Below are 144,179 nucleotides of genomic sequence, written 5' to 3' on the forward strand. Positions count from 1 at the left end.
TTTTATCCTTAGATCTGAATTGGGTTGGATTTCCACCTTCTGGAGTGAAAACCATTTGGAAGCTGCAGTTGGTCTAGAATATAGCAGCATGTTATGAGCACACTTTTTAAGGCCCATGTAATATCTTTATTCTGTGAGTTGCACTGGTTAGTAGTTGGGTTCTGGGTGAAATTCAAGATGCTATGAAGCCTTTCATGGAATATAAACTGGCTGTCTAAAGGACAGTTTGTCTTCTGTGACTTCTGGGCACTTGGGCAGGTGCCCAAGTCCAGGTCCTACTCAGCAGTGTTAACTGATGGGACCTAGAAAACATGTTTAGGAAATATTGGGTTTTGTTCATTATTTTTTGTCATGCAGAACCTGCATTTTTCACTTATTATTCTCAATATAGTGTGGTCAGCAGCATCAAAAAAAAAAAAAAAAAACCTATTTTTATAGGCCTGAGAATATCACCTCCAATTTTAAAAGCAAAGATTGTACCAAGTGCACAAATAGGTTCGTTCACTCGGTTCCCAAGCACAAAACTGAATATTTTCTATATTTATTCCTCAAATTGGTTTGTTGTCGTATATATTCAACACTTTACTGCTTCTGAAATCTTCTACATATTGTGTGCACAATGAATTTCTTGCAAATGCCCATTTTATAGTTTGTGCTATACAAAATATAGTGACAGTTGCAAGTGTGTGTGTGTGTGTGTGTGTGTGTGTGTGTGTGTGTGTAATTTTCACCAGAAGCAAAATTATGAAGCTGAGTGGTTGGATCATCTTTTTCTTATTAATCTTTACCTAACTTTAATAGAATGATGGGACTGTCTAACAAGAGATGTCTAAACTTGGGTGGAGCCATTTACTCCATTGGGTGGGCTGGGTTCCACTAATTGCTTGTCCATTCCCCTCTTGATTTATGGTTTCATATTGTTGTAATTAATAATAATCATGTTTTAGGGTTATCTTTAGTCAGTCTCTAATTCTCAACCAGTAATGTCAGGTTTCCTATTAATGGGACTTTATAAATTATTGATATAAAGAAATAGCAAATTTACAATAGTGATTCAGGGCTAATCTTGTAGCTCCATCTCATTTGATGTATGGCTTCTCTTAGATCCAGCCCACACTACTTGTATCCATGTGTTATGAGACAGGGAATCTTACAGATAACCATATGAATCAGCCTGGCCTCAGGCATCCCTATAAATTTGTGGACAGTTAAGTTAAAACAGAAGGAGCTCAGAGTTTGAGGAGTAAAGTTATAGCAGAGACCCATCTCTTCTAGATCCTACTTATGTGAAAGAACTATTCAACTCCAATTTGGACTCAATGCACACTTTTAAATAATGCTTTCAGTTCTGTTCTACTTTAAAGAAAAAACAATTAAGGTTCAACACATCAGTCCAGTTTTCTTTTCAGATCTGGTATAACCCCCTGGTAACATTTAATCCTCTTCTGACCCTTTTCAAGAATCTGAACAAAGGGGCTATAAAACCTTTTCAATGCTCCTTCAATCAACCCTTGAGCTCAAGTAATGCATGAAACAATATAAAGAAGGATGTACACCAGCCACAAGTTTCAGTTTAGACTCCAATTCAATGATTCAGAGAACTTGGATTCATCTCCAAGTAAGTTAAAGGCTGCCTGATTCAATTCAGAGGATAAAGAATCACAATACTCATTAATTTCATTCGAATCCAAGAAGCCACTTTCTTCCTCTTCTCACAGAATGGATTGCAAAATGTAGTTATAGAAATACTTGATGAAGCTAGCAAATTTCAATTATTTTACAGCAGGATAAGCAAATTTGTGGGACTGGGAAAATATTTAGACTTCAGAGCATGGTAGGAATATCCTAACTCGATAAATAATGTGACAATTTATAGAAATGGTTGCCAAGTAAAAAAAAAAACACTCATTTCCCAAACATACTTCATTAATCCCTAGGAAATGATATTACTTGCAGAATCCAAAAGTTTCCTCCAAATTATGATGATAATGGCTGGTGAGGGTTTTTTTGTTTTCTGTTTTTAAAGAATACTTTTTTCCCAAAACTATGCATCTAGGATCATACTTTTCCTCCTTCACACTCCTTTGATCTATTTCTTATAAAGAAGAACTACAATACACTTCATGGAATTGTTGATGGTTTGATTGTTGGTATGCATGCCTAATGTATTTATTTCTTTATTAAATTTATATGCCACCCATATCACTTTACAGAGTGACTCCTTTGGGTGGCTTACAATCAAAAACATAAATATTACAGCAATGAAATATTAACAAGATTAGGTATGTTGTGGAGCTAGCGGTTACAGAAGGGAGACGGAGCCAGGATAACGCTAACAGCTTTATTCAGGGAATAAAGGGTCGCGCGCTTCAGATGCAATCTGACAGCCAGCTGGCGGCGACAGCTGATGCCGTTTGACAGCTCCCTTTTAGCCGGCTGTCAACGGCATCAGCCAATGGGCAGCGCTCGGCGCTCCCGCTCAGGCGGCGGACCAGAAGGAGAACTGCGTCAAGTGCTAAGTACATAACACTCCTTCCCCTGGTCGCGCGCATGCGCAGTCCATAAATCGTAATGGCGGTCTTCGGGTCGCGACCGGACCTTCGCGGTTCTGGAGGCTGGGCGGCTGCAGCACGGTCCTTCCTGCCTTCTGCGGTGCCAGGCGTCTGTGGAGGGCCGATGGCTGTTCCGGACCTGTCATCTGGCGGCTGCTCTGGTAAGTCTCACACAGCTGCGGTGGATAGTTGGCTGGAAAGTCGGGCCTCTGGTAGACCGGGTAGTGCTGCGGGGCGGCTGCGGCAGGCGGTGAGTAGACCGGGTAGTTCGGCGGCGGGTTGCCTAGGCTCGGCGGCGGGCGAGGTCCAGCGTCTCCGGAGTTGGTCGATGTGCCTTCTCCAAATTCTCCCATCTTCCAGGAGGACTTTGTAAGACCTGGGCCCTGTAACAGAAACTACCTGCCCTGGCAGCCATAGTGGTTGCCCTGCATAGTTCCTGGCATACACCAGGTCCTGCAGGGCAAAACCCCTGGCATGGCTGTCAGATGCCAGGGGGTGTGCTGGAGGCGTAGTAGGGGTGCAACCTGTCCAGGGTTGTCCTGAGTCGCCTGCCCATTAAAAGTTCAGCAGGTGACTTGTTGGTGGTTGGGCATGGTGTGGCATGCTGTGTGAGCAGGTACGTGGATAACTTGGAGTGCCAGTCTGCCATGCTCAGCTTGGCTAGAACCTCCTTGGCTGATCTAACGGCCTCTCGGCCAACCCATTACTAGCAGGGTGAAAGGGTGCTGTGAGTGCGTGTCTGATGCCAAGGTTGGCTGCGAAGATGGCAAACTCATTTGAGCTGAACTGAGGCCCGTTGTCTGACACCAGGGTGTCTGGCAGTCCATGCGTAGCAAACAGCTGGGTCAGAACCCTTGTGATGGCTTGTGTTGTGGTGGAAGTCAGCATGGCCACTTCGGTCCATTCAGAAAATGAGTCCACAACCACCAAGAAAGTCTTTCCCATCATGGGACCAGCTAGGTCAATGTGAACCCTGGCCCAGGGTGCCCCGCGTCCCCTCCCACCTGGTGGGTGGGCTGTGGGTGGAGCTGCCCTAGTCGCCTGGCAGGCCTGGCATGCGTTGACCCAACTGGTAATTTGGGCATCTAGTCCAGGCCACCAAACGTAGCTTGGGCCAAGGCCTTCATCCTCACCATGCCCGGGTGTCCCACGTGCAGTGCCCTTAGAACTGGTTCTTGCAAGGAGGCAGGAATGACTACCCTTGTCCCCCACAACAGGCAGCCCTGAATTTCTGACAACTCCTGCTTGCGGGTCCTAAAGGGAATTAGCTCAGGGGCAAATTGTATATCCGGCCACCCCTTCCCACCCAGTCCAGGACTTGCGAAATCAATGGATCTTTTTTTCGGTGTGCAGCAACATCCCCAGCTGAAACTGGGAGGTCCAGTCCCGTGCACTCGAAGATTGCGTGGATGGGAGCTGGGTCCTCGACTGAGCGCAGGGGCATCTGCTGAGGGCATCTGCGTGGCTCAGGTTTATTCCGGGCGATGTATCAAGGTATATGAATAAGCGGCCAAAAAAGAGTCCATCTGGTCATTCTTGGGGAAAGTACCTGTGGGGTTTGCTTGTCTCCAGCTAACAGTCCTAAAAGCGGTTTGTGGTCTGTGACCAGTTCAAATTGATGGCCATAGAGAAACTCATGGAACTTTTTACAGCAGCTGCAGCAGCCAAAGCCTCCTTATCTATCTGGCTGTAGTTTCTCTCAGCAGGAGAGAATGTCCTAGAAAAGTAGGCAATGGTGCCTCTGATCCATTTGGAAGTCTGTGGCTTAGAACTGCTCCTATCCCAAAAGGTGAGGCATCAGCTGCGAGTACTAGGGCAAGTCCTTGCTAAATTGCACTAGAACTGCGTTTGAAGTCAATAGGGACTTCACTGCTTGGAAAGCGTTGGCTTCTACCTGCCCCCAGTGCCAGGAACATTCTTGTCTAGGAGCCTATGCAGGGGCTCAGCTACAGAGGCTTTGTGGGGTAAGAAGGAAGCATAGAAGTTTAAAAGCCCTAAAAGGCCTGTAGTTCTACCTTGTTAGAAGGCTGGGTGCATCGTGAATGGCTTTGACTTTGCTTTCAATAGGGTGAATTCCCGAGGAATCAATTCGATAACCCAGGAAGTCTACTTGACTGGTAGCTATGGTGCATTTTTCTTTTTTCAATTTGAGCCCATTTAGCCTAAACCTGTCAAGGACAGACCTAACCCTGAGTAACAACTGTGACTTGCTGGAGGCCGATACTAAAATGTCATCAAAGTATGGAACCACCCGGGTAGGCCCTGGAGGATTCTTTCCATGAGTGATTGGAATATGCCAGGGGCTCGCTGACCCCAAACTGTAAATGCTTACATCTAAATGCGCCCCTGTGTGTTACTATGGTTTGAAGGTCAGCTGTTTGTTGGTCCACAGGGAATTGTTGGTATGCCTGGGACATGTCCAATTTAGCAAAGATTAGGCCTGGCCAAATGTGTGAAGCAGGTGTTGAATAACCGGTACTGGGTATGTGCTAACTTGAAGGAAACGGTTGATGGACGTCTTATAGTCCGCGCAAATTCTCACACTGCCATCCTTTTTTAAAGGTGTAACTATGGGTGTCTCCCACCTTGCAAAGTCTACCTGTTCTAAAACTCCTTGATTTATGAGTTTGTCCAGCTCTCGTCTAATTTGGCCTAATGGCAAATGGAACTCTTCGAGGTTTCAAACGGACTGGGGTGGCTTGTGGACCCACATTGAAGGATATGGGGTGCCTGTATAACAGCCCAGGTCACTGCTGAAAACATCAGCGTAGTGTTAAAAGGGCATCAACTTCAGAGTTTCTGACAGTGTGAATCCCTGTTATGCTAAACCCCAGGGCAGGGAACCAATCCAGTCCCAGCAGACTAGGCAGGGCACCATCAACAACTACCAGTGGCAAGTAACCTCTAAAGTTTTGGAATTGAATAAGGAATCTTCCCTTACCCAGGACGGGATGGTCCTTCCTGGTAGTCCCGAAGATTCAGGTGGCAGGTGGTCAGCTTCCTCCTTGGGAACGAAGGCAGCATCTTCTTTAATGTGGACCATGCAATGATGGAGAGGGTTGACCGGTGTCCACCTCCATATGGCAGGGTTTACCTTCTAAAAGAAGAAAACGCTTATTTTGTTAGGGTTAGTGGAAATGCTGCCTGCGTGATAACAAGTGTAGCAGCTTTTACTTGCCTTTGGAAAGAGGCAGAGGTTCGGGATCTTGGGACAGGGGCTTGTTCAGCTTGACAAACTCTGGCTATATGCCCTTGCATCTGGCAGTTCAGACAAATAGCATTTCTAAATCTGCACTTGGCTCTAGGGTGGTTTCCCCCACAACTCAAACAAAGGGGATTGTTGTTTGGTGAACTGGCTGTTGTTTCTCCTTGGTGGAGCTAAAGGTGCTCTAGGGCGTGTGAGGCGATTTATTTCTAATGGCTCTTCTAATTCCTCCTGGGAGGCTTCATCGTAGTGGACTGTAGCCGTCCCTTGTCTAATGGAAGTACCTTGAATCTCAGCTGCAGACACTTCTGATAGCTCAGCAGCTTGAGCTTCTTCTAGGGCTAGGGCTAGGTTGAGATCTTTCTTGGCTAATAACCTACGTTGCAGCTTCAGATCCTAACCCCCCACAACTTGGTCAAGTAGCATATCATCAAGGTAGTCCCTGAACCCACAGTGGATGGCAGCAGATCTTAGAGCTGCCATATATTGGCTTATGGTTTCTCCCTCAGCTTGAACCCTTCTCCCAAAGGCTAGCCTCCTAGCTATCTGAGAGGGTTTGGGGGAATAATGGTTGGCTAGAATATCCTTCAGCTCTTCCCAGGGAATAGACTTAATGGATCGTGGTGACACTAATGCTGAGGCAGTGTCGAAAACTGTAGCCCCAAAAAACTTAAAAAATAAGACCTTTTTCTCAGGTCTGTAGCCCTAGACAAGTCTATAGCGTTTAAAAAACATTCAAATCTATTAATGTAGGATTCCCAAGTCTCTGTTCCGGGCTGGAAATGTGGGAAGGTCGGCGTAGATGCCATTTGAGCAACAACCGTGGGTGTGCTAGGTGAGGAAAATTCAGCGGTCGCTTTTAAAAAAGCGTTTCAGCAGCGCCTGTCAGCGGCGTTCGGCTCCTCAACCGGAGCTTTGAAGTTCGCGCTCTTTTGAGAGCGCCGGCGTGATGACTTCACTCGGTATTAGCGGCTTCAGCTCTTTCTCTGTGTGACTTCGGCTCAATTGTTTAGCCTGGACGTCTTTACTGCATCCCGCCCTCGTCGCCAGTGTTGTGGAGCGGCGGTTACAGAAGGAGACGGAGCCAGGATAACGCTAACAGCTTTATTCAGGGAATAAAGGGTCGCCGCGGCTTCAGATGCAATCTGACAGCCAGCTGGCGGCGACAGCTGATGCCGTTTGACAGCTCCCTTTATAGCCGGCTGTCAAACGGCATCAGCCAATGGGAGCGTTCGGCGCTCCCGCTCAGGCGGCGGACCAGAAGGAGAACTGCTGTCAAGTGCTAAGTACATAACAAGGTACAAAACTTGAAAATCAAAAGCAACAACAATGGGGTAATATTAGTCCATCAGCCACCTCCAACAAAGATCCCCACATTAGGACCCCAAGCCAATAAGCAGAGTCAGGTTTTAATGCCCTTCTGATGATAAGACACATCAATGCAAACTAACATCAATGCAGCTCATGCAACAGCAGTGTGACATGTGCATCCCAGGACAGCAACAACTATCTGCATCATGACATTCTGTACCAATTGTACTGTCTGAATAGTCTTCATGGGTAGTCATAAATAGAGCACATTGATGTAATATAGAGCAATGGTCCCCAACCTTTCCAGCTTGGTGGCCCGGCCTGGCGTGGGGGTGTGAGTGGCAAGTACCTGCATATGCACACAGCTCCATTTGTGTGTACCCTCCACTCACATGAATGGAGCTTCAGGTGCATACATATGTGTTTGTCCACCACTTCCATGAGTGGAGTTTCACACATACACACTTGCTTATCTCTCCCGCAGCCATGGCCCAAAGATTGGGGATTGGGGACCCCTGATGTAGAGCGCATTGTAATAATATAGCTGTCTTTAATGAATTTTAGTACTACAAAAGAGACAAACATACAAATTAAGAAGAAAGAGTGGAGACTCATTGTTTCAAAGCAATGATATTACTTAACATGTAGAAATAATGGCTCCAATGCTCAAATCCTTATATTTTATGAATGTTTGAAACACAACTAAACAGAATGTCTCTTTTGGAAATATAAGCCTTAGGAATCAGTTTGCCTGTTCTTAATGCACTTATTTGTTTATTTACATCTACCATCACCCCATAGCTAATATGTTTCACACAATGCTGCACCAATAAAAGAAACAACATAGTGAAACAATTGTTCATATAAAATACCTTAAAAGCAATGGAAACTAACACTGTAGTTACGAGGTCTAAAAATAACTCAGAGTTTAAGCTCACTGAAAAAACATTGGCAGTGATTTGAAAGAATTAAAATTGCAGAGAGAATAAAATAGATTTGCCCAACACTAGGTAAGTTTCTAGGAAGATCTCTATGGACAATTTTTTCAGGTTTCAGTTCACACTACTTAATTTACAATCATGCATGCTTTTTCTGGCCCAATCCCCTGAAGTGAAACTTCAGTAAGATATTCAAAGCATTCAGTGGATTAAATTAGAACACGTTCAAAATAAAAAAAAATGAAAACCTTTTTCAAAATTAAAAAAAAAAATGAAAACTTGATCTTAAATCAATTAAGTGCCCATCTTTTCTGTCTTTAATCTTGAACATGCATTCACTTTCCTTATTTTTATTCAGGAAAAAGGAGGGAAGGGAGGTAGTGAAGAAACTATAGGGAAGGAAAATAAATGCTTCTTTTCTTCTTTTGTATCATTGCACTGCAGTGAAATTGTATTAAACATTACAAGGTGGGATTAGAAGAAATGCAGAGAATTGTCAGTACTTGGTCCTGGTAGACAGCAGAGAGGTCATTTCACAGCAAGTCTGTTGAAAAACCTTTGGAAGGTTAACAGTAAAATAGATATCCAGGGCATGGAGAACAAGTTATCTGAAGACTGCATGTGCTTGGAAGACATTCCTGAAGATAAAATTTCTGTGTGTTCTCCGATGCCTAGACAACTGAATCAAATAGTGTTGTTCCTTTAAAATCCGTATACCTTACACTTATTTTATTTAACATCAACTCCTTTTAAAATCTCAAGAATTCTGAGATTCTGAAATGCAATAGGAAACAGGTCTATTCTAACAAAATGGTGTTTTGCATGTCCAGCTTTTCCTTCCCAGATGGAGTTTTTAAACTGAACTTTAGTCTAAGAAGAATGCTTCAGAATGAGAGAGGAAGTCACGAAACCGAAAGATGCAAATGCAGTGGTAAGTACAGTATGGAAAATCCGACACTGTAATTCTGTATGGTAATCCACACATAATATGTGAAAACATGTGCTTACTGACAACAACAGAAATGTATACATAAAGAAAATAATATTCCCATATTTCTCTTGCACCTTAAGGACTAAGCACTTTAGAATGAATTCAAACTTTGTTACATATCTATACCCATTTTTTGAATTCATCATAAACTTTTATTTGCTCATATTAATGTATATGCTCAATACTTAATATTTTAGATGTTCTCCAGTGATAAAAATTTTAAAAAAACTGCAGAAAATATAATTATATTCAGTAGCAACTGTGAGGAAGCAACAAGGTAAATAAAATATTCGTTACTTAAGAAAAAAAGTTCTCCTTCATACTCAGATGATGTGAAAAATACAACACTGGCATGCTGCCTTCACAATCCTATTGCAGCAACACAGTTGCTGCTCAAAAGTATTATCTGTAAGAAAGCCAAAATATTCCAACTCTGCAGCTGCTTCTTTCTATTGGATTTTACTGGGGGTGGGGTGGGAAAATGGAAGTAATTTACATCAGTTGTGTAGAACTTCCTTAGGTCAAAGTCTGTACCAGGTTTAAGTGGCATGTCAAGGCCTTTCTTTTAAAAGTGAGTGGACCAAAGACCTCAAATTGGTCTCTACAAGGCACATGTTTAAATATAAACATGTTTAAATGTATTAAATTTTTTAGATTTTCCAATCTGAAGTGGATCTGACAGAAAATATGTTCAGAAGGTCAGAAGGCATCAAAACTATATTTTCATTGCCTGTCATCAGTACTCCTTGTGTTGGTGATCACATATATCCATGGTGGTATGAAGGTATAAGCATAAAAAAAGTGTGCCTTGAAAACATATACATGAAAATCCAAACAACCCTAAACAGCCTCAAAAAGCTTTTTTTAAAAAAAAAAAAAAAATCTAAAGTAGGACTAAAGCAATATTTTGATGTGAGGGGTGATTTTAGCTATGGAAACATGTTGTGGAAACGAACTATCACAAAATGGTTTCCTTGCTGTAGGGAGACAATTACAAAACATATGTTGCTACTGCACACACTAATTAAATAATTCCATAGAACATTATTTAAATCTTAAGTTTGCTTTTGTCTTTATTTTTCATGGGATGGTGGAATGCAGACATGCTTCAAAATATGCCCTATTTAGGGCTTAAATGTTGCCTGGAACATTTTTGTAAAAAAAGAAAAGAAAAAGGTTTTGTGAGATTGGTGGATTTCATGCTTTAGGCACTGTGATTCCTTCTAGAAAGCACCAGGTAGAAATGGCAAAAACTTTTCCATAATTTCCTACAAGAAAGTCTTAATTAGCTGGTTATTTCTTAGTTGACAGTTGTTTGTCAATAACAGCAAAATAAAGGCACAGAGATTAGCTTGCAAAAATACTTACAATACTTAAAATAGTCAACTCTTTATTAGGGTCATTCATATTCAGAATAAGAATATAACAAAGTAAAATAAAACGTGTGGCAAGGTCCTATCAAATTTTGGATCCTGAAAAATCCTGAGGCTTAAATAATTTGTCATTAACCCAATTCTTAATGGCTCATTTGGCCAGACTCAACAAGCCACAGCACAAATTTTGGCCGGGCTAACAACAACAGTTGTAACTTTGTGTGCCAATACAAATGGAAACAAAAATATATCAGAATGATCTGGCTTGTTGGTCAAAAGTGGAGCGGCATGAATATCTCAAGAAAATCAGCAATTTCATAAAAAATATAATTCAGGATCACAAGTTCCTCTGAGACACAAGGGCAAACCTGATCTCTCATAAGTGTATTTCAAAATTTACTTTCCAGCTTACTGATAGTAAAATATCAAGGTGAGCCAGCATGAAAAGTAATTTCCCTGGTCCTATGGCAATTCAACCAGAATAACAACATCAAACTTTCTTTTTTCATCTTAAATGCATACTATTTACATTAGAAAATAGAAACAGAACTTCCAAATGAAAGCTCAGATATTCTGTGATTTACAATCAAGCTTTTGAAAAGGAAATGAAACACTTGGGAGACCTACTCTTTTGAAATGTCATGTGTACTGCTTTAACAGAATAACAGAATTGGAAGGGGCCTTGGAGATCTTCTAGTCCAAGCCCCTGCTCATAAAATTTCAGACAAGTGGTTGTCCAATCTCTTCTTTAAAACTTCCAATGATGGAGCATCTGCAACTTCTGATGACAAGCCATTCCACTTATTACTTCTTCTAACTGTCAGTAAATTTCTCCTTATTTCTAGGTTGACCCTCTCCTTAAATTAATTTCCATCCATTGTTCGTTTTTCTGCTTTGTACATGGCTGAATAACTATGTATATCCCTGTGATATAATGGAATAGAGTGGGGCGTATGGAATCCTTAGACTTACTTTTACTGTAAAAACATTGGATGTAATGTTAAGTTCATTGAAGTGCATTCTTTCTTCTGAAATGCTTAAGTGGATGAAACATCAGAACTGGAAGCACTTCTAAGGTAGTCAGATTTTAGAAACCACATTAAAATTCTTCAATTCAGTCCTGTTCAGCTGATAGATAAGATTCTAGCTTCTTTAAAAGGTGTCCTTTTGAGGTCTTTGTCTTCGGATTGCTTTTTTTTATTTTTTTCATTGTTGTCTGACTCTGAACCATAATGGGTGGCCTATGCCATATTTTCACTGACTATCTATTCCGTTTGGTATGTCTGTTTTCTGGATCTCTGCCTTGATCCACAGTCTTCCAGCTTAGTTTCTAAATATAATAATACAACTGTAAGTTGAAAATACTATTAATAGAACACATTCATTTAAAAATGTTGGTAGAAATCATGGGCGTGGGAGAAGAAATCATCCACACAATTTTAATGAAGGAAAGGCCTGGCTGAGAAGACAGGTATTTAAATGTGGGCAGAGAAGGACCATGCAGACAGCACACAGAGAAGGAGCCATAATATATCAGTACATTGTTCAGGAGGATTTCCTTTTCCTTTCCTCTTGTGCTGAACAAGAGCTGAATGGTGAAATTATGCTATACGTTGTTCTGGTTCCAAATTGTTTAGAGACCAATCCCCTGAAGAAGACTCTCAGCATGCGACTCTGTCAGAAATGTTAAAAGGAGATAGGAAAATGGGGCACAATGAAATTGAATAATAGTCAAGGTCTCACAGACTGGAGCCATCTCTGTTTACTCATTAAATTCCATTCTTTGATAATTTATATTGTCATGTTTTTTTCTTTTTGTTGATGATGAATTAATTGGGCTTTGGTATTGCATTTACTGATGAATAAGGTAAATAGATTATGGATTATAGATCATATCAACCAGCTTTCAATTCCTTTGAAAAAAGTGGAATAGATAGCACCATCACTAGATGGACTCGCAACTGGCTGGCAAACCGTACTCAACGAGTAGTCCTTAATGGGTCTAAGTCTACATGGAGGGAAGTAAGCAGTGGGGTGCCACAAGGTTCCATCTTAGGCCTAGTACTCTTCAATATCTTCATTAATGACTTAGATGAGGGAATAGAAGGGGAACTTACCAAATTTGCAGATGATACTAAGCTGGCAGGAATAGCTAACACCAAAGAAGATAGGCTCAAGATCCAGATGGATCTTGACAGACTAGACCACTGGGCCATATCTAACAAAATGAAATTCAATGTAGAGAAAAGTAAAGTCCTACACTTAGGCAAGAAAAACCGAAAACCAAAAGAAAAACCATACAGACTGGGTGAAACCAGGCTCAATAGCAGTAACTGTGAGAGGGAAGAAGTCTTAGTGGACAACCAGCTAAATATGAGCCAGCAGTGTGCAGCAGCAGCCAAAAAAGCTAATGCAATCCTAAATTGTATTAAGAGAGGGATACAATCAAGATCAAGGGAAGTACTAATACCCCTCTATAAAGCCTTAGTAAGACCACACCTAGAGTACTGCATCCAGTTTTATTCACCACATTATAAAAAAGATGTTGAGACTCTAGAAAAAGTAAGAGAAGAGCAACCAGGATGATTAGGGGACTGGAGGCTAAAACATACAACGAACAGTTGCAGGAACTGGGCTTGGCTAGTCTAGTAAAGAGAAGGACCAGGGGAGACATGATAGCAGTCTTCCAATATTTGAGGGGCTACCACAGGGAGGAAGGGGTCAAGTTATTTTTTAAAGCACCTGTAGGCCAGACAAAGAATAATGGATGGAAACTGAACAAGGAGAGATTTAACCTGGAAATAAGGAGAAACTTTCTGACAGTGAGAACAATCAACCAATGGAACAGCTTGCCCTCTGAAGTTGTGGGAGCACCATCAGTTGAGACTTTCAAGAAGAGATTGGACTACCATTTGTCAGAAATGGTGTAGGGTCTCCCGCTTGGGCGGGGGGTTGGACTAGATGACCCTTCCAACTCTGATTATTTGTTAAATCTGTTAAACCTTGTGATTTGGTGTTGTACTGTTTTACTCTTCCTAATGTAATGCAGAATGGACAAGATTTGTGGTATCTACATTTCAAATAAATAGCCTTCTGCATAGAAACACAATAACAAGCTGCTTCTTAGCTTCATACCATCTCTGAAGGTTATGCTGTGCCTTCCATACAACACAAGATACCACTTCCCAGCTTCATATTATGCCCAAGGGTGATTCTATGCCTTCCAACAGATTCTTAATTTCCACCCTCACAGTTCCACTAAGGTTCTAAATGCTACACTAAACCTCATTAACTTAATTTCAAGCATATGAACAAGTATATGAGAGGGATCTACATAGGGCTTAAAATTTTGAGGATCAGTACAGCAGAAAGCATTGAGGTGCTAGTCAGACAATCAGGACATCTTCCTTTATTGTTGACTTGGCATGTCATTGGATTGGATGTGACTGTGAATGATGAATGAGCATAGTAGCCAATATTTTCCAAAGGAAAGCTATTTTTCCTATTCTTGTAATTTGCCCACCCAAACTCTGGCAAATAGGTTAGTGGGGGGCATTGTGTTGTTCTTCTACTCTATAACTAGAGCGTATAGGCTCTCTAATGGATATCAGCTATCTGTCAGTCACATCAGTCAATCTTCATCTTTATTCAGCTCCTGGGTATTGTCTTGAAATTCATTTTGATATTCATCAAGTTTTCGAACAGTAGATAACAGCAGCTGAGGATGAAAAATGGCTCCTGAGTCAGCAGTCTTTTCTTCAAAGACATGAACGTGGGTTGTGGAAGGTGTTTCATCCTGGCAGTGTCAGGTAAATTCACAGAAGCTGGAACAAATCTAGGATAGAAAACACAGAGTTGTACTCCTGTGAAAGTTCTCATAAAAAGAAGGAAGCTTGTCATAAAGTTTATTGGCTCGTGTTTCTGCGCAAAACTTCCATCAGAAGTTTTTTTAAATCTACTTTACCGAACTGTTTGCAATATACCCTTGAAATTGCAGTGTGTCTCTCATTACCTTGAAACTGGTGATCAGCCATATGCACCAACAGCAGAATATGAAATAAAGTTAGAACATGAGTTTTGCCTAAGGTCTTTTTCACAGAAGGAATTTTTTGAAAGGATCAAAGAAAAGGAAGAAAACAAGTTTGCCAGACAATTTCAGCTTCTGGAAGAAGACCGAGGGCTAGGGGCATATCTGCATTGCACCTTTACGTTGCTCTTGATCTCTGTTCATGCCAGGTGGATGGCTTCAGAAAGTTATGTCCAAAGCAAAACACTTTTGCAACAGTTTGCAAAGTATTCAGTCCACACAGAAGGCTACCATATCTTCCCATGAGGCAATTCTTTTTTTTTTCTTTCCCGGAAAGCAACTTTACATATTTATTCTCTCTCTCTCTCTCTCTCTCTCTCTCTCTCTCTCTCTCTCTCTCTCTCTCTCTCTCTCTCTCTCTCCCTCCCTCCCTCCCTCTTTCCCTCAATATATATGATTGTATGTTGTATGTATGTATGTGTGTGTGTGTGTATGTGTATGTGTATATGTATATATCTATGTCTGTCTGTCTGTGCACGCACACTGTTCATGTGTAGGCATAACAACCAGCTTTAAAATAAAGTATTTCTTTCCTATTACCATGCCAATATCTGATGTTTTCTAGAAGTATCTTTACTGGAAGTGTTATAATAGCACAATGATTATAACACTTACATTGTAATAAAAGGCTGCCAGGAGCTGAAACCTGACAGAAATGGTATTTTGTATATTGTATTCCTGAATTAGGTGCTTTGTCTTTTTCTCTTTTAATGTCCAACAAGGCACCATTCAAATCACTTCAGATAGAAGAGTTTTACTCCCAATGGCAACAAGAGATGACATTTTTCAACTGAAATGGCTAGAAAAGTGATTAATGTGCAGCAATAGATATATTATTTTAAAAAAGAATAGTTGAAGGAAAGGGACACAGTTCAGAGGAAAAAACAGTATTTTTTAAAAAAATTCTGTTGGTAGCCACTTGAGGAAACATTTCTTTTTCTGTGAAGTAGACAATGTACTATTGGAATTAGACTGTAATGAAAACAAGTACACCAGCTTAAATGGAGAAGGAGCAACAAAGAAACATAAAGGGGAAAAGAAAACTGAAGGAGGAAAACTGTAATGGAATGTGGAAAGGATCTTAGGGAATCAAGGAAGAGTCACAGACTAGACAATAGTCTGATAAGAGGCAGCTGAACCTGTAGACGCAATGGGTGAATGGCATACAATTCAGAAGAGTCCTTCTCTAGTTTCCATCTGTAAAGTCAAGGGGTCAGAGATGTACTACTTGCAAGATGATGTTATAAAGTTAAAGCTAGTACTTCTGGGTGTGTTTTGTCTGGAACACTCTGCAAGATTGACATAAACCTATATCAATGTCATCTCTGTGAAAAGAGGGAGTACAGAACAAAGTTAACTGCCCTCCCTGATGAATGGCTGCTAACAATGGAAGCCAGGGGGCAATGTGGATAGGATGATTGACTCAGACCTTGATAAAGCAAGTAACATTATAGCATATTCCAATATTTCAAAGTTGCATATGTATCATTTTAGGAGTTATTGCAACAATTGTGTGTGAGTGAGTGAGATTGGGGGTGGGGGGAGGGGGAAGGGAGAGAAAGAGAGAGATGAAGCTAAGGCATCTGTTAAGGACATTTTGAATCAAGCAATAGTTTTACAATTAGGGGTATCGTCTACAATTTGAAATACAACCCTTTTATTTTCAATGAGGTTTCTTCATTTAAATAATGAAGAACATTCTAAGAATAATTTCAGTATAATATCTCAGTGGACCCAACATTTCAAACCCAACTTCTCCAAATGTCTAGTTCCTTTCTCCTTACACATTGATACACAGAAGACTATAGACTGCAGTGAGCTTAACAGTGGGCTTTTATTATGCTTAGTGTTTGTCCAATCACAACTGGGATGGAGTTGTGTCCAAAGACTTAATCAGACAGGCAGCCCTATAGCCAGCATGGTGAATAAATAATGAACCAAATCAAAATCAGTCATGCATCTAATAGGGACATTTACACTGCTTGAGGCATAGCATGCCTTTCCATGCTAGAGATGTGCTAAGTAAAATTAATCAGCTAGTCATTGTCAAGTGGCAGTCTTAGTTTCAAACTTTTTTTAATCATCTGACATCTGATGTATTGCTGAAAATACCAACGCCACTCTAGAAGAACATTTCCCAGGACTTTGAAAATAACAGTAACCTCCTCTTTTTTTTAACACTGGCCTCCTGAGATCCAGTTCCAGTGTTCCAGTCAGAAGGGTATTTACAAATATTGGGGAATTCCATAGATGTCTATATTAAAGGGGGGATGTGAATAAAGGCAGAAATAAGAGTAGGAAGGAGGATCTTATGATATTAGGAAACTGCTCCTTTGAATGAGAAATGATTTCTCTTTTTGCTTGCCAATGTTCTATTCCTATGAAAGGAAATACCAGGTTTGAAGACGCATCCCATTCTTATATGAAAAATCTCTCTCCATAATATTTCAGTTCATGAGAGAAATGCACTCTGCATCTGCTTAGAGGCTCTTTTCATCTATTTTTATATCATATTTTTAAAATTAAAAATGGCATTGAAACCAGATGGCAAGATTGAGTGAAAACACATTCTGGCATTGATTCTTACTTTGGGAAACATAAGTCTCTTCCCTCTTGTTGAAGTTTCTGTTTTCGAGTAGGACTTCCGTTTAGATTATGTTTTAGGAGTAACACTTTCTAAAAGTATCATTAAAAATATCCTGTTTAAATATTTCTATCTGAGTCTGCAAATTCTTCACTCTTCTGTCATATAGTACTGCAGGCTCAGAGAAATTGTGGTGTGATATAAGTCCAAATCAACTTGACCGATGAGAATTCACAGTATGCAGTCATATCCATAAAGGCACAGGTTCCATCCTTTTAGAGTTGAACAAGTCAATATCTTCTGCTACTTAGGCAGAGTAATCCTATCAGTCTGAAACAGAGCACTCCAATATCTGCAGACTCCTTCTGCAGCAATTGATTGGTAACAGAAAGCAAGAATTGGGTACATTTGCCATTGATCTTTTTTGTTTTATCATCATCATTATCATCATCATACAGACTGACTATAAACAGTGGCATGATAAAGTAGCAGCAATGGTACATTGGAAGATCTGCAAGAAATGTCATTTGCCTGTAAGCAAGAACTGTGGGTCCATAAAATAGAAAAAGTCAAAGAAAATGAAGAAGTTAAATTGCTCTGGGACTTCAGAATTCAGACAGACAGGCACCTGCCACATAACACCTTGGACTTAACAGTTGTCAACAAGAAAGACAACAAACTCTAGATAATGGATGTGGCAGTGCCTGAAGACAGCAGAATAAAAGAGAAAGAACTGGCAAAGGTTACAAAATATGAAGACCTACAAATAGAAATAGAACGACTATGGCAAGGGTAATACAAATAGTAATAGGTACCTTGGTTGCATCCCAAAACAACTGACCATCACTTGAACACCATAGGCATTGACAAATTCACCATCAATCAATTGCAGAAGGCAGCTTTATTTGGAACAGCTTCCATCCTGCAACAATATCTGTAACAGGTCATTGTATAGGTCATTGGTAAGGATTCAATAGGTAGGCAAAAATGCCAAACCCAGTCTGAACATGTGGCTGATTGTGCGATGAAAGAAGAAGAAGAAGAAGAAGAAGAAGAAGAAGAAGAAGAAGAAGAAGAAGAAGAAGAAGAAGAAGAAGAAGAAGAAGAAGAAGAAGAAGAAGAAGAAGAAGAAGAAGAAGAAGAAGAAGAAGAAGAAGAAGAAAATATATTTAAACATTTTTGCAGATACTTTGCACAAAGTTCCAAAGTTTTACCCAATATTTGTGGTAGCAGAAGGTCAAATTTATCAACAATTTTTTCAAGTGCACGATTTCTTCTTTGTCATGATGTTAACATTATTCCTGAAAAAGCCAATGGGAAAAGTTGTCCTCCTTGGGGTCATAACTGAATCTTGAAGCCAGTGAGACTGGAGACTGCTGGAGAGACAATTATGCAAGGGAAGTCGGGATTACCCTTAGGCCTTTACCTAACTAAATGCAAACACTTCACCCATGAGAATTTCTAAGAAACTGTCTTGAATATAATTTTGAAAGTATTTTATTTTCATCTGGTTGCAAGAGAACTAGTGATAAAAAAGGAAGAAGACTGTGTCAGACACTATCTAAAAATTTGGCACATTTGCTAGGCATTATACAGTATAGGACTGAAATCACAGAGGAACTTCTCTTCTCTTACCTTCTATACTCTATCATGTTCTCTTTCAGCTTTCCCTGAAAATGGATTTTTCTAATCTGAAGAAAATTAATTTTGGAAGCCAGTTTAGCTGTCAACTGACTTTCCCTCTCTAAGATCAGACCTCATATCTCAAATCTCAGATTATAAAATGGCTGTTCCACATGGGGGCGGGAAATATTAAATGGAATTTCAATAATCCTGATATTCATCACTGTTGATAATTCTGTGAGTCAGCCAAATGTCTTATATCTTCCTCATCTTGGATTGTGTTTGTTTTCTTTTGTTGTGTTGTATGGAGATATAGATGAAAGATAGATAGATAGATAGATAGATAGATAGATAGATAGATAGATAGATAGATAGATAGATAGATAGATAGATGGATGGATAGATAGAAATAGAGATACACATACACACGCATACACAAACACATAGACATACACACATACATGTTTTCATGTTTGGTATGCAGATGCAGAAGTTTCAATGAAATCTGTTAGAATTCATTGTCTTAAATTCAGCCATGTGTTCTAGCCTGTCAAAGTTTTTATGTCTTCTGCTTCTATAACACATAGATTCAATGATTAAAGATGGTAAGAAAGGCAGCATACAAGGTTGATAAATAAATAAAATAAGAAGTCTTGGCTTCAATGAAATCATTCCATGGTTTACCTTAAATTTTGTTTCTAGTTGAGGCTGGGCCATTAATAAGGACCTACAATTATAGTCCACGTCCTCATTTTCTGCTATGATTTCCTAAAATGCCTTTGCAATCTTATAACACTGGAGACATTTTTATAGCTGTTGTTGCAGCAAAAAAGGAAGCATTAACATTGAGAATATAGTAGAATATAATTAAATAACCATATCTTCTATATTTCAATAAGTTATATATGTGTTTGTTTGTGTGTGTCCTTGTTTTAAAATCCCAAGTCCAAAATGTATATAATGATAAAAGAGAGAGATTTTCTTCTGCAAGTTGAATCCATTTTTCTACATTATTTCTAGGTTTACTTAATATTAACAACATATTTCTGTGTATAATTAAACCATTTGCTTGGTTTTTTTCAGTGCTGGTATGAAACAAATATTGCCTTATTTGCACAGGATTGTTTATTTAGTGAACATGAATATGGAACTTGAATGGACATGTTATATCTCAAACACAACCTTCTATTGCACAAAGTCATTCACTTTGGAGGTTACTGAGTATGGCAAAGCTGCCTTTTAATTTAATTGCAGTATAAATATGTCCCTAGTCACTCCTTAACCCAAATCATACAGACAATATTATATCACAGTTAGAAGTATGGCTTAATATACAAAATATTAATATTTCATGGCAATCCTACTTTTAGCCTTGAGCACTAAAATAGAGTTTTGTGACAATTTGAGAACAATAGCAGTTTTGGGGCTAGTAATGATGTGACTCTTTCCTTGTATCGTTTCATTCTGGCCTATCCTATAGATCTGGAATGGGCCTTCCAAGTCTATTTTGTGGCCCTATTAACTTCATTTTGTTCTCTCAGAACACTCCATGTTTGAATACTATAATTGTTCTGATAAAATTTTAAAGCAAATCTGACAATTTTTGGTATTATAATCTTTATATTTTTAATCTTGGATTCATTATGCTGGTCCTAAATCAAATTCTGAGTGCAATGGTGAGCAAGAAGCATATCTGAATCTTATTAAGATATAATTTTTGTTAGAGATTATTCCAGGATTTGGAAAACAAATAGTGTATCTGTTCTGGATGTAATTCTACTCTTTTGGAAAGGACCAGGGCTCCCTCCCCCCCCAAATTTTGTACATATGTTTGATGTCAAAACACAAACAAAGGGATGAGATGAGGATCAAAACATTACAGTTGCCATTTTTGTCTGTTTTGTTACCCACTGCTACTGCTTATGGATAAATGCATAACGAATTGTGGGGTTGAAGCCAGGTCTGTTAAAATTTGAATGCGGGTAGAACATGGATATTCTTGGCTGGGGACCCAAATAATTTACAGTTAATACTGGAAGGCTTGTATGATGCAACAAAGAGAATGGAATGATAAAGAAATGCATTAAAATTAAAACATGGAAGATCAGAAAAAACACACTGAACAACTGCAAGCTATTCAAAAAAATAGAAGTTCATTTTGTAAACTTACGCAGAATATTTTTCTAAAGATGAAGAAATGGAGAAATTCTAAGATGTGCAAGTACTGACAGAAAGACAGACGTAAGTGATCTGATATATATTGAAAGAAATGAAAATGACAGTGAATAAGAGTGAGTTCCTGTCCACTTCATTACATCTGTGTGAGAGCTGCATCTGACAAAGGAAACTTAAAGATTAGTAGAAATTATTGTGTGTGGTACAAACAGAAGACTAAAGAATGAACGTGATTTAAAATAAAAAAGGAACAATCAGTAAAAAAAGGAACACATTGAAGTGGCTTGTTAATATAAAGAAGGTGAGTGTGAATCAATTTGAAAAGCAACAAATGAAGGAAAATCAGGGAGAAGAAGGAAAGTCCACAGAGTTGTACTTGAATGCAGTTGATAAAAATCTCAAAAAGGTTTGAGAATTTAAAAGAACAGAAAGCATCATAGGAAGCAGCATATAGCTGAGTGGCAAACAAGGATAGAAAGATGAGAGAGAAATAATTAATGATGTTGGCATAAATAAAATAAAATTAGATTTTCTTTTCTCTTCTCCATGGGTAGAGGTAACATTTGAGGGGTAAGACATGTGATGACACCTGCTTGATGACATCATGGTGCAAACTGTTCTTCTTCCACTGTTGCATTCAAATCAGAACATAACACACATCTTGTCATTTTTTTCATCAATATACCAAGGTACAGACATCGTGCTCTAATTTGTCTCTTCCATTTTCTGCACTTTGCATAATAAAATTAAAATAATTAATAATGAAATTAAATAACATAATGGGTATATATGTACTCATGGTTCAGGAAAAGATCTTAAGGCACTTTTAAAAAGTCCAAATTATATAAATGTTCTTGCCTATAAATAATCCATTCTAAAAAGTAAGTCATATTATTCCATTAGAAAAAGAACAGTGGAAAGTTATAAATGTTCCAAACGATTGTTTAGAAAGTTGCAGAACTAAAGATGTTGTACTTGATTTAGATTGGTTTATGTAGAGGAATAGAGGTGACCTTGCTTTGTTTTTGTCTTTACTAATGGATATTGCTTATTCACAAAATTTGAGATTTGATGATATTAGACTTTACAAAAAATGAGGTGTTGCTCCTTCTTCAACATCTACCTTCTATTTCAATTAAAAGCTAACATTACAATGTTTTCTACTCCTGGCAGTTTCTGCTAGAACCGTACACTTATATGTTAATGTTGCTAAGATCAACTTTTATTTATCTACAGGCAATCATTCCAAAGAGTGTTGTATATTTACTTTGCTTCTGAAATGTTACCACATTTAATTGCCTGATCTTATTTGGGGTTGCAATCATAGTCATTAATTAGCAGGAAGGTGAGGGACAGCATCATATCTAACTGTTATGGCTGCTTTAATGAGGAAAATATCTTCCATCATTTTAAGGCATCCTGTACTCTTCACAAATACAGCTTTGCTGTAGCATTTTCATTTGGATTGTGAACATCAAAGGAAACTGATGTCAGGTGTGAATAGAAGCTGTTTCCTCTATCTCTTTGCAGAAGCTGAGTGTAGGTCTGGCTGAGTAGAATGAAGGGCAGCTCAAAACATTAACAAAACTATATATAATTAGGGTAAATTTTCAAGGATAAGGTATGCTCCAGGATTTTTTTTTTTTTAAAAGTTGTTTATAGCAATTCACCACCCTGTGGCTAGAGCTAAGGGTCTGTCAATGTTTTCAGCCCCATTTTTCTCAGAAAGTGAATTAATAATCATTTTTTAAAATGGTCATGGCTAACCTTTGACAATTTAAAAAAAAAAACACTTGCTTTATGTCTGTTTTCCTCTAAACTAGGACAATGCAAATAACAGAATTGTACGTGTTTTATGTGTGTACATTCTTATGCTTATTTCTACTCTTATTGCATTTACATACAACCATCCAATGTCCCTGTTAGGATAAATTGTTCTTTTCTACCTAAAGCATATTTGGAAGATTATGATTATGAGAATTATGCTTAGCATTTGACAGGTACGCTTACTTGGATCCATTTGACGCTGCACTCTAACAGCTCTGTTCCTACAGAGATGACTGAGGGACAGTCTTGACCACTTACCTAGTAGAGTTAAATCTGGCTGCTCTGGGGAGCTTGTCAGGGTCCTGCCAGTGTGTTAGAATCATGGCCCTTCTGGTTGGTTCTAGGAGATAACATATAGACAAGTTCAGTTGGTTGTAAAAGTAAAGGGGGAAGTTCTACCTGCTTGGCCATAGCCTGACCACTCCCTAATAAGTCACAGATGAACCCAGATATACAGAATAATTTTCAGGGTTCAAGCCAAGATATAACACCACAATAGCATTGATTGCATTTGTAGATAATGTTTGGAAGACTTGCAATTTGGATAAAATATCTATCCTGGCTCTTTTTCATCTCCCAACACCTTTTGTCATCATTAATCATGATCTTTCTGAGCCAGCTGAGAAGGCTGGACATTGGAAGCACTATCCTTTAAGGATTGTGCTTCTTCAGCAGTTGCTTTCAGGCAATGTTGGTTTTGGAGGAAAAGTCTAATCTTTGGCCTCTGCTATGTGGGTGTCATGGGACTTAAACTCTTTCTCCACACTTATTTAACATAGTCATGAACTCCTAGGAGAGGTTAACCATCAGTATGGCCTTAAGTTTTATGAGACTATGGTTGACATTCAGTTGAACATCTCTGCCACAGGCTATCCAAGTGATATGGTGGAAGTGTGAGCAAAGGCTGTGGGGGTATAGATAGAGAGGAACTTTTATTTCTTTATTTCTCTCTTTCTTTCCCCTTTAGGGATTAACATTTAGGAAAAAATCTAATAATATCAGGGCATAAGACGAAGGCTGTACATACTTTAAAAATGGTTAGGAAAAATTGTTTTGAACCTGAGATCAGCATTTTACTGTTGTGCGTTATAGCAACTATTCTTTTTCCAGTCATCCACAATAGTTTGGGAAAAAAAGGACCAGATGTTTTTCATATTTTTAATGAATCAACTCTATAAAGCAGCCACACCCTTTAAAAAAAAGGCACCCACTGGGAATAGTAGAAAAATGCTGTGCTCACACTTACATAAATTCTGAAACACTTTTTCTCCAAATCCGTTTGAATTTTGCACAACTACATCAGGCTAAAATAAGCCTTCTAAGGCTAAACACAACAAAATATAAATATTAAAAAGATCTATGTTCAAATGCCAATGTCTAAGTCATCTAACCACTGAAGTGCAGCATCGTCTATATTTAAAAAAAATCAGATACTGATTTCACGTATATGCCCTCAGTTTACAGATAGTCACAATGTGGTCTACAGTTTGATGTGGTACTCCTCAGTCACACTGAGGGGAGGATACTATGCCCCATGTATATAGAGAGTCATCGTGTGAGGTGTAAATCCTATTCAGGATTGTCCATTGCTGATGTGGGTTGTTCAAAGCTTGCCACCTCTGATACAAATTTTGCCATAATAGTGCAGCTACCTAAGATGAAATGAACTCGTGTGTCTGAGATTTAATCTGTTGCAAGAAATAATATTTTGCTGTTCAGAAGTTCCTGAAGCCAACATTTTTAAGGCTTCTATGAGCTACACTAGTATCCCTATCTCACTCAGAACTCCATTGTGAACTAGTGTAGCTCATAGAATATATTCATAGAATGTTATTTATGCTTTGGGTCAAATCAGCTATTATTGATCTATATATATAAACTCTAAATGAATATAGATTTATACAGATAGCTGAGATGAAGATGGGAAATGCAAAAATGAAAATTTTCCTTTGTTAAAGTAAAACCAAGAAAAACCAGACTTTGCATATGACATCTCGTACTCATTTGTCAATTGAAGAGAGAATTCTAATCCTAAAATTTATTATTGTGGTATGTACTGATTTATGTTTCTAGGTCAACAAAATTCATACAGGTTTAACCTGTATATTAACTCCTTGCTGATATTTATTATGCATGTTTTATTTTGACATAGAAGACCGCTTCCAACCTGAAATTAAAGTGAACTATGACATTACTAAGGAATCCTTGAAATATTAATTTATTATGTAAAGTGTTCTAGTGAATAAATTTTGCTGTGCAAAAAGCAGGCATTTGGCAAGATGTGTAGTTGAAGCACATTAATTGGTTGCATCCTTTAGAGCAAGAATATGTATTTGTGTTATTTATTTGTTTGTGTTCAAGTGCTTTTAGTCCACTTCAATCATCCAGCACCAAGGGGCCACCCAGCAGTTTAATGTGTTTATACACTCTTCAGTTTTCTAAGTAGCAGAAATCTTAAAGCTACATTTGCAATGGCCAAAAAGTGGAGAACAAGTTAAGCCAGTAGCAGTTGTTTCCTTCAAATGAGATAATACTGAAGATGCATAGCATTTGTGAAATATTTAGTTAGTAACATATTAACAACAGAACAGTGGAAGTTACAAGGCAGGGCTGTCAAACTCCTGGCCTGTGGCCCAAATGCATCACGTGCTGGCCATGCCCACACCTAGTTTAGCGTGGGGGGGGGGGAATGTCCCACTACGTCACATGACGTTGCCATGACGACGTAAGTTTACACCCCTGTGACAAGGCACTCCCACAGAGTAAGTAGATCTGCTCTCTTTTTCAGGCACCTGTAGGCTGAAAGGGCCTGGATGAAGAGGAACAGACTGCAGTTAATTCATCCCTAGCAAGGCAGAGTAGCTTTTGAGGTTTGGCCTTCTGGGCTCCAGTGAGTTATCATCTTTTACTCTCAATGGGGTAGCATCCTCTGAACAAAATTGACATGCAGTTTGAGGATCCTGGTGGACCACAGCTCCTGCAGTGTTTTCAAGTTGTGGCATTGTTGTTGTTTTTTACTTTTTAAATAGTGATTATTATGAGTTTTGTATAAGATGTATGGCCATATAAGTTGCTTTAAAATAGTCACATTTGTTTTAGTTGGAATAAATATTTATTGTAAATGTTTAAATATTTACAGCACATATTATATAGGTATAAATATATAAATAATTTTATACAAATAAATACTATATATATTTATAATAAATATTTGAGTTATTTATAAAAACAACAAAGGTGACATAAATAAAAATTAATAAATAAATTCCTTGAAAGAATCCTCTGATTGTTTCAAGAGTAACTATATCTTAGCTTATTAACTTTTAGTGAATTTTACCTTTGCAATATTTAGGAAAATTAATATATTTGATCCAAGGATAAATAATTCAAGTATAACAATGAATTATTGTTGAAAGCTGGCAGGCCACCCAGAGTCATTGCTCTGGGATAGAAAGCCATATACAGTACATTATATGAATAAATAAATGATATGAATGCCTTTAAAATTAAACTGATTATGAAGTAAAAGTGGACATTTCTATATAATAATTGAGTAAAACCACATAGACTATTTCCTTAGAGGTTCCAGTACTATACATGTGTATGAAATTTTCTTAAATTTTGTTTCTGCGATCAAAACAATGAAAGAGTTCAGTTTAGTATGTACATATAGAATCACATGTTTCTGAAAAGAATATCAGTCAAATAAAGATTTATCAATAATCAATAATTAATTTAATTAATTGTGAAATAATCTACTAATCATGAAGTATTTCCTAACAATTTGAAATATGCCTTGCAATTTCTAAGAAGCATTCTTCCTTTATGAAAAAGGTCCCTGTTTTTCTACTGAAATTCCTTTCAAAATTCTATTGATATTGATGTTGAACTAATTTATTATTGGAAGTGATACAAGTTGGGATACTAAATGCAGAATAATTGTCTGGTCCATACCAGTAAATAGTACCTTTGTTCTACTGTATTATCAATGGATAATATGAAGATCATATCAAGGGATTTTTATGAGGATGGCAACTGACAGGAGCAGATGTGACCTGTAGCCCAGCTGTTGATATGGATAAAAGTAAGAACAGGTGATAAGATTCATAAGACTACTATCAGACCTAGACTTGGTAAATGAACTGGACTCAGCATGGTCCTTCATATTTCACATTGGACAATTTTGTAATACAATGGATATCATCAAAAATAGTTATATGAAAAACTATATTAGAGCAGTGCAAATTCTTCAGTACAAGCTGGGTACATATAAGCACCTATTTTGAGACTTTTAAAGCAACCATTTCCTTTTTTCAGGTCTGCCCATCAATTCCAGATGCTTTTCTAGGTTTCTACAAATGAATATATACACTCACTGACTGTCCACCACATTTTTGGAGAACCCATCTGAGCCTGAAAAAAGTGACTTCTTTAAATTTATTAGTTAGCTTTAACTTTGAAAAGAGGTGCTTTGTATGAGTTCCCTATGCAAACCATGTCAAAATCTTTTGCAGACAAATCTTGATTATGTACCATCAAGACACTGTCTAATCTTAGTGTCCACGTAGATCAGGGGTCTCCAACTTAGGCAACTTAAAGACTTGTGGACTTCAACTCCCAGAATTTGCTTCTCTGGCTGATGAATTCTGCGAGATGAAGTCCACAAATCTTAAAGTTGCCACGGTTGGAGACCCCCGACATAGATTGTTTTTCCATGAACATCTGTGCCTAATCTGGTGTTTCAAATCTTCCAATGGTACACTCATTGCATTATAAATGAGTTCATCCATCTTCCTCCTAATCATCCTTTTCTCTTCCCTTCCATCTTTCCCAGCTTTAGAGCCTTTTTCAGACAGGCAGGTGTTTTTATAATTTGTACAAAGTAATTTGAATCCTGTCATTTGTGCCTCAAGTGAGAACGCTAGGTTGATTTTCTTGTTCTTGGTGGTGATGCATTTGTATGTTTTCTTGGCTGACCAAGTCTTCTCAGAAGTCTTCTCCAAGAGGCAGTGGTGGGATTCAAAAAAAATTGACTACCAGTTCTGTGGGCGTGGCTTGATGGGCATGGTGTGGTTTGGTGGGCATGACAGGGGAAGGATACTGCAAAATCCCATTCTGAGGGCAGAGCCAGTCAAAGGTGGTATTTGACGGTTCTCCGAACTACTCAAAATTTCTGCTACTGGTCCTCCATAACTGGTCAGAGCCTGCTGAATACTGCCTCCGATTAGTGTCAAAAGTGTGGCAAATACTACAAAATGTTTATTTCATAAGATTTTACCCAACCACTTTAACATATTCATTTTTCCTTTCTTCTTTTTTATCATTATTGGAAATAAAAAAAGATTGAGCAAAACAGAAAATTTAAAAGAATGAATATAAAACCAAATAACCCTAGAGAAATAGTATCACAAATGTAATTAACAGTTCAAATTTAAAAATAAAAGAGAAATGACTTTTCCTTCAATCCTTTTTTGAGGGATGAAAAATTATAACCCAAATGCTAGATGTTAAGTGCTAACCATTTTTCCACTGGTCATAATTACTCAGTCAGAATTTCAAAAATTCCACAAGCACGTTCAGAGAGGGAGAACAGGAAGCACCTTTAGGTCAAGTCTTTTTGAAAGAACGCCAAATGTCTTTGTGTCCAGTTATTTATGGTTTCAGATAATTGTACAGAAAATATCAAATTTGCATAGTGTGATTATTGCTGATTATTTATCCAGCAGTCAAAATGTTTCAGTGGTTCCTAGGATGACAGATTGACAAGTACTTAAAACTCATTCATTTTATGAAATTTGCATGTAATTAGGCAATAATGAAGGGGATGTTTGTGGACAGCGGATTATACTACAATATGCTGGAAGGGATTCAAATGCTTGACAAAGTGTTAGCATTTATCTTCAGTTTCAACTAAGTCTTGAATATTTGGTTTGAAAAAAGAACAGAAATGTGAAGAAAAATGAAATGGTTAGGAAGATTTAAAAATGCATCAATGAAATATAACATTTTTCCTACCCCAATGTACCTTCCTGTACCTTCCATTACAAGAAATTATCTGTTGTTCTATTTTTTATTTATGCCACAATCAATGAAGCACATGCTTAATCTTTTTGCAGCCAAACACATGGTGATTTTTCTGGTAAGATTCCACAAAAATAAAATTTCTGTTATTTTTAAAAAGACAGTTACCTGATTTAAGCTTGTACTTCTCTAAGATTCATGTAGATCAAAGACTCTGTTCATATTGTATGTAAAAGCAAGTATTTTAACATTTTAGTATTTTATTGTCCTGCAGGGAGATCAAGAAACAGACCTTAGGATAGGACTATGCAGATGAAAAGGTGCATATAGATAGATATAAATAGCAAAAGATCAGCAAAACTTGCTTTCTACCTTTGATAGAGTAACCCCTGCTGAATTTCTGTAGAAGATAATCCTATGAACAGTGTACAAAGACACACTGTACTACTGATTAGTATTTGCTATGTATAACCCCTTCTTATTGCAGATACATATCATGGGATCACTACTGGCCATCAAAGATGTATTTCCACTTGCATTATATTCATTTTTAAATCATAGTTAGATTGGACATGGATGGGTAACATTTCTGTTGTCTGTCAAGTCCTGGTTATAAGTGGGAGATCCGAGAGAACTGGAGAAATTTTTCAATCCACTGTAGATCTTTTTACTCTCTGTAGTTTGAATATTTTAATTTTTAATTTTTTGTTTTAATAGTCTTTTTATAATTTTATAATGATTATTTTATATATTTAGTTTTTTATTGATTGCTATGCACTATCCAGAGTCACTTTTTGTTGAATGAATAGCCTTATGAATGAGATTAATAATAAGATCAATAATATCAAGCAACCTTTATTCTTTGATAAATAGACAGCTAGGCAGAAAGGATTGTTATTTCAGAAGGCCATATTTTGACAACATCCTTAGAAACCATAAAGAAGAAAAAACAAGGGAAATTATTTATGTATTAAATTTAAACATGTATTTAAAAAAAAAATAGGGACAGCTGGAAGATATACTACAATTTTAGTCAATTAAATCCAGGAGTTAGATTAATGAATGGTCATCAACCACCGATAATAAATGATTTTTAAATGTATAAACTTGTTTCTTACTTATAAGCAAAAAATATTGGGCAAAAAGTATTGTGGAGGAAAATACACAAAAGAATCTGATATTGCATACTATATTCAATCTTATTCCTACTAAAAAATATTGTGTAGCCACTTAAATGGATTCTTGAAAGATGAAAAATATCAGTGTGGATATCAGTTTGATGCTAGCTTTTGACCAGATTCTAAAGGATCTATACCAGGAAAAGCTTATTTATGTTGCATAACAATTTACAGGGACATATGTTAGAAGTCAAAACTTCAATATACTGTACATGGAGCCTCAAAACCTTCCTGCTATTCTTAGGTGATGGGTGATGTCAAATAGAATTCAACTGCCAATCTAGTGAGACGCAATAGCAATAGCATTTACATTTATGTATTGCCCCATAGAGTATGATGACTGGGGCGTGGCACAAAAGCAACAAAGTCACAAAAGTAGGTAAAGTCCCTTTAATATCTACAACTTGGCCCCCAATATCCAGTTATCATTGGCTATAGAAAAAACTCTCCCAAGAACAGTTTTTAAAGGGAAGAAATTCAGTCCGAACCCAAAGTACATATAGATTATTAAAGAAAACCAACACAAACCATTCTGTAGCAATTATCGAGACAGGGCAGGATAAGGAATTGCAGACTTAAAAAGATAATGAAATACAAACAGTTGGGAGGACTCCGGAACCCAGATAAGACTTGACAAACCAAGATAATTCACACTTTGCTTCCAGGAAGGTGCTGTGCGCAAACACCCTTTTAAAATCCTGTTTTCCCAGCTGCAGCTAATGAAGGGAATCAGAGCCCTCCCCCCGTAACCAGTGGTGGGATTCAAATTTTTTTACTACTGGTTCTGTAGGTGGCTTGTTGGGCATGGCCATGTGACTGGGTGAGCATGACTTTGCTTTTCTTTTTTTTTGCTTTTTTGTGTCCACCCCCCACCCATTTTGGGGGCCTTCAGGGCCTCAGAGGATTCTCGGCGAGGGGGGGGGTTTGCTCCCATAAGGCTCCTCTGAAACTCAGAAAGAAAAAAAAACAGAGCATGGGAGAAGCATCAGTACCCCTCCATGCTCCATTTTGGGAGCTTCCTGGTTTCAGAAGAACCTCTGGGGGGATGTTTCTGCTCCCATAAGGCTCCTCTGAGGCTCAGGAAGGCAAAAAATGGAGGGGAGGCTGAGCCATTTTTTTTCCTTCCTGGACCTCAGCAAGGGGAATCCCAGCACAGCTGATTGTCGGGAGGGGGGGGAAAAGAAAGAAATACCTTAGGTGAACTTAGGTGGGCAGGGTGAAGTGAGCATCAGGCGGGAGGGCGACCAGGTTGGGGGCATGGCCAGCCAGAACTTGCTACCAGTTTGGCAACCCATGCTAAATCTTTGCTACCAATTCACCCAATCCGGTGTGAACCGGCTGAATACCACCACTGCCCGCAACCCACATAACCCACATTGCTCCCTTCTCCGTTCCTCCCTGCGTGCCCTAGGATGAAGAGAGGGTGGCCCTGGGTCTTCCTCTGAAGGCCCAGCTGGACTGTGCCCTTCCCCAGTTTCTTCCACAGCCACCGGAGCCACGCTCCCTGTCAGCGGCATGACATAGTGCTTTACAATCTAGGTCCTCAATTTATTGACCATGGAAGGCTGAGTCAACTTGAGCCAGTCAGGATTGAACTCCTGGCTGTGGGCAGAGTTAGCCTGCAATACTGCATTCTAACCACTGTGCCACCTTCTTGTCCCACACCCCACCTTGTCCTTTCCTTCAAGTTGTACATATCTCAAATCAAGCAAGGGCAGAGCACACATTTCCCAGTGCAGCATCTAAATAGACTGGAAGACTTTGCTCTGAAATCTAGAATTAGTGCTTGATAGCATAGATCAATTATAGTATCCTCTAGAGTCTAGATTTTGCCTTATTCATCCCTTACCTGCAAAGGACAAAGGCAAGAAATTGGAGACTTGTAAGTCAAAACACCTATAGATCCAGAACACCTGATATATACAATAAGGTGACAATTCAATTAAAATTGATGTAGGATATTTATTTGAAACAAGATTTGTACATTTCTATTTTGCATTAGCATGTCTTAATCAATGGCTGCAGATTGAATACCCTGCAGTGACTTTTACATATTGTGTCCTGTGTTTTTGTTCTGCGTTGTTTCTGCTAAAGTCACTAATGTCAGCAGGATTATTAAGAATGCCTTATTCCAAGATGTATTGTTTGCTTGGCCTACCAAGACACATAGGTTATAAAAGAAGTGAACAAGTAAACTATTTTTTGCACACCAATTATGATCAATAAGACAAGCTTTCTTTTCGGTTTTGAATAGCATCTTAAACTGACTAGGCAGGAAGGATGGGAAAACAATGTTGGGATCCCTAATGGGCATTTCTCAATGAATTATATCCATGGTATTCTCAATAGCCTTATGTAATCTGAATTAATTACTAAACCTATTCCCTTCATTCTCTAATTAACTCATCCTACTGAAAGTAATTCTCCTCTTTAAATCTGCTCATTTAAAATTCAGCATATTCATCAGGCCTGGGACTCAGGAAAAGTGAGATCTGTTATCGGACAGAGAGTGCTTAAATTTTACATCAGGTATGTAAACTCTCTACCCTTTCTTCGACTGCAGAAACTTACTGGAAGTTGCAGCCTCTATAAATGTCCCTGGGAATAGAGTTCAGAAATGTTGTCCAAACCCCATTTTGAAGCAAAGCAAGTTAGTTGTCAACCTTGTCTGGGCTAACATGCAAATGGAATCAACTGGGAAACATACAGAATTTTGCAAGTTATTCATTCATGTGATCTGTCAGTTCCAAAACATACAAAGTTATGCATTAAAATGCCATCCATTACTAAAATATGCAGAAATTAATAATTGGGAGGAAATATTTTCTAGCTACAGAAGCTAGAATTTGAAGTGAAATTAGTCATTTGTATTTATAAAAGCATTTGGCAGTGAGGACTTTTGAGTATGTTAAAGTTGTACTTGAAAAAAATCTACTTTAAGTATGACTAGAAAATGAGACTTTTTATTGTGAGATCTACACATTTTACATGTTGCCTTGAGAAAGAGAAACCAAGATTTTACTATAACATGTTTCCAATAAACATGAAAAGTAATATTTTGCATTAATCATATATTAATATAATAGGATATTAATATATACACTAATATACATTTCTTTAAAGCTCGACTTCATTGATTTGCTAGAACAGGATACTCCATCCCTTTTTTTCCAGATCATTTATAGATTTTTTTCACTTCTGCATTGGTATTAGTTTTCTTAACTTTTCACGATAAAATTGTCTAGGAGTTTTAGATATTGCTAATCCCAAATTGTAAAGTTGAAAGATGTTTAATTGAATTTTGCTATTTATCAGTTTTAAACAATCCAACTTTTTTTTTTGCAAAACTTCAAAAGTTTTAAAAGACCGCTTAGCAAAAAAAGTGATCCAAATTATTGATGCCATTTTTTATTTATTTTATTTATTTTTACTTCATTTGTTTGTCAAACATACAAATATGTACAAGATAACAAGTATAAATTTGAATATAAACAAGAACAAAGGAAGTAAATACAGATAAATGAGGACAGTAATACAGGGACGGTAGGCACACGGGGTGCTTATGCACGTCCCCTTTAAGGACTTCTTAAGAATGGGATGAGGTCCATGGTAGACAGTTTGAGGTTGAAACTGTGAGGGGTTGGGGCTGTAACAACAGAGTGGAGTAGGGCGTTCCAGGCGTTGACCACTCTGTTGCTAAAGTCGTATTGTCTGCAATCAAGTTTTTGTCTGTGACCTCATATTGAGAAGAGTGCATACCAACTTCAAGTCTATAATTCTATAGATTTTTTTACAAATATCTGTAAAAATCTTAAAATCAATAGAAATTATATCAGATTTATCTTAATTAATAATATATCTTGCTAAGTTTCCAATACTGCAAACTTAAATTCTTCTCCAACTGTTTTGATACTCAAGATGTCCTTGGACTGCCTAATTAAGAAAGTTATATGTATATGGCATTTGTCATCCCTTACTTTAAAAGATTTTATCTTCTTACCTACTAACAATTGTTTAATTTTAACATCTGTATCTTTATCTATAGCTATACATTATACAGAAATGTAATTTCATATATATTTCATCATTCTTTCCTGTCAACTAAGACCAAGCTGTAATAGTTCAGCTGGGCAAATGTTATATACACAATATACACAAAGAAGAAATACATTGATTTAATGTAATTAACAGCAATTGTGATTTAATTAGCTTTACAATTATCTATTTTTTTCCTGTGAAAGGACTTAACTATATGTCCAAGAGACCTGAGGACACTATTGTATACAAAACAAATATTTCAGCACAAAATATAGAGCAGAATTTGTTAATATCATGAATTACAAAAGGAATGTTAATGAGCTGTAATAAATAACTAAGGAAATTAGACTGGTTTACATAGTATGGCCCTTTACATGAAAGGTGAGCAATGTTGTTCCACTGCCTGCTGTGAACATTGTGTCTAATGCATTCCCTGGATTAGAGCCCACAAAATGGTTTCTCCCAAATAGCTAGGCAATTTGATGGCTTTAAATGTACTGGATTACAAATCCATAATCCATGATCTTTAGCCTATGTTGTTGGGTTTCTGGAACTATGGTTCAATACCACTTGAAAATCATTGTTGACATCCCTTGTGTTTTCCTTATTTTACTTTTCTATGGACCGTCTTGTAAATGAAGTCATTGGGGAAAGGGAAGTTATCATTCACAAATATCCATTAAATATGAAATACATTATTGCGGTGTTTCTATTATGATATCATTGTACCAGAGATGAAGCATAAAATGATATCTTTTCACAATGGCATTGTTACACAAGTTTCTAAGTCAGTGCAAATGATATAATTTGTATTGTTTATAAAACATTAAAAAGAACATAACACTTAGCTGCCATCTTAACTTTTTTTGGATAGATATGGAAAAACAGACAACTTCAGGACATATCGTTACTTTTATTATTTGTATATTTCTGTGGACTCAAAGAAGAGATTTTTCCCTTTCAGTTGTACAGCCTGATTTTAGAGGTACTTATGTAGCTTTTAGAACTCTATCACATAAATATTTTTTTAAATATTTAAAAGAAAATTAATAAATATATCTATAGTGTACTTCATATGTCTTCCAGGCTTCTAAGATATGCCCATGGTAAATTTGTTGGAAAGTTTGGAATTGTTCTAAAACACCAAACATACCCCAAACACAATACTATCTTATTTTTTTCCACCACTAATCATATACTTAATCAATTTTAAACCCATTTGCCATTTACATAATACTAAGCAATCAGTCTTTCGAATATCCATAATTACAAAAAAAGCCTCTATCCTTTTTTTATTTTTATTTTTTTGCACAGGGAACTTCATGGAGAAATCTTCAGCTATGGATTCATTACACTCTCTGTTTAGTTAGCCATTTCCTTGTGGAACAGTGATATTTTATTTGGCTGGCAATCACTCCTAATACAGGAGAACTGTTGTATTTTGTCAACTGGCTATTAAAAAGCCTTGCTTATTTTCCTAAATGGTATGTGTGTGAGTAAAGACTTTAACGTGTGACAGGTTTAATTTCAAAATCTACGATAGTCTATTATCTAATATATTTTGTCAATTGGTTTCAAACTAGATAATCCCAGGATAAATGTTATTTGTGTTTATTGTGGTTGTATATTTTTGAAAAGTATCACAAGATGAAAATTGTTTTCCTCCAAAGCCAGGACTCAATACAGCTCCTTAGTTCAATCTCAAAACATCATTTAGTGTACAGAGCATGTGAGCCATAGTCAACAGCCAAAATTGGACATTTTTTCTGATTTATGGGAAATGCTATTTAGCATATGCTTAATCCAATAAGACATAAATTCAGTTTGGTTTATCATCACTATGTACCCAGCAAGTTTGTTCTTGGTATGTATTACTTGGAGGTTTAAAACTAAAGACTCCCTTGAACAGAGTTCAGTTCTTGAATTTATTTATTTGTTTGTTATGCATTACCTTTGTATTTCACCACAATCTCAAATATCACATCCATGCAACCACTGTGCAATCTACCCTATTAACTTTTAGCAGAACAGTGAATACCTGGTTTTGATGCCTTGCACTGTATGGAAATGTTGCATTCACTATATTGTGTTTATATTGGTTAAATTCTCCTTGTTTTTGTTTATTGCTACTGCACACCACTCAGAATTATAAATTAAAAGTTGGACAAACTTACAAATTTTAAAATAATAAATTAATTAAGTGCTTTCTTTTTCAGCCTAGGTGATTTACAATGTATGTTTAATGAACAATATAGTTACATTTTTTTGAATCCACACTCTCATTTAATCTAAAAATTTCTATACATCTCCTTTCTTTCATTCTTTAGCTTTGTTACTTCCTAGATAAATCAATTTGGGACTATCTTCATGCTGCACTTGGATTGGTTTAACTTCACTATTTTTTGTATATGTGCATTTTATTATTATTTTAGAATAATGGAACCTGTACACCCTACATACATGATTGTGAACAGAAAAGGGAATATGTAGTTATTAAGAACTAAACATAATGAAAAATTTAAAGGAAAAAAGATGCATATAATTATAAATAGCCATAATAAATTACTTATTTGCATTACTTCTAGACCAGTGGCCCCCAACCTTTTTTGTGCCGCGGCCCGGTACCGGCGTCACAAAATCATCCGCGGCCCAGTACCGGCATCAGCACGCATGGCAAGGCGAGCCGAGCGACCAGCCAGCCAGCCGTCCCCCGCTTCTCCCCGCCACCTTCGACTCCTCCTTTGTACCTGTGTCGATGGGCTTCGCGACGGCTTCAGGACGGTCGCTCGGCTCGCCTTGCCATGCATGCTGAAAGAATCCTTGCGCCTTAGTTTTGTTCGAAGCCGCCCCCCTTGATGAAACTAAGGCGCGAGGATTCTTTCAGCACCCAAACGCCGCTTTCTACCCGGAAAAGCTCACCGGAAGCACTTTTTCATCAAAACAAGATGGCGGCGCCCAGCAAACCGGCGGCCTGGTAGAAATTGTTCCACGGACCGGTACCGGTCCAGGGACCGGTGGTTGGGGACCCCTGTTCTAGACCATATAGCAAAAGCCAAATTTTCTGATTTTTAGAATTCAGAAACTTCTCAGAAATGTATAAGAAACTTATACTTTGGATGCATTCTTTAAAATCAGAAAAGTAACTTTCTTTTCAATTACATAAAATTATCCCTTACAATAAAAGATAGAAATCAATCAGCTGTCAAAGGTAGTTATCTAGGTTCTTGGTGAATATGGACATTCCAGTAACTTTTGCCCACTTAAGCTACAATCATAACAAATTGAGAAATATACCCCAACATACTAGAAATGCACACATGAAATAAAAATGAAATCAGGACACCCCATCTGATTTTAAAAAATAATGTATCATATTTAGCTAATGTATAGAAAAAATGCATAGCTGCATATAGATTCAGACCATGGATTCCAAGATCTGTACCCACATATAAGAAGAAAAGGACAATTTGTGGTTTTTAAATGTCATATATAACTCCCATTCTTTCCTCCTTCTGTTTTAATAACTCTTTAGACTTCCACAAATCAAAATTATTCAATCAAAAAGATCAAACCCCTCTTTGGATTTGCTATTCTTTCCACTCATATACCAAATAACAGAAGTACACAAGTCATATGTCACCATCTTAATCTTTTTTTAAAAAAAATAATAATAATCTTGAGGAGATAAACACAGTTTGATTTATTCTGTTAAAAAAATTAAAAACATTAGTCTATTAATTTTTTAAAGAGGGTTTCTGTGCTCTAAAAACAATCCTTTCAAGTATATCCAGAATCTGAGCCATGATAACATACTGCACTTTATGCAAGATAAAGTTACTACATGATATTGTTAGAGAGCTGCTTGTTTTTCTTGTTGGGAGCAACTTCCCTAAAAATACATTTGTCAGATTTTTCTGGAAAAAAAAATCTATTATATTCATAATGGTATTGGCTCTGGAGAAAAAAGTGGTTTTGGATTTTGTCCAATACTCAACGAAGTTAAATAAAGGCTGTTGTTTATTTCTCTTAAGATTTAATACTGGCTTCAAGAATAGACAGGCATATGTTATTGCATATAGTTTCTTCTTTTGTCAATACTCTATGAAGGACTGTGTAAGCTGAATCTTAAATTGACACCTAAAAATTTTTATCCATATATTCTATTCAAAATATTAATCCATGAATTTGAATGCCAAATATTTGCTGAACTTTTAACTTTTGAATTTTAAAATTAAATTAAATTAAAAAATTAATTTTATGAAGCATCACATTCTCAAGTCTTTTTAAAGACACACCAGGAATGCACAGATTGATCTAGGATCTAAAAAACTCATAAATGCCTTTGTTGTCAGAAGTGGAGCTGGCTTGTCTACATAAGTGAATTAAGCAGTTATCAAGGTCGCCAAATTAATAAATTGCCAAATTAAGGAAAAAAGAAGATACCTTAGGTCAGTAATGCCAATTTCATGATTCACCTAGACATCAGTTGCCAAGAACTAGTCTGGTATAAGAATATAAATATAAAAGAGGGACTTATATATCATCTTGAAGATCCAGACAAATGACTATTAATGCAATCATTAATAACCAGAAATGTAAAATAAAACATCAGTAATGCCATTAATTCAAGAATATAAAAGTCTTCGCAAGATATAATTGCATGCAAATAAATATATAAATTGAACTTTATGAAATTAGCGCCTCCCACCTCCCATAGAGAGATAGCTCTGAATTTGACATCAAACTGTTTAAGATTTCATGGCATTAGTTATTTGATGAAGTGTCATTTAATATATACCTTGTATAATTAACAGGCGTATTTATCCATAATAAAGGGAAATAAGACATCCCTAATGTAATATATATTTAATAAAGAAGTATCTCTAAATAAGATTGAGAATTTTGAATAAATATATAATAGATTTGACTTTTATTTGGTATACTGTATGCCATATTTAATGTCTATTTAGTAGGATTGTTGATTCATATAAATTGTAAATTTTACAGTGTTAAAAGTGGCTCAATAAATCAATGCTGGCTGAAGAATTCTGGAAGTTGAAGTCCACAAGTCTTAAAGTTGTGAGGGTTGGATATCCCTGCATTACAGTCAAAGAAAGCAGAAAGTGAGAATACCATTGATCAGATTCTAGCTTTATATGCAATAACTAGGCATCTAAGATTCCTTTGTTCTAGTTTGTCAGAAAGATTCACTCAGCAGAAGGGCCTTTGCAGAAGATACCCCATCATTTAATTGGCATTGCTCACACGCTGAAAAAATATGTTTACACAATTAATATTCCAAGTTTGTTATCAGAGGGTTAGTATTCCAGAGTTGCCAAGTAGCCTTGAAACCTCAGCAGCATCAACCCTGGATGGCATCATTTCAAAGCTAGCATTTCAGTTCAGAGTTCAGACTGAAAACATAGCAGTATGCAAAATTCAAAGTAGCAAAAGCTGATGACGGGGGGATAAAATCAGTATTATATAATATGAACGGGGAGCACGTCTGACTATCAAATGGTAAGCCTCTCAATTGTTCTTTGACAAATTAATATTCTAATGGTAGCTGAGCAATCCTCCTTAATCAGGAAATGCAGAATGAATTTTAAAAATGTTGGAATTTTTAAAGAATTCCAGGCAGCATACCAACATGCGAATGAAAACCGTCCACCACTTACAGCATATTGGAGCTGACAGACAGTTAGCTAATACAGTTTTATGATTATTTTTTTTTTAAAAAAAACCCTGTTGACTATGAAGAGTGAAATTAGTTTCAAAGTAATAACGGTCTGTATCTTTACAATGAAATACAAATTAAAAGTGAAGATGGGGAGGTATTATTGCAGGATGAATGAGGAACTTCTCTGTGTTTTTCCCCCCACAGCCCATGGAAGAATGATTATATCCTTACAACAGTCTTCAAAGACCTGAAGTTACAGAGTGAAGAGGAAATGAACTGCACTCTGGTGAACTCTCTGGCCCCAACAGTGCGAACTTGTAAGCACACAGTTTCCACGTTATTCAATTCTGTTCCTTAGCAGCTCAGCAGTACTCTGTTTTCCTTTTATTCTCTGCTTTTCCACTGTTCTTGAAAACTCTTCTGCATCTTCAGGTATTTTATACATGTGCATTTGTTGAATACAGGAGGTAACTGTCTTCCATAGGTTAATAACTTTACAAATCCATATTGATTCCTTATTTCTTCATTGTACCATGATGGTGATATCATGATGCTGCTTTACAAAACACATATTAATACAAAACCCTTAATGCTGCTTTGTAAAACCTTAGTAAGACCACATCTGGAATACAGAGGTGGTATTCAGCAGGTTCTGACCAATTCTGGAAAACCGGTAGCAGAAATTTTGAGTAGTTCGGAGAACCGACAAATAATAGCTCTGACTGGCCCTGCCCCCCTCTATCCTCTGCCTCCCGAGTCCCAGCTGATCGGCTGGGTCTTCTTTTGTTGCCCTTCACAGGAGAACAGAGCTGGAAAGCAGGTTAGTGGGGTGGGGAGGGAATGGGATTTTTCAATAACCTTCCCCTGGAGTAGGGAGGGAATGGGGATTTTGCAGTAACCTTCCCCTGCCATGCCCACCAAGCCACACCAGACATACCAAGCCACACCCACAGTACCGGTACTAAAAAAAAATTGAATCCCACCACTGCTGGAATACTGGAATCAATTTTGGCCACCACACTACAAAAAAGATGTTGAAAAATGTTCAGAGAAGAGCAACTAAGATGATCAAAGGCCTGGATGCTAAACTATATGAGGAACAGCTGCAGATTTTGGGTCTGGCTAGTCTAAAGAAAAAAAGAATTAGGGATCACATGATAGCAGTATTTCAGTATTTGAGGAGCTGCCACAAAGAAGAGGGGGTCAAATTATTCTCCAAAGCACCAGAGGCCAGGATAAGAAATAATGGTTGGAAACTGATCAAAGAGCGAAGCAATCTGGGATTGAGGAGAAACTTCCTAACAGTAAGGACAATTAACCAGTGGAACAGCTTGCCTCCAGAAATCTTGCATGCTCCAGCACTGGAGGCTTTTAAGAAGAGACTGGACAGTCACTTGTCTGAGATTGTATAGGTTCTCCTGCTTGAGCAGGGGGCTGGACTAGAAGACCTCCAAGGTCCCTTCCAGTTCTATTCTATTATTTCAAAATGTTTAAGGAGAATTATACAATGGTATCATGGATATCTGTAAGGAAGGAGATTACCTGTAGCACCATCGTACAAATGAGGCAAATGACCAACACCACTGTAACTCCTGTTACGTGTTTATATATGCCATGCAGACTGAATTATTATAATGCTATCAAATTCTAAACTGGATTGTTGACCAGCTTAGTTTTTCCTTGACAGGCCAAGAGAAAATGTAGCTGTTGGCCATCTATATGATTTCCTCTTTGAGAGAATATAACATCTTTTTCAGAATGATGTTGGTCAAATATGTAGGCTTTAATGGGAATTATACATGCAGCCATGTTTTGAGCCCACAAAAGGGCTCAATCTTGTCATTTTGATATGGTTTCTGTCCATATCACTTTATTCATTCAATATAGCTGCCTAAATCATGCTCCAGCAGTTTGATTGCCAGATTAAATATTTTTAAAAACAAGGATGTCAGATGCAATACATTATTATTTGTATATTCTTCCATTCTGTAAACTCTGTGAAATATCTGATCATTATTCATGTTATTTCAGAGATCAACAATAAGTTATAAAACTGATAACCTTTAAAGAACTATTTAAAAAAAAAACTTCAATGTTTTAAATGGGAAATGGAACTATATCCTTAACTACAACTGGTGTTATATTCAAAATTAATGCAATTCTTTAATGACAAATAAAACATTCAAATATTTTTTTGTTTCAGGAAGCTAGTATGTTTCACTGTTCAGGCAATTAAATGAAATAGCTTTCAGTTTCCTGTTTGGACTGAAATAAGAGAAGGGCAGCATTACCCTGATTGATACATGGGCTGCCAAAATGAGCTGATGTACATATTTCTGAATAAGGGTGGCTGGAAATCTTAGAACCATACTTTATTCTACATATTCTGAAGATCTGTATGCCTTTTAGTCACACAGGCATAAATCTAATCTTTGGACTCAAATTTCTTGAATTTGTTGTACTAAGAAAACACAGAACAATTAATGCTAATATGCTTATTTGAAAAGAAAAGAGTTCCCTATTATGATTAAGAGCTCCCTTAATAGGTGTTGCTTTTATGCTTAATGTGTTTCTAGCATCATCATTAGTTTATGATTTTTCTATTGGATTTTCATCATCTTGATCTCTTTGGAACATTCCAGCTTAGAGATATAATTGTGGAATTCTCAAATTGAAATAAAAGAATGGATACTCTCCAAAAGGAAAATAAAATGCAGGATCAGTCCAAACTTGTATTAGAAAGTTAAGATATAAGAGGGAGACTGTAAAGTCTGGGTGTTATTTTATCTTTTTTTCCCTCTTCTTTTACTTTACATTAAGAACCTTGGAATGAACAACCGCATTAAGCTTACAGGGATTTATGTCTATGGAGATTCTCAGTCATCCAAGTCATGGTTGTCCCAAAGGTGCTTTTTCAAGAGGCAGTCTGAGAGTCCAGCTGCCCTTGAAAAGGCACCTTTGGTACAGGGATTTATCTTTATTAGGCACAATTGCAGTTTCATGCAATCAAAAGAAAGTTTGGACTAAATATCTGGATCTGGTAACTCAGAGTAAAAAGACATAAGAAATCATCTGTAATTTTATAGCATACTTTTTGTTCAAGTAGGAAATATCAGGGTTAGAGATGCATGATGAATTCCTGTGAATTAAGAAAGTACGAAGTACTTTTTTTAAAAAAAAATCAACTAGGAGGCAAAAGGGGAACAGCACCAGAGTTGTCAGAGCTGTGTTTGATTACTTGGGTCTAGTACAGCTTCTTGAAGTTTACTGTTTGCTTTAGAAGAGAGCAGTTCCTTTTGTTTCCCTCCTGAATGTTGTACTCCAAATACTGTTATCACCCAATCTATCTTGGCTGCTGTCCTTCAAAGTGCATTTTTCTGCTTTGGAAATCAGTGAGCCTGCTAACTGATTTGGCCTGGCCTAACAGGTTAAACTGATATCCCTGCATTTCTAAATGCATTACAAGAAAAACTGCTTGAAAGCACAGTTGTCGAAGTGTTGGACGGTTTTTACTCGCTGCCTGGAATTCTTTCAACATACAGCAATTAAGACTTAATAAACAAATAAATAAGCAAATGTGAACTTGGCCAGCACACACACACTTAAATCTCAATGTGGCTCATTCAAAATAAAACAAGTTTTTTTAAACACTGAAGATGTTCGGTGCCAGTTATTTCTTCACTGAAGGCAAAACTAGGTACTTCAAAGGCTGACAGATTTCCTTTGGGGTTTTTTATCTGTATTATTTTCAAGATAAGTAAAAAAACATAATTATTCCATTTGCATTTGAGATTCATGTTGGAGGCCTGCATTATTTTTTCATGCTTTTGATTGATATTTTTAGTATTGCTATTTCAATGTTAACTTTCAAAGACTCTGAATTTTAAGATATTGATGCCAAGAATATATTTTTAAAAATAGTCCATGTTTGGAAGCTTACTTTTGCTAGTAGGGAAAGTTGTGGCACAAATTACAGGTTTGTCTTATTTGCACATCCATTTGAATCTAAATTCCCAGTAGTCTCACAAAGGAATCCAAACCTTCACTCTTCTTACATTCTAAATATCTGATTAAGAAAAGACATTCCTAAGATACTACTCTTGGGAATCCAATAAAGCAATTCCTAAATGAATAATTAAGAGATGAATTAATTTTGGTAATGATTCAAATTCAAAGGATATAAATGGAAGAGAACTTCATCACCATGTGGGCCATAAGCAAAATAATTGGTCTACTTTAACTTTCAGACCACAGTGTTTGAAATTGCTTCAAAATCCCATCTCAAGATACACCTTCTCCTCTTACCTTTGGGACTGACATTTGATTAATTAACGAATCAAATTCTCCAAACTCTTTTGTCCATCAGCTTCTTGGTTGTTACTGAATCCTATACACGCATCTTCTGTCAAAAAGTTTCAAAAGGTAATCCATGTGACCCTGGGACACTGCAACAGTCATAAATATGAGTCAATTGCCAAGTCTGAATTTTTATCATGTGACCACGGGGATGCTGCAATGATCATAAGTGTGAAAAACAGTCATAGGCCACTTTTTTCCGTGCCATTTGAATGGTCACTAAATGATCTGTTATAAACCGAGGACTACCTCTACAGTGTTATATGTTATTATGAACATGGAACCTGACAAATACATGACATCTATAGAAGCAATATGGATTATTGGTTCATATAGCTCTGAGAACACTTGCACATCATTTGGTGACTGCTACACTTAAAGCCACAATTTGAATATAAAAAAAGGGACTTGTTAGATAACCACGGGAGCAAAACTTTCATTTGATCTCTACAATATCATATCAAACATAGTTGAAACAAAAATGAATGTATATGTGTGGCGAAGAGTGCCACCCTCTTAGTATGGATAAAAACCGTGGATTACTTGGAGATAGTCAGGCTTTACATCAAGTAAAGGGAACTTTTCCCAATAGCTTGCAAATCACATTAGATATTTGAATGGATGCTACAATATGAAATCCATCATTGTTTCAAACAGACCAATGAAAACTGAGCTTTGTTTAAAAGGGAGAGGACTATAGCTTTCTTCTGATAACTCAGGTACCCAATTAGAGATTGAAGGGTGTCCTGATTAGTCTTTTGAAGAAAAAAGCTACAATAAAAGTCCAAAGCTGTTTTCATTTCCCTTTAACTATTTCTTTCTCTTGAAAATTGTAGTTGGTGTGACTTATTGCTAGTTTCTGCCAAGTCATTCCTTTGAAGCTTCCCATTATATTCCTTTTTTTCTTAATGCAATTGATTATATTGGAATTTTAAAGATCTTGTTTTTTGAATATGCTTTTCCTGTCTGGTAATTATTATTTGACACATCTCTTTATTCTTTTTTCTCTTTTCTGTATTAACTTTATTAAGAGTTTAAACAAGAGAGATAAAAACTAACAGAAACTAATATTTAAGATAAAAGAGAGAGAAAAAAATAAAGCACAAAGAACAAAGCCAGGCGTGTTCCAACTGAGTTCCAATTTTCTTTTATAGCAGCTATAAGTATAAATGTAAATCGAACTCTTGCTCTGTGATTACAACACATAAGTTTCATTTCTCCTATAATCTATTTTTTACTCATCAAAACCATATATCATAATTTAATGTTTTTGTGTGTCACACAAAAAATCTAAAAGAGGTTTCTAATCCGCATTAAACTTGACACATACCTTTATCCTTAACTCTTGTACCTGTGAATAAGTTACAGCATGATACAATTCTGCATTTCTCTCCAGTGATCCTTCAGGGAAGAATTTCAGAAAACATAAAATAAATATCAGGCAACCACTTTTCTTCTTTTAATTATTATTACTTTTATAGTGTGAACACCTAAAGGCCTGATCTGGATTTTGAACATTATCATATGGCGAACTAGATGCCCCACCTTTTACATGCACATGTTTCCTTGCACAGTATTTTCAGTTCAGAGCAAGGAAAACCAATTGCATTAAACCCATTTTATATAGCACGCTGTTTAAGACTGAGTTTCTTTATTAAAAAAAAATATTACAAGCCTTGAATGTTTGTTCCTGTGTGCATAGCCACACCAGAGTGAACATTGACACTGACACACCATTGATAACGTGTCATCAACTACCACATTATTTATTTTATTTATTTATTTTATTTATTTGATTTGCCAATTGTTTACAAGATAATAAGTATAAGTGTATACATAGTTGTGAATACATGAAATGGGTACATATAAGAAAAATAAAAGAATAAGAGAAACAATAGGACAGGGACGGTAGGCACGTTGGTGCACTTATGCACGCCCCCTATTATATTATATTTTATTATAATAAAAAAGGAATCAAGTCAAAGTAGAAGACCCTATGAAACCCACAAAATGATTCCTAACTGATAAAGGAAGTGATCTTGGGCCAGTCACTCTCACTCAGCCCAACCCACTTCACTGGGTTGTTGTTGCGATGCAAATAGGAGGAAGAAAGTGTTGAGTGTGTTGGCCACCTTGACTTATTTGTGAAAATAATAAGGGAGGAATACAAATAAATAAATAATGAGTAAGCAAAGATCAAAAAATGCTTGGCCAGAAGACTGCTCCAAGACCTATAGCTGGGAAAAGAAATTCTATATTTATACATCTATTTCTGTAAACATACATTGTGGTTTAAAAATGACAAAGGTAAAATTTAACACAAGCCTCACAGGTATGCTAATTTTCAAAGCTAGTTATTTTATCTGATTGCAAATAATATAGTAGGTTTGGCTGAAAACTTGGATTAAACTCACGTTAAAAAAAACTGTAATTCCCTTTTGTTGGAAGTTTATTTAGTATTGTCAAGGCTATAAATAATAAGTATAGGGCATAAGAAATATCAGGCTGTGCTATATAAACCCATTCATGAATACTTTATATATGAATATTAAATAAAATTGCGCATAACAATGTCCTAATATTTCACCACCTACGTAAGACACACCACTGCTTGTACTAACTAAATATTTTCAGTAAGTTTTACTTGCTGACACTTGCACAGATTACTCCAATGAAAGCAGATGCATTGGCCTCATTTAGCGAACTTCTAAAAGGACTATCCTTTCACAACAGGCAGAAAGCTACTGCCTCATGGGGTGCCATTGTTAAACACAATGCAGTCTGTTGGTGTATTGGAGGTGCTAACTGAACACACAAAGGCTCCACTCTTAGCATGAAGCTACACTTTTCTACCGCAACCTTACCCTTGTTAGGTAAGTGACCTTCCTGAAGAACCACTAAGAAAATTGTTACTCTTCTGTACCAGGTCAATTCTCTTCTTCAACAAGGTTTTCTGTATCTCAATAAGCATAAACTCTACCCTTTGCCACAGTGATCAACTGAAGCTCAGTATGCGCCCAGAATAGTAAGGGTATAATAGAACCCCGTTGTGAAGAGTCTACTAGCCAATCTCATATAAAACATGACAGAACTCGCAAAAGAATGCATGTTACACCAAAAAAGAGGAACCCAAATTAAATCAGAAAATCTGCCCCAGTGATAATGAATAGGTACACATCATTGCTATAGTCTTTTTGTGACACTTTACATATTTAGGTGCGTACACATTCAAGAGCAACAGTTTAATAACAAAGCAATTCCCTCTATATGTGCATCACATTATTACGGGTTCAACAACTTATTACATCAACCAAATTCTATCTGGTCTTCATAAGAATTGTGTGATCTGGACAAATATATCCTCTCTTTTATTTATTTAATAGCTTTCTACACGAAGGTACCAAGGATTCCATTTAAAACTTTTTTAGAACAACACTTTATCCATACTTTAAAAAAATGTCTAGTGCTCTTTCAGAAAAATGCTAGACCTATGTTTAGAAATAGCTGAATGGCAATTGATTGGCAAGGAACATCTACAAACCATTATTTAAGCAACTTTGTGGATGACTGAATATGAGGCATCCAGCTACATTTGACCAACTCCACTCCACTCCATGTTAGAGAGAATGATTGTTGGTTGTTTACCTGCCAGAGGTTCATCACTTGGTGCAGAGGTGGCATTCAGCAGGTTCTGACTAGTTCTGGAGAACCGGTAGTGGAAATTTTGAGAAGTTCGGAGAACCAGCAAATCCCACCTCTGACTTGAGATTACAGTATCCTTCCCCTGCCATGCCCACAGAACTGGTAGTAAAAAAATTGAATCCCACCTCTGACTTGGTGGGATAAAAAGCAAAGCTAGAAGAATCCACCAATTGCTTTCTTTAACTTGTCCCACCTTAAAACTGTAAGGGTAGCACCAATTGCCAGTATAATTACTCAAGCAAAAAAAAAATGTAGCATCATGTAGCACCCACTTTTTTACCAACATATGAATTGAATTGAATTCTTTATTGTCATTGTTCATATATACACAGTATACACACAATGAAATTCACATAACACCCAGAGACCAGACTCAACATGCACACACAACACCTCCCAACCCATCAAAATTCTCTGCCTTTATGAACATGTGGTCTGAGTCTTAATTGTTCTGTATCTTCTGCCAGAAGGCAATAGTTCATAAAGATTGTAGGCAGGATGGGAAGAGTCTCTGAGAATGTTGTGCAACTTCCTCAAACATTGTATGTATATGGCCTAATGGAAAGCATTTACATAAAATGCATGCCTATACTTTTTATCCAAAGATAAATTTAAATTTTCAAATATTTAAATTTTCCAAAAATGATGGTGTTTATTCTTCTGTTGTTATCATTATTATGAAATGACATATTATAGATATTGAATTATAATATAGAACATTTAACCAAGTCCTTTATGATGAATATTCTTGTATTTTCAATGTACCAGAGATAGAGGAAATAACACATATATTATTTGAATGTCGATAGTATAAGAAAAAGAGGGATCAGTATCTTAGATTGGACATCAGATGAATGGTTTCTTAAGATCCTTATATTAAAATAACATATTTCATGTGTTATCAGAATCCAAAAATTAAATATATCAATTTTGTTCAAATATATGAACAAAATCGTATAATTGAGAACTTCATATGTTCTCAATATAAATTGAGAAATTGGGATAAATTATAGGTATGTCACAGAACTGATTTACATTTTCTTTTTGCCAGCAAAAAAATTGTTATTGTTGTTATTGTTGTTATTATTATTAATAATATTAATGTTAATGTTATTAATGTCAATATTAATATCAATATCAACATTAATTTCAATATCAATATTTATTTACACAAAAAATGACAGTGTACACAGCAAACAAAATAATTATGCTGGGTTTCGCATCACAAATCACTAGTCAAACACTTCCCAAGCGTTTAGGACTGTGTGATGTATTGGCGGATTATGCAAGCAGATCCCAATAAGATAGCCTTCTGCAGCTGACCAATGGTGATCTTGTCAGCACCAATTGTTTTCAAGTGCTTGCCTACATCTTTAGACACAGCACCCAGTGTGCTGAGTATCACTGGAACCACCTGCACTGGTTTATGCCAGAGTCTCTGCAGTTCGATTTTCAAGTCCTGATATCTGGTGATTTTTTTCAAGTTGTTTCTCCTCGATTCTGCTGTCACCAGGTATGGCAATGTCAATGATCCACAATTTTTTCTTCTCCACAATCGTGATATCTGGGTTATTGTGTTCCAAAACTTTATCAGTCTATATTTGGAAGTCCCACAGTAGTTTTGCATGCTAATTTTCGACCACTTTTTCAGGCTTATGATCCCACCAGTTCTTTGCTATAGGGCAGATGGTAGTTGTGACACAAGTTCCAGTGGACCATCTGAGCGACTGTGTTATGACGTTGTTTGTAGTCAGTCTGAGTAATTGTCTTACAACAGCTCAGTATGTGATCGACGGTTTCATCCGCTTCTTTGCAGAGTCTGCATTTGGGGCGATCAGCAGATTTTTCTATTATGGCTTTGATTGCATTCATTCTGATGGCTTGTTCTTGGGCTGCAAGAATCAGGCCTTCTGTCTTTTTCTTCAGTGTTCTGTTGGTCAGCCATTATTATTATTATTATTATTATTATTATTATTATTATTATTATTATTATTATTATTATTATTATTATTGTTGTTGTTGTTGTTGTTGTTGTTATTAACTTTTATTCATTAAACATGAAACTCAGTCACCTGAACATTTAAAATATCACAAATATCATTCACTGGCTCTGATGGTTGATACAGGTTGCTGCCAGCATCCTAGGTATCAACCAAGTATATTATTGTTGTTGTTGTTGTTATTAACCCAATTAAGAAACATTGCTAGGAAGGGAGAATTATTATGTTCTCCTTTTCTTTGCTGGTATGCTATAAACCTGTTCTAAACAAGCAACTCTCCAATGTATTTTGAAAACCACTATAGCTCTTGGTGACAGGATAGGTGAATTTTCTAGGCAGCAGATTTTGCAATTTCTCCATGAGGAGAGGCTGGAATGTTGAGGCTGGAATGTTTATTTTTCCAAAATGATGCTACTTGGCTGATATGATACATAGACAATAAGCATTCCGTGAATAGATGTACAATGGTACCTCAGTACTCATCGTTAATTGGTTCTGGAAATGAGTATCAGACATTTTTCTCATAAGGAATAATATAGTGAGTCACAAGGCAGCTGACACTCACAAATTCTAGCTTGTGCATTGAGTAGCAAACAAACAATGATTAGGATAACATTTTCACTTCAAAACGCGTTAAGTACCAAATTTGATGAGTTTCAAAGTAATTGAGTTCCGAGATACCTCTGCACTTCAAACACTAACTCCTAAATAGTTGTAGTGTGTAATTGTTTTCTTGTGGTATAAGGGGCTTTGTGGAGGTGGCATATTCCTACATCGGGCTAGACAATCCTTTTGAATCATTGCATTCATTTCAAATCAAGTGTGGATATTTTGAAATTCTGACTGTTATTGTGGAAGAGAGCTTTGCCTATTTATAAAATGAGGGTCTATGTGGATGTGGCCATTCACAAAATACTCATTTCTTAGAATGCCCGAAAGAAAGAGGTTGCTGTGTAGATTTGGTTAATGTGTTCCAAATGATTTATGGTCATTTCGCCTTGTTGGGAACACAAAGCAGAAGCACATTCCCAGCCCATATCCTTCATGCTGCTCCTTGTCATCCTGCTTTTTGTTTTGTTTTGTTTTTTTGTTTGGTTTCCTGGAACATAAGTAGGCATCTTTCCAAGCAGAACACTGGGCTTCAGCCATTTTTATTAATGCCCGATGTTAAAGGCTGGTGCTTTTCTTTGCAGCTTGCAAACTTGCCATTTGTTTTTAATGAAAAGAATATTTTAAAACATGGAAGTCAAGAGAGTCAGGGATCCTGGCAGGCACCAGCAGAGATAACCACAGGCATGGAGGTACAAGGTGCTCAGTATATTTGCAACGAAAGAAGAAAGAAAGAAGCTGTTTTAAATACACACAAACACACATTCATACTTCTATCATGGTTCATTTTAAAGACACTGGGGCAAGGTGTATATGTGAATGGGAGGGGGTTAACTTTTCTTATTTTTCCTATGGAAAAATTTTGAACATTTTGATGAAGTACTAAAATACCATTCAGTTAATGAATTTCACTTTAGTTTTACACTTTAAAGTATCACTGCACATTTAAAAATAGAGAACTGAGTTACATTTGCAGTAAGAGAATGTGAGAAGCCAATTCTCTTAACTGCTTGCTTAAGGTGCCTCCGAAAATATAATTCAAATTCTATTTTTGGTGGCAAACAGCTTTAAATATCCCTTTTTATTCCATAACTTTATATTGCCACTCTCAGGTTATTTAATTTGCATCATTACTTCTTATTCCTAAAGTAGAATTGACAACAGTGGAGTTGCAATGGAGTAAGCATCCAATTAAGCTAAATCTGTGCTTGCAACTAAGAGCTAGTTGCATATGATAATAGCAGTCACAGTTGTGAATATGCTGAGTGTCAGGCAAAATATGTGTATCTGGTTACCTTATTTGTATAAATATGTATACATTGCTTTTCTGCCCACGGAGAACACAGCAAATAACTTAGAAGCATACAATTTGCTTTAACCTTATTATTATAGTGCTGTTACAGTTGTATGTGATAGAAGACTATGTAGCTTTGTGTGTGTTAAAAGACCTTATCCTTAATACCTCATCTTCACATACCCATGCACAGAGAAAGGGAAATCTGTTCTTGCATTCTGCCTTGGGAACAGTGGATATGCCATGTGCCATTCTACTTCTCTTTAATTTTCTACTACTCTTTATTCATCCAAACCACCAGCGGCGTCCACAAAATTTAGAAAATCAAAAGGTGTGTTAAATGTCTGGGGGAAAAAGGAATAAAAATACAAACAATACTGAAAGAAGAACAGGGGAGCCAAATTGTACTGAAAAAGACTTGAGAACAGAAGCCAACTAGACCTAATTTTAAATGACAATGGAATTAAGAGTGCTAAATAATAGCATTTTAACACAAAATGTTGAAACTGTATCTGGTTTCGAACAATATCGGAAGTTCACTAAATATTTTTGCAATGCACAATCGTGCCTACCGTCCCTGTCCTATTGTACCCATTTATTCATACCTATTTCCTGTATTCTTACTCATGTTTATACTTATACCTATTATCTTGTAAGCTATTGACAAATCAAATTAATCAATCAATAAAATAAATATGTACTACAGTATACCTCTTCAGATCTGTATAATGGGAGTCACATTTGAATCAAATGGTCAGTAATATGTAAAGAGATCTATTTAAAGGTAATCTCTGATGAGCATATTTTCTTCTATGTTCTCATAATGGACTGACTGTTGTATGTTCTGTATTATCTAAAATACTAACTAAATAATGATTATTTGTTTGCTTGTTTTTTGCTAAATTTACATGGCTGCCCCTCTCACCCAAAGTGACTCTGGGCAACATACAATAAAACAAGGAATTAAAACATTTTGCAAATAATACCGATAAAACCATGGGAGAGAAAATCTTTATATAAAGTATAACCAGCATGGAGGCTTCCTATTACCAGGGCAGTCTGGCTGAACAAAATATATGTTGAGAGCTTTTTGGAAAGCCATAAAGGTTGGAGCTCCCATCACCCCAGAAGGGATTATGTTCCACAGGGTGGGTGCAATGGCAGAAAAGCCTCACTTCTTTAATGGACAGAAACTTCTTTAATGGACAAAATCCACAGCATGCCTTTTCTACTTTTACCCTAGTGGTATGGGTAAAAGTAATAGAGAATGAGGCACTCTTTAAAGGTTAAAAACAGAACTTGCTCCAGTACAGCTCCCGGAGCAAAGGTATAACATGTATGCATCCATGTTATAATTGCGTGCACTAATTTGCATCAACTTAACCTTACAGATATTCTTCAAGGGTAGCCCATATAGAGTCCATTGAAGGTGTCCAGGACACAGCATGCTCTGAAACAGTCCCACTAAAATTTCCATTATACTTTAAAGAACAGGTAGTTTAGAATTTATGAAACAATAAATAAACAAAGAAAGTACTTAAAAATTAATCATCTCATATTAAATAGCTATTATACAGTGCATGGCATTTGATAAAATTCTGAAGTACATTATAGAAATATATAAACAAATTTTGTCTTGTGCTATCTTGTCCCCTTCCTTCATTGTTGTCAATTAAACATTTTAGGGTAAACATTAAACTCTAAATGATCCATAATCTTAACTCATAATCTTAACCCTCATCTACATAAGCAAAATAAAATGAACTAAAAGTTTACAAGAACAACAAGCAGTTGTTCCTTCACTTCCAACTCTTTCTGATCCATGATCATAACTGGTTTTTTAGTTTAGTATCTACCCATTTTAATTCCTCTTTTTCAATTGCCTTTTATTCTGCCAAATATCAGGATTGTCCTCAAGGGCTCCTACTTTTGCATTATATGTCCAAAATATTTAAGCTTTCGTTTCAGGATTTGTGCTTCTAATGAGCTGTTGGGTTTTTACTTTAGGTAAAAGTCTTGAATTATTTGTTCTTCTTGGGATCCAAAACCTTCAATAAGTTTTCCCAGCCTCACAATGTTCCTCTCTTCGATCTTTCTGATGGCCCTGCTTTCACAGCCATACGTTATGACTGGTTATAAGGATATATGCCAGTGGTACTGATAATATATATATATCTACAAGGAATGAATAAAATGCTTTTCTTTTTTCCCCCTTCATTTTATTATATTTTATTACAAAGGTTACAAAAGTTGATACAAAAGATAAACAAATAGAAACATGTAAAAATTATACATATATATACATATACATATACATATACATATACATATATATATGTACACATTCGTGATTTGGCCCCATGGACAAGAAAACCTAAACAATTTCCTAACACACCTAAACAGCGCACACCCCAAAATCAAGTTCACCATGGAAACAGAAACAAACAAACAACTACCATTCCTAGATGTACTAATCTACAAAAAAACAGATGGCACACTAGGACACACCATATACCAGAAGAAAACCCACACCAACCGCTACCTCAACGCCCAATCCCACCACCACCCAGCACAGATAAACTCCGTGGCTAAAACACTAATTACCAGAACCAAACGCCTGGCAGACAAGACACACATTAAGACTGAACTATGCACCCTGACTAAAGTACTGACAGCCAACGGCTTCCACAAAAGCAAAATCACCAGCTTGATCCACAAAAACACACTGAAACATAATAGAGACCCAGAAGATGAACAGACCTATGGAACAGCTGTCCTGCCCTACATAAGAGGTACTACAGACAAAATTAGTAAGGTACTACACAGACATCACATCAGGACTGCCTTCAAAACAGACAGAAAAATAGCAGCCATCCTTAGCAACCCCAAAGATAAAATTGACCTGGAAAACCAAGGCATATACGAAGTCCCCTGTGCATCATGCCCGCCACATACATTGGACAGACCAATAGAAGAATAAGCACCCGCCTGGATGAACACAAAAATGCAGTCAAAAAGCTGGAACACACTTCCTCACTAGTCCAACACATGGAAGCCACAGGTCATAGCATCAACTTCAATGGCACCAAAACCCTGGCCACTATAGAAAACCCTAATCACAGAATCATCAGAGAAGCCATAGAGATTGAAAAAGACCAGAAAGCATGAATAGAAGAGATGATTCCACCAGGCTGTCAATCATTTGGAAGCCTGCACTCACAAACAAAAAATCTCCACACCACAAGCCAGGCAAACACCTGGGCACAAACAGATCCCCTGATACCTCCAGCTCAAACACATCCCAACCAGGCACCCAGATGAAACCCAGCTTCCTAACTAATGATAGCCGTCCATTTACCCGAAGCCAAGCTGCACTAAAGGCCTCCATTAAAGCAACACAATGCTGCCAGCCAATCAAGATACAAAAAGAGCCAAAAACAGACAGAAGATATTAGAGACACCAATCAAGCAGAACACAGCAAACTCCGAGACCAATAAACACAGACCAAGACTCCCAACCAATCAGGATGAAGAAAAACCATTCTGGCACAGCAATAGGCTGCCCCAAATTCAAATCTGAAACCACTGTAAAAGTCTGACTCACAGACGGACACAATACAGAAGCCTGATGATGGCAGATGAGATTCTGCTGAAACGTTGCTACAACTTTAAAAGAACAACTACAATGACGTGGGAAAATACCCAACCAAGCCGAACACCATACATGTAAGTACCCAAAACTTAAGAAAACAAATATATATATATATATATATATACATATATATATATATATATATATATATATATATATATATATATATATATATATATATATATATATATATATAATACACACACACTAAGCACCAAAAATATAGTATACACACATATTATATTAATATTAATATTGAAAAATTGCTGATTTTCCAAAAATACATTATAATAATGTGTTATTATTGAATAAACAAAATAACATACTAATAATGTTCTATTGTTCTAAAAATATAAAATCTGTATCAAAGCAAATATTGATTGCTTTTCTGCTAAGTAGAAAAAAGATCTTTTCATAAACAGATAAGTTATATAAGTTACAAAGTCCATCTTCAATATCTGGATAAAATAGGTTTTCCAATTTCTCTGAATAATTGTTTTGGCAGCCATGGCTGCTGCAAACTTAATCCCTCAAATATAGTCAGATTCCAGAGTCTGCAAATATAATTCAACATAACATTAATATTTTAAGGTATTTTCCCATAAATATTATCTGTATGCTACTAAAACTCTCTTTTTTTAACCTTCAGTTGGATGAAACAGTGCATCATAGGTCAACAGTTTTTGAATTCAACATACCTCAAATGAGCTAGCAATTTTGATGGTGAGCCCTCTGTGATTGAACAAATGCTGAACACTCTGTGATTGAGCAGCCTTCACTCAACAGAGAGGGACCAGAGGTGGTATTTAGCAGGTTCTGACCAGTTCTGGAAAACCGGTAGCGGAACTTTTGAGTAGTTTGGAGAACCGGCAAATCCCACCTCTGACTGGAGATTTTACAGTATCCTTCCACTGCCACCCCCACCAAGCCACACCCGCAGAACCAGTAGTAAAAAAAATTGAATCCTACCACTGAGAGGGAGGATACAACATCATCTATCTCCAATGTACAACACAGTCCTTTCAATAGTTCCAAGAAGGCTCCACACCCATTGGGTGAGCCCTGAGGACACACACCCTCCAGTGACCCTAAGGACACAGATAAATCTCCAGGTGACCTTAGCAACTTGCTAAAAGAATGTAAATGACCAGCTGTCTGCAAGGAGTATAAATCCTTCCCTACCAGTCAGAGCTGAAGAAGTGAAACATCTTCAAAGAAAAAACTAGAAAGTCCAAAACACCTTTTGGGACAATCATAACCTGAATGACTGAGAATCTCTATAGATGCCCTTTAAAAACATTTTTAATTTTTTTTTGTAAAGACCTGCTGTAGAAATCTGAAATCTGATAATTTCAGTCAAGAATTCCATCAAATAAGAGCAAACCTAAAGGAGGACAACCCGCAGCCCTCTCACTCTCACTCTCTTGTAAAGAAACAAGAAAAAAGAATTGAAAAAAGGAGATGTCAGGAAAAAAAGTAAGATAAAAGTGCAAAGAGAATGTTGAGATATCAGAACCCAAAGGAAGTGGATTTTATAGTCTTAACACTCTTAACACTTTCTAAAATATTTTATTACCCGTATAAAATTAAATGAAGTAGAAGTAAGTTTCCAGTTATGTTGTTTGCATTAAGATATGAACCAAATAAATATCTCCTTTCCCAATTTTTATACCTGAAAGGCAGGCTAGCCTATGAATTAAATTCCAGAAATGCCCAAAGCTGCATGCAGCCCATGGCTACAAGGTATTTTTTGTAGCAACTCTGAAGCCAATAAAGATAGAGCTTGAATTCTCTTCTTTCTTTCTTTTTCTTTTTTTAACTCGATAATGGTCTCTCATGCCTTCACTGGCTATCCAATAGATTATCCATGGATGAATTTTCCCAAATGCTTGCTACAATTTTTTAAAACTGGGTTATATCTGGAGAAGATATCTCTCCTTAGTGTAGAAAGGTACAATAGATATCTTCTTCTTATTGTAGGAAGTCATTATCTTGCCAACATTTACCAGCATATTCTCTCTCTCTCTCTCTCTCTCTCCATGTGTATGTGCCTGCATGTATGCACCTGCAAATGAGCACATTTGCTTGTTGTTTATCTTTGCCTTCTGCAGGGATTGTGGTGGCAAGATCACAACCTCATCATCATGATACATGGCAAAGTCACAATAAAATCTTTATGTGTGGCTGATTCTCTCATCCTCTGAATCAGAGCCAAATTGGATTTTATGCCTTATCAAACACTGAAGAAATATAACATTTCTAATGTTGGGAGATCTGCTGGAGCAGTTACCGGAAGGATACTATTTGTTCCAGTGTCTGCTAATTTGGGAATCTTATTTACATTTTCTTTAGCCTTGTTGCCGATTCCATCGTCTTTTATATCATGTGCAAAATTTATTCCAGCAGCTGCTGTTTATACAATTTTTCCAAAGGGCTCTCTTTTTAAAATTTTAAATGGTTTTGTGTGGCTTTAATGTATTGGCCTGCCTTTCTCTCAAGTACAGATTTCTCTTCGTGTACTCTTTGATAAAGACAGTTTAGAATGCCCATAGGATTGCTCCATTTGGAAAACATCCTATAGACATAATTTGCTGGAGGCAAGTTGCAGACAAACCAAAGTTCCTTTAAATTAAACTGAAAGGAGGGAAATCCTACTTTATTAGACCCAAACAGACTTGTCACAAACCAGGGCATATCATCACATAAGATTGCAAACTATTGATCTTTTTCTCATTGTCATGCATAATGTTAGCGCTTTCTTGACAAATTGAGTTCTATAGATTCTTTTAACCAGAATTTGACTTTGGGGCAAAGTATGACCTCAGTTGGGTTATGTCCACAATCTTCTTTCCTTTCTTTAGGAAAATTGCAGAATTATGGCAGAGGTCATAAATCAAGCCTAGCGGTCCTGACATATGGTGCTGAGTAAAAAGATATTAATTTTTATTATATTTTATTATATTTTTATTATATTATATTTTATTAATTTAATATTAATTTTTAAACATTTTTATTTTGCCTTTTCTACACTGCTAGCAGTCCACAGTATAGCAAGACTAATATAACACAAATGGAAAGGTTGTTTTAACACAAAGATGTACATACCAGTGGTGGGATTCAATTTTTTTTACTACCAGTTCTGTGAGCGTGCCAGGGGAAGGATACTATAAAATCTCCAATCAAAGGTGGTATTTGCTGGTTCTCCGAACTACTCAAAATTTCTCCTACCGGTTCTCCAGAACTGGTCAGAACCTGCTGAATACTACCTCTGGTACATAGATATGGGTGTATCTAGGGGTGGGATTCTACCGGTTCTATCCGGTTCTATAGAACCCTTTGTTAACTTTCTAAGTCGTTCGGAGAACTGGTAGTTAGAAGCAATCTCCTTTTGTTTTTTTTCCACCCTTATTACATTCTTGGCAGACAGCCTAGACTTCCTGTCTCCGGAGCTTGTGAGGCTTGGCTTTCTTAAAGAGGAAGGGTTGTTTTAAGATTTTTACACTACTGGTGGGAGGAAATACTTCCCTGGACAATTAGCACTTTGAAGAAATAATTGAATAATGAAGCAAAGCTTTTAGTGACAGGGAACCAAGATGAGTGACATTCAGCAAGGCTTGTTGGCTAGCTAGAAGGATTGACATTCAAACATGAGTTTACATACTCTTTCTGAGTTTTGGTCTAAAACTGGTTTTTGGTGAAGGTTAATTCTGTGCTTGGTGAAGTTTAATCCTGTGTTTATTGATGGGATAATTTTCCCTATTCAGCTTCAACAAGCAACAGCTACTGTTGTGATTTAATTATTTGAATTTATTGTTTGAATTTTAAGTGTTTGAATTTTTTCTTGCCTCATGGTTTCTTTTTCTATTTAGGGAGGGGGGTCTTCCTTCACTGCTTTAATTCTATCTGGCACTGTCCTTTTGATACTTCCAAGGGAAAGGATGCAAGCTTGGCACTGATTTTTTTACTGCTTTTCTGGGGGGGCATGTGACCTTTCCTTAAATCTGGGTGATTTCCTTAGGATATCTTGTGAGGTAAGTGAGACCAGCTGGTATTTTTAAGAATTCAAATGGATCTAAGGATTGCTTCTCCTCAGTGTGCTCTTTCTGGAGAGCTTAATTGACCTCTCTGCTAAAGGGCTTCACTTTATAAGCAAGAGTTGACTGTTTGATAGTTATCACTGCATTTTAAATATTTTCATTCCTCAGGTGCTCTGGCACCCTGCCTGATTTGTAACTCCGGCTTGCAGGTTTTTTTAATCTAATGATTGGTATTTAAGGCAGCTTTTTGCAAGCAAAGAAGCTTTTTGTATTTTTGTACAGCTAATCCTTGACTTACAACAGTTCATTTAGTGACCATTCAAAGTTACAATGGCACTGAAAAAAAGTGACTTATGACCATTTTTCATACTTATGACTGTTGCAGCATCCCCACTGTCATGAGAGGCCAGGTGAGGAGAAGCGCCCCTTGACATGAGTGATGTTGAGTTGGCCAGGCCCACCCAATCACATGACCACCAAGCCACACCCACCAACTAAGCCATACCCACAGAACCGGTTGTTAAAAAACTGAGTCCCATCCCTGGGTGTATCCTTTATGGAAGTTTGTAACAAAGTAGGAGGAACTGCAAGGACTGTTTTTCCAATCAGATTCTTTCCCGTTTGAAGTCTCACCATCTTCCATTCTAACCCCAATTTCTAGGAAGTTAGGAAGGCTGAGATGCAATCACTTTTCTTCAAATAGCTTCTTTGCCAAAATCAGACTAGCTCCCATCTTGAATTATTTCTAGAAAGTATTTATAACTTAGCTCTTCTATGCAGAATTGATTGACTGACTAGTACTATCTGGGTTTGAATGAATCAGATCAGTAATTATTTTTAATCCTCTGGTTATTATTAATTTATTTTTCTCTAATTTACTCTTAATCTTACACGGGAAAAGACCCGAACACACCTAGACCTACATACCTGTACCCGTGAAAATCTACGAAAACAAATATATATATTAATTCTTCACAGCATTGTTCTTTTTAATTGTACATTATTATACAGTTCAACTTCATATATTTATGTTTTCTACATATTTCCCTCAGTAATCCAGAAATAAAAAGTTAGAACAGAATTTAAATTTTCTGAATACACTGGAGAGTTATGGATTTGAAAAAATATCTCCAACATTCATTTCAAACACGGTGTATTTCTGTCACAATAATACAGTACATGATTCATATAAATATGCATGTTACAGGTAAGAGGATAATAGTAATTCTATACAACTGAAATAATTACGTGTTTAAAGAAAAATATGAAATTGTTCACATCTTAAAGTAGCACTGAACAAAAAAAGCCCAGCATGGCTATTGTAAAGGAAAATTATTGTTTGCCATTTACACATTTCCCCTTTGTTTTATAATGTGTTATATCTTATATTATAGCACCCTGTGCAACTTATAGTTTATCCCTTATGCAAAAATTCAAAAATCCTTTTGGGAATCATTTGCTTCCCATTTTTCTGTATTCTAAATATCTTTTTATCAGCATTGGATCAATAAACTGGTAAGTCCCACTTCTACAAGAGAGTGAAATTTTTTTATTTAACACTGTTGCATGCTGAGAATTTCTACTAAATACCTTTACTTTCCCTTTATTTCATCCCATCCCACTCCTCACTATTATAATAATACTGTTTTATATCCCCATACCTAATTATTAATTTTCAATAAAATATGGGCCAGGTTTTTCTCATTTTTATGAGATTAGGGGGGAATACTCCTAGATCAACAGCTGTCACCTTACAAATGCCCTTGTCTTTACTACAGCAGTCATTACTATTGATATTCTACTGCAGCAGCATTTAATCGACAGTTAGTCAGAATGCAGAGTTTTCAAACTGAGTACTTTGCAAACAGAGTAGAGCTGAGTAGAGCTGTTTTTCCTTGGGAACTTGAAATAGATCCTCTGGATAAGACTGATAGACAAGTGAAATATTCTTTGTCTTGGAGTGGCTCAGAAACTGAACTGTTGATTATGTTAGTAAATCTTGTCTGAAGTTTTTCTTCAGTAGTCCATCATGCCTAGAATCCTGGGGAAATATGAAACAGCTTAGTCTCAACTCTGAGGGAAAATACTTTCATGAACAACCATGTTACTCGTCTGGGCAATTTTTAAAAAAATTCAGAGATATCTGAGAAGACTTACAAAGTCATGAGCTGTAGAAGAAAAAAACCAGAATAAATCATTTTGAATACGTTAGTCTCTACGAATGGACTAATTTTCTTAGGTGTTTTATCTATTAAACATGTCATAGCAAACCTAAATTTTGTGAACTAGAAATCTGTTTAAGACAACAGATCTATAGAAAAATCTAACGAGGAGAAAATAATGAATCCAGCTGACTAACAGGACATTGTTATTACTTTGCCAAGAATTTATTGAAAAGATGAATGAGGTGTTTCCAGATTATAATCTTTTAGCAAGCGATTTGCAGAACCACCTTTTGAGGCCAATCCAGTTGGGAAGATACCCAAGGTGATTACCTCTTCATGGAGCCACTTCAGGAAGAGGTACAAAAGCAAGGAGTACTTAGTTTCATCTTTTCCTTCTCTGATTTTAATTTTATGTGCTGGGGAGAATCTTCTGATACTCTTGTAGCATGAAAGTTGATTCTCACACAGTGTAAAAACATGGTGTTAAATCTGACAATAGTAAAAACAAGAGACAGGTGGAAATTGGCCTTTCCTCTATATATAGAAACAATATTCGAACACTCTTGGTATATATAATAATTTAATAGCAGCAGGAACCAATATGTTCTCACCACAGCTAACAAAAATGATTTCACTGGTGATCTGTTGGAGCCTAGACTGTGATCTCTTCAATTTACTTTGAGAAGGAAGTGGGGGACTGAAAATAAATACCTATCTCAGGTGCTTTTATCTGGTCATGGGTATTTGGGAAAGACTTGTGCTTCTGGTAGTACACTCTACTATAACATTTCCTAAACATGAGTTGATAGAAATAGCTTCAGATCTGATTTTGTGAACTTTCAGAATGAGAGTTCTATAGGATTCCATTATCTAAGCTGGATCCTCCAAGATTATGGCAGCCCAAAAGTTCCTGGCAGTCATTGCTGTCTTGTAATCTTTCTCTAGTTGTTATTGCCAATTACATATACAAGAAGATTATACTCTCAATCTGTTTTTTTCCATTTACACAGGTGGATTTTTATCTATTCGCTTGCTTTGATGAGACCACTTTTGGTAAGATTGAGACTTACAGTCACTATTTTTCTCTGCATTGGTGGGAATCTATTAGAATGATACACCTGAAGGCTAATGAATTCCAATAGATTTCAGAGTGTTCTGGGAAATTTTCTGACTATTACCAGGAGAACTTTTGTTAAAATCTCAGTCCCTCTGTGGAATAGAAGATGATGTACACAATTGATAAAATTGTTCCTTAGTGACCTTGCATTATTCAAAGTCTATTCAGCTTTTGCTACGTAGCGAGCTAAATAAAGGCACTGAAGACCTGCTTTTGCCAGCGGATCTGGGGAACCCAGAGTGGGATGGAGCCCATCAAATGGCTAGTGTGATCTGCTGTCGTCGGGGCAGTGGGGTTGGGAGTTGGGGGGGTGATTTTTTTATTTTTTTTATTTTTTTCCAGATTTTGTTCTATTGTACTTTATTAGTTTATTTGATTCTTTTTGTTAGTTTTTATTGTTTTTTATTTTTTGTTTTAAATATGGTTTTACATTGTGTAAGCCACCTCAAGTCACCTTGGGCAAATAGGCGGCAATATAAATTAAAATAAATAAATACAATACAATACAATACAATACAATACAATACAATACAATACAATACAATACAATACAATACAATACAATACAATACAATACAGCAAAGTAAAAGACGATTAGAATTCAGGTGTTAAAAAACATTTTCACATACAGTATTTGACTGAACATTACTGAGTAATACTGTAATACAACACTGAGTAGTGCTGTTTTCCAAGTGTCTGGGACTATCTCGATGATCACATAGAATCCTTGGTAGCTTATTTGTTAGACACATTTGATAGATGCTTGAAAATCAATTTATTACTCATCTACAGATTTGGCAGCTTATTCCATAGAAGGATCCAGGGCATGCCTAGTAAGAGAATTTGGACAAAATGTTTAATATCTGTTTGTTCAACAATTGATTACCATCATTTATTCTATCTAGCAGCAAGATTAGTTTACAACTTAGAACTTAGAAAGTATAACCACAGGATCCAGATGATCTGGTTAATTGGTCTAGGCAACACTAGCATTCTGAGTAAAAATGTTGTTCAAGGGATGGCAAATGAGTTCCATTTTTATATTAAATAGGTTTTATAAATCCTTTTACATTTATTTTTAGATCTTGACTTCTGTCACAGTGTGATGGGGTTCTTTTTGAAGAGATGTATTTTTTTTTTTGGAGATGTATTTTTCATCTTTTGGAAATATATTTTTCTTTGCAAGGGTGGCAATTGACACATACAACTAGAAATTTTTGCTTTTTATTATTCACAGTGCATCTATTTACAACAGATATACAACACAATCCCAGTATTCATCTGGTGTCAGGTTTCATCCCAGGTTTTCCTCATACTAGCTTTTCTGCTTCCTGCCCCTTTCAACTCCATCTCTTTCCCATGTTTCTTGATGTATCAAGAGAGAGTACAAAGATAGGGATGGGATGGATTTACTCTAACATGCTCAGTATGGCTTAGCTTTCTCCTAAATCTGTTTAGCTGAACATCTACTGCTTCTCCATTGGGGGAAGAACCTCTCTCACAGTCTTCTGTCCAGTCTTTTGTCAGAGACTAGGATTTCTCTAATAACCAACAAATCTTCCTCACTCTTACATGAAGCAAAAAAAATCAGAAAATAAAATACAAGCTGAATAGTCAAGATCTTGTTGATGACCCAAGCTCTGTAAAGGACCTTGGAATACTCACCTCTAATGATCTAAGTGCTAGAGCCCACTGCAACTACATAGCCAAAAAGGCATTAAGAGTTGTTAACCTAATCCTACGTAGTTTTTCTCTGGTAATATCACACTACTAACCAGAGCATACAAAACATTTGCTAGACCAATACTCGAATACAGTTCATCAGTCTGGAACCCTCATTATGTATCTGATATTAGCACAATTGAGAAAGTCCAGAAATATTTCACAAGAAGAGTTCTCCACTCTTCTACTCGTTGTAGAATACCTTATGCCACCAGACTTGAAATTCTAAAACTAGAACACCTTGAATTACGCCGTCTTCGGTCTGACTTAAGCATGGTATATAAAATCATACATTGCAATGTCCTACCTGTCAATGAATACTTCAGCTTCAACCATAACAACACAAGAGCACACAATAGATACAAACTCAAAGTAAACCACACCAAACTTGATTGCAGGAAATACGACTTCAGCAATAGAGTGGTCAATGTCTGGAATACTCTACCCGACTCTATAGTCTCTTCCCCAAACCCCAAAAACTTTAACCTTAGACTGTCTACTATTGACCTCACCCCTTTCCTAAGAGGTCTGTAGGGGCGTGCATAAGCGCACCATCGTGCCTACCGTCCCTGTCCTATTGTTTCTCTTATTCTTTTATTTTTCTTATATGTACCCATTTCATGTATTCACAACTATGTATACACTTATACTTATTATCTTGTAAACAATTGGCAAATCAAATAAATAAATAAATAAGATGCCACCTCTCTGGGTTATCACTTCTCTTCCTCCAAGGAAACAACTGGTGGGTCTTTCTTCTTCCTGATCAGGAACTGACAACTGTTCCACCTCACTGTTCAACTTTCCTCTTCAGCTCCATTTCACACAGTCTTTTGCTCTCCTTTCTTTCTCTCTTCTACTTCTTTCTCTCTTTAATTTTTAATTCGTCCAGCAGCATGAAGAGATGGGTGTCCTCCTAGGTCTCTAGTCCCTAATAGCTATATACCAGGCTATATACCAGGACCAATTGGATTGTTCTTCTATATCTCCCCACAATAGATTTGGCTAGCTGCCAGGTCAGCTCATCAGCCCTCATGACAGTATAATAGCCCTTCAAGGGCATAATCCATCTCCCTTTTTCCCATACCCATTTGTTGACTCATATCAGACAAGGGCAGCCATGCCGTCTAAATGTACTTTCTCTCAGTGACTTTCAGTATTATTATTATTTTTTTTGATAAAAGTTTTATTGATTTTAACAACAAACAAAAAACACATAAAACATAAAACATAACATAAAAACATCATCATTCTTCATAAATTTACAAACAGTGTATCGGTTGGTTCACCACTCCTTTTTGTGCATCCATTTCATAGTCATCATAATAATTATGTTACATAATAACTCATATTATCAATCAACAATTATATATCCTAATATCATTATTAAACAATCATTTGACTACAATTTTACTAATTCATACTTAAGCGAGATAACTATAATTTAGTTAATTTATTTTATAACAGATCGTAAAATCATACCAAGTCTATCTTAATAAACATTCTAAAGATGTTATCAAAACCAAAAAAAATGTATATTCATTATTTCCTAGGTTTCTAAATATTCTATTATTATATTGTATTATCTAAGCATTGGTAAAAAAGATCCCAAACTTCATAAAATTGTTTATCTTCTTGTTCTCTAATTTCAAATGTCAATCTACTCATTTCAGCACATTCCAGTATTTTCTTAATAATTTCTTCCTCTAATGGTATTTTCTCACTCTTCCAATTTTTAGCAAATACAATCCTAGCCGCTGTTAATACATTTACAATCAAATATTTTAAGTTTTTATTATATGTATCAGGTAAGATTCCCAATAAAAAAAATCTCTGGTTTCAAATCTATATGTTTCTTTGTCATTTTTTCCAACCATATGCGAATTCTAGTCCAGTATTTCCTGGCCTCCTCACAAGTCCACCACATATGGTAATATGAGCCAGGAATCTGATGACATTTCCAGCATTTTTCAGATTTGTTCTTGAACATTCTTGCAATTCTTGTCGGGGGAAAATGCCACCTATAAAACATCTTATGCAAATTTTCTTTATATGCTGTTGACATTGTCATTTTGTAATTTTGAGACCACAATTTTTGCCATTTCTCTAAATCAATCCCATATCCAAAATTCTTCCCCCAAGCAATCATTGTTTCTTTAACTTGTTCTTCCTCTAATTTAATTTCCAACAAATAATTATATAATTTTTTAATCACTTTTTCATCAGTACCTGTCAAAATCCTATCTAAATCAGTCAATTTATCATAAAACCCTTCCATTTTAGAATCTTTAAGATACCTTGAATGTATTTGCGCATATGAAAACCAATTCATCTTTATGCCTTGTTCTTCTAAATTTTGCATCGTTTTAAGTTTGCCCTTTTCATCTAGTAATTCCCCATATCTAACTGTTTGTTCCTTCTTATAGGTTATAGGATAAGAAAAAGCTTCAATAGTTGATAACCAAACTGGGATTTTCAAATAACATCGTTTCTTAATTTTCTCCCAATTCAACCATAACGATTCCCGTATATAATGCCTTCTAAAGTAACCCTGTGATTTAGTTCCCTCGTACCATAAAAAAACATGCCAACCCAATAATAAATCATGTCCTTCTAATGCCAACAATCTAGTCTTTCTTAACGTTATCCATTCTTTAGCCCACATTAAGTTTGCAGCTTGATAATACAACTCCCAATTAGGAAGGCCAAATCCTCCTCTAATTCTAGCATCCTGTAAGAGTTTTAATTTTATTCTCGCTGTCTTACCATGCCATATATACTTCAACACAATTTTATTTAGTTCTTCAAAGTAATCCTTACCTAACCTAATTGGTATTGTTTGGAACAAATATAAAATTCTCATGTAAAATATTCATCTTAATTGTTGAAATTCTACCTATCAATGACAATTGTAGGTTTTCCCATTTTTTCAGATCAGATGCTATCTGCTGTTTAAGTTTAATATAGTTATTCTCTTTCAGTGTAGTACATCTTGACGTCAAATATATCCCCAAATATTTAACTTTGTTCGTAACTTGAATTTTCAATAGGTCTGCCAGCTCTTCTCTTTGTCTTAACAACATGTTCTTTGTCAGAATCTTTGTTTTGTCTTTATTTATTTTCAAGCCAGCCATCTCACCATACATCTCTATCTTTTCCAATAGTTTTAAAGCTGTCTCTAGAGGATCTTCCAAAATAAAAACCAAGTCGTCTGCAAAGGCTTGCAATTTAAATTCCTCCTTCTTAACTTTCATTCCTTTTATGTTTGTATCCTCTCTAATATTTCTATTTAACACTTCCAAAGTCAATATAAATAACAAAGGAGATAATGCGCATCCTTGTCTTGTACCTTTTTTTAATATTAATAGAATCTGTAAATTCTCCATCTATCATTACTTTTGCCATTTGCTTATAATATATGGCTTCTATTGCTTGGATAAATTTTCTAGCAAAGCCCATCTGTTCCAATAATAATAACATAAATCTCCAATTCACATTATCAAATGCCTTTTGGGCATCTAAGAATATCAAAGCCATTTGTTTTTCAGGGTGCGCCTCGTAATATTCCAATGGGTCCAGGATTACCCTCATATTGTCTTTAATTTGTCTCTTTGGTAAAAATCCATTCTGATCAGGGTGAATAAAGTTGTTTAAGTATTTTTTAAGCCTCTCTGCCAAGATTGAAGCAAAGATTTTATAATCTGCATTCAATAAGGAAATAGGTCTATAGTTCTTAATTTGTAATGGGTCAACCCCTTCTTTTGGGATAAGTGTAATATAAGCTTCTGACCATGTTTTAGGTATTTTCTTGTTTATCATAACTTCATTCATGACGTCTAACAGTGAAGTGCTCAACGATTCTTGTAATGTTTTATAAAATTCTGCCGGGAGACCATCTGGTCCTGGTGCTTTTCCATTGTTCTGTCTGTTAAGTGCTTCGGTTAGTTCCACCATTGTTATAGCACTTTCTAACATTTTCCCAGTTTCATCAGGTATCTTAGGTAGGTTAGCATTTTGTAAATACTGTTTAATTTTTTCCTCATCAAGATCCTCCTGTTTATATAATTGTCCATAGAAGTCTCGAATGATTGCCTTTTTCTCTTTATTACCATAACAAATTTGACCTTGATCGTCTATTAACTGTAATATTTTCCTTGATTCTTTCTCTTTTCTCAATTTATATGCTAACCATCTACCTGGCCTATTTGCATCTTCAAAATAGTTCTGTTTAGCACTTCTATTTTTTTGTGCCAGTTCTTCTTTCTCTACTTGATCCATTTTATGTTTGATTATATCCATTTTGAGTTTAATATCTTTTTTCTGTGGCATTTTCTGTAATTCTTTTTCCAGTTTTTTATGGTCATCTTCTAGAGCTTTAATCATTTGCCTCTTCCTAATGTTCTTTTTCTTTGTATAGTCTATTATTAATCCTCTTGCATATGCCTTCATTGTATCCCAAACATTCTGTATTGAAGTATCTTTTGTTTTCATTAAAGAAGAATGCCAATTCTTTTTCCATCTATTGTGTAAAGTTTTTTTCCTTTAAAATAGTATTGTTTAATGTCCATCTAGATCTTCTTTTTTGTCCTTTCCATTTAATTGTCATTGGATTGTGGTCTGCCCATGTACTTGTTTCAATATTTATTTCTTGAATATTGGATAATAATTCTGTTGATGTCCAAATCATATCTATTCTGGACCATGATAAATGTCTATTGGAATAAAAAGTATATTGTTGAATTTTAGCATTTCTTTCTCTCCATATATCTTTTAAGTTTAATTCATCTGTCATTTTAAAAAAGGGTTTAGGGAGAGTCTTCCTATTTTGTCGTGTTGCTTTTGCTGTATAGTCCAGTTTATTGTCTACAATTCCATTGAAATCTCCCATCATAAGTATATTAGCATAGTCCAGTTCAATTATTTTCATATGTAATTTTTTATAGAATTCTTCTTGTTTATCATTCGGGGCATAAATTGCAACCAAGAGTGTTTTTGTATTATTATCCACTATTTCAACCATTAATACTCTTCCGTCTTCATCAGTATAAATCAGTTTTGCTGGAATGGTTTCTTTAATGTACAAAACCACTCCTCTTTTCTTACAGTGAGTCAGAGAAGTAAATATTTTCCCTAACTGATCGTGCCAGTAATTGTTCGTGTTGTTTTTTAATGTGTACTTCTTGTAGACAAATTACATCAAATTTTAGCTTCTCTAATTTGTGAAAAGTTTTTCTTCTTTTGGTAGCTGAATTCAGTCCATTTATATTCATGGAGATCAGTTTTTTTTTCCTCCATGGTTATGCTTTATATTTAGGTCTAACAGCTCTCGTAGATCTTACTTCACGTTGTTCTTTGGTCTCCACTTGTCCACCTATTGTGCCTTCTTCTTTTCCCGTTCCCATTTGGTCCTCTTCAAATTCAGTTAATATGTTCTCTTTTTCTATCTCCATTTCTCTTCTTTCAAAAAATCCCTTGTAGAATATTTCTGCTTTCTCAATTGAATCAATTCTGTGTCTCTGTTCTTGCCATGTAAACATTAATCCTTCTGGAATCAGCCATCTATAGTTCACCTCTTTTTTCAATAGTATTTTGGTCAAAAATCTATATTCTCTTCTAATCTCTCTCACTTTTCTGGGTACTTGTTTTAAGACCACAATCTCTTTGTCTTTATATTTCAACACCTTCTCTCTTGCCACTTGTAATATTTGAGTTTTAATAGTTTTTTTTTGGTGAATCTGACATGAACCTCTCTTGGTAATTGGTTCCTCATCGCATATCTTGTGAAGACTCGATATATCTCATCTACTCCATCCATCATCTTTTCCTCTGTTATTTCCAAGGCTCCAGCCAAGATTTCAATCATTACTGCAGCCAAATTTTGTCCTTTTTCTTCCTCAATATTTTGGAATCTAAGGTAAAATTCTGACCTGTCCATCTCCCACTTCAACATCCCACTTTTTTCTTGTTCAACCGTTGTTAATCTGCTATCAATATTTCCAATTGTATCGTCTCTTTGCTTATCTTTCTCTTCTATTTTTTGGATTCTCTCATCATGTCTGACCATCATTTGTTGAACATTTTCAAATTTTTCATCAATCTTCCCAATTCTTTGGTCAATACTCTCCATTCTTTGTTCCATACTCATTTTTAGTTCTTGTATTCCTTGCATAACCATCGTTAAATCCACTTGTGCTTTATCTTGCTTCGCCATTATTGAAAGTCGTCCTCCAGTTGATGGGGAGACAGGAGCAGAAGTTGAAATGCCCAAAGGTAAAATTTTCTTACTCATTCCGTAGCTCAGAGTCTTCCGGCTCTTTTAATCCAATTAATAAGGTAACCAATTGTAATCCAATTAGGAAAAAAGAAAACACCAAAGAGGAAAAAAAAACAGTAAAAAGTGAAAAGCCCAAAATTAGAAAAGAGAAAAATTCTTCAGGTTCTTCAAGACCTTAATCCAGTTGTGAATACTCAATTATAATTCAAAAGTAAAAATTAAAAATAAAGAGAAAAAAAGACAAAATAAAACCCAACAATATTAAAAAATAATAAGCAAAGAAAAAGAAAAAAAAGGGAGTTCTTCAGGTTCTTCCCACCTTAATCCAATTAAAAGACCTCAAAAAATAGAAAATAGCCATAAAAATAAGTCAAAAGTAGAAATAAAGAGGCAAATATCCCAATAAAAAAAATAAAAACGAAAAACAAATATTCTGAGGCTTCTCCTTTAAAATAAAAATAAAAATGAGGTAAAATAAAAAATAAGTATACCAATATTATAAAATACTGTGGGGTTGGAGGGGAGGGATAAACCAGTTAATAAAATTTTTTAAAAAAGCACACACTGCCTTTTATTTATCCAAGGCTCTTATTTGGCTTCTCCACAAATTTCAAGGCCAAGCTTCAAATATTCAATTGATAATAGAAGTCCCAAAGAGCACCTGTATAAACATCCTCCAGTGCTCTTCCCTCTATCTTATTGCTTCCAGTAGCCTTGAGAAGAATTTTTTTTCCCAGCTCTCAACTTCAAATAAAATATTTTCAAGCCTCTAGTTGGCAGTGTTGCAAAATTTCTTAAAACCACTCCCCCTTCTTTCCCCCTAAAAAAGCCTAAAAAAAAAAAAATATATATATATATATATATATTATATATATATATTTTAAAAAGATACTAAAGGGAGCCTCTATTTTATATAATATAAACAGTCAAAAAGGAGAAAAGAGAGCAAGTAAATATAAAAGAAAAAACCAGTCTGATTAACTAGATCGCAATAGAAGTTCAATGAAGAGAAAAAAAAGTAAAAATAAAAAGCCAAGCCTCACTTTGACATTCTTAAAGAAAAAATCACCGCTAAGTCAAATTTTGTCAAGAATTTTACAGATTTCTTCTCATTTTAGGGTGTCCTTAAGTCCCAGTAAAAAAAAAAAATCCTCACCAGCCGATACACTTTTCTTTCTATCTCATCCTTCCGGAGCTGTCCCAACTTCAGCAGCTTAATGGCTGCCTCTCCGCCGATGGTAAAAGGGCTTCTTCTGGATCAACCAGGGACTTGCGATGTCCCTGGGATCTACAGAACGCGCTCCTTACTGTCACCGTCTCTACGGGACGGTTTAGGTCCGTTGGGACCGACCAGGGGCGAAGATATCAGCTGCGATCTCGGAGCCCCGAGATTGCAGCTGTATCGCAGCGACGATAGTATTATTCAGTATTATTAATAGGATATTCATCTGGAGATACTGCTTCAATTCACCATGGCTGGATCAGCTTTGTTATGGTTCTTTTCATACCTGGAAGAGTGTCCTCAAAAGTTGGCAATGAAGATTTTTTATTCAACCCATAGGATTTCTGAGAGAAACAAGAGATTTCATGGATATCATTTATTATCATGCTCCATATTTACATGAAACTGCTGAGTAAATCTTAAAGAGATTTAAATAAAGTGCCATTAGCATGTTGATGACACATTGCTCTATTTCTCCTTTCCATCACATTGCTCTATTTCTCCTTTTCATCACATTCAAGTGAAGCAGTGGAAACTTTGAATTTGTGCCTGGCTACAATTATATACTGGATAAGGGCCAATAAACTGAAGCTCATTCTGTCCAGATGATTTGCATTGAATTTCTTTCTAAAAAAATCAAGTTTATAATCTGGAGATGTTTCTGTGGCAAAGGAGGTACAGGTGTCTTCTGTGGTATAAAATTACTACTGTCATTTGATTATTTGAATATAAATTGTTCTATTATAATAATCCATATTAAAGATACTTCTTCTGGAGCAGTCCTTGAAAATGCTCTAGAAATTTAAATGTAAAATATTGCAGCAAGAATGCTGACTATAGCCAGATATTATATACTGTGCCAATTTTGGAGAATGTTCAATTGCTCCCAATTTTATTCTGATATCAACTCAAGTTGCAGTTAATAAGATACCTGAAGATACATGTTATTGCTACAAGTTCCTTCAAAGATACTGTTGAGGTGGAGTCACTAGTTATTTAGGAAGATACCCAGTGGTGGGATTCAAATTGTTTTACTACCGGTTCTGTGGGTGTGGTTTGGTGGGCATGGCAGGGGAAGGATACTGTAAAATCTCCAGTCAGAGGTGGTATTTGCCAGTTCTCCAAACTACTCAAAATTTCCGCTAATGGTTCTCCAGAACTGGTCAGAACCTGCAGAATACCACCTCTGAAGATACCTTTAATGGAGGCTGTCTAGTTTTAGAATGCCATCTTTAAGAGACATACTCTTTGGCATTTAGGGCACCATGCAATGACACCTTATTTTGTCCTTTCTTTTGATTTATTTTATATATTAAATGTATATTGTAAATTTATATATTGCATACATACTTTTTAATTATTCTGGCTAGTGTTTTTGATTTTTATTTTACTGCATGTTTTCATAAATGTGTTTGTTTATTTTTAAGATGTTTACTTTGTATATTATCCTGTGGAAACTCAATTTTGAAGGACAGATACAATTGAAAGAAAGAAAGAAAGAAAGAAAGAAAGAAAGAAAGAAAGAAAGAAAGAAAGAAAGAAAGAAAGAAACCAGTTTCCAAAATGAAAAATGACTTTTCAAGCACCTTTCATGTAAAAATAACATGTATTTGTTAAAAACAGCTGTTTTGAGTATGCCCACCCTAACTAAGCATTTCAATATATCTGGAGGGCACACAAAAAAGCAGCTTGGAATTTTCTTGGAAGGAAAATTCTGCTGAGTTGCCTATAGAGTTGCCCCACTATATATCAACCAAAAAATGGGGGAGGAAGAAAATTTATATAATAGTTAAACGAAGTAACATATGAAATTTAAATAATGAATTAAAACAAAACTATGCTCTTAGGCCCCTTTCTGTGCATGGACTTTGATTTTTCATACTTTATCTATAAGCACACAATGCATGGCTCTTCAAATGTTGCTGAATCAGTGTTCCCATAATCCCCTACCAATGGCTGTACTGGCCTGGGTTCGTAACAGTTTGAGTTCAAGAACAATCAGATCCTACACGACCCATCTCTGTTATAGTTAAACTCTATTTTCATCTGATGCAACTGTTTTAATATCAATTTTTAATATCACACTGCTTACTTCTTGCACCAAGAACAAGAACTGCTTCATTTAAGATGATATGAAACTGCTCTATCTAACATGCCCTTATGTAGCTTACTGTTCTTTTTTCCAACTTAAGCTAGATATCCAAACTTTCAGACAAAACAATGTCCAAGTCCTGCTTCAGAAGATATTTTTTTAATTGGAGACACTAGGGACCTTTTGCACATAAAGCTTCTATCCTCCCTATTCCTTCCAGTCTGTCTTGATTGCTAAATGAAGAAAACCAATAAAAATGCTAATAACAAAGACACCCTTTGCTTATTTAGATGTAAGTCCTGCTGAGTTCTATGGGACTTTCTATTAATTATGCCAAAGATTATAGTCTTAGAAGAAACTGGAACAGAGAATGTGTAGCTTTTCCTTTTATGTGGTCTGATTTTAAGATCTTCCCCAAAGAATTGAAAAGCTGCTCTCATTTTGCTAAATCTCTATCTGAAACTTGTTTTTTTACTTATGTCTTTGGGGTAGTGAATAACATTATTTTTACTTCTAGAGGAGGTGAACGACCAATCTCTTCACTAAGAGTATATCTATCTAACTGTAGGGAGTGATAGATAGATCTGAAGTTTCCTATTTTATATAAGGTGATAAATATATAGAATAGAAAAGCACAACTCAAGCACCCTCTTTACCTACATTCAGATAACAGATAACAGATAATCAGAGTTGGAAGGGACCTTGTAGGTCATCTAGTCCAACCCACCACCCAAGCGGGAGACCCTACACCATTTCTGACAAATGGCAGTCCAATCTCTTCTTGAAAGTCTCAAGTGATCGTGCTCCCACAACTTCTGAGGGCAAGCTGTTCCATTGGTTGATTGTTCTCACTGTCAGAAAGTTTCTCCTTATTTCCAGGTTAAATCTCTCCTTGTTCAGTTTCCATCCATTATTCTTTGTCTGGCCTACAGGCGCTTTAGAAAATAGCTTGACCCCTTCCTCTCTGTGGCAGCCCCTCAAATATTTGAAGGCCACTATCATGTCTCCCCTGATCCTTCTCTTTACTAGACTAGCCAAGCCCAGTTCCTGCAACCGTTCGTTGTATGTTTTAGCCTCCAGTCCCCTAATCATCCTGGTTGGTCTTCTCTGTACTTTTTCTAGAGTCTCAACATCTTTTTTATAATGTGATGAACAAAACTGGATGCAGTACTCTAGGTGTGGTCTTACTAAGGCTTTATAGTGGTATTAGTACTTCCCTTGATCTTGATTGTATCCCTCTCTTAATACAATTTAGGATTGCATTAGCTTTTTTGGCTGCTGCTGCACACTGCTGGCTCATATTTAGCTGGTTGTCCACTAAGACTCAAAGATCCCTCTCACAGTTACTGCTATTGAGCCTGGTTTCACCCATGTGTACCTCTGGTTTTTCTTGCCTAAGTGTAGGACTTTATTTTTCTCTACATTGAATTTTATTTTGTTTTAGATATGGCCCAGTGTCCTAGTCTGTCAAGATCCATCTGGATCTTGAGCCTATCTTCTTGGGTGTTAGCTATTCCTGCCAGCTTAGTATCATCTGCAAATTTGGTAAGTTCCCCTTCTATTCCCTCATCTAAGTCGTTGATGAAGATATTGAAGAGTACTGGGCCTAAGACGGAACCTTGTGGCACCCCACTGCTTGCTTCCCTCCATGTAGACATAGACCCATTAAGGACTACTCATTGAGTACAGTTTGCCAGCCAATTGCGAACCCATCTAGTGGTGATGCTATCTATTCCACTTTCTTCTAGCTGACTAAGAAGTAGGTTGTGGTCTACTTTGTCGAATGCCTTGCTGAAATCTAAATATATTATGTCCACAGTATTTTGCTGGTCTACTAATTTAGTCACTGTGTTGAAGAATGAAATGAGATTGGTTTGGCATGATCAGTTTTTAACAAACCCGTGCTGACTGCTAGTTAAAACTTTACATGTTTCTAGATGTTGGCAGATCTGTTTTTTTATTATCTTTTCCAATATCTACCCAGGTATTGATGTTAGGCTGATTGGTCTATAGTTTCCTGGGTCTGTTTCCCCCCCCCTTTTTTTTTTTTTTTTTTGAAGATTAGAACCATCAGCTCTTTTCCAGTCCTTTGGTAGTTCCCCGGTGCTCCAGGATTTTTGAAAGATATAGTGCAGTGGTTCTGAGATGACCTCTGCCAGCTCCTTTAAAACTCTGGGATGTAATCCATCAGGCCCCGGTGATTTGTTTTCATCAAGATCAGACAGGTGTTCTCTTACTATTTTTTTTGCTTATTTTAACTTTTATTTCTGGTCTGTCTTTTACAGTTATGTTTTTGGTGGGTTGAGCTATAGTTTCTTTTTGCGTGAAGATGGATGCAAAGAATGAGTTAAGCAGTTCTGCTTTCTCTCTGTTGCCTGTTACTTCCTTGCCATCTTCTCTCTTCAGTGAACCAACTGTTTCCTTGATTTTTTTTTCTTGTTGTTTATATGTTGGAAGAAACTTTTTTCATTATCTTTGACTTTTGTTGCAAGTCTTTGTTCGTTCTGAGGCTTTGCTATCCTGACTTCGTCTTTGCAGATTCTGGCTATCTGCTGATATTCTGCCTTAATTGTATGTCCTTCTTTCCATTTTTTGTACTTGTCCTTTTTTCATGCTCCATGTTAAGAAGCACAAACCCAAACCATTCAATAGCCATCTTTTTTGTCCATAATGTGACAACAGCTTATTTAGCATCGAGCAAAATACTCCAATAAATCTACATATTCAAAACTTCAGTACGCAAAGTGGATCTCCATCTTTGCTAATCTTTGCTAATCAAGGACAATCACCATGCTTCTTTTTTTCATTTGCTGTGGGCTAAGTCAGGAAACTATGACCTTCAGTCTTCAAAGAAGACAAATCTCAGATGCAGAAAAATTTTGCATTTTCAGAACTGGAAGGAAAGGGAGACAACCATTATTTTATAATTATGCATAAGGCACATATTACATTGAGAAGAGTATTTTGAAAAATGAAGGTGTAAGAACATTGTATCTACCAAAGGCACATTAAACAAGGAGCTATATCGCTTCCTAAAATCATGTGTTCACAGTGGATAGCTATGCTATTCTAGAAAAAGACAAGGCTGCCTTAATGAGTTGCAGACATGCTTCTGCATATTCTGAGCTACCTCATCCAAAATGAATCTAAATATTACTGAGTCCTAATGATTCATATATTTCTTTTACAAGTTTCTATTACAACTGCCACTACTATTACTGTACATTTCATCCTAAAGCTGCAGACCTCACAGTCATAAAATGAGCCTAACTTTTGAATATTTCTATCCTTCCCCCCCTCCCATTACCCACATTTTCATTTGCTTTGCTTGAAGAAAAGTGCATAACTCAAAATTTTGCCAACTATTATGTAGCAGTGTTCTATACTGTATACTGTCCACATCCAGTGAAACTTTATGGGTGTGAGTGAGAGGAGAAAGTTGAACTTGTACTGTAATTATTGATGGCCATATTCAGTGGACATCTTCACCTATTTATTTTGCATGCGTGTTGGCTCTGAGTTCATCTCAGAAGGCCCAGCTTCCTAAATCCCTTTGAAGTTACATTGAGGTTGGGAGATTTTAAACAATTCTACAGGGATGCCCAGTTTATTGGATCATTCTCTTATTGCCATGAACTGACACAGAAAGAATTCTCATAAAATCCTCTATTTCTTAATTATGGCTATGAACTATCAGAAATTTTCTTCTCAACTAAGCTCTTGTGCATGTCTGCTCGAAATTGAATGTTCACATGACACACTAAAACCTTCTCAATTTGCACCTGTCAATTTTCTTATCCAACACCAGGACCTTTTCTCTTTCAAACTGGAGCAACCAACATTTTTTATTAATCCTTACTCCAATTTGAAAACAGCAATTAACTGTAATTTTAAATTAGCATCCAAATGCACTTAGCATACAACCTAAATGCTCTCACAGACTTAGAACAAACAAAATATTGGCCTAACCTATATTGCTAGTAGGCATTTATGGTTGATAGGGGACTCATTTTGAAGTTTGATTTGAACACAAATGATGTTTTTAGGATTATTCCTTTTCCTTCAAAGGATTATATGAAAACAGAATGTCTCTTTCAATAATAACCTAACAATACTAAGTCTTAATTCCATAGTCCTCCTAATTATTTAGGAATGAGTTCTCCCGCTTAATCTCACTTGTGTATATGACTTGAATTTTATGAGTTTGTCTTTAAACAGGAAAAAAATTATTCAATCATAGATTTTTAAAAAACTAGTCAAATCTCTTGTTTAATATAATGATTTAGTAAAGTTAACACTTGGAATATGTATTCATATACCTTATCAATATACCTTATCATGCTTCTTTGAAGAGTTAGATGTTTACTTTTTCTGTTTATATTAGAATAATAATATACCTATCTATTATCTCAGAAGGTAAATTACAAAAATTAAGCATTAATTTGTGAATTAGTTACTAGCATCCAGGTTTTCAAAACTACATTCATTCAAATTATTCTCATTATTGAAAAGAATTTGGCAAGAGTGCATACGTAATTGGCATTACATCATCGTTAGGAAGTCTGACATTTAAATATTATCTGGACTTTTGTCTTGTACATATTATACATTGGTCTATATTATGCACATGGACATTATTTATCTTTTATTTCAAAATGATAATGTTTGAAGAATGATTCAACTTGCCAATCAATGTATTCAGGTCTGTGTAAGTACTGCCTGTGCTAATAGGAATGATCAGTCACTGACTGGAATAAAACACTTTAGAAAAGAAAGGTTGCAGACACGATCAGATTATGCTCTTAGCCACTTTATCCTTTTGTGAGTCTTTTCTCCCTTAGAGCTCTTTCTAAGAGAAGAAAAAAAATGACACAACTACACTATTAACTCATTATTAGTGCTGTTATTATTACTGCACTTCCTATTAATACCAGAGTTGACTGAAACATTAGAACCAAAAAACCTTCTCCAGAATATAGCAAAGTATGTTGTTGTAATAAAAATGTATTTCATTAAGATAAAAAAATTAGATTAGAGGAAATAAAAATGGATTTGATCTATACATATAATCTTTCCCTTATGTGTAGCATGCACATATAAACGTTTATAGAAGGTAAAGAAACAAGCCACAAGGCCTTGAAGATTCTGGTATCTATAAATGCAAAGTGACAAACATCAAAATCAGTTCTTCAATGACCTTGTAAATACAGCATTCTTCTTGAATAATTTTTATTTATTCTATTATTGAATCAAATTTAAAAATGGCCAGCAAGCCATTACAAAAGATACAATTAATTTAGCTACAGTTTCACAAATTTGTAAACATTTGGTGTAAAATGTGTGAAATATTTTAAAAGTACTTGGAAGGAATGAAAATTTATAAAAATAAATTTTGAAAAAAGTACTTGGAAGAATAAGTTAACTTTATCAAACTAATCAGCCACTAACATACATTGAGATCATTGGATTTTTCTCAGACCAAAACAAGTCACTTCAAAACAATGAAAAAAAATGACATGTCAGATCACTATTTTATAATATGACCATATGCTTCAGGACAGAACTATAGGAGAATAATAACAATAACAATGAATTGGCCTGATCTGAGGGCCAAAATTATTAAGCGTTGATTTTGCAGCATGTTTAACACAATGTATGGTTTAGAACAGTCTTGAAAATGCTAACTGCCTTTCCAACTGGACTTAAAAAATTTCAGTTTTTTTAAATTAATTGATGGGAGACACACATACACACACAAAAAAAAAAACCCAACCATTTTTTTTAAAAAAATAAAATAAAATAGTGACAGCAAATCAGAAAATTAACCATTCTTTTATTTAATTTTTAGTACTAGCCTATAGTACTAATATATATTTGTTTGGTTCATTGATTAAAAAATATTTTTGAATTATCTTTTAGCCCCTACCTGCTACAACCTCATCCAAAATAAATAAAAAATAAAGAATCAGAAGCACTGTTTACAAGCAGAGTGCAATAAGAAAGAAAGACAGAAAAAAAGAAAGGCAGACAGACTTTGAAACATCTTGATATGCCAAGCAAAACAGTCATTAAAACATAAATGGAGATAATATATCCTACCTGGTTGCAGTGTAAAAGAAGGTGTACCCTTGTACCAACCTGTCAGACTTCTCCAACCTATAGGGGACATTGATCGATTTGACTGATTACATGGCATCAGATTGATGTTGACTCTTAGCAACAACATATGTAGATTTTTTCCATGATTGTACAAGGGCAAAAGAGGTCTATTTGAGCACATATTTAGTTTCATGGTTAAAATTAACCAGAGTAAAACTAGTCTGTGAAAATCACAGGCATCCAACAGAACATGTTTTTAAAAAAGCTAAAGTGGTAGCTTCAGCCACGTGATGGAGTCCACTCTAGTGACTTTGTTGCTAGCCTCTCCAGATGCCCATGTTTAACATCAATGGAGATAAAAGCATGTTATCTTTTTTTACATAGTAATTGTTTTTACTTTGCTTAAGATTTACTTCTGTTGTTTTTAAATATGCTTACTACCAATGGGAGATGTGTGCGCCTTGCTGATTGTTGCTTATGCTCAAGTCCCAGCTTCCCTTTTTATTAGCCAAATTATCTGGCACTGAATTGTCACTCAGCAACATTAGGAGGATCACATTTCCTCTTTCCCAGTAGTATACAGTTATTAGAAATAAAAATAAATGTCTCTGCTTATCTACTCAGTAGTAAGCCCCACTACTTAGTTAAAGGGACTTAAATGGTGCATCATTTGCAGACTTCAGATACTGCTGGTAATACAGAATACAAGCCTTGTCAGAATTCCCCCCAAATACCTCTTGGGAATGTAACTGCCCACCCCTCCTCAAAGAAAAGAAATTAAAGAGCAGCTCTGTTTCCCATATTACAAACTCTATTTTTTGAATACTTTCCAGATCTCTGCTGGTTTAATTTCTTAGTCCCATCTGTTTCCCTCTCGCTGGCTATATTTGTTAGTGTTTCCTCAAGCGGCATGCTGTACAGCATCTCTGGCACTCAGGAAGAGGGGTGGGGGAAAAGGGCATAGATTGATCATTTTATAGGACAGGGAAAAGTTTATTTTGGGCTGGAGTGTAGAGTGCATTTCATTGCTTCCTGCCCACCAATATAGGAGTCCTTCTTTGGAGAGACTGAGAGATTGTGTGGGAAACTGGAGAGGAAAATATAGCAGGGACTGTTTAGGTACAGCAAGGAGAAGGGGAAAGAGGTAGCTATATCAGGAGGGCCATTAGAAAACTTATCTGTCTTTTTTACCTTAGCACATAAAAGCTCCCGGCTCAGCATGCTATGTGTCAAATCTATCATTTGATATGTCAGGAACCATTATTCCCTCTTTTGTCACTAGTTTTGACCAAAGAATGAAAAATTGCTGTCTTACACAGACAAAATTATTGCTGAAAAAAAGGGCAACTCCGGCACTCAGGAGCAGGCCAAGGTGAAACACAGGGAAATTCTCCTTAGATTAGGTCTGGGTTAAGAGAATATTGATCTGTGTGCTAAAAACTGTTGATCTCTCTGAGCAGAGAATGACAAATTGTGGCAAACAAAAAAATTGAGTGCCTCCAAGGACATTCAAGCAGCTCTGTCATCTCCCCCCACCCCCCCAAAGTTATTTATCTGCCCAGTGGTTAATTCTCGTGAGGATTAAACTAAAATACGCAAATATTTTACAGACAGGAAAAAAAACCCTACAAGGAGCAGTGAAGATATGATAGATGGAGAGAGAAAGAGGTAGGGAGGGGGAGAGAGAGAGACACAGAGAGAGACAGAGATAGAGACACAGAGAGAAAGGAAGGAAGGAAGGAAGGAAGGAAGGAAGGAAGGAAGGAAGGAAGGAAGGAAGGAAGGAAGGAAGGAAGGAAGGAAGGAAGGAAGGTGATAGGTTGATCAGAGATAATCTTCCAGATATATAGATTAGCTGATATGGTTCTTCAGTGTAGATAAAAATACATTTTATAATTGAAGCTTGACATGTTTCCATTTCTAACCAAACATTATTTAGGGAGAATCCTTAGTTCATTGTGAAATTCAAATACTAAAAATTGTTGTCTGTTCTGTTTTCATACATATATCCTTGATACTCATAAGGTATGAAAAAGCTTAAATAAGTTAGGAAAGATTCATAGGTTATGCTTCTAAAACCCCATTATTTATTTGAAATATTTAAGTTAGCAGGGACAGACTCTTGGGCTGCAAAGGGTACTTTGTAATCACATTCAAGAGTTAACAACAGCAGTCAGCTGAGGATTACAGTAAGCACAAGTACTATAAATTCTGATTCATTGCTTTAATTATGGAAAAAGGATAAGTCACAAACAGCTGATAAACTGGCACCCAAAAACTTCTGCAGAAAGATAAGATTTATGACCAAAACCATGATAAAAATCAGGTTTCAAACAGCGTATGAAAATGCTCGTATTTTTATAAGTTTATTTTTTTAAAAAAAAATAGTAATCTACCAAAATTGTTTGAGTCAGCCAGTCTCAAAATTTGGCAAATAAGTAAATAAATGAAGCCCCACCTTTAACAATTTTATGCGTATCAGTTCAGCTTCTTCAGCACCTGCTTTGCTGAGCGACACATTCATACCTCACTCAATCTGAGTACAAACCCAGCTCAGATATTGCAATCCAACCCTCATGATTGTGGACTTAGAACAGACAGTCGTGTTCATGTGGAGGTGAAGGATGGGGCAAATATCAATATGTCTGTGCCCTTTATGTGATGGGCAAGCTTTACCATTAGCCAGAGTGAAACACCTGCCTTGAGGATCCGATCCTAAGATAATAAAGGGAGTTAGAGCAACTTAGATGACAGAACTTCTTTTCTCATCCCTCTTATCCTCAATATCTGAGCTATCCTATTACTTTATAGTGCTGTGGTGGAGGCTGTCCCAGTTTAATTCTGAAGTTTCAAATGCCAGTCTGATCAGTCTTGTTCTTTGCCTCAGGCAGCAAAATGCCTCAGGCTGTGTTTGTTTACATGCATTTAAATACCTTGTTCCTGTTTAACATCTTCAGAAAGTTTGTGAGAGGGATAAGTAGATGTCAAGATTTTCCAATACAGTAGAGTGTGTTGTCTTGTCTGAAGAAGGTGTAAGGGATATGTGAGGGATCTAATTTGTAGAGTCCAACTGGTCTGACAATCCTGGGATGCCACCAGCAATTGAGCCCCCAAATGTTATTGGCTTTTTCAATTAGAGGCCACACTAGATACAGCCTCTATTATTATTATTTTAATATTTTACTAAAAGACTATAACGAACATAAATAAAAGACTAATTAAAAGAATAAGAGAACAGATATCAATAAGTAATATAATAATATAAATAAGAAGAAAAAAAGTCAAAGGAATAATTGATCCATCAATGGCAAAAGATGGAAAGAAGTTGATGAGCCATAGGGAGAGAGCAGAATTGTTTAATCTCTTTTTGTATCTGTCTTCATGCAAAAGGAGAAAAAACTAACTTATCAAAAGCAGCATCATGGGAGACAGAACAAGAATGCAAGTCATTCTTGGATCAGTTCAAATCACCAACACTAGCTGGTTTATATTCCAGGATTCTAAAGGAGCTGGCAGATGTGGTCTCAGAACCACTGAGCAAATTCTTTCAGAACTCCTGGAGCACAAGGGAACTGCAGGAAAACTGGAAAAGAATTGTTGTGGTTCCATCTTAATAAAGGGAAAAAAATGAATCCAGGAAACTACACACCAGTCAGCTTGATATCAATAGCTGGGAAAATGGTCAATAAGGCACAAAATTAAAATTCATAAGGAAGGGAAGTTGTTTCTTTTGTTAATGTGATTTTCAATTCTATTCCAAACTATGTTTTATAGTCTCCAAAAATGCTTTTCTCAGATAAAAGAGGCTTTTGTTTTTCCATATACTCAAACTGCTAGGAATTTCTTTGAAATTTCTCTTGATAGTATTTTTGAATTTAATTTATTGTTGGGATAGATATTATTCCTATTGTTATTCTTTTCTGCTACATAGTTCTCCATTTCTTAGAAACCTTCCGGCTACCTATATTAATCAACTTGGAAAAAAACCTCTAAGTGGTTTTTCCTGTTTTATTTTCTTCAGCATCATCAGCCATTCTGAGCTCCCTCTTCTCTTTCTGAGAAAACAGGGAGAAATATGATTTAATTGAATGAACTTAGATCTGTCCAGAAACCAAAGGATTACTTGAAAATTTTTCCACATATCCAGAACACCTCAAACAATTCTATATGAGAAGATGCAGCTTTGCATAGAATGCAAAGAAGAGGAGAGGAACCGGGAATATAACCTGCAAAACCATGTAAAAATGCCTTTTACAAAGGAATCCATGAAAGTGGATTATATTATACAAATAAATGGCAACCAGCTTACTTCAGATTCTTCGATTTCATCTGAAAGCAAACACTTTCCACTAAGTGCACATTTATGTTAACTGCTTGCTCTTGGCCAGCAAAGTTTCACTTGCACTGAAATTTATGGAGATCAAAAATAAACACCTATAAACACTTAAATTAATTTAAATGATATTTCAGTAACAAATCTACTGAATTACTTCTCCATACAATAAGATTTTTGTTTTCATAAATACAGATACTAGGCATTCTTTTATGAAAGGAAGAGAAGGGAAGGGAAGGGAAGGGAAGGGAAGGGAAGGGGAAGGAAGGAAGGAAGGAAGGAAGGAAGGAAGGAAGGAAGGAAGGAAGGAAGGAAGGAAGGAAGGAAGGAAGGAAGGAAGATATCTATAGATTATTGTTAATTGTTCTGTTTGACAACTGCTCCAGCACCTAATCTATCTCTTAAAAATGGAAAAGTACTTAATGTCTCAGTAGAAGTTTGTGATTTATTTTCAAGATTTTTTAGTATGCTAGGAATCAGGTTTAACTGCAGATTTTCAGGGTCTACATGCACATATCCATTCCATTAAAAATGTTAGGAATCTTTTGTTGGTGAATGTAATGCATTCTCCTATAGCCAAAGACTAAAAATTTTGAGGTGTATTTTATAGATCCAGGAGAGCCATTTGCCAGAATGGCAATGATATTGGTTCAGTAATTTCTTGTATTTAGCAGATAAAGAGGACAAACATCACAGTTTATATCTTGGAGGAAGAAACTTGAAGGAAATATTCCTTGGCACCAAGCATGGACAATGATTCCAGACTTAGTTGTAGATTTTATGAGTTTTTTTCTGCCTGTGGTAGACCATTCTAGCCAATCTTATAATGTGAGACTTACAAGAGTACTTACAATCTTAGTAATATTGAATCATCTCTTTTGAATGATATGTAGATGTTGTTTATGTGCCTGTTGATGGCTGATTTGTCTGAATGCTAGGCTTCTGGGATTTTAAATAAAATACCTATTTTAGTTATGTTATCAAGATATATTAATATCTGCTATTTCTGATTGAGATGTTATTACTGACATAATACATTCCCAATGAAATATAATCAATGCATGAGAAAAGAGTGAAAACAGAAAGAATAAAAAGGAAGATATCCATTCCATACAAGTTGATGGATATTTCAAACAAGAGTTGAAACAAATTTGCAGAGCTCAGCTACTAGTTAAGATGCTTGGTCTGGGTATCCTGTTCCATTTTTAAAATACTTGAAATATTACACAATTATATTTCATATGAGATCATACTCTGGAGCAATTTTGGGAATCCACAGATATCATCTAAGCATGTCATAGACAATCTGTCATGTGAACACTATGTTTCTCCCCATGTAGTAATAGAATGCCTATCCTTAAATATGAATCATATTCATAGGTCCAACTATGATCTCAAAATCTATGGTAGCATTTATTAGAAAAGTTAACCTAATGATTCAATCTATTGTTTTAAGTCCGAGTGAGCCTTATCATTTCATTTCATCCATTTTTGTTTAACTGTTCAGCATTGTTTTTAAAAAGAGGACATTTGAATCAGTATGCTTAGGAGAATTTAGTCCACAGCACCCCAATATACATTATTCAAGAAATATAAACACCAATGACAGACCCATGAATACATACATCACTGCCTGTAAATGATGGAGTGCAGCTGCCCGAGGTTTGGTCACTTTGTACTATTCTGAGTTTAGAAGCAGGAAGAAAAGAAAAAGGAAGTATCAGCTGGGCATATTATATGATAACATATTTAATTTTAAAATGTAGATGGATGGTGTTTGATAAATGGGCATAGATTTGTGTAAAGAAATAGAGCCCAGCAGCAGAGTTTGTGCTAATGTCCAAATAAAAATCCTCAAAAGTTAATTGGTTTTAAATAAAGTTCAGTCTTAATTTGACACATACATACTGCCACATCCCTTGGCATTGGGATCAAAAATGTACAGACATAATCAAATTTATCCAAAAGATCTATATGTTTTACCAATAATAAAATGGCAGTATGTGTTTGCAGGTCCCTGTGTCTTATTAGGGAAATTAAGGAGAGCAATGAATTGAATCTATAGTCTCAGGAGGATGAAGGGATGGGACCAGTCATAGTGATAGGGTTAGAAGAAGAAGAAGAAGAAGCTGGGTTACTATAATATTTAAAACACTAAGAGGTTCAATCATTAGACCAGTAATGCTATGATTACTTACTAAGTGTAAAATCTTAACACAACTAACTTGATTTTTGGTCCAAACTAAAATAGTGCAACCACTTATTGTTAGTGATTAATGACAATGTCAGAAGGTACACCAGTGCAAAATGAATGAAAACAAAACTGTGGTATAATATACAGATATGGAAGTAATAAATACCTTTAGCATGTATTATGGAAAAATGGTTAGAAATGCAATGGTAGATGTCTGTATTTACAATCCCAATCAACACCTATAGATTCTATTAGCAAAACTAATAAAGATATACAGTTTATGTTTTATTTTATTTGCGGTGTCAGTTGTCTCAGAAAGACTCACATTCATAAAAAGATAATAAAAGAATACCCAAGATTCAAAGTAGGAGAAGTAATTTATTTTGTTTGTTACATGCTTTTTTTAATAAAAGAGTTGAAACAATATTTCAGGTTCATTTTTATTCAGTTCTGTTTCCTTGTTTTACATGTATTTTATGTTTTTAACACACATTTTAAGATTGCTTTAGCCTGTTACATAAGAAATTCAAATATAACCACAATTTATATCAGGTTGAAATCCAAATCATGTTGATCTTAGGTAAGGACGCTACAATCTTTGTTTTCTCACTCAGAGCAATGGATAATGTCAATCACTGGCTTCAAAATTGTGGGTTTGTCCATGTGATCAAAACCTCACTCAGTTTTAATGTCTGTGACTCATATTGCACACAATAAAAAGAAGCAAGACTTTGATCCTCAAGTCACAGCTGTTATTTTGAAGGTTGTGACTGTAATCTAAAGATGCTTTTTATATTGTCGACTATTCCATTGCAGGTAGTTAGTGACGATTGTTGTTCCATAAAGGTACCAAAAAGAAAATATGAATGTTCTTCTCCTGTGAATAATATTATGCTTTGATGCTAATAGGGAGTTAATCGTAACATAAATTGTGCGTGCTCCAACATTGGAGGTTTTTAGGAAGAGTTTGAACAATCATTTGTCTGAAATGGTATAGGCTTTCCTGCTTAAGTAGCGAGTTGGACTAGAAGACCTCCAAGGTCCCTTCCAACTCAATTATTCTGTTATTTTGTTAAATGATTGGCACATTGCTGATCACTTCCGAACCCCTTTTTATTGCTTTATTTCTTAATAAAAGAGTTTTTTTCTGTTTAACTTTCTTGCCAACAATATCTTAACATTCATGACAGAGCGATTGAGAAGACAGAGAAAATAAGATTCTACCTTCATCTGAGGGAGAAGCAGCCTGGTGACCTAGCAGAAGAGCAGCCAGCAGCTTTAGCAGAGTTTAACCTGAATCCAAAAGAATAAGGAAAAAGGTACTGACCTTCTCGCTGTGGTATGAATGATGTACCAACTTTTATACTGATCCCAGGAAAAAAATATTAATGTATGATTTGAAGCAGAATTTTTAAAAATTGAATTGGAGATTGGATTCCTTAGATTTTAGTAAAAAAAATAATAATAATAATGGTGGAGCTGAAAGTTCTGTTGAATGAGTCATGTGAAATAAGACTTCCTCAGCCTGAAAACTGGTGAAAGAATTTGCAGCAGATGTGGCAAATGTTTGAAGATAAACAAATACGTACAGAATGAACTGATATTGATAGAGACTCACAGTAATAGTTTACATTTATAAACATTCTTCACACACTAAGCAAAATCAGCCTTTAGTGGCTTTCATGAAAACAAAATCTACAAGTAAGATTTCAGTTACTTATCGTTTGGGGGGGGGGGGGGGGGGGGGGGGGGGGGGGGGGGGGGGGGGGGGGGGGGGGGGGGGGGGGGGGGGGGGGGGGGGGGGGGGGGGGGGGGGGGGGGGGGGGGGGGGGGGGGGGGGGGGGGGGGGGGGGGGGGGGGGGGGGGGGGGGGGGGGGGGGGGGGGGGGGGGGGGGGGGGGGGGGGGGGGGGGGGGGGGGGGGGGGGGGGGGGGGGGGGGGGGGGGGGGGGGGGGGGGGGGGGGGGGGGGGGGGGGGGGGGGGGGGGGGGGGGGGGGGGGGGGGGGGGGGGGGGGGGGGGGGGGGGGGGGGGGGGGGGGGGGGGGGGGGGGGGGGGGGGGGGGGGGGGGGGGGGGGGGGGGGGGGGGGGGGGGGGGGGGGGGGGGGGTATATTATTGTGTGTTTCCATTTCCATTTAGCTGGGGGAAAAAACCAGTTACTTTGTTGTCAGAGTCCTGAGCTCTACTATGCTCCAGCATATTTTACATTTCTCAAGGCAAACAGATTTTCAAGAATGGAAGGAAACTGAGAAGATAATAATGTACTTCTGTATCATCCACAATGTAAAGCTCAGGTAGCAATGATACACAAATGGATGAATCTTCATTCTTTTTCCAGAAACTTTCAGTTTACTTCTCCGTGCTGGCATGGAAATGTTTTGGACTCTTGTGGTTGAAAAATTATTCTGGTTAAAAGAGTAGCAGTCCTTTTTAATTTTTCTACTTCTTAAAAAAAAAAGAGCGGATTTTCTATATTATGGTTTTAGCATGTCCGATATGGAAGCCCAAGAAAACGGAGTAGGTGGGATCAGAACAACTTCTTTCTTAGGTTCTGCTCTTTTTTCTTTTCTTTTTTCTTTTTCTGTTTTATGTATATATCAACATAAAATATACCCTCAAAAAAAACCAAGAAATTAATTATAAGAGATTGTAGGGGGAAAAAGGGTAGGAATTTAGGAGGAAACCGGCAACACAACCCAGATGTGAGATCTACGGGGAGCAAACATTTCAAAGAGACTTTGCCTGACTTATCTAAGATCCATCCTGGAAAAAGAGACTAGCACCATTTTTCCATTCCTGAGATTTGGAATGATTTGGGCATTTACATGCAAGGTGATGCTTGTTTCCACATGTTTTGCATTTCACGGCTAATTCAGGACAAAGAAAGTTAGTAAGGCAGGTTGGTACCAGGTGTCATTTTTATTCTTTCTCTCTCTCTCTCTTTCTCTCTCTCTCTCTCTCTCTCTCTCTCTGTCATTTGATTTATAAGCAACTTCAGTCACTGAAGCTGTTAGATACATCAACCCTATCCGTTAAATTGTTTATTTCATGATACAGAAAGAAACTGTTCTCCTTATGTACACATTAAAGCTAGAATAACCTAAAGCCACTCTCTTAGAGACCGTATTTTTTTCCAGTGGTTCCAGAAAGTTCTGTGACCTTTTGATGTAGCTATATAGAGACACAGAAATGTTAATTCTTGCCTGGTGTACATATCTTTCTCTTATCCTGCTTTTGCCCTTCTTGTATCTAATTCTTTTTTTTTAGGGGGGGGGGACTTTCGCAATGATTTTGATGTTTGCTGCTGTTTAATAAATCAACATTAAGCTGTGTTTGTTTGTTTATTTTTGCTAACCATACTGAGAGCTGAGTGTATCTGCTGTGACATGGATAGAGGAATTGTCTCAGACTGTATTTATTGGAAACTTAACTAGAAATAACCCATGGTAACTTTCTAACACAAGCAACTCTTGGCAACATACAATAAATTAATAAGCCATTTTTTAAAATGGAAGTCAGTAAGCCAGTAATAACATAACAATATTAAGCACCATATTGAGAAAACATCATAAATTTAAAAAATACATAGACTTTAATATTGCATTATAAATCATCTTGCTCCAAGACTGCTGAAAGAAACAAGTTTTCCATGAAGGGGGAAAGAGGATGCTCAGAGAGAATGCTATTTCAGAGGACAGGCTTGGCCACTGAGAAGGGATACTTCCAGGGGTGGGATTCAATTTTTTTAATAACTGATTCTGTGGGCGTGGCTTAGTTGGTGGGCATGGCTTGGTGGTCATGTGACTGGGTGGATGTGGCTTGGTGGTCATGTTATTGGCTGGGCGTGGCCAATTCAATATCACTCACATCGAGGCACGCATCTCTTTGCCTGGCCTCTCATGACTGTGGGGATGCTGCAACAGTCATAAGTGTGAAAAATGGTCATAAGTCACTTTTTTCAGTGCCATTGTAACTTTGAATAGTCACTCGACACAAGCAAAGTACCAGCAAAGGAGGGGGGAAAAACTCCAGAGACGTTCCTGAGGCAGGAAGTCTAGTCTTGCCAAGAATGTAATAAGGGTTAACGGAGAGGCAGCTTCTGTAAGCAACACCAGAATGTTTCCTTCCTACCTTCCTTACAGGATTAGGCCAGTAATTTCTTCTAAGAACCGGTTCTCCGAACTGCTTAGAATGTTAACAACCGGTTCTAGTGAATAGGTGCGAACTGGTAGAATCCCACCCCTGGACTTCACCCCTGAAGTCCTAAAAGGGGTCACTCTTTTATCAGTGAAACTGGGAGCATATCAACTTAGCCAGATCTTTCTGAATGAGCAGAGACCATTGAAGAAAGGCAGTCCTGAAGATACCTAAGACCTCGCACCCTTTTTGAACATGTACATGCCATCTAATGTTTAAATATAGTAGCTTTATATATTTCTGAATGTTTAGAAAATCTGTGTTGTTATTTGAGAAATTGTTGTTAAGGTTTGAAATGGTGATCATCCCAACTTTTGAAATCAGTGGGATTTGGATGCAATATTGCTGCAGTTAAGCTGCCTCATCCTCCCTAGGTAAGCAAGGAGGAGGCCTATCTGCATATAATTCTTGATTGATAAAGCAGTTCTTCAAAAGGTCATGGCGAAAAGTAGATATGCCATGCTGAGACTGGGAAGGATCTGCTGAAGACAATTTTCATGATTGTATGAAATTGTATTTGTATGTATTAATAACACAGTAAATGTTGCCTTTTAGTGTTAGTATTTACATTAACTTGTGTAAACTACTGTGTAGCCTTATTATTTCTTAGGATCAGACCATAAGGTTATTTCTTATGCTAATTGCCTCTTATTGCATCTCCAGTGTCAACGAATGCACAATACAGGAAATATCTATGCATGTGTTTGTGTATAAATGTCTGTTTTGTTTGTTTGCTTTTGTGATAGAAAAATAGGAAATGGTTTCAGTGGTTTAGTAGGAGGTAGTTTCCTCCCCCCCATTCCTTTTCTTTCTAGATATTCCAAACATGTCAAATTTTTCATTAAGAAAATGAACCCATCCATATGCTTGAAGGATTAGTTCCATGTAGTGTCTCTCTTTGTATGCATGCTTGTGTTTGTAAAAGTTAACATCCTGTCTTCTGTGCTGCTGGGAATTACTAGTGGCATGTTTTGACTCATTATCATGAATCTTAATCAGATGATGAAAAAAAATTAGTTCCATCATTCGAGGAAGGTTTGGGGCAAATGAGTCAAAACATCCTTATAAAACATTCTGTACTGTTTTGATTAAAACCATCTCCGGGTGATATTTTGGGCAGTTCAAAGTATCCTGGTGGGCTGAAAACAGGGCTAGTTTGATACAGCACTATCCACCCAATTTTCATGATAGCAGCAGCCACAATCTGATAAGCGTGAGGGAAGATGTTCTCATTTTTTTCCTATGAAGGTATATTTTTGATCTCCAAAGTTTGAGTGTGTGACTATAGTAAACAAATAGGATGACAAAGTATGCCAAACAGCTTTTCTGCCTCAACAGTTAAAGGAAAGGTGTTTTTTACAAATTCATTGTATTGGGATATTTTAATATTTCCACTAATATTTCCACATGGCTTCTATTCAGACAAGAGCCTGTCTTAGCTTATAAACATGAGTCCTATCACAAACTTTGGGAAATGTTTACCATCTATTTTTTGCAGAACTCTGGGAGCCGGTTAAGAGAGGGACTTTTAGAATCAGCACCATCAATATAATAAATTCTCCCCAAAAGGGAGCAGGTTAACTCTGTTTTAATTGAGCTTGAGACCTGTTGTGAACATTATATGGTTTTGTTGTGTATGGCATTGCTCTGGCAACTTTAATATTGTTTCTGTTTGCCTAATGTTAACAGTTGTGTTTATAAGTATTCTTAAGCAAAAAATAAATATTTGGAGATCTTGAAAGATAGCCTCCCTATATTATGGAGTTACTTTGAGCTATGATGAGCAGAATAAATAAATAAATCATGTTACTATGATTTGATTATTTCAGGTAACACCCTGTGAAGTTTGGTCAAAAAGTCAAACCTGTTGTCTCCCTTCAGATTATATCTTGGAATACTGCATCCAGCTTTGGTCACCACAATGTAAAAAAGAACTTGAGACTCAGAAAGAGTGAAGTCTAGAGCAACAAATACGATTAGGGGTCTGGAGAACAGTTGCTGGAATTGGATATGTTGAGTTTAATTAAAAGAAGGGATACAGGTGACATGATAGCAGTGTTCCAATATCTAAGGGGTTGCCACAAAGAAGAGGGAGTCAACCTATTTTCCAAAGCACCTGAAGGCAGGACAAGAAGCAATGGGTGGAAACTAATCAAGGAGAGAAGCAACTTAGAACTAAAGAAAAATTTCCTGACAGAACAATTAATCCGTGGAACAACTTGTCTCCAGAAGTTTAAATGTTCCAATACTGGAAGATTTTAAGAAGAGATTGGACAACCGTTTGTCTGAACTGTTATAGGGTTTCCTGCCCAAGCAGGGGGTTGGATTTGAAGACCTGCAAGTCCCTTCCAGCTCTGTTATACTGTTATAACTTTGATGCTTCTATTTGTGCCTATTTACAGCTAAATGTTGTAAAAATTAAGCAGACCTGCAATCATTTATTCTTAATTTTAAAAAAAGATGTCAGTGGGACATATCACAGCATGCTCTAATGTCCATATTCAAGTTCCAAAGCTGGACTGTTGAAAATAATGAACAAGTATTGTGAACCTCAAATGAAAACATAACAATTTTCTATTTGTTAAATGACCCTGTTTTTTGCTTTTTTTCAAAGGCTCTTGTCCAAATTTGAAAACAAATGCTGCCATTACAATATTGAAAAGGAATGGATTTGGGCTGCTGAACTGAGCTCAGCTAAAGGTAACAAACTATAAAACTATGAATATCTTCATTTATCTGATTATTCATTTATCTGATTATACCTGGGCTGTGGTCTCACTGGGTGTTCTTTAGGACTGGAATAACACATTCGTTTTAAGGCTGAGGAAAACAAGGCAACAGGGAACTTGGAAAAATTGCATCCCAGGATTGTAGAAGATTGAAGCACATCTTCCTTCCCATAAAATGGAGGATCATATATGTCTTCCAGCAGCGGATATTTCTGTAGCTAGGGTCCCACTGCAGCACTTTGGAAACACACAAGGCCAGGAATAGACAGGACCAATTTGTACAACTCCATATACATATAGTCTTTTCTGCCTCTTTTTTCTTCCCCTCCCATATTTATATCTGCACAAGGAAGATTTCTAACCCTGCAGTTGCTGTGGACACTATCAGTAGGCATATTGGAAAGCCAGACCGATGACAATTGTGCAATTTACAATGCATCCTTGAAACCCAGCAACTGCAATACAATCTATAAAATACCTTCTCATAAACGTCTTCAGAGAGGATCTTAATTGCCGTCTGATTTACTACACGCTGAATACCTTCCCTTTGTGCTTGGACAAATTTTGCTGCAGGAGATCTTTCTTTCTTTCTTTTTTTCTTTCTTTTCTATTACACTTTTATAGGCCAGCTCTGCATGGCTGGCATGCATTTACTAGCTGCATAATTGGTGGCACAATTCTGCTCTCCTAAACATTGTTATCAGTTAATTAAACTTGAAATGCATCTTTGTTCCATAACATGTTTTGTCAGACTGTTTTCCTTATTTATTTATTATCATAAAATTTTTATTTTGTGACTGGCAGATTCTCAGTTCTCCAATAATAATGTAAATCAAAACATAAGTCTTTAAACTTCATGCAATTTCCTTTTGGTCTCAAAATATGAAACCAGATGTTTCTGGCACGCTAAAGATGCTTTTCATCTTTTTTTAGACATACTTGGTTGAGTCAAAGTGAATGCATTTTGAAAATCAACTTATGAAAGTTAAATTTTCTTTGTTCATGTGGGTGTAGTCTGGTTCATATTGCTGTAGCAGCAGTAAGAGAACTTTCAGATAACTCAATGAATGCCATTGAAGAATCAAACATATGTGGATCAGACAGCAACAAAAGTAGTATTAATAACAGGCCAATTTAAGAATTATGCATGTTTAAACTCTGCAAAGCTATAGAATCTTGAGAGGTGGAGGTATATATTAATATTACAAAAGAGGAGGAGGGGGAGGAACTTTTTGTGTACAATTTTATTCTGTGTATTATTTTATTTTGTCCCTTGCTGAGGGTCCCCAGAAAAAAACAGCTTTGTTGTTTATGGACTCTAATTTTAACAGATATTATGTTAAGCTTCTGAATGAACTTACCTTCAATAAAAATAATTAAAAAGATAAAGCCCTAAATGAGACCGGATCAAACTATGATATGCGCTAGGTAATATCATGACTCAGAATAAACCACCTTGCTATCGATGTAAGGTAATTTTGGCCTAATAACAACAGTCAAAACCAATGCCAATGCAATCAGTTTTAGGTGTGTCCGTATAAACATATGCAAGAACAATATGTGATTTGTTTTGGTTCCTGATAGAAGATAGATAGATAGATAGATAGATAGATAGATAGATAGATAGATAGATAGATAGATAGATAGATAGAAGTTTAATAACACATTAAGCTCGTGCCAAAACAATGAGGGAATCTATAGATACTCACAAGAAGAAAGTTAGGGTTATTTTTGTTTCTGAAGTGCTTCAGCCTTCATATCCCATTTTTCAATATTTTCTTGATTTACTGAATAAGCGGATGCTTCAGTAACTTAACAACAAAAACTAGATTTAGGTGTGTTTCAGTCCAATGTTTTCAATTACTTTGGGATAGTTGTGACTGTAGTAGGAGGAGACTGTAGGACGAGGCTGTGACACCACATGCTTGAAATCAGGATATTTTGTTTGGCTGGCCTGCTCCATAAATGGTTGCAGACCGAAGTGGTGGAGTTCATCCGTTTATGGTCCTTTCATCTCTTTCCTCATCCAGGAATTGATTATTAGCTAAATTCTTGCATTTAGAACCTCAAAGGCAATATCTTTGCTTATGTGAGCCTGCATCTGCATATGTGCCCACTCAAGGAGATTATCAGAGATGTGAGTTGGTTTTGTTCCTAATGTAAGATTAGATCTGATATGGCTACCCATGTCCAGAAAGATATTTAGAAGTCTGTTATATCCACCCAACCAACAACAACATATTCCTAGCACTGGTATAATGGCTCGTCTTCCTTTTTCTCTCTAGTGAGGAAATTGTCTTTTTTTCTAGCCAAGGAGAACTGGCATGTGGAATGATACCACATAGTGGGGACCTGGTTCTATATGTCAAAAAGGTGGGGAGGGGCAATTTGATCAGAAAGGTCAGAAGTGTTAAAGCTGGAATAGAGACAGCCAAGAGTTAGCATCCAAAGTCTCCAAGACTTTTTTATTATTATTAACATCTAGACCAGTGGTGGCTAACCTTTTTGAGCTCTCGTGCTGAAAATTGCGGGTGCGCTTGTAAATGTGCCAGCACCCAGAAGGCAATGCATGGAGGCCCCCACACTCCCTGCACATGCACGCATGATCCCCATGTGCCATGCCTCTCTGCACATATGCGCACGATCCCCCTGCACGCCACGCATCTCTGTGCATGTGTGCACATCTCCCGCACACCCCTGCCTCCTGTGCATGCACACCGGATACCCGACAATCAGCTGTTAGGCGGGCAGCGCATGCACAGTGGGGCTCTTCCGGGCGACCTCTCGCGTGCCGGCAGAAGTGGCTTTGCATGTCACTTCTGGCAAGCGTGCCATAGGTTTGCCATCACGGATCTAGACAAAAGCCAGGAAATGGTTTGAGAAACAAGTGAATAGGGCCAGCAGTTCTATAGCACTGATTAGATGTTGGTCACAAAGGAATGAAATAAAATTGTCAAATATCCAAAGGCATCAAGCAGCAGGATCCTACATCGTTCACAAAAGTTAAATGCAAGTTTTATAGAATCAGCATCCCATAAAATGTTTTATACCATTACTGTAACTAATTATTAAAGAGTAAACATTAGAATCCCTGAATGGCAACAGGATCTCAAGGAGTTTACCTTAATTATGAAATGTTCCATCGACATTCTTGTTAAAAACACACTGTTCAAATTTAACATTAGCCACATCCATTCATCATAAACATATAGCTTTCCCACTGAAAATATTTTAAATCTGATTTTTATTATATCAGAAAAATGACTGTTTATCTTGTGTGTGTCACATATATACTGAGTATATAACATATATATCAGGACTAGTTCCTAGAGTTTTGAAAAACTCCAGAACATAGACATGTACAGAGCCTTCTCTTTTTTTCCTCTTTTTTTTTCTTGAGAAAAAGTCAAATGCAACATAACAAATGTGTAACTGGCAAGATACCTGCATTATATAAATCTTCATGTTGAGAAGTTTATGACATTTTAGTTAAGAACTTCACTCAGTTTGACGAATTTGGCAGCAGCCAATTATGACATTAAACAGGTCATAGAGTCTAACCTAAATCTTTAAGTTATTTCTTTTCTGAATGATTGATTTGAGCCTTTCTTCTCCAGCTCTTCATCCACTGCATACTGAATCTGAAAGATTCAGCCCTTTTAAACTTCTCAGTTTTCATGTAAACAGCTATGCTTGCTTTTTATTTCTCTATTGTCTCCGGTTGTGTCAAATAATCAGTCCAAAAAAATCAAGACTTATAGGAGTGGATACAATTACCTATAAAGATACCTACAAAGATTATAAAATGCCAGATAAATTACAGTTGCACAGAAAGTGAAGAGATGATGATAGAATATGTCTTCCTTTCTTTGAGGCTTTATGTAAATGTTTGTAAATAAAAATATCATGATGGCATGGCCCTCTGGCTAATGATCAACTTCCATAATACTAGACTGAAGATGAACAATAATGCTGGGCTGGGCTGAGCTGAGCTGGGCAATGAATGATTGAAAAGGTTGTGGTCTAAAGATAGGGCAGTTTTTCTTCCATAAAAAAAATCTTAAACCCATCTCCAAGTACATACCCTTCTCAATTTACCCTGTAGCAATGGTCTTCTTCAATTATTCACTTATGAATGTGCCAAGAATAGTACTGATAAGTGGACCAAGAATGGAATGCCCACTTAGTGGTCCTATCTCTTATTTTCTTATTCTTTGAAAGTACTTTTAAAGAAATGACTGCTTATTGTCCATTTATTTCTGTTCAGTTTTTTTCATCTGCTGAATCTTGATGATGATTCTTCTTGTTTGTGTTGCAAATGTTACAAACTTTTAATCATGCTGTATTGACAATTGAATTCTCTGTAGCCATTCTGCAGCTGGCATGGCATTTTCTGAATTATTATAATTCCCTTGGCTACAAGGCATATACAATGAGTACAGATCACTATATGAGAACAATTTGGTCTCCCTTAAGACTCTACTATTTTGCTGAAAGCTAGACTGGATAATTCTGTCCTAAAAACTCTTAAGATTACCATGTCTGGGCTACCAAAATCTCTAGCAGTTTCCCCAATTTTTGCAGCCTAGTTCTGTAGTGCTAAATTCTATATGGAAGTAGCAGAAAAAGCCCTCAGTCCAACCATGCCAATGTTTTAATGCCCACTACCATTCCAATGCATTCCTTCAACCTTAGTAGTAACCCCCAAAAATAATATTAATATTTAATTGATTTGGTTACATTTTTTGTCTTGCTTTGATTTTTAGGGACCTTGTCCCCTAACAGCTTGGCCACCTACAAGCCACTCAAAGGGAGCCATTCAAATGGAGACACAGCCTTCATCTGGATAAAATTTTCCAGTCTACTTTGCCTTGGGGACTGTACTTTGTCTTGGACACTGTATTTTTTGCTACCTGTCTGGAATAAATTAATGGGAACATCTTCATGATGCCATTCCTATGCCATGTTTGGACAAACACAACACTTCCCATATCCAGTTTGCTAGAAGTTTATTCAAAAGCAGGAAGATGGTTGAAATGTTCATAGATCTCAAGAATTAAAAAAGGGACATCAAAATCAGATAATACACAGCCATGGCAAAACTGACCTCTCCCTCTCCCCACCTATCTATAACTGTATCTATCTATACGTACTTTAACTAAATTTAAGTAGGAATGGTTTCCCTATGTATCATCCATCACACACCAAAGTAAGTTTAGACATTTGGAATACTTGTTGTTGTTGCTTTAAAAAGAACTAAAAGGTTAATCAATGATGGAATTAAGGCAAATATATGAGTTCCAAGATAATGTTTCAGGATCCAATCAGGATCAATCACCGGGACTAGAGATTTAGTCTTCTTAGCTTTTGGACTTGTGCTGGAGCCCATCCTAAAGGAACTACCACAATGTGTGCTTTGGTCTATTCTAAGCATCACATAAATACTATGCATATAATAGCCCAAATAAATGATCATAGTTCCGTTCAGATTTCTTGCTCTAGTTCTCTATGAACCTGGCCTGCCTCCAAATATTCATTATGCAATGAGAGAAAAAGGCAGCAATTTTATTTTGAATATGCAGGAAGGACAATCATTGGTAGCCACCACATTGCTTGGGTCCCCTGCTAGGTTGCTCATTCCTTCTGGCTTTTTTGTATCATCTAACAAAATGTCAGCTTTCTGAGTGAATTTCCACTTGCCCTCCTTCAAGTATTTCTTTAAAACTTGGCAGTTCCCTTGGGCCTTTAGTTAAGATAGATGGGATGGCCCCCTGAGATGACAATGGATAGGGACAAATGCCTTTATCCCCTTGAATGTTTCCTTTCTATGTCTGTTTGTCATTTTTATGGTACTATTATTCTTTTAATATTTTGTAGCTCCCCCAAAATTACTTACTCTTTTGAAGAGTACGTTTGGAGTGGGCATCCTCACAATTTATCACACCTCCTATAGCCCAGTGATCTCCAGAATCATTAAGCAACAGTTCTCATCCACAGAGCCTTGGTCCAGCACTTTGGAAGAGAAGCAGATTATAAAGGAAACTTTGGTGAAATATCAAAGGCATATCAGTGCCTTTGAAATATCAGTGATAGCCAACATCGAATCTTCAAGCCTGGCCACAAAGGACCTGTCTTCTGTCTCCTGGAAATAAGGATCATCGCTCACCAAGGAGTAAAGAATGGACTCCTAAGTCTTACAATGACATACAGTATGTGAAAAAGTTATCGGGATGCTTGATGAAGGAAAGTCCCTACTGTCACCTCAGGGACTGCAAATGCTTTTAAACAGTTTTGCAAATTTCTATTTTTGACATGGGTAAAATATAAACCATTCTTAGCAGCTAATTTTATTAGCACTGTAGTACTTTAAGTAGAAGTAACTCACTCTGTTTTAATCACTTCCTTTTGCTTTCTCCCACTTACGCTCTTCCCTTTGAATCTTTTGTGCACCTATATATATATATATATATATATATATATATATATATATATATATATATATATATATATATATATATATATATATATATATATAGTGCTACTTTTATAGGCATCTATTATCCTGCTTTGTACTTTAATATATACATTATATATATATTATATATATTATATATAAAAGTACAAAGCAGGATAATAGATGCCCATAAAAGTAGCGAAATTTTCCATTAGGATAATCTGTCACCCATTTCCATTTTTCCCCTCTTCCTTTTCCAGGGAAAGAAAGCATAATCAAAAGCCTAAATGACAAAGAGTTGACAGTAAGATTCTGTAGTAAATGATTCCAGAGTTGCTGGCCTGCGGAGATGCTGAAGAAGTCCCCAGCAGACCTGATTAATTCCAGTTTCTCCAGCTGCCGGGGGAGCAGAGGCTAAGCAGTTTCACAGAGAGGAGCCTATTACCACGACGAGGCTGAAATAGATCTAATCAAGTCACAGCCGCTCCAAAGAAAACTTTACAGGTTTAGCTCACTAAAGTAGTGCTTTAAGATGACTACAAAGGATCATGGGAGTCTGAAATCATTTAGGCTTTATTGTAGCTTAAGGAGGGTTTTTCTTTCTCTCTTTCTCTCTCTCTCTCTCTCTCTCTGTCTTTTTTCTTTTTTCTTTTTTGCTACTGCTGCTGTGTGGTTAGGCTACACTAATTTACTAAACATGACAATGATTTCACTTATGTATGACATCGCTGGCATAAGCTTCCATTTATTTTATTTTATTTTTTATTCTCCTTGTTACTATGATCCTTTTCCCTCAGCAAGATTTATGACTATTTGCCTGGTGGGAATCCCTCCATCTTTCTAAGAGCGTTCATAGGTCTTACACATGGCATAATGTCTGTGTGCCATGACACAAATTACAGAATTTTCACCAGTAAAGGCATCACAAGAATGATATGCAACATGTCAGTCATATCATTTGCACGATAATGTGCAAGATGTCACTGCCCTTCCACCCCCCATGGCAGGTGCCCATGGCAATACATGGCCCTTCAAAAATTCTCTCACTACACCTCCCATCATGTCTCAGAATTAGCCAGGTGAAGCTGGTATTCAACACAGTGGAATACAGGTGCTGCTGTACCCTAATTCTTTTGCAATGGGATTACAACAACATAAGACACTTTGTGGTGTGTAATCTTTGTGATAATAATAATGATACTGGGCACAATTCATCTGAAGATAAAGATGCTCAGTTAAGTTTCTCAGTGGCAGAACAAGTAAATCTGTGAGATTAAACTGCATCACTATAGCTGGAACATTCTCAGCATTCATATATTTACTCATATTTTAATATTACATAATTTAAGGTAGACTTTGAACAATGCATGATGATAAACAAGATTTAAATGAGATAATATTTTAGGGAAAGAGAAATAAAAACAAATTACTATTAAAGGGGATGGGTTATTTGTAAGTGGTGGGGATATATAAATCAAAATTTGCTGGTTTTTTCAGTGATTCTCAACTTTGGCAACTTTAAGACACGTGCATTATGCTGGCTGGGAAATTCTGGGAGTTGAAGTCCACGTTTTTGAAGTTCCCATGTTGAGAATGTTGAGTTAATGTTGAGTTAATGTTAAGTTCCCATGTTGAGAATGTTGAGAAACACATGGATATTGCTAACTTTTACATATCGTTCCATATTTTTCTATTGGTTATATTAAAAAAATACTGGAAAGGCTTATTCTAATTTCAATATCATATGGTCTTTTGTCACAACTTTAACTTAATATGTATTTTTAAAATAATCTACGCTACTGTAGACCATTTCCAGTCAAGCAACCATATTAAATGCCAAATTTGGTTTACAACTTTTTCCAGTAGACACTATTTTTTGGGATACATGTTTCCCAAATATCAAGTTTGCATGAGACGTTTTGACCAAAGAGTAAAGAAACTAGTGGAATCCATTCATCTTATTGATGCCATTGCAAAGTTGATGATGGCAGTTCAAACCTAAATGCTAATAACTGAAATGTATATCATATTTCTTTTACATTCCTAAGAACTTTGGCTGAAGTTTTCAGAAATTTCCCTATTTGTAAACTCCAAAAGAAATCTTATTTAGCCTGTTCTGATGGAGAAGGAGCTACAATTTATTCCTACCACCCAACAAAAACTAACACATGCACGCCAGACTCTAATGCCTTAACTCCCTAATTCTAGAATATAGGGTCTAGATCCAAACTAAAATATAAACCTAAAATGGATTATTCTTATTAGCTCTAGAACCTGTTAAATGAATTGCATGTATAATTAAAATTTATAGAAAAAAGAAGAGAGAACAACATAGTTTGTGAAAGTACAATATGTTTTCTGCAAGTTTTAAAAGTATTTCATTTCCATACAACAAATTTATTTTTATATAAATTCAAAAAGCAAAATTTTGCATAGATTACATCCTGCTTTGTCTGTAGAATGTATGGTATTTTGCTGCAGCATTTGCAGTTGATTTAATTGTATCTATATTTGGAGAGAAGCACACAGCAGAGACAGATTTATATTCCCAAAGTGCCTGTTAACTTTTTTAAATAAGTAGACTAATATCTTGTGTCCAGAGTAGTAATGCAAAACACAAGCACACAAACAAAATGGCAAAAATATGGAATATTGTTTCTATCTGTCTCACCTAAAATTACTTGTATTAGGAAAACAAAACTATGGATGTGTGTATATATAAATTATTTATATTCATATATTTAAATGTTTATACACACACACTGATACACACATACATATAGTATTAGAATATACATATACTGTATATCTAATTAATTAAGAAAACAAAAATGAAAATATCAGTGGCTTACTGAATCATAAAAATATTTTTATAAACTTTTCAAAAACTCCATTGTCTGAACTATACATTTCAAAATTAATCTTGAATTAGCTCTTAAAAGTGTTTGTGTGTCTTTAATTATGCAGAATGTACACAAATTTAATGAGTTTTTAAATATTAAAACTATTCTCGGTTGTCACCACTGTGAGCTCTTAATTTACAGAGCAATTAAGTCAGGACCCTCATTTATCAGTACATGTGTGTTTGTTGAAAATGTAGTCAGTTTTTATTAATTGATGCTATAGAAATACTGAAGTAAAATTAATGTGTGTGCTTCAGAGGTCGTGCCGACAGGACTGGGTAGCTATCAAGGAGCAAGACGTGAGATAAATAAGTAACTGCTATTTCGTGATTACACTGGAGATATCAAGTATTAAGAGGAACAGAAGGGACAACTTTATCCAAAATTCTCATGAGCTCAAGCTTCTTCTGTGTAGGTGCTTGGCAAGCATTTCTCATGATCAGAAAAGAGAAATATCTAAGATTTTACTCTGGTTATTAAATTCTATTCACCACTCATGTGTTGAATAACAGTCACCATAATCCCCAGACAATAGGGCCATTGGCACATTGGCTAGGACTTATGGGTATTAACCCAACAAATCTGGACTGAGAAGGATAGTTTCTAATGTTGTCATGTATGTGTATCTATAAACAATTTGCAATGTTTTTTGCTGTAAGGGCTTTCTTATGCTGAGATTAATTTGTGGCAAGAAGTGAAATTTCTTGCTACAAGAAAGAGGAAAGTCTGTTCCTGTTTTAATTTGTCTTTACACCATGGATACGTTAGAAGTGATATGTAAATGCTCTGTAGTAATCATACAACTTTTGAAGAGTTTGAAACAATTTTAATGTCAATTGATATTAACAATATAGTAATAACAACAGTGTTTCTCGAGTTTGGCATCTCTTAAGATGTGTGGACTTCAACTTTCAGAATTCCTTAACCAGCATTCTAGCTGGGGAATGCTGGGAGTTGAAGTTCTTACACCTCATAAAGATATCAGTATTGCAAAGGATCCTGGAGTCAATCAAATGCTTTGCAGACACATATACATACTAATATTGACATGATACAATATCTTAGTAATGAATGATGACTCAGTCAAGTGGTCCCTGTGATGGAATGTAGTGGGCCAGATTTCCGGGAAAGAGAAGGTGCACTTCAGAGAAGTAAGAGACAACTCAGTTCAAATAGTTTGTGTGAAAAAAAAGGGGTGAAGACAGCATCTTCCTAATAGTTCCCAGAATATATGATGTGGGGAAAAGATTGTTTTGATTTGTCAGGCTCCCCCCACCACAAACCAAGAAAGACACAAATCTTCAAGCAGGTTTTTTTAATATTGTTGCACATCTATAGACAGAGTCTTGCCAAACTGAAGAAGCCTATTTCCTACATCAAGCATATACTCTGGGAACTTTTAAGGAGGAGCTGTCTTCATTGTCTTTCACACAAATTTTCTGAATTGAGTTGCCTCTTACTCCTCTGGAATGCCCTCTTTTCCTTGAGGGAATGTGGTCTACTAGTTTCCCCATCACAGTTCCTGATGAAGAGCATAAATTTGTTCCGGCATTTTTCATGTACCTAATCGTCTTCACTGTAAAATGACAGCATTGGGCACTATCTGCAGCTTACCAGCACATTAAAAAGCTGGGCCATTATAGATTGCCCTACTGCCAGCTGTATATCCACAGCTAGGATGCATCTGCACTGGTATCTGAGAACAGAGAGCTGTGAGAAGGAATAGGAATAGTTGTGGAAGAAATGAGAGGAGAGATATGGTATTGGGGAAATCAAAAGAGATATCCAATGGGTTTCATTGGAGACAAATTCCTTGTGGTCCAATCACACTTGGCCAATAAACCTATTGTTCTATTCTGTTCTCTAAGAAACATACTTGTCAGTTCAAGAAAAGGTTTTCTGGCATCTTCCCAGACAGGATTAAAGTTGCTAGAGGACATCCACAGGACAGGACATCCACAGAGATAGCTGGATATTGAATTACTTGGAAGATAAGGACCCTGAAAATAAGTAGGTGCAAGGATCCTCCATTTTATTAAACATATGAAATCTGACCACTTGAACACAGCCAAAATCTAGGCAGTTTACAGAATTTATATAAGAAAAACAAGGTTCAAAATTAAAGTATGCTATTAAAATGCTAACAATGATACGAGGTACTAATTGATAAAGTTGTAAGAAGTGGCCTTTCTATCACAGGAAAAGTTACAATTGTCTTTCTGAGAATATTAAAAAGTTTGCTTGCTATCCTTGCCTTTTTCCTACCTTGGGCATCCTATAAAGCCAAGTCTAATTGGGAGGTGCATTCAATCCTCCAAAAATCTAAGGAGCCCTTCTTTAAACAGGTTGCACAACAAAGTTTGTTTTCAAGACAATATTATATTTCATGAGTAACATAAATTCATCTTGAGATTCACATGAAGTAACATGGACAAAAGGGTACTTACTTGGAAAAATTGGTCAAGTTTGATTATTCATGGCTCATTGGGGAATTCTGGGAGTTGAAGTCCATACATCTTAAAGTTGCTGAGAATTGAGAAACACAAGATTAAATGAAAGAGAATATGAGATCCTCTACCATTCATTTGCTTGCATTGTACGATATGTAGAAAAATTTGGGAATAGATAGAATGTACTCAGCTTGACACTTGGTATATAAGCCTTTCTGGGAAGAGGTTGTTTCAAAGGTAAAAGAGAAACTAACATTTAATTAAATATTATTTGTTTCTTACTTTCTGTGATCTATTATCTTTGTTCTTTTATTATTATTTTGAAATAGGAAGGCAGCTAGCTTATAAAGTAACAAGCTAAACAATCTTACCATTAATGTAGAAATAGAAGTGCAGCTTCCTAAGAGGAATATTCCTTTTCCACACTATTAGAATTGCCTTTATCTCCTCTAAGGTGGATGCTATTGGCCCTGCCTGTAATGTCTTCCCAGCGTAAATGATTTCTTGACCAAAGAAATAAAGCGATCATCTGTTCCCCACAGTTAAGGTTAAAGAAAATGCACCAGATTCTAAATCTCTGCTGCTAATGTTCTCTCTCGACTTCTGACCCACCTGAGCACCACTAAGTTTGATGGGACCATGCCAAGCCATCCTTTGTAACCCATAAGATGGTTAATATGCTCCCATTTCTCATTCAGACAGTCAACAGAGGGGGAAAAAGGCAGCAGGCCAACACATGCTGTCTCCAGCAAATGCTTAGTAATAAATTGCTCTTTTGGCAGGGCAGAAGACAAATTTTTCTTTCTTTCTCTTCCGTTTCTACTTCCATACTCCTGTGCTGAGGTGAGTGGTGAGAGATTCTTCCCCCCACCCCACCTAGGCCTGGCTGCCGATGCCCATAAATTTAGCCCCTGCTTCTGCCTGGGCCTATTTATGGGTCACTGATGGAATACTAAGGTGGATGCATTTTTAAAGCCCTGGCTTGATAATCATGGTAATTGATGTTTGGAGGGAACTGCTAGTTCTTAGGAGCACAGGGGTCTATTTCTCCCAGTGAGGCCCTGCTCCATATTATCAGTCCATTCCATTATTAAATATCACTCTTTTACCATATGTTTCAGGCTCCTTAATGAGCCTAAAGCAGAAATCGTCACCTCTTTCCCCTCTGAGCTTTATTTGCTTGTTATTAAACAATGTTATTGAGCTGCCTCCTTTCTCTGTGTTGCCAAATCTGCATCATTTCCGTTTTATAATTGTGCAATTAGAGCCAGCCCTTTGCTTTCATACATCAGCAGGACCTGAGCATGAGTGAACGAGAGAGGGAGGGAGAGAGAGAGAGGGAGGGAGAGGGAGAGAGTCAGATGTTCACTGAGAATCCAAATGCATCTTATGTTCATTAACTACCAGATTTTGCAGAATGGGAAGTTATTTATCATGATCTGTTTTCTACCTCCAGCTATCTACACCCCACCCCACTCTTGTGACTTCCGCAGTGACCTTGTGCTGTGTTGTTGAGTGTCCAATTTGCTTCATGATGTTACGTGCTTGCATAAATTGGAACACCTCTCCCTTCAATCTTTTTTCCCCTTTTCTCCCCTCCCCCCCTGCCCCAACCTTTAAAAGTACAACTGAATGATATTTTTTTTCCTACAGTGTACCCTTCCCTTGAAGCTAATAAGCGGGGCAATTTCATATACAAATTGCATAAATACAATCCCCTTCTCCCATATATACTCACACATATACTCTGCCTTTCTTTCTCTTGTGTGCATGTGCACGTGCATACACACACACACACACACACACACACACACACACACACACACACACTAAGCTGGTCTAAGCAGTGTATTAAGTAGCTGAAGAAAATCCATTCACATTCTGCTGTGTCGCTTTCTTCTCAAGTCATGAACCCATCACAGACTTTTTCTAGCTGTAGGTTGCCACGGTGAAGATTTACAATGCCAGTTATTCATACATCTGCCTTCTCTTTTTTTCCCCCCTTATTCTTAAATCCCTTGGGCGAGGGCAACCTTGATACTGAAACTCGTAAAATTCATGCAGGCTTATCATCTTTGGTGAAGGCTTCAGGCATGCATTACCGTATCCAACTGCCTGCTCCCGCCATGACAGAACTAGGCCCCATAGCTTTTCTTTTTAGCAGGGTAAAGGACAGGAAAAAAAGTACCATTATGCTCTTAAAAAATCCCGTAAAGCGTGTGTGTTTCTGTGCGTATGTGTTTCAAAGTTTTATCTCTTTCACTTAATGAATTTTAAATTTGCTTTAATTATGTTTGTCTCTAAGGAGTAGCATAAATTTAAACCCAAGCAGTTTTGTTGTTTAAAGTAGCCTCTAAATTTTGTGGAGTAGCATTCCCCTCTCCGCCTCCAAAAAATCCAGTCTTGGTTGATGTGCAGACTGCATTATGAAAGCAGACTCTGAAGTCCACATCAAAGGAATAAACCTGGAATGATTTTTCACATGCACATTTTAAATCTGTCTCTGTCTGTCTGTCTGTCTCTCTCTCTCCCCCCCCCTCCCCCCCTCTCTATCCCTCCCCACCACACACACACACACTCTCTCTCAGCAGCTTCTGGTCCCATTGCCAAGAATTAAAACTAAATAGTTTAGAACAGCTATTTTTTAAATATTTTGCAATTGATCAAATATTTTTGTTACTACATCGCATGTTTTGTTTATGTAATCATTTTCTCTTCTTCTAAGGAAGCCCTCATTAGATTTCTATATTTCAGACTGCAAACATTTAAAGGGCTCATTTTTGCACTTTTATCTCTGAGTTCCCTAGAAATTGTGAGAATTGAGTAAATTTTGATGCTTACTCAAAGATGCTTTTTCAGGAGGCAACTAGACTTTCTTGTTTTTTTCTTTGAAGATGTTTTGCTTCTTATCCAAGAAGCTTCTTCAGCTCTGACAGGATAGTGGGAAGGATTTATAATCCACTATCCTGTCAGTGCTGAAGAAGCTTCTTGGATAAGAAGCTAAATGTCTTCAAAGAAAAAACTAGAAAGTCCAGTTGCCACCTGAAAAAAACACCTTTGGGACAACCATGACCTGGATGACTGAGAATCTCTGCAGACTTTTGATGAATGAATACTGGATTTGATCATTTTTATTATTTGTTCCTGTTTTTCCCCTTGTTTGGTTTTTTTTTTTTTTTTTTTTTTGGTTAGGCATGGGAGATTGATCATTGAATGTACAGTCATGATTAAAGACTCAGATAGGATTGTGTTGATGTTTTGTAATAATGCTTTGTCTAGAAAAATGGATTGCATTCTGTTAATTGGCTTTAGTTCCTAAAGAACTCACCCAATCCTGTTCACAATATCCACATCAAAAATCTTTGTGTGTTTTAGCATGAAGATCTGAAAGGAACTTATAAATATACTAAAATGTTTTCAGAATTTGGGGATCCTGTGGATTCTGTTCCACAAGAATTTCTGAAAATGGGAAAATTTACATGAGTGGAGCCCCTGATGCTTTCTGAGTTTGGTTGTTTGCTCACAAATGTTTTATTACCCAACTAGGTAATATCATTAGTACAAGTGAGTGTGGGTTTTGCTTCCTGTTTATATATAGTAGCTTAAACTGTCAGGTTTGGGGGACAGAGCAGCTTATTCTTTTAGTTCATTGATTAGGGTGTTGTTTTGTGCTTGATTGTTTGTCCGGTATTAATCCTTGGTTGCTTGGACATTGGCTGGTGGCAAGACAAGCTGTTCTACCATGAACTACATATATTATTATAATTCTACTGAACGTTGGTAACTCACTTCAAAATCCCAATTGTTGGAATTATGTTTATTTGTCCTAAGCCACATTACTAGTTTTAGCTATAAAGTCAAATATAGCTTTAGGGACTTCAAAAACTTCTTTCAGATCTTCATATTAAACTCATGTAGATAAGTAGGTGCAGATGTGTAGGAATGAGCTTCAATGAATACCCAAATTTCTCCCCCAATTTCGGTCTTTGAGTATTACACATGAGTGAATGCATAGGGCATGATTATCTTATATCTGTTATCGTTTCTCATTCATGTCAATTGATGGAGCCACATATTTTAGTTTAGGCAGCTTGAAGGGATAATCTGTGATATCCAACATTTGATAAATAGAAAACAATGGATAAAGAGGTCTATCCCACACTTTCTTCTTCTTAGCTCTTTTTTCCCATTGTTTGAAACTTCTAGGCTAAAAGAAAAGTTGAAAACAGAGAGAGTTTTGGGTGTGAAAACTCAAATTTCAGTCTTTTCTTTTTGCATGTACCAAAAAATAGCATTAATAGAATATTATCAAACCAATCTGCTACTAAGTAATGGCATAAATGTATCTTCCCTGTACATATGAAAAAAAAATGAACAGAAAGAATTTAGAAGAAGGTTATATCGTCGGTAACATCTTCCTCTATTTCTAATCTCTATAGCATAAAATCATTGTAAATTGCATAAAAGCAGCATTCCCACGCCCAGAAGTGCACTAAGAATGGTTGAACAATTGAACTTTTACAAATTCTGATGTGAACTGACCTGATCTTTACATCTTGAACGACCAAGTTGTTCACATTTCACACTCCATTGAATCTTCTGAACCAATGCTGAATTCTAACCTTCCAGGATATTCTGTGGCATTTTTTTTTTATTGAATGTTGCAATTCAGTGTATTGAAACTAAGCCTGAACAATTGAGAATATTTTCACCAGTACAAAACAAAAGAAAACAATGAAGGTCTTTCTTTTTATATCATTTTGAAAAAATAGAATGTATTATTTATACAAAGTCATTAGCGCAGATGTGATTTTATAAATATTTGCAAGCAAAATAGACAGGCTCTGCCTTAAAGGAACTGAATATCTTAATCCTTTCCTCTTATTAAGCCCCCTCTCCATGTCAAAAGGAATTTATAATAGCCTCACTTGCCTACTTTGATCTTAGGAATATCATTGTCTACCAAATCATGCAGATTCATAGATCTGTGATTAATTATCATCAGCCATGTTGTTACTTCTGCAGAAGACTGAAAATTTGCCTACTTACAAAAGGGCTGGCATAGATGTTCAAGGCACTCATGAAGAAAACTTTTCCTGGATAGTATAGTTATCCTTTCCAGCATACTTGGCATTCTTCATAAAGTTTTTTTATCATACCACTTTACCTTTTTTTTTCCCCTGAAAAAAATGGACATGTCTCCCAACAAAATAATACACCGTATTTTGTGTGTGTGTCTCTCTCTCTGTGTGTATATATATTTACTCGGAGCCAAGCAGCACTAAAAGCCTCCAATACAGGAAACACAATGTTGCCAGCCAATCAAGACCAAAAAAAGCCACAAAACAGACAGAAGATATTAGAAACACCAACCAAGCAGAACACAGCAAACTCCAAGACCAATAAACACAGACCAAGACTCCCAACCAATCAGGATGAAGAAAAAACCATTCTGGCACAGCAGATGGCTAGCACCAAATTTAAAACAGAAATGGCTGTGAAAGTCTGACTCACAGACGAACACTATACAGAAGCCTGATGATGGCAGATGAGATTCTGCCGAAACGTTGCCAAAACTTTAAAAGCACAACTATAATGACGTGGGAAAATACCCGAACAAAGCTGAATACCATACATATAAATACCCACGAAAACTTAAGAAAACATTATATATTTATATATATTATGTAAGGAGAGGATAAGGACCTTACACATCCTCCCTTTGAAAAAAGATCAGACTCCAAGGGCTGAAGCTTTATATTCATTATAACTGTATTGTAATTACATCTCCATAAGAGGTGAGGCCAGAATTGTTGATTTATTTATTTTAGTTAAGGAGGCTAAATAAAATAAGCCTATTAATGCTTAGATGGGGAGTGGGATAGAAATTAAACCAGAGTCATTACTTCTTAAATGTATAGTATACTGCTGAATTGGAGGAGGAAGTAGGAGGTAAGAGGAAAGAGGAAGAGGGAGGAAGGATGAGGGATGAGGGAGGGCAATGGTAGGATTCAATTTTTTTTACTACAGGTTCTATGAGTGTGGTTTGGTGGGCATGGCAGGGAAAGGATACTGTAAAATCTCCAGTCAGAGATGGTATTTGCCAGTTCTCCAAACTACTCAAAATTTCTGCTACCGGTTCTTCAGAACTGGTCAGAACCTGCTGAATACCACCTCTGAGGGACAGGGATTGCAAAGGAGGAGGAGAAAGAGAAGGAGAAGAAGGAGGATCAGAATGGTTCTGGGTTTGGATGGGCTACATGGTCTATAATTATGGCATGTTCTCAATTGATATTTTAGGTGCTCTATAATAGTATGACTTGGTGGCATCTGAAGACCTATCTTTTCACCCAATCCTTCCCAGTGTGAATGCTACATATGGAGAAGTTTTTCATTTAAACACTAGTACAGAATGAAAATATAATCTAATGACTAATTGGAAAAGTATGCCGTTTAGAAAATCCAATGATCAGTTTATTCATTAAAATATGATACAATTTATCATACACCACTGGGTATGACATTGTTCATAAGAATGATAAAATAGTTTTATCTGTTTTCTCTTCTTCCAAAGAAATATAACAGAGCTAGCGAAAAAAAAGAGGGGGGGTATGAATAGTTGTTACTCACCTTTGTAGTATGCATGTGTTCATTTTGTTTTATATTTCTGATAAAAGTGATGGACATCCAGCTTTCCCTCTTCTAGTCTTACTTTATTTATAGCTATAGACAAGGGAAGAATCTGTATTTAGCTTATGGGTTGGCACAAGTTTGGCACCAAATTTGTGGCACAAGAAATGTAAATATAAAGATTAGCACATGATTCCTCTATTTTTGTTAAAGAAAGGAGAAATTCTTCAATAGTTTCTCTATGGCAGGTCTCCCTTAAGATGTGACCCTAGCCCTGTACTGAAAAAGCCCAATGGGCAAAGTTTTCTGATGGCACCTTTCAAGATTTAATTGAAAGTCAGAAAGCAGAAGATGGAAGCCATTAGTGAGATGATTGTATAGTGAAAGAAAAGAGTTTCATACCAAATCCTTGGTCGCTTTGTCACTAAATAGGTGCAAGAACATTGCATATTGCATTCCACCTCTGAAAACTTTCACTTTGAAAATTTTTTTGAATGTCATGTCTTTCTAACAAGAGAAGAATATTGGGAGAAAACAATAAGAGGGATTTCTCAGCCTACACAGAATTAAATGATCTGTTTTTCCAAAAATCTCAAGAAGAATATAAATTAAGATTATCAATCCTAATGCAGCTTTTAAATACATTTATGCAAAGGTCGATAACCTTAGCTTTTGAGCCACATGAAGCTCTGAATTTCACAAGACCAGTTCAAGAGATCTCTTTACCTCTTGGAAGAAGAAACTCAAGATCTACCAATGGTGGTAGAAAAATTGGAACATTTGTTTCTTTCCACTGTTTGCATTTCAATGACTTCTGCCTTTGGCCAAGCATAGCTCATTAGCAAACTGATCCTAGAGAAATCCAATGTCCATATCCATGCACTCAGCTATATTGCACTTCTGAATTTGTAAATCAGCGTATGCAATGCAACTCAGATTGCTGAGAAACTAAGGTTTAAGGTACTTTCTATAAACCACTAAGAGGAAGATAGGAAGATATAGTAGCCAGAGGCATCTGCAGGAAAGTCAAAATAGTGAAGATGATGGCCATGCTCACATGTTTGAAGTGAGAAACATAAAAAAGAGATGGAGCCTTGATTGCATTCTGGTTGCCTCCATCCTAACTGTTTTGAATCTCCTAGCTTTCTATTATCCCTGTTTTGATCAGAGAGAACTCTGAAAGTCACATGACTATGGGATGCTGCAATTACCATAAATACATGCCGGTTGCCAAGCACTTAAGTTTTGATCATATGACCGTGGAGATACTGAGAGAGTTATAAATGTGAAGACCAGTTATAAGTCATTTTCATGGGTGCCATTGTAACTTCAAACACTCCCTAAACAAATGGTTGTAAGTTGAGAACTACCTGTAATACCTGTAATAAATAATCAAACGTACACATCTGCCTATCCAGGTGTACAAAAATGCCAAATCCAGTCTGAACATCTGGGTGAGTGTGTGACAATCCATAATAAATAGAATCCCACATTTAGAAATCAATAATATGGAATTACACATTAAAATTGTAAATATATGTACTGTATACCTTATCAAGATATGGAAAATTATGGACATCTTTTAAAGTGAAAGAAAATTTTCATATGAAAATATAATAAAGTCAATAGATTCCTTTAGTGTAAGGTGTAAATAGCAGTTTTTGAAAGACATGTTAAAATGCAAAGGAATAAAATTATATAGGTAGAAGACTTAATAAAAAACAGTACAAGTCTGTTGTTTATTTAAGCATCTATAAATGTATTCTTTTGTTTGTTTTGGAAAAAAACAGAGCTGGGGAAAAGTTTACTGGTGGTCCAATGCATTTTGAACAAAGTCCTTTGTCAAGGGCAATGACAGATTTTTCATTTGTGCTAGTTAAATCAGTAGAGAGTATGGGACTAATGAACTGATTTAGACAGTTAAGCAGCTAAATTTGTCACTGCCCTTGACAAAGGACTTCAACAGAAACATATTGGGCTGCCAGTGAACATTTTCCCATCCACCATCTCTGTTTCACCTCTCTGCCCAGTTCTGTTGCAACAATCATGCCCATAACAACTACCTGTATCATCTCATAGAAAGAACTGTTCTCCAATCATTTATAGCCAAGTCCCACTATCTCACATTGTCCCTGATTAAAAATGTGCTGGAAGTTCCCCAAAAGATTTGCCTTCATTTTTGCTGGCATATTCATTGATCTGGCAAAACATGGAGCATCGTGAAAAAGCAACACCATCAAGTTGCCTTTTTACTGTCTTTTCATTCTTTCAATAAATTGCTATTCTCCATAAAAGGCATATTTAAGTACTGAAGGACTCCCAGCATTAGCAATTAATAGGTGCCATTATGCTAACTATCATGCAAGTTTAGGACATCTTAGATGCAAGATAAGAGATGAATAATTTGAAGTAATTTTCCTGTAATCATGCCAATCACTTCAGAAAAGTAGTTATTAAATGAAACAGTATTATGATGAATTATAGAACACCTATTGAATGTCTTTTCTCACAATATATCTATGGAACTAACTATGTTAGAAGGTGGCAAACAGAACCAATCTCTTTCTCAAGAAAATGTGCACAGTCCATACCATAAATAATGTCTTGTTTAGCAAACCTTGATTTTGAATGAGGCCTTGAAACAGGATTAATCCACTATAATTCCTCAACCCACCTATTTATTGTTTACCTTCTTCTATTCTTTAAAATAGATAATATGAAGTGAGTGTCACTGTTGAGGAGAACAAATTCTTCTCATTCAGCTTTGCTGGAGTGATTAAATATTATTTATCTAACTAAATGCTCAAAATGCATCATTATTGAAAGGAACACATTTAGTGCATTGGCTAAGTGAAATGCAACGGCACCTCATTTGACTTTTTAACATTTATTATATTGAATAAGTCTGTGCTTAATTAAATCAACTTTTTATAGTTAATTTAACATGATTCCATTTTACTTACAGAATCTGCATCAGATATTTATAGGAAACTGAAAGAAGATCCTCTAGAAGGCTAGTTCTATTACGTATTTCTATAATCTAATCAATTAGATACTTTGACTGTCCTGAAACTAGGAAGCTGGGAAGAGTGGGAATTTTAAAAAATTAAGATTGCACCTGGGTGCTCCCCCCCCCCCTTTCATTATTTTTACAGATAATGGCTATATTGCATTCATCAGCTTAATTTCTATTGTAAAAATGATGCATTATTTAAGGAGAGCCACTAATCTGCTTTTATTATAAAAGTAGCAGTAAGGCAGGAAAAGAGTGACAAATAATGATAATATATAGCACTATCCAAATTGCATTCAGAGATAAATTCAATGGATATCAATGGGACATAAGTGTGTTCAGGTTAGAAGCTGAATGATTTACATAGTTTAATCTGCAATAATAATCAAGACTATATTAAGATTTTAAAAATCAGTGAAGGGATTATTCTTATATCCATATTTATGTTTTAATTTTAATGGCTTTAATGGGGAAAAATATCTCCAGCAAGTATTTTTTGCACTCATTTCTTGTGTTTACAATCAGAATGTAAATGCATTTACCACACTTCTGCTGTTCCAGTAGAACTGTAATGTTCACCATGGATTCCTCATTCATTTCTGCAGACACAGTTGCACAAGTCTGCAAAGTTGTGGAATCTAATTTTTCAGACATAGATAAGATGCTTATTCTTCAGATTAATAAAATTCTGTGTGGGATCATGCCACACATTCGATCATGTTTTCTGGTCATCTAAAGTAAAGCCAGATGCACAAACAAGGCTTTTCCTTCTCTCTCTTCTTTGTGGGAAAGGAGTAATTCCCCCTCCTCAAAAAGGTCTAAATGTAATAATCTATAGAATAGGCCCAAATGTGATAGAATACCTATAGAATAAGCTCCAGATGATATAGTTTTCTGCTTAAGTCCTTAGACTCTGCAGCCAAAGAAAAAATATTTATGAATATGTCAGGGAATAAATTCCCTGAAGATACAAAACTTTTGCTCAGCTAGTTTGAGGGTCAGTCTAACAACTCTCCTTTTTGGAGTGTATCTGAAGACCAAATTATTCCTTTTATTTTTCTGCATGTGCAGATATATGTGTTTGTGCGTATGTATAATTCCAACCTTGAAAAGCTTTAAATATGCAGAGAAACAGCATTGACACTGTTGTAACTCAACCATACCAGATTGAATGGAATCAAAATAAAGCCTGGGCAATATCCACTGATGATAATAGATACTAGAGGAAAACAAACAGATTGCTGTAAGCATAATTTTTAAAAGAACATTCACAGAAATTGCCTAGCTTGGGACTAACTAAAAAAGAAGAGTGGGGAGATAAATCATAAAGCAATGTACTTTTTATTTGCCTGATCCCTCTTATGCATGCAGATGAATTTATTTTTCTTACTTTTGTTCAAACATTTTTTTAAAAGGCAATCACCCACCCCTGAAAGCAAAATAAGAATACAATACAAGCAAATTAAACGAATATACAGTGTATTCTCTCAGTATTACAGTTGTCATAGATTGTCAGGGTTTGCTCTGTTACGTATATAGGCTGTGAATTGCAAAGGATGTTGCTGGTTTAAATTCCCCCGAGTATGTGTCCATGATCACAAATTTGACCAAAGGATTTTTTTCATTACCCTGAAACATTTCCTTTCACCTCCAACCCCTAGGCAGGGCCATTGCCTTCCCTTTAGAGCAGAGAATATAAAGACATGGGGCCATCCAGGCAGCCTGTGCCTGACCCCCAAGGCCCTACTGTCAATCACCACCTCCCCATTTCTGCTCCCTTTCACACCAGGCAGCTGTACCCATCGCTGTCAACCAGGTAACAACCAGCAAACAATAGCAGCCTGAATGCCTGGTCTAGACACTCTTTTAGCCACTTATTGGCTGCTCTTGGCAGCTGTTGAAGCATAAATAAGCAGTTTGTAATCAGAAAGCTGACATCATTGCAGCTCAGCTGAGAAGGGGAATTGTTCCTGGCTGTGGGGCTGCGGGGTTTTTTTCCCCCCTCCCTCTCCCCCTTTCCCTGGCTTTCTCGTTTGGGGACAACAGATTCTGAGGTGGGATGTAAATTGTGCCACACTAAGCTGGCCTTTCTTTCTATTTGCAGAGCACAATTGATGTAAGTTTGTCAATCTCCGTGAAAACTGCCAGGGGGAGGCAGAGAAGAAAAAGGGAAAAAAGAAAAGAAAAAAGGGGAAAGGGGAAAAAAGAAGAAGGAAAGAAAATGGTTGAGGCCTGATGATCAGACAAGGAAAAATTCAAGAAATCTCTAAGTCCCTGTTCGAAAGATCAGGATACTTCCTGCCCAGCCTGTAGCAAATGCCAGAGTTGTATATTTAGATTCAGAAAGTCTTGTGAAGTGTAGAGTTGTTAAAGGCTTTAAAAAGACCACACACATAGTTGACAAGGTAGAAGGAAGAAATATAGCAAGAATATATATTTAGGAATGTTTTTGTTGTTGTTGTTTTATTATTAACTATTTATATGAAGACATACATGAAGTCTCAGAAATGTTAAGACCATTTCCTATAAAAACTAAGTCAAAACAGTCCACATGCTTTGCTTTTATTAACTAAAGAGTTGCATGTATAACACCAACTTGCGGTGACACAAGAAAAATAAGATAAGATTGTTTGCATTTGGACTTAGAGCAAACCTACCTCATCTGTAAGTTTCATTGAGTTCATCAATATTTTCTGTACATCCAAAAAGATTCTAACATTTTTTTTAAAAAAAGTACTTTCTATTTACCCCAACTATCAACTATTTGGAGAGTTTGATGTCAGCATTGTATTGGTTGAGTAATGCTTTTCTGTTTCAATAAATGAAGCATGCAGTTCACCTTCTGTTCCCTGACTGATTAATATAAGAGTCAGTGCAATGAATGTGTTTATTTGCAATTGTTCGTGTATGATCAACTTTCTACAAAAATCACTAGCTGACAGGTTTCTGAATAGATTCATGCAGTCAGATACAAGAACCCACTTATTTATGTTAGGAGGATAAAATGAAAAGGGAATATTGATACAGTACATTGATAATAGGGTTAATCATGATAATGAATTATAAATTCTCTCTGTTACATTGGAAATGCTGAATTCTTGTCCTGATTTCCTGATGTGAAGTTTATGCTCTGATCATTTATAATATATGTATATATCAGTGACTGAAGCAAAACATTCTCAGGACCGAATCCTGATTCAAACATCAGTGAGATGTTTGATGGAAGCAAGGAAGACCAGCCACCAACAGAATTCATTATACTTCAGAAATCTTTTGAGGTAACTTTCTCTCCAGTGTCATCTCTAGTGCCAATGAAAGGAAGACCAGTGCACAAAAAAGGAACTAACTCATCCTAAAACTGATAATTTGGCATTGAATTTCTCTGAGGGTTTTTCTAGCATTATTTTGTCATAAGTAGCAAGTGATTGTTGAGCACAAAGGCGCTTCAGAAATGCATGTTTAACAAAATGACACAGCAGATAATTGAAATTTATTTGCAATTTTCAAAGTACAATAAACACAATTCTCCTTTTCTTTTCATTAATAATCGCATGGCTAATGCATAACAATCCCTCTGCAGCTTTTACAAGCAAACTTGAGCTGCTGTGTTGTAATAGCTGGAAAAGTTAATGTAGCTTGAACAAGGTTCCTAATTGTTCCTGTCTCTGTCATATTTGTCTACTTGAATGGTCCTAAATACCACAGCGATTAATTACTACAGAGCAGGTATTACAAGATGTTATCGTCCTTCCCCAACTGTCTGGGTGAATGGAGAGAGAGGCAGTAGATTGCTATAGTGCTTCATCTTTGCACTTCCTATAAGGCACTTTAACCAGAAGATTTAATGTGTCAAAGTTAAATGCATTCTCTAGCAGATATTCACATTCTAATTAAAGATTAAGAACGTAGTACATTACACTGTGATTTGTCATACATGGCTTGTTAAATAGGAAACCTACAGGGATTTCCTAACATTTTATAAACATTATTCCGAGCTTTTAATGTGGGCAAAGCACACAATTATTCAGCTATTCTGCGTTAAGAAAAGTACAACAGATTGTTTTTGGATATGTCTGAGACCAGGTCCATATATAAAATAAGTTTTCTTAAATAATCCATCCAAAAAGAGCTCACTCAGTTGAAATGACTTGGTCATAAATTCTTCTTTCAGCAAAACATTCCTTTGACTTTATTCAGTTTTGCTATTTGCCACAGAGTATAAGTTGTTCTTCCCCCCCCCCCCCCCCTCTCTTCTTCCTCTCTTTTTAACATGTACATTTTGGCTCTTAGCTAAGCCTTGGCATTTTTAAACTTTTTTAATAAAAACATTTTGTAGGAAGCATGTGCCTGAAATATGACAGAAAGGGTGGGTGTAGATGAAAAAGTTTTCCAGTGTATCAAGGGTTTTCCAACTTTCTGTAGCAGTGTTGACATCCAATATTTCTTTGAAATAGTTGAAGAGTTAGGTGCATATTCTTCAGTTGCCTAAGGAATAAATTAATAAGTTGACTGGAGACATCAAAGAAATCCATTTGTAGGGTTGTTTATTAGGTTTAGTACAAATACAAGGTGCACTGGATTTGGGGAAGATTAGCATTGGGGAAGACAGCCTTTTTAGAATTAATGTGGTGGCTGCAAGAGACAAAAACGATTTCCAGCCAAAATAAATTGTGGGATTTTGAAAGAATATTAACATAAGGCTAGGCCAATAATTTATTATTATTTTGTTACATGCCCTAAAGTCAGTTAATTTACCAGCTTGTATGTCACTGAGCATACTAAAAAAAATAAAAATTTGTGAATGCGCTTTTGTCTTTTAACCCTACATGAGTACATGCAGCTTGTTCAGCATGGGCTGCTGAATTTATGAAATAGCTTATACAATATGTGTTTGAGGCTCCATCCTGCAAAGTCCAATTACTGAAGGATTTTATACTCTGGCAGTTGCTAGGGATCCCCAACCTATATCCTACAAGGCACAGAAGATTGAATTACCAACGATGTCTCCAAGGGATGCCTAGCCATGGCTGCATTGTTGTCAGTGACTTTCGTGGATGGTCTCTGAAAGCACATTGTGTGCTTGATTTGTACTGTATCTCATTATAGCAGCAAGTTTCTAGCTCTGCTTTCTGCCTGGTATTCTTATCCTTTCTGCATTCCTCCTCGATGAAATATAAATTTTTTGCCTCTACACCACAGTGCCACTTACGGTATCATTTTTTTAGCACTGCTTATGTTAGTCGGCAATAATTGCTAAATAGAATGTCTGGAGATGTTGCTTGTTTGCATGTGTATTTTGGCTTAGACTGATGTGGTTGATAGACCCTTCTCATAGCCAGAATCGTGCCACTAAAAATCTATCATTCTGCATCTGCTATTTTGCAGGACTAAACCCGAGCAGTTTCTGTAATAAGAATATGAATGATCAGGCAGGGTCTACACTGCCTCTGTGGGGTACAGCTCCCTTGTTGCTTATGCTGCATTTTTCTACAGGTTTACTGTCCTACCCTGCAAATAATTCTATTTGAAAATCGCATTTGCAGCATAATTAATAACAAAGGTATTACATGAGATCTATGCTGTATATTTTCTAGATGAACTTTCTTGTCTTGTTTCTAACTTTAAGGGAAAATATATGGAGATTGCTTGATAATTTATTCAGTAGGCTATAAAATTAAATCTCTCGCAATGCAATCCTAAAGAAAGCTCTGTTGAATTTAATGGGATTTTAGTCCTAGGTAATTGGGTATGAGATTGCAACCTAGTAAAAGAAATCTTTCTCTCTTATAAATCAAGCATGGTCTGCTTATATTAATGATTATGAAAACAGATGTTACTTTCTACCAAAAGAGCTTTCTTTTTTGTTTTCTTTTCTGGTTCCTGAAGGAAGAAAGAGATCAAATAAAAAACAGTATGTTGGATCAGGAGAACAATGCAGTATATTGGAAGCTACAAACAGGTTTTACTTTTCATGTGTTATTGTTTTTTAAGGCCCTTATGTCTTATGCAGTATTTTTCACACCAAGAAAAAGAAAGAGAAGAGCGATCTCTGCATCCCGTGAATTCCCTCAGCAGGGCTGGGCAAGATTATTTTTCAGGTATTTCCTTAAAATATTTATTTTTTGGAAACAGTTGATTTTAATCAGAAAGGTCCTTTTTTTCAAGGGGTTCTTGTGTTGATGCTTTTAATATCCATGTGTGAGTGCACATGGGTGCGTGCAAACATGCATTCGTGGATACATGCAGGTTTTCTTCGAGCACAGCACAGCTTTTTTTGATTATGGAGATATTTTTTTTTAACCCTCCTGCAATTTTCTATGCAAAGCATGCATCAGCCACAGCCATGCTATCTCCTCAAGCAGTTCGTTCTGAAATCCAATCTGAGAACAGGGCAGACTAAATAAAATTTCATTTTGATTTGGCCTCCTACTGAGAAGGGGGCTGCTTTGTTTCAGCGGCCAGAACCAGCAAGCCAGAAAGGTATGTCCTGCTTTGCGTGGCTGATGATGTGGCTTGAAGATCTGACCGCTGAGGTTTCCAGTGCTTGACATCTCATCCACATCCTGTACTGTTTCCTATTTTCTTTTTCATTCTGCGTTGCCTGTCATCTACCTGCAGGGCAAACCTATGGCAGGCCTGAGCACCACTCTTTACTTTGGCATATGCTTAATAGCTGCATGGCTGTGTGCAATCACTACCCCACCCCCCCACCCAAGACTGCTTGCCTTTGTAATTCTCTCTCCCACTAACATATTCACTCCCCCTACCTTTTTGTTTTGTTTTGGAGGCGGGGGGGGGGGGTTTGGACATGGACTACACAAATGCAGAATTCATGGGAAAATACGAAAAGACATAGTGCAGTGGTCCAGAAGGCCTCCACTACAAAAGGATTTGGCAAATTTGTAAATTTGTTTAACAAGTTTAGGACTTGTGTCTTCCTCGGAAAGGTAATCACTGATTAGCTTTGTGAAGGCGGTAGGGGTGGAGAAACATGATTTGTTCCAGAGGAGAAAAACATTTTCGCATATTTTCAGGACAGGGTTGTAAAAAGCTAATTAAAATGACCCAATTCTCTTTGATTCATGGTTTGAACTATGAAATGGATCATTCACAGGGAACTCTAAACTTTAAAGTTATGCAGATAGTATATCAGAATTCAAAATCTCACTGCTTTATAAGGCCTGCTTTTCAATAAATCCTTTTGTTTAAAAAAAAAAAAAGATAGTGCTCATGGGCAGGGGGTTGGACTGGATGACCTACAAGGTCCCTTCCAACTCTGTTATTCTGTTATTATTCTGTTATTCAGAGGCTGTGGGAGCTTCGCCACTGGGAGATTTCAAGAAGAGATTGGACTGCCATCTGTCAGAACTGGTGTAGGGTCTCCTGCTTGGGCAGGGGGTTGGACTAGATGACCTACAAGGTCCCTTCCAACTCTTGTTAAATCCCTTCTTTAAGGTAAAACCCAGGTGGGTGTGACTCGTGTTGAACAGGGCATAGGACAGAGCAGGCTAAAATCATCACTTCAAAGAAAAGCAGCAGCAGAACAAAATAACACAGGAATGATCTATGCAGCACACACTCAAAACAGAAATTTGAAGCTGTAGGGTCTTCAAACTACATAGTTTGCTAGAAAGTTCGAATGATATATTTGGATCTCTCTCTCTCTCTCTCTCTCTCTCTCTCTCTTGTCTTAAGGGGTGTTTCATTTCATTTGCTTCCATTGGAGAGAGAGAGATTTAGTATTAAGGAATTTGGATATTGGAACAGTTCCCAATTCTTCATATTCCTCTTCCACATAGCATGACTCAAGTTGGGCCAATCCATTTTGCCAGGATTCTAAACCACGGATGAAACCCAGAGAAGGTTGGAATGCCTAAACCAGAGTGAAATCATGCAGTTTCAGCATACATTGATTTTACTGTGTTATCTCAAAGTCAAATGAGATGTGAGGCAGGCAAGATTTAGCCACACATATTGAGATGAATATTTTCCAGTTGTGGATGATTAGGAATGGAGCCACTTAGGGAGGAGGAGATTCTCTTTCCTCCTAAAATCCACAGCTCTGATTCAAATAGCTCTGATTCATCTGCAGCTTTCAGCAAAGCTGTATCACTGCCTTCAACTGTTTACTCTTAGACATGCATTCTTATTAAGGATTATATACTATCATTAGAGCAGGGATTTTATATTTTCATTGTCTGTGTACAGTATTGTATTGTATTTTATAACTAAGATTCCTGCCAGTTTCAGTCCCTGGACTAATACCTATATTTAATGAACAACTAGGGAGAAAGTTTGTCTGTTAAATGTGAATGTCCATTAAATCCATGAGTACATACTTATATATTGATTATATAAGGATACAATATATACATAATTTATATAATCATGTAATTGATGTTTTTAACATCATTTGCACCAATTTTACATTAATTGTATGAAAACATCAATTACATCATTACACATGCAATATAAATTGATGCAAATGACATGCATTGCATTGTGTGGCCCAGATAAGAACCACCACATTTGTCCATACTCCATTGAGGTGAAATCAAAGATAAGGTTCGTCTGTTGTATCCAAGGCTGTTAAATCTGTTAAATGAGGATCTGCTAAATTTCATTGTAATTCCAACTTACTACAATGTTTACCAATATTTTTTTCTCATCTTCAAAGTTTTAGAAAATAGTGCCAAAGAAAATTATGTAAATTCCTAGGTATTATAGGTCACAGTTCAGTTTTATGTATTGCTAATCACTATAAAAGTAGTACCGAGTTTCTCCAACAATATGCCCCTCCAATAGGAAGGCCCAGCATGTTTTCTAGGCATGAGGTGAAATGAAGCCCCTCCCCCAAAATTTAGGCCTATTTAAAACATGCGAAATGGGGGGGAAAGGCGGGGGGACTTGCAATTAGGAGCGGCCCATGGGCAGCCATGCCTCGCCACCAGCCGCTCCTAATGTCCGATCATGGCAGAGCGCGGAAGGCTCCCTACCCCCGCCAAGCACCTTTGCTGCAAACCCAGGTATAGTGCTGGCTGCAGGCCAGGTCAGCGGGTGGACGGTGGCAGCGTGGATGTCAGCCTCGGTGGTGGCGGGGCACTTTGCACTGCTGCCGCTTCCTCCGCCACTGTCACTTTCCCTTCTGCCCTCGCCGCAGCTTATGCCGCATTCAGACTGCTGCCATTGGGCAAGACACAGAGGCCGGAGACCGTGCTGGAAATCATGGCATGACGGTAGCAGAGAAGTGGCCCTTCGAGTGGATGGAGGAACAGTTCGAGCGCATTCATCTGCTGGCAGTGTTTCCGTAGCTTTCACAGTTCCCGCCAGCACTGGTGCCACTCTCGCCAGCACTGTCTCCAACACCAGTGGCAGCAGCAGCAGCAGGACAGACCCCGCTGCCGACAAGACCCACCTGCCCTCCTGCAGGGACATCGCTTTGCTTGACGGTGGCTGCATCGACAACATCCTGCAAGTCGGTGAGTCTTTCAGGCTTCAGTGGATGGAAGCGGTGGCGGGAGGGCGATGCCATCATTTCTCTCCTCCACCACACCTCGCTTTGCTTCCCGCCCCAGAGCTTCAGTCCCCTGTATGGTCAGGCCCTCTCCTCTTGCTCCAGCCACCCGAAATCCCCCCCATGGACCTTTTCCCCCTCTTTAAGGAATCTCCCAAAGGATTCACCCCAAAGGAGGATTCACCCCCACCTTCATCTCCATGAAGGGCAGAAATAGGATGGAAATCCATCTCCTGGATTTCTCCTGGCAAATCCCAAAGACAGTCTTCCCTCTCTCCCTCCCTCCCTCCTTCTTTCCCTGCCAAGCTTCCCAGAGGATTCTCCTAGAGAGACAATCCTCTGGTGAATCCTCCTTTGGGGTGGATCCTTTGGGAGAATCCACTGGGAAGCTTGGTGCTAAGGGTCTGTAGGATGATTCCCTTTCTCTTCTGTTTGGACTGGAAGGTTTGCCTCTGCTCGAAGGGCAAAGTGGATAGATGATTCCCTTTTTAAAACTACCGGGAGGGGTGGAGGGGAAGCTGCCTAGCCAGTCTGTATTCTTGGGGAACTGACGGAGGGAATGAGAGTAAAGAAACTTAAAGAGGGGGGAAAGGTCCACGGGGGGGGGGGGTTCGGGTGGCTGGAGCAAGAGGAGAGCACCTGACTGTACAGGGGACAAGACCATGACCCAAAGCTCTGGGGCAGGAAGCAAAGCGAGGCGTGGAGGGGGGAGAAACGATGGCATCACCCTCCCGCCGGCGCTTCCACCCACCGAAGTCCAAAAGACTCACCGACTTGCAGGACATTGTCGACGCAGCTGTCGTCAAACAAAGTGATGCCCCTGTGGGAGGGCAGGTGGTTCTCGTCAGCAGCAAGGTCTGTCCCACCACTGCTGCCACTGTTGGAAACGGTGCTGACGAGAGAGGTGCCAGCACTGGTGGGACCCATGGAAGCTACGGAGGTGGCTCCCCCGCCTGAGAAGCGGCTGAAACACTGCCAGTGGAGGAATGCGTTCAAACTGTTCCTCCACCCACTGGAAGGGCCACTTTTCCACTACCGCCATGCTGCGATGTCCAGCACGGACTCTGGCCTCTGCATCTTGCCAAATGGCAGCAGTCCGAATGAGGCATAAGCCGTGGCGAGGATAGAAGGGAAAATGACGGTGGCAGAAGAAGTGGCAGTGGTGCAAAGTGCCCCACCGCCACCAAGACCAACATCCATTCCGCCGCTGCCTGCCCGCTGACCTAGCCTGCAGCCAGCACCATACCAGGTCTGCAGCAAAGATGCTTGGCGGGGGTAGGGAGCCCTCCATGCTCCACCATGATCAGCTGTTAGGAGAGGCTGGTGGCAAGGCATGGCTGAGCATGGGGCACTCTAGGCAAGGGTGCGCGGGGGAGAGAAATTGTCACCCCCCAAAAGACTGCCCAACTGTTTTTTTGAGGGTCAAAAGAAAATAAGTCCCAGGCTTATTTTCTGAGAAACACAGTATCAGGGCTACTTTAAGCTCCATGTTAAACAAGGTAAGTGAAGAAGAATGAAAACAGTAGGATTTAATTAGGTTTACAGATGGCATTCCAGATTTCTTTAAATTCCCAAGATTTATCTTAAGCATTTGAAGCATGGGTATGGCTGAGTGGGTGATAGACAGATAGGGGGACAGCTAAATCTCTTGGAGCTGAGGATCAGGTTGCCCAAAGTGAGCAAGATTAGAGTAGGCTGTGTATGATATGGAGTAAAGCAGTGGTGGGATTAAAAACTTTTTGCTACCAGTTCTGTGGGCGTGGCTGGGTGGGTGTGGAGTGGCTTGGTGGGCATGGCTTGGTAGGCATGGCAGGTGAAGGATACTGCAAAATGTCCATTCCCACCCCACTTCTGGGGGAAGGTTACTGTAAAATCCCATTCCCTCCTCACCCCACTAACATGCTTTCCAGCTCCGTTCTCCTGTGCAGGGCATCAAAAGAAGACCCAGTCAATCAGCTGGGACTTGGGAAGCAGAGAATAGATGGGGACAGGGTCAGTCAGGGATGGTGTTTGCCAGTTCTCCAAACTACTCAAAATTTCCGCTACCGGTTCTCCAGACCTGGTCAGAACCTGCTGAATACCACCTCTGGAGTAAAGGCTTCCTACGATGATGGACCAGATCTAGATTCTTATCTCATCAGGTTCTCACTGAAGGAAAAATAATAAAAGTTGATTTCCTGGGGGAAAAAAGCAGTATCTAAACTTAGCAAATACACAAAATGAATAAATATGTTTTAAGTGAATTTAAATATAATTAAAATTAACTAACATTAATTAAATTCTGCTAGTACATTCTTCATAGATTTAATAATTATTGCCCTGGGCTATATTAACATTTCCAGATGATCAGCATTCATATTGAGGTCACATTTAATGCTTTGGGGGAATGCATCCAGCCCCAGGTTTTAGATTCTGCATTGTTGGTCTAAAGCTCTATTATTTGTATGTGTATTTTAACATTAATAAGTAATATGGATGAAGAATACATTTCACGAATATATTTTCCCATCACAACTGAAATCTGGGCTTCTGATGTGTCCAGAGTGTGATTTATACTCAGTGTAAATAAATAAATGCATGTGTGCTCTGTTGTTCATGATAGCTGCTGCATGCCTCAAAGCTGCAAAATACTGGATTATTATTTTTTTAGCCAGGTTTGTGAAGACTGGTACAGTAATCTCTGGCAAACAGTACTGGTGGAAAAGATGACCCACATTAGTGTGCTAGTTAGAAGATAAATCAATTTCTATTCGAGAAATATAATTCCCATACCTGTCTTTCATAATTAAAGAGACGAAAAGCCTTTGCTTTTTTTTTTTATGCACCAATTTGCACAATGTGCACCATAAGGAGAATGACTACAAGAACTGGTCATTTCATTCTAGTCTAATGAAAAAATTGACTAGGGGGGACATGATAGCACTGTTTCAATATTTGAGGGGCTTCTACAAAGACGAAGCAGTCAAAATATGTTCCAAAGCACCAAAAGGCAAGACAAGAACAATGATTGAAAACTAACCAGCAAGAGAAGCAACCTAGAATGAAGAAGTTTCCTAACAGTGAGAGCAATTAATCGATGGAACAGCTTGCCTGAAAATTGTGTGTGCTCCATCACTGAAGGCTTTCAAAAAGATACTGGATAACCATTTGTCTGAAATGATATAGTCTCCTGCTTGAGCAGGGGGTTGAACTACTAGAAGACCTCTGACGTCCATCTCAGCTCTATTATTCTATGTTCTATCTTTTTTATGTAAAGAGGACCGTCCTGCACAAAATCAGTATTTGTAATATCCTTTTTTTTAAAAAACTATACATTTTGCACCTGTGCCAATGTTATTATCTTATTTGTAGTCAACTTATGTTTGATTCAATTAGCAACTTAGGAGAGGGAAAGGAAAATAAAAACAACATTGATCAAACAAAAAGGTTGTTCTCAGAGTTAGGGATTTTCAGGTTGAACTGGGATAAGCTTCAATGCAATGAAATGTGCATAGCTGCTAAGACTCTGTCCATAGAACTGTCTTTTTAAAAAAATCAATAATTTCACTGATTAAATGATGAGGGGGCTAAATTTAGCCTTACCACTAGTCTTCTAATTGGAGATCAATTTGGTGGACAATGTTTGAACTGAGCTTAATGCCTGTTCTGAAATCCTGGATTGGAGAGAAACTAATTTTTTCATCTAGTTTCCCATCAAGTACATAAAACCAATACAAAAGTCTGTTTCTCTTGATGAATTGTCTCCAGTAAGAGCATTTCAGCAGAACTTTAAAAGATGTTTACATATTCTGCAGGAAAATTTACCAAGATCAAGCTTTCAATTAAAAAAAAAATAGACAAATTTCCATCTTTGTGCACATTAGATATATTAGACCTACATCACCCATATTAAAATTCTACACAGGTCTGTTCAAAAGTGAGATCTGCTAATTTTAAAAAAGTTTATTTATTTTTATTTGTTTGTTTATGAAATTTATTTGTTGCTATCTCGTTTCGAAGTGACTCTGAGCACTTTACAGCATAAAAAGCATTAAATCATCAAGTATAAAATTGGTTAGATCTTAAATTGTCAATGAAGTATGATAATCTTGAATATAGTCCAGTTTATTCCAATGACTACATCCAAACCATTGTACTTTAACTCATGTTAAACTTTGAACGTATCTTGACATGCAGTTTTGTAAAATTGACCGTATTGGATGTTCAGAATGTTTGCATATCTTTGCCACTGAGTTTAACAGAACTTCATATGGGTCCTATTGATATATCAAGAGTATTTCATTAAGCCAATAACACCATTTCAGTGCTTTTTTTCTTTTTCATAAGCAGAAGAATCATTATGCAAGTGTTGAAAAAGGTTCAATAAACTAAATTAAAGAAATAGTTAGGCCCAATTGTGGAAAATATTTCATTAAATTAGCAGCTCTGGTTTAGGTCAATTTTTCCTTGTACAAATTTTGCAATCTTTAGCTTCTTTAAAGTAGTAAAGTTCATACTACGCAGCTTTTAGAATTACATCAAGTTCTATTTGAAATAAATGCCTGATTTTTTTTAAAAAAAGGTAATTAATACCAGCACAATATAAAAAATAATAAAAACATTTCTAAAGTAATGAGAATCCTATAATCCATAGTGAGAGATGTAGCCTTGAAATGGATAATTGAAACAATAGGAAATTCTTTCAACAGTCACTAGGAGTCAGCCACATATAAATTTAAATAATAATATTTCGCTATGGCCAAGAAGATCAGTAGATACAAATTGCACTTTATAGGTAGAGTCTCCAATTTCAATTGAATCAATAACATTTCTTCCAATCCATCAATGGAGACTGCAATGAACCATTCAACACCTGACAATGAAGAACCATGTTTTCATGAATCAATTTCTTTTGTGTTTGCACTGACTACTATTCCTACATAATGAAATATTTTAGCATTTCACATGGTGCAAATACATGATATGCATAGATTATCTGGTTGCAGGTAATGTTCAGAATTTAAAATAGTTTGTATCCTATTACTGTGGATTTTATTTTGCTTGTTCCATTTGTGCCCATTTGAAGGTGATTTACAGCCTGTTTGAAATATATCTGCAGTTGTGAAATTGTTATGCAATATTGTTTCATTTTATACAAGTGTTGCAGGTTAACTTAACTTAGATTTCTGAAGATATAAATTTTACAATAAATAATTAAATAAAATGTCCAACTTAAGCTTGAGTTAGACTTATCTGCAACTATATGCAGGCACTGATGCATACCTCTACTCAGTGGTGGGATTCAAATAATTTAACAACAGTTCTCTGCCCTAATGACCAGCTGGGTAGGCATGGCTGGGTGGTCATGTGACTGGGTGGGTGTGGCCAACTCAACATCACTCAACATCACTTTTGCCACAGGTCACAGGGCACCTCTCCTCATCATGCCTGGACCCGCAACACCTCTCCCCTCCCAGCCACTTCTTGTCATGCCTGGCCTCTCCTTGCCTCACCCAGCCTCTTCTTGACTTAAAACCACAATTGAGCCCAAAATTTATGCTGCTAAGTGAGAAATGTATTAAGTGAATTTTGCCCCATTTCATGACTTTTCTTGCCACATTTGTTAAGTGAATCACTGCAGTTATTCAAGTAAGTAAGTAACACAGCTATTAAGTGAATTTGGCCTCCTTATTGACTTTGCTTGTCAGAAGTTTGCAAAAGGGGATCATACAGGGGTGGTATTCTACTGGTTTGGACTAGTTCTATAGAACCAGTTGTTACAATTCTGTGCAGCTCAGAGAACCAGGGAATCGTGCCTCTGGCTGTCCCCGTCCCTCTCCACCTGCCCCTCTATTCCCTGCCCAATCAGTCCTTATCACACATGTGTGACATTGCTGACTGCATTCTCTCCCACCCAGTCACTCCTTGAGGTATTTTTTCCCTCCCTACGATCAGCTGTTCTGATGATCAGCTGTGCCGGGATCCCCCTAGCTGTCTTACTGTTTCCCCCAGGAGGCTTGCCTGATGTGCAGGAGACAAAAGGGGGCATGTGGAGCAGTGGGCGCTGCACACACATACCCCGCACTCCATTTTTTGCCTTCCTGGGCCTCAGAGAAGCCTCCTGGGAGCCCCAGGAAGCTTCCCTGAGGCCCAGGAGGCAAAGAAATGGAGTGTGGGGGAGGGGTGCTGCAAAAAGGCAGGCCCACCCAGTCACATGGCCATGCCTACCTAGCCACACCCACAGAACTGGTTGTTTAAAAAGGCTTAGCTGCAGAGGCAGTTTCTGAAAACACATAAGCAGGGCAATAAAGATAAGCAGCAATAGGCTAGAAACAACACACAGAGGGGTACCAGAACACCTCCTTCCTGCCTTCCTGACAAGATTAACCCCGTAAGATAGGAAAAACAAATGGTTGTTAGAAGAAGATTTTTTCCAACAGCCAGTTCGCCAAACTTCTCAGAAAATTAGCTACTGGTTCTCTTGAACCAGTGCAAACCAGCTGAATTCCATCACTGCCTATGCTCCAAAGGGTTGATGGGTAGGCATACTTTGCAGATGGTTGTAGGCGGGCCAATATGCACACTTCCCAAATCTCAACTATGCATTGCATTGCATATGCTGATGGGTTGATCCGACTTCCTTTGGGCTTTGTTTGTTTGAGCATCCCCTAACCCAGGCATTAATATTTGCAGAACTATAAAAGCTATGCAACCTTCTCTGAATAACAGATGCATTCTTTGACATAGAGTGATGTAGAAGTCTAATTCCTACCTTACTCATTGTGGAGCTTTAGAACAAAAAATTAGAACACTGGCATGTTCTTTTTGGTTGCCAGTACTTCTATTTTCAACAAAATGGACAGGTAAATGTATCTTCTATTGTAAAAGTTTATTGAAGTGTACTCATCATTATTAGAAACTTAATTGTTAAAAGGATTCTTTTCATTGTCTAGGGCTACATAGGTTACTATTACTTTCTGAACATTGCTGGAGCCCACAATATCTGAGAAGTTTATGCCTGATTCAAAGCATTGGTAGGTTCTAAATCAAAAGAATCCATTTATGGAAGGACTTTTAATCTAGTAAAGAATTATCTAACCATGGTATTATCTAATCTAAATAGGAATTATCTTTATCTTTATTAATTACACCAACAATCAGGATAGTTAAAGCACTTGAGGAATATCTAAAACAGCATAAGAGATAGGTTCAAGGCTGCCAGACAATATATTCTTTTGCTCTCTAAAAATACTGTTGTATGCAACCATTTGATTTTACCCTGTACAAGCCCAAACATGTTGAATTGTATCATTTTTTAAAAACAAACATTTCCTAATACATGTCGATCTCTTCCATTTTGTTCCTTTCAAAACATCACAAAATTAGATCAATTTAAAATGTCCCATTTTCTAGAGAGAAAAAATCAGGAAGGCATTTGCACATTTGCCCTACAATACATATTTAATATGGGGATATACAATAGCAAAAATTATAATCTCTCCACCTCAAGTTCATATCCTTGCCAGGTAATAAAATATCTTTTTCTCCCACCTTGGGATTCTGTACCTTAAAGAATCTAACAGGAATTATTTGTGAGTGGCATGCATAGAATTGTTATTCTTTTTTTTTTAAGTCTCTGCAACATTTTCTGTAGCTTGTATAACCCAAAAGATATGTTCATCCGCTTTGCACCATAGATAAAGAGAGAAAGTGAACCAGAGTCAGAATCAAACAGTTTAGCCCAGAAGCAACTTTAGAAATTTTTAATAATATTTCCTGAGAAGGGAGCAGAAAAGAACATTTCAAATTGGTTGGGGGGAAATGATCAGAAAATCCTGTTATAGAAACCATACAATTGTGTGGAAAATCTACCCTTGGGGTAACTTTGTCAGAACAAAGTTACACCCTGGGATATGTTTTTCACGGCATAGAATTTGTGTGAGGTTCAAAAGAGGAAAGAAATTTCCACCAAAGAAGACTGTGTCTTAAGATAGTATCAATCAAGCTTATATATCTTCAAGAATAGAAGCATTAACAATAGATTTAATTTGTCACAGGAATTAGTACTTATAGTCATTAAATAGTAACATTGCATTTTAAGTTAAGTTTAAAATCACTAGAAAAGAAAACTTTAGTATGAGAATTTACTCTTGCTATATCTTCGCCATTCTGATGCATTATAGAAAGTCCACATTAATGATGATGGTTACAATAGCCAATCCAAATAAAGGGATTTTGCTAATACTGGTTGGAGTAGCATTTGAACTTTGTAGCTTGGAGGTTGTTCTGATCAGATAGTGGCAGTGCCAGCATGTCTTTTATCAACTTCATCTGGAAAATGACGACTCATACAGATACAATACACAGAGAGAGAGAGAGAGAAAGAGAGAGAAGTTCAGAGGTTAACAATATAGCATACCTTAAATAAAAGACCAATATTTCATGAAACTTCAAATCCTATTCACTATACAAAAAAGCACTATTGATCCTCAAACAATAGAGGATGTAAAGATGGTAGAGAAGTTACATATATCTCTTTGCCACTGTTGACACACAGCACTCTAAGATTCTGCACTTTACACTATGCTCAGTTGTATTTACTATGAGGTTTATGCCACCTGTGCCCTATGTGCCTACCATTTTGTTCATTGCCTAGGAGTCAGTGATGGGATTCAAATAATTTAACAACCTGTTCTCTGCCCTAATGATTTCTTCCAACAACCAGTTCCCCAAACTGCTTAGAATGTTAACAATCGGTTCTCCCGAAGTGGTGTAAACTGGCTGAATCCCACCATTGCTAAGGGTCCTCTGTGGTAATATAATCTATTGATCATTTTATCATTTTCTGTAAGGCCTTTGAATACTAGCAGTAAGTCTAGGGAGATGTGGGCATTCTTGGTGGGGGTAGGAGTACCTTTGCTCATGAGTGTCTCATCCTGTTTGATTCTGCAAGTTTAGAAGGAACAGGAAAATAGGTAAAAGTTCAAGATACACAGTTGTGCTTTCTCATGGGACTTTCCAAACTTTCCCATGAGACTTTCCGTGGCTGTATGATCTCATCCTAGCAAGGTAACATCTGGGACTTTCCAAGATTGTGTGTTCTCATGCTGGTGAAGTAATCTCCTGTTGAGGTCATTGTTTTCTGAATATGCATACTGTATTTTTGCTTGTGTTTTTCTCAATAAATACTGCTACCTGAGTTCACTCAGGGCTGGCATTTTCTCAAGACATTTCCCTGTGTCTCATTTTCGAATGTCAGTCCACCATAAATGGTGACCCCGACGTGATAGCTTGGAAGGCTATACGTTTCCCGCATCCTATACTCATCGTCGCGGACGTCGACTGGGCCCTCATCTTCTTCGCTGGACGAAGATAGATTCTTTTCGTGAGTATGGGGAGATCTCTCGAAGGCTCAGAAAGAGCACATCAGGGAATTGAGAGGGATCATTGGGAATAGTTTTGGGTTTGGAATTGGCAGTAGGGGTTGTGCTGTAGGAAAGAAAGAAATTGAGGACTTACTACAGTATGTTTGGAAAAATATTAAGTCATATCCGGAGGGAGGTAGTATTAAAGTAGAGTCCTGGAAAAAGATAGGGAAATTTTTGCACGAGGAACCTCGTGCCCCTTCTTCAATTTTGTTAACCTGGAGGGTGATTATGGATGCGTTAGCTACTTATGAACAACCGCTCCTAGCACCCCCGAAGAAGGTTTGCCGCTTTACCATGCGGTACGTTTGTTGCCGCCGACGGCACCTCCAGATAAATCTGGGGACTGTCCGGCGCTAGAAATACTCTGTCAGAGGATAAGAGTTTACCTTTAAGGGTTCAGGTGGATGCAGTTACTGCAGCTATTCAAGAAGCAAAGAATAGAGGGGAATTATCAGGAGATGATTTGGTGGAGTTTGGAGTAGAAGTTCAACTTAATCCAGTAGAAATTGTCATGGATGCTGCGTTGAATCCGCAGCGGGAGTGGAAGCCTTTACCTCTCAGGATTTTGAGGGAAGTTAAGCAAGCAGCAAAAGAATATGGTGTTAGATCGCCATATACTCAGGCATTGTTAGAAGCAGTTGGTTATGGAAATAAAATGATTCCGGCTGACTGGAAAGCTCTGTTGAATATGATTTTAACTCCAGCTCAATATTTGGTGTTAGATCAGAAATGGAGACAGCTGGCAGTCCAGAGGGGAACAGCAAATGTTACCCCAGATCAGCTTTACGGAGCTGGTAATTTTACAACAGTGGAACAACAGAGAGATGGTATGCCTGAGGAGGGGTTCGTTCTTCTCCCACAATTAATTTTTCAAGCCATAGGGCTCTCCCTGACGGCGAAGGTGGTGAGAAGACCTTTACTAACATCAAACAAGGGAACAATGAACCCTATGAAAATTTCATTAGCAGACTGAAATTGGCTATTGAAAGACAAATTGATAATCAATTCGCCCAGAAAGAGTTGCTTTTAAGTTAGCAGTAGAACAAGCTAACACAGATTGCAGAAAGATTTTAAATCCACTTGTAGCAAGTGGAGAGCGAGAAATCGCGGATTTGATTAATGCATGTAGGAAGGTTGGGAGTCAGTCTTTTAACATGGAGACTTTAGCTCTGGCTTTACAAACAGGACATGCTCAAAAGGGGAATTGTTTCAATTGTGGGAAGCCTGGACATTTTAAAGCGCAATGTCGGGCTCCTGGAGGAGGTCAAAGTCAGCAGAATAAGAGATCAATGGGACAGGGTGTTCGTCCTAAATCAGTGTGCCCAAAATGTAAGAAAGGATACCATTGGGCATATCAGATGCTCCTACAGTTTTTACTGATGGAGGGAAAGTTTTGGTGCTTGTGTTTGGAAAGATAAATCTGAATTTGGCATACAAAAGTGACTTCAGAGCAGAAGTCTGCCCAGCAGGCAGAACTTGCTGCTGTAGTTTTGGCTTTTCAAAATTTTCACAATCAGGATTTTAATTTAATAGTGGATTCATTGTATGTGTATAATTTGTTACCCTTTGTAGCAGGTTCTTATTTGTCTCCTGGAATATCACCTGATATTTTAAGATTGCTTTTGCTGTTACAAGGATGTTTGGAGCAGCGTGTGAATGTGTGTTTTGTTGCTCAAATGCCACGCTCAAGACCATGTTGACTAAATTAAATAAAAAAGGAGGGAAGCTCTTGGGGCTTCCGCGATTCAAGATCAATTAAATCTAGCTTTATATACTTTAAATTTTTTAAATTTGTCTGGTAACCCCTCTCGCGCGCCAGCAGGCATTTTTCTTCTCCTTCTACAGATGCAGTGAGACCTCGGTGTTGGTGCGGTTCCTTCCGGATCCGGCATGGGTTCCTGCTGAGCTGATAACGTGGGGACGTGGTTATGCAGCAGTTGAACATCTTGGTCAAATTCGTTGGGTTCCTGGTCGGTGTGTTCGACCTGATCATTCGCAGGCACCCGTGAAGGAAGTTTCGGATGAGCAAGATGGTGCATCTGTGGTTCCTGATCCTGCTGATTCTGCCTAATCTGTCCTGGGCTGCTCGGGTGCGGAGAGAGCAGCGACAGCATGTTCAGCGTGCCGGAGATTTGGGCGATGATTTGTGGGCAGAGAACAGTTATATTAAAGACTTGCGTACAACTGCCAAAGACTTGAACATCACCAATTGTTGGTTGTGTATGCATCTTCCTGGAAAAGGGGAGAAGAAGGACTGACTCTACATGGAGTTCCATTTAATCGGTCTACCTTGCAGACCGGAGAGCATAACATTTCATATGCCATGAACTTCACGGTCAAGGTGAAGACTGCACTGCAGTCTCCAGCACATTTATGTTTCCAAAACATTACAAACTCACAATTCTTGGGGAATCATAGTGTCTGCAATTACACTATTAAGTGGACAAATGGTTCAGAGAACAACATAACTTGGATAAATGGGAAAAATGAGTCTGACGCATTTGGCCAGTATCAATATCTAGACATGAAACAGCTGATGCAAGCGGCAAGTCAACAAGGTTATGTACAGCTGGAAGGGTTTTGGTTTTTATGCGGACTGTGGGCATATCGACAAATCCCTGCAAATTGGTCAGGGACATGTACTTTGGGGTTTGTCATTCCGGTTATCTATAAGTTAGATACATTACCTCCTGATGTTCGGATCCGAAATCGCCGGGAATTGGATTCGGTCTAACCATGGGAGGTAATCTATGGACACAAATTTCTCGAGGTCTTATCCCGCCTTTGGGAATTGCTATGAACTATAGGGATATTCATATTTTAAATAATTTTACTGTTGCTATGTTTAATGATACTATAAAGAATATTAAGATGATTAATGTAGAAATGTCTGAAATTCGTAGTTACTTTGCAAAATCGATATGCTTTAGATATTATGTTAGCTGCCCAAGGAGGAGTTTGTGCTTTAATTCATTCGCATTGTTGTGTTTTTATACATAATTATGAGCCAAACATTACAAAGACTGTTCAGGACATGGAAGATCGTATTGCTCAGCATCAATCTGGAGCCGATGGGTTTAATGCATCATTCTGGGACAGTCTGTGGTCCTGGCTTCCTGATGGATCATGGTTTCGCTCCTTATTGCAAGGGGTTGTTATTATTATTGCTATATGTATCTTATTATGTTGTTTTATTCAATGTATTCCTAATCTATTACAAATGTGTACCTCAGTCTTCCAGCGTGTGGGATCAGGTCATGAGGGAACTGTGTACTATGCCACTAAAACACCCCCTATCTTTGAATAAATAAAAAAGGAGGGAATGTGGTAATATAATCTATTGATCATTTTATCATTTTCTGTAAGGCCTTTGAATACTAGCAGTAAGTCTAGGGAGATGTGGGCATTCTTGGTGGGGTAGGAGTACCTTTGCTCATGAGTGTCTCATCCTGTTTGATTCTGCAAGTTTAGAAGGAACAGGAAAATAGGTAAAAGTTCAAGATACACAGTTGTGCTTTCTCATGGGACTTTCCAAACTTTCCCATGAGACTTTCCGTGGCTGTATGATCTCATCCTAGCAAGGTAACATCTGGGACTTTCCAAGATTGTGTGTTCTCATGCTGGTGAAGTAATCTCCTGTTGAGGTCATTGTTTTCTGAATATGCATACTGTATTTTTGCTTGTGTTTTTTCTCAATAAATACTGCTACCTGAGTTCACTCAGGGCTGGCATTTTCTCAAGACATTTCCCTGTGTCTCATTTTCGAATGTCAGTCCACCATAGTCCTCATTAAGCAAAGAAACAATTATGTCAATAGCCAATCTTTCCTGATCATTCCAAGGTTTCAAAAAAAAAGTATCACCTGGAACATTCAGGAATCCCCATTTGTACAAAAAATCCCTGAGGGTAAACCACGTTAAATGTTCCCTCATTCTTTCAAGGGACATCAAAGCCCAAAGAGTAAAGAAAAATAGCTTATGGGTGTCCAGCCTTTTAGCTTCCCTGGGTTGCAATGAGTGAAGAGGAATTGTCTTGGGCCACATGTAAAATATAACATAGTTAAGATATGTATATCACAAAATTTTATGATCTTGTGGGGACTTGTTAATAGCTGGTCAGGGCCACATGCAGCCCACAAGCTGTAGGTTGAATATCCTTAAGTGCTTACACATTTTCACGAACCATTTTGGCCTTTCATCAGAATTAATTAAGAAGGGCACAAATGCAAGATACAGCCAAAACAGATCTTGCCAGTGCCTAATGCCACCAAAATCACAGTATATCAAAGATAGGTCTGTTTCAAATCATCTGCTCTCCTTGGCTTAGAATGTAAAGCTATAAATAATATATACAGGTTATGCACATTTTGAAATATGATTGAAATATTATTTGAAACTTTATTGGAACTTTTTTTTAATGAGAACTGAAATTCAGATGGATTTTCTTAATCCTTCAAGGGTTAAAAAGCATAACACAGAGAGAAAAAAGACTGAAACATTCCATGGTTGTAGCTGCCAACTTGACTTTTTCTACACACAACCATATCTTCCTCATCTCTACCCCTGTATTCTTTAATCCAGTTATCCTAGTCAATGTCAAAATGTCTTTAGTACCTTGACAATGGAATCTGTTCATCCAGGCATGTCCATTGTTCTATACTATGTGGAAATTAACAACTATTTTAATTATTTAGCCTGTTAATGACAGTACTGTTTATATTTTGCTATACACCATAACATAAAGCATACACCTGATTCATTGTATTATTCTAAACAATAACACAGTATTATTGTTTGTATAATAGATAATACAGTATTATCTCATCATGCCATATGGAGAAAAATCTCCACAAAATGAAGGCATGGAAACTACCTACTACAGGTCATGTTCAGAAAAAGACTAGCAGAAGAAATTCTGCTATGAAATAGAAACTGTTGGTCTTTTCAAAGCATAATGGCAGAACCAGGTTTTAATAACAAACCCAAGGGTTCTTGTGCTAAATCATCCCAAACTCACTAGATTTGGGGTGGTGTATTTCTGCAGATGTTCGCCAGGTCTTAAGTAGGTTAAAATATATTCTAGGGGAAGAAAGCTTGGATATCACCATTGATTAGCTGGTACAAACTGCTTTTCGACATGAAAATATGGCCTGATATGCATTTTAGGGGACCGTCAATAAAATATAATCTCATTATTTCTAAATTTAAAAGGAGCTTGTCCCAGGGCTACATTCAAGTCCTTTTATAGTGATGTATATTCCAGATGGGTTCACAGGAAGGAATATTGAAAATATTCCCTAAATTAACTGAAAAGGGCCAGGCAATTGATGATGAAAACACAAGAATCCATAATGCCATCTGTCAAAGCTAAAATCCACTTCCTGATGTGGAATTTCCTTAATATGTTTTCTGAGTTTAAAATAAAGTTCATCTCTGATTTGCTTGAATGTTTGTGTATGTAAAGAAACTAGAAACATTAACATGTATGGAGATTCTCAGTCATTCACGTAATGTTGTCCAAAAGGTGCTTTTTCAAGAAGCAACTGGACTTCCTGGTTTTTCTTTGAAGACGTTTTGCTTCTCATCCAAGAAGCTTCTTCAGCTCTGAACATAGAACTCCCCTATAAAGTATACAAAGTTTACTTAGAAGTAAGTTCCATGATACCTGTCAGAGCTTATCCACAGATGAGTGACAACAAGAATTACAGGTAGTCCTCAATTTAAACAGTTCACTTAACCACCATTCAAAGTTACAACATCACTGAAACAAGTGATTTATGACCATTTTTCACACTTATGACCACTGCAGTATCCCCATGGTCATGTGATTCAGACACTTGATAACTGACTCACATTTATGACAGTTGCATTGTCCCAGGGTCATGTGATCAACTTTTGCAGCCTTCTGACAAGAAAAATTCAATGGGGAAACCAGATTCACTTAAAAATGGTGTTACTCATTTAACAACTGCAGTGATTCACTTAACAAATGTGGAAAGAAAAGTCATAAAATGGGCAAAACTCACTCAATGAATTATGGTCATAAATTGAGGACTACCTGTGCCATCATTAATCATTATTTCCAGCTTCAAATACTGACAACAGTTACTGCTCTCCTTGATTGCCATTTGGTGTGCTGTCCCAGCCAGTCTATGGGAATTGGATAGTTACTTAGGAATTATGAGCTGTCCCCTTAAGGGAATGCATCATGGTAAATGTAGCTAAAGGAATCCTGGGAAATGTAGTTCATGTCACGTGGCCACATCTGTAATCCTGATTGGTCACTAAATTGACTCTCGAAGGGTGGGGGAGGTTTTCCTCATTCTTTGTCTGAACTCTCTAACTCATGGCAGCTTCTTTCTATTGCTACAAGATGGGTTAGGAGATAACCATCTTTTACTACAAGGCAGATATACAAAGGATTGGTCATTAAAGAAGAACTTAGTCACACACGTGAGTTATGAGGATACCTGATGAACCAATAAATGTAATTTGTTATGGACGTCTTGTTGAGTTATCTATCTGCATCTGTACAGCTTCAAATCCTCCTCTGTGCAGAAGGCAGAAAATTTGGAATATGCTCAAAACCTCCTTCCTGACTTCCTCCAGCATTGCCCAACTCTAATTTTGTTCATGCATTAAATATCATTATAAGAAAATGTTCAGTATGTGTTTTATCTCACCCAAGGAGGATTCTGGCTGGATAATCCTATCATGTAGATGTAAAAGAGTTAACAGACATGAGATACAAGTTGAAACAAACTATTTCTCAGAAGGTGTGAGAAAGCATTGAGTGCCAAAGATGAGGGACTGATCTAGCAGTGTTTTAACATGACCCTACCTGAGGGCACCAAATAGCCACATTGTTGAACAGCTGTCTCTCTGTTTCTTGTTCTCTCACATGCAGAAAACAGAACTCTGCTTTGTTTTAAAAAGCAGTCTCAATTCCCTGGCATTGTTCTGCATCAGGTGCACTATCCACAGCATGTTTGTTCAGTTCAATGGGATTTGCACAGGATGAGCAGAGGTTGAAATTAATAGAAATTACACAGCAAGAAGGTTTGATGAAAGGCAATTGGGGTTATATTTATAGACTGACATTCCCACAACTAAGCCCCAAACCTGCAAAGATAAACTCCTACTAATTATGAGAAAGAAAGACAGATTCTTGATTTGAAAACAGAACAAGGTGGGCCGCAGATTACTTAATCACAATTTTGGCCAGAATAAGCCTGTTATATTCAATAAAGCTTGATAGGCCGGTATGAATTTTCAAAGCTATTCTGCCTCAAGAGGGGTGAACTAAAATGCATGCCTGGTACAGAAGTTATTTCTCATGTTCAGATTTCCATGCACTGGTCATTGAGGGTCAATTTCTTCCAAAGCTCCCCCATCCCAATCCAAAGGGCCGTGACATCCAATCTTTCATTTCCAAGCTGCCAGTGTATATTATATAGTGCATATTAAATCAGTAATCAGGATTGTCAGCCAAACAACCAGTCAGAATTCACTCTTTAAAAGATTTCAAGTTATAGGCCTTTTTTTTCTAAATGGCTTTTGACATCCTCCTGATTTTCTGCATACACTTCCTAGTTTAGACAAAATTACATATTAAGAGGACCTGTCTCACGTTTCTTCTCTCTTGAATTTTCCGAGTAATAGTTAAGGAAGATTAATAATTTATATGTAATAATTATATATCGCATTCCTGCCTCTGAATACTCCCAAGCATGTATGATGCTCCATATTCTATGACATTCATCAAAACAAAGGCCACACATGATAAAAAATGCAAAGGCCCAGAACCTGGAATTTATTTATCCATGTATTTGTGAAATTACATCCAGCAGCCAGAAGTAGCTTGCATGGGGATAAAGCTTCAATTTATCCTAGCAACTTTCTTATATACCTGCAGTAGTTAAAGTTGGAAAAGAGAATTTGGTCCAAAGTCCTCCAAGAATTTTCCATGACTGATGGTAGGCTTGACCCTGGATTTCCCAAGTTCTAGTCTAATACCTTAATAATAATTGCACCAGAATATGCCATATTGTCCAGGTTCAGTGGAGATATTAGATAGATAGATAGATAGATAGATAGATAGATAGATAGATAGATAGATAGATAGATAGATAGATAGATAGATAGATAGATAGATAGATGGATGGATGGATGGATGGATGGATGGATGGGTTGGTTTGGGTGGGTGGGTGGGTGGGTGGATGGATGGATGGATGGATGGATGGATGGATGGATGGATGGATGGATGGATGGATGGATGGATGGATGGATGGATGGATGAGAGAGAGAGAGACAGACAGACAGAAAGAAAGAAAGAAAGAAAGAAAGAAAGAAAGAAAGAAAGAAAGAAAGAAAGAAAGAAAGAAAGAAAGAAAGAAAGAAAGAAAGACTGACAAACAATATATAGGGAGAGACAGAGACAGACAAACAGACAGACAGAAGTTTTAACTAATGAAATAGTTTATTTGTTCATTTAGTCACAAAAACACAATAAGGTTGTGCTGAACTTTGTCCTCAAATTAGACATTCAGATGCTTCATCTGTAGAGAAGACAGAAGGGAAGAAGCAAACAGTTATATGGAAATCTCTGGCCAATGGATAATACAAATTTGAAGATTCGGACTTCATAAGATGCTTTATGTCACTGGCTCCTGCTCTGCAGAGACAAGGCAGTCCTTAATGAGAAGTCATGACTTCCTTGCAAACCATTCTTGATGCCTTTGTACCACCAGTAGAATTTATTTCTTTTAAAAGGATGAAGTTTATTCTAAAAGCATTGATGCCCAGTAATGCACTGTATCCATCTGCATCTTGACTGAACTCTTGCATCTTAGCTCTTTTGTGTTCAGACTGATATATTTGCAAAAAAAAAAAAATGCTGTGTGTTTTTTTTAATCACAATAAAAAGAATTTTATTATAGGATATCAAGTAAAGCTTATTCAGTGGTTGCTGCATTTCTCCTAAAGCAACATGAAAGACAAATGTGAACAAATGTGAAGATAAATGGGAATAAAAAAAGAGTATTAAGCATCAAAATAAAGGTACATTCACATCCCACCTTTTGCTCAGAAAAAATATTATCTCTACTACAAAGCTGAATCCAGATTGTCTACATCCATTCAGTGCACTGCTGTCAGCCATAAGAAAAGATGGATTTTCTAACAATTAATTTATGGACTTTAGTTTTCTAAATAAAAATTTGCATGTAAAAATGCATGCATCACTAGCAAAAATCAGGTAATGCTATATTTTCCCTGTTAGCTCAATTTTCTACTTTCTGTTACAATTTTACTCTGAATTAATGTTTACAGAAAACAGAGTCTCACATAAACAGACCTTCGTTTTCTGTCAATTGTTGCAATTTTTTCCATAAATAAAACAAACATTCTGAGACTTTTATGGTCAGCCGTACCAATATAATAAAGCTTGAACTTTAAGTACCAGAAATCAGACTATAGTGTAGAAAATTGTACAACAGACTTATCAGATAAGCTTGAATAATGGCAAATATGACTGCGAAAGTGGGTAGGTGAGATTTGTCTCATAAAATATTTCTTTTGGGTTTATGCTTATCTCAAATAATAATATTCTAGAAGTCTCAAAGGACACCGATATACATTTAAGTATGTATCATTGAGCGAATAAAATATAATACCTGCTATTATTAATATGATGTCATTTGTTCTCATCATCACTTAGCATGACGATGTATGTGGCATAAAATGAAAACAAAATGGACTTCAGGGTCATTCAACAGATATACAATTATTGTTACTATCTGATGTCTGCAGCAGGTGGCAGTACCTACAAAATCTTCAAAAAGTGAAACCTGATCTGTTTAGTTGCTGGACTGGATACCACTAGGACCGTGATGGAAAACCTATGGCACGTGTGCCACAGGTGACATACAAAGCCATCCGTGTGGGCAAACTTACCTGCACTGCAGATGCGTGTGCCTCCCAGCTCATTTTTGGCCCATTTGTGGCCTTTTTCAGCCTCCCAGAAGTTCAAGGGAAGCCTCTGCAGCCTTTGCAGGCCGAAAAACAGGCTCATTTCATCACTTCCTGTATTTCCAGAAATACCGGAAGTGATGAAATCGGCCTTTTTTTTTTTTTTTTTTTGCCCTCTAAAGGCTGCAGAGGCTTCCCTCAAGCCTCTGGGAGGCTGAAAAAGGCCTCAAACAGGCAGAAAATCATCTGCGAGGCACACAGTGCAGGTAAGGGGGCAGTGGGGGGGATTGCATGCATTGCCTTCCGGGTGCAAGCGCATGCATAATTTTCAGCACAGGAGCCCAAAAAGGTTAGTCACCTACTGCACTAGGGCTTTAGGCCAAACTAGGGAATCTCAGAATTTTAGGCCAAACTAGGGAATCATTGAAAGAAAGAAAAAGGGGGGGGGACCATAGAAAGTGATGC

At 37.0% G+C, this 144,179-nt stretch overlaps 1 long non-coding RNA gene across 1 annotated transcript; it reads left to right on the forward strand.

The window, feature by feature from the left end:
- The first annotated feature begins 39,320 nt into the window (after positions 1-39,320).
- LOC148130554 (uncharacterized) lies at positions 39,321-117,237 on the forward strand. Its single transcript, XR_015749989.1, has 4 exons — positions 39,321-39,423; positions 39,788-39,900; positions 87,642-87,770; positions 116,930-117,237. It is a non-coding gene; the product is annotated as an uncharacterized LOC148130554 (long non-coding RNA).
- The last annotated feature ends 26,942 nt before the right edge of the window (positions 117,238-144,179 follow it).

The sequence above is a fragment of the Notechis scutatus genome, chromosome 5 (assembly GCF_049901735.1).
Source record: "Notechis scutatus isolate UNSWTSFEM ecotype Mainland chromosome 5, rNotScu1.2, whole genome shotgun sequence".
Taxonomy (NCBI): domain Eukaryota; kingdom Metazoa; phylum Chordata; class Lepidosauria; order Squamata; family Elapidae; genus Notechis; species Notechis scutatus.